The 119,588-nt window shown below is 45.5% G+C and overlaps 2 protein-coding genes across 6 annotated transcripts in view; both read right to left on the bottom strand.

The window, feature by feature from the left end:
* Positions 1–616: 616 nt before the first annotated feature.
* MAGI3 (membrane associated guanylate kinase, WW and PDZ domain containing 3) lies at positions 617–72,376 on the bottom strand. Of its 5 annotated transcripts, none has more exons than XM_034069891.1 (22): positions 72,004–72,376; positions 34,690–34,806; positions 32,750–32,869; positions 30,595–30,804; positions 29,065–29,239; positions 28,153–28,232; positions 25,980–26,037; positions 24,889–24,983; positions 24,109–24,297; positions 21,575–22,183; positions 20,704–20,735; positions 18,892–19,045; positions 18,215–18,306; positions 15,909–16,101; positions 14,543–14,728; positions 10,848–11,033; positions 7,912–8,014; positions 7,671–7,803; positions 7,027–7,170; positions 5,260–5,398; positions 3,458–3,547; positions 2,569–2,991 (listed from the first exon to the last, which is right to left on the bottom strand). In XM_034069891.1, the coding sequence occupies exons 1-21, from the start codon at positions 72,323–72,325 to the stop codon at positions 3,498–3,500; spliced, it is 3,387 nt and encodes a 1,128-aa protein (XP_033925782.1). In that variant the 5' UTR covers positions 72,326–72,376; the 3' UTR covers positions 2,569–2,991; positions 3,458–3,497. The 5 variants fall into 5 exon arrangements, with proteins under 5 accessions (XP_033925779.1, XP_033925781.1, XP_033925780.1 ...); XM_034069892.1 differs by having other exon boundaries at positions 7,677–7,803; positions 72,004–72,351; XM_034069888.1 differs by lacking the exon at positions 3,458–3,547 and having other exon boundaries at positions 617–2,991; positions 72,004–72,351.
* Positions 72,377–99,858: 27,482 nt separating this feature from the next.
* Positions 99,859–119,588, bottom strand: part of LRIG2 (leucine rich repeats and immunoglobulin like domains 2) — a 23,902-nt gene continuing 4,172 nt past the window's right edge. The window contains exons 2-18 of the mRNA XM_034069775.1: positions 117,609–117,680; positions 117,067–117,141; positions 116,439–116,573; positions 115,774–115,917; positions 115,496–115,639; positions 114,766–114,909; positions 114,371–114,514; positions 111,656–111,736; positions 110,771–110,842; positions 110,563–110,631; positions 109,044–109,207; positions 107,542–107,862; positions 106,383–106,664; positions 105,355–105,804; positions 104,721–104,870; positions 103,630–103,911; positions 99,859–102,975 (exon numbers count right to left, since the gene is read on the bottom strand). Coding sequence (XP_033925666.1) covers positions 102,746–102,975; positions 103,630–103,911; positions 104,721–104,870; positions 105,355–105,804; positions 106,383–106,664; positions 107,542–107,862; positions 109,044–109,207; positions 110,563–110,631; positions 110,771–110,842; positions 111,656–111,736; positions 114,371–114,514; positions 114,766–114,909; positions 115,496–115,639; positions 115,774–115,917; positions 116,439–116,573; positions 117,067–117,137 — 2,883 coding nt within the window. The 5' untranslated portion in view covers positions 117,138–117,141; positions 117,609–117,680 and the 3' untranslated portion in view covers positions 99,859–102,745. The remainder of the gene's footprint in view (positions 102,976–103,629; positions 103,912–104,720; positions 104,871–105,354; positions 105,805–106,382; positions 106,665–107,541; positions 107,863–109,043; positions 109,208–110,562; positions 110,632–110,770; positions 110,843–111,655; positions 111,737–114,370; positions 114,515–114,765; positions 114,910–115,495; positions 115,640–115,773; positions 115,918–116,438; positions 116,574–117,066; positions 117,142–117,608; positions 117,681–119,588) is intronic.

Below are 119,588 nucleotides of genomic sequence, written 5' to 3'. Positions count from 1 at the left end.
TACAGGTCTCTCTCTAGGCAGAACCTCAGAAGTATGTATAAAGGTGCTGTACAGTATATAAACATTTACACCCAGTACATCCATACATTGCTTAGCATTCCAAGGCCACGTCGCTAAGTCATCTGGTACAGTCGGAACCGGAGACAAGTTCCATGGAAGGAGAAATCACACACAAGGAGGACACTACATCATGTCACAGTAACAGAAAAAGAGGTGGTTATGACAGGCAGAGGGTTTGGGTGGTGTTCAGTCACCTTGGCATTCAATGTCTGAACTTGTGACTGTGCTCGGTGGTCAGGGCAAGTGCATACAACTCCACATAGAACAGAATCTCTGGGGAGGAATACATGGTTAATATCTACACAGGCTACTTCAAAGTATTAAATATCTTCACAGTCATCCTCCCCAAAGGGGGTTATTTGTATGTATTATGCTACACAGCAACCCTCAATGGATCACCCGAGGTCCAGCAGCAGAGCACAGTTCACCTCGGCTTTAAAACCGGCTTCATTTCCAAAGTCTTTGTTTGAGCAGCATCTGTACTGCTGAAGAATTCCACTTGGAACTGATTCCCTGTGCTTTGTTATGCTGTAGGAAACCTTTCATGTTTCAAAGCTCACATGAGATCTTCACTCATTCAAACAGCAAGTCCTATTAGTTTGAATGCTGAGGTGAGTACATAAAGCTTGGCCTTTGACACTTCCTTCTCCAAACTGCACCAAGGGGCTCCTCTTACCACCTTTTACAGCCCCTAAAAACCCATCAGGAAATCATCACTAAAAGGATGAATAAAACAAGCCTCTTCCATGTATGCAGCCGGCTGTTCTTCCAGCTGTCAGACTGATGCGTCTGGTGGCATCGCTCCTCTCTTTAAAACAGGTATTCTAGCCCAAACAATAGATATTAAGCCTCATGTACCCTGTAGATCACCTATTTAGTGCTCTTAGAACAGACCAGGTGTTCAATGTAAAACATGGGAGATGTCCAATCCACGCAGGCAGGCATGAGAAGCTGGTTCTGTCCTAAAGGCCACCCCGTTTCATACAGAAGGGAAAACCATCTGATTCCCAACTGGCATTACATGAAGGAATTCTGGGATTCAGGACACAGCAGCACAGCGAGGCTGAAGATGCACACTCGCTGCTCACGCTGACCAAGCGCGCTGAGGGTACCACAAGTGAACCTGAGGGGATGCTGTTACTTAACAGAAAGCAGGATTTTCAGGTGTGTGCACACAGATGTTCTAAGCATCCTGAGGAGTTAAGAAAACAAAGCCATTTTGCCATGGTCATAACAAGCAAACTTACAAACCAGGGATTATGTCAAATATAGTTTTTACTTACAGGATTTTCTGGCAGGTATAAAAATGTAAGAAAACCTCTTAACTGGACAGCATCAGTGGCTCGTTGCTGCCCTGGAATCAACAGAACCAACTCACCCATTATCTTACTGACCCAGTAAAAACATGGGTACTTCCTTGTGTGACCATGCAGCATGCTCTGGAGCAAACACCCACTTCAGACACTTGCCGTTTCCATGACTGAAGTACATAGGAGAAGGATTAGATGGATACAAGGGGTAACTTGGCACAAGAACAAGGAGGGAGTCATGATCACATCTGCGATATAGGCATTAAATAACTTGTTCAGGACTCACAATACTATCAGAGAAAGCCGTAGCAGTGCAACGATGAGCAGCAGAACACCGCCTTCAAAAGGGCAAGGGGACAGCAGCTTAGGAAGCTTCAGTTAAGCAATCCAAAAGGTCCTTCATGCAGCTGAGATAATTTAAGAACAAATCAAATATTTTCCCCCCTCTAACCAGTTTCTGGGAGAAAAAGGACAATTTTGGGCAAAGAAACGACGCTTTTAAATGACCGCTATTAGAAACGGGATTTCAAACAGGTTCTAGAAAAGTGTCAGGCCCATTTTTCAGCCACAGCTGCTGCTGGGGTGACTTTACAGGTGCTTGGTACCCTCCAAGGGCCAGGAGTGATTGGTGTTTTCTTGACTGGAGAACTACTCTCAGATTTGGAAACTCCATCATCTTTGGTTTCATCGGGCAGCCCCATGTGTCTCTCTCCGTGTGTAATAGGCTCCTGTGTTTCCAGCCTTCTGTGTTTCTCCATGGAAAGCAGGGGAAGATTGGAAAGGCTGGAAGCCTTGAATCTGCTGGAACTTGGCTCTCCCGAGTTTGACTTCTTCATTTGTTCACCCTCAGGTGTGTTTCTCCTAGAGTCACTGAATGGAAGATGGTATCTGTCAAATGCTGCGCATTGTCTCTCTGGAGACCACCCGTCCCTCTTCCCACCAGTCTTCTGCTTTGTGTCCATCCAGGTGACTCCAGTTTTACCACTTCCACCTTTCCATTCCTCAGCAGCCCTTTTATCACCACCAGCTGTTCTAGCTTGATATTCCTGCAACCTGCTGAGCGTTTCTACGCTCCCTTGCTTACCGAGATGCCTGTGGGGACTGGCACATCGCCCTGGATTGCCACTGGAATACTCTTTTCTGTTCATCCCTAGTTCTGTGGCTTTACTCTCACTCTTTCTGGAACCCTCAGGTTTATGGGAGAGATTGCCATAGGATTTTTCAGAATCCCCTTTTCTATGGAATCCTGCCTGAGGGTGGCTCTCCGCAGCCCCAAGCTTGTCTGGACTTGCTGATCTGTCTCTTCTCGTCCTCACTTCCAAAGTACCTTTTGTGATTTCAAACCCAGGACTGGAGGGACATTCCCCTCTGTTCTTAGTTCTCTGGGGAGAAGACTGAGGCTTCATCTCAAACTGTTTTTCAGTTAAAGTGCTTATCTTTTCAGGCACAGTGTTCTTTGCTTGTTCCAGTTTCTCAGACAGCTGAACTCTTGTTAAAGCTTCTCCTGGTACTGGTAAATAACACACTTCTGATGGGGAAGCAGAATGTGAAGATGAAGATAATGGTGACTGTTCTTCATATATTACATTTGACGAAGATGGATGAGAACTATCCCAATCACCTGGAAGTGAACAGGGAGAGATGTGACTGAATGACTGGAAAAACCCAAGTAAAATATTCTAAGTACTCTAGAAACGTGCACACTACTGAGGTTTCAGGAGGTTACAGGCAATCATTAAAAAGGACTATGTACTGGCATATGCTTAAGGTCTTATTTAGGTCTCAGTTTTCTGTATTACACTGTTCCACAACCTACAACAACCGTAAGGATGTGATTTTGGAAGGAAACCCTTAGAATGCTGGTGCGATCTCTGCAGGACTGACAGAGTCTTGGATCAGCACAGCTTTAGAGCCTGCACAGCACAACTGCAAAACAAAGTCCCTGACCTACATTATTTAATGCAAGGAAACCAAATGAACTGAAATTGTTAGGCTAAAGGAACACTGAAACAGTGAAAAGTTGAGGTTATTTATAGCTTTGCATTTTAATAATAGGAAGAGATGAAACACAAGACATGCAGATTTACCAAGTCTTTAAGGAAAAACCAAGAAAAGCACTGAAAGCCCTTAATGTTGCTCAGGTTTCACGTAGGGACACAGACTGGAAGGAGCCAAACCTGAAGGAGGAAGAGAAAAAGCCCAGAACTATATACCAAAATCACAGAGTATAGCAAGCAAGGTTTCAATCAGAAATGTATGATTAACAGTGAGACAGGAGGCAACAAAACCCTTCCCTTCTCCACCTCTGCTGATCCAAGTTGATTAACCTAATCTCAGGCCCCACTTTGGACAGAGGGCTGGACCAGATGGCCTCATCTCAATCTCCCCCCTGGGAGGTTAAAGCCATTCCCTCCATCCTTGTCCAAAGCCCCTCTCCAGGTATCTTGTAGCCCCTTTAGGCTGTGGGAGCTGCTCCTAAGGTCTCCCTGGAGCCTTCTCCAGGATGAAGAAGGAATGAAAACTCTTCTATCATTCTGTGCTTCCATCTCTGATTCAGGAGGTATCTGTCAGCAAGAGGGCCAGGAGTGATTCCAGATCACTACTGTGCATCCCTCATGCTGCAGGATAAACACCACTTGTCAATGCTGAAATTATCCTATGCTTACACAGCTGTAAGCAGAGCACTGGAGGTGCCCACACATGCTGTCTCTTTCTCTTCTAGCTTGTAAATGCTGCCTTGCAAGAGGACCTCAGCAGAAGCTCATCAGAGCACAAGGAAGGCAACATTTAACTTTCCCCCCTTAAGACAAGGTAATTCAGTGAGAGCCAAACCCAGCCAGGAGTTTAGTTTAGCAGGATGGCACAGAACAGCCCTCGTGGTTTACAGATGGGCTGTTTCCATGCCATGAGCTCATTCAATGACTTGACTGTGCAGTGTGGGTTGGAACAATGAGATGTTAAGGGGCCACCTTCCAACTCTCTGGATGAAAGAAACAGAGGAAGTTCCAAGCAGATTTTACCCCTTGTGTACGTGCCAGCTGCAGCCTGTAAGTGATTGAACACAACAATTTGGTAGTTCAGTCTCAGTGGTTTATATAAACTCACTCTCAGGCACTATTATTGAAAAGCTCTTCAGAAGAACTGACCTTGCAATGCTGAGTTTATCATCAGAATCTTGGTGTCAGCATCAAGGTGAAAAGACTAAAAGGTGGACAGACAGAGAAAGCACTCTCTGCTTTGTAATACTGCCACAAGCCTTTCTGATTTGGAGCTTTGGAGCATTTCCTAAATCAGATTCAAAACCCTCAGTTCTGTTCTCTGAACTGAGATCTCCTACAAGCGTTTGATTCTCTGCCCTTCTCTTTTCTTTGCCTACAAAGTTGTGCTTTCCTGCTGTGGATGCAGAAGTCAGCATTTTAAACAAACAGAAGCCACTCTGAGAGCAAAGCTGCCTCTATTCCTGCTGCCTGAAGCTCTGGCTTTGAGAAATGAAGCAGTCCATCATTTAGAAGGCTAAAAGCAGGGAACTAAACCTGTACAGAAGTAATATTCTTAACAAGAGAGGCAGTTTGAACAGAGTACTGTAGCATAGCAGATTTTAACTGAAGAGTCAATCAGTGCTAATTATCACATCTGCATAGGAAAACTTGATTAGCTTAGACAGGGCTGAGAACGTAGTTCAGTCACAGATACGCAGTGATTTCACACTGTGGGATATTCCCAGATACTTTGTTAATCTGACAAAAAGATTCCTTATCCTTGAGAATGAACCTGAAGAGCTGCACAGCTGTCAAAAAGGGAACTGCTTCCCTTGAGTGAGCACCAAAGTCTCCTTCTCAGGTTGGACTCCACGGCCCCTCAAAACACAGCAGCTCCCGAGGTGACATACCGTGATCTGGGATCAAGCCAGTCCCTGGTCTCAGCAGCAGCAAAACTTTATTCCCTCCAGCCTGAATCAGCTCAATGGCTCGTGTGTGAGTGATTCCTTGTGTGGGTTCTCCATTGATTTCAACTATTTGGTCACCAACCTGAGGAGAAAAGAGCAACCAGGTTAATCCTTGTGTCTCTCTGACACTGTACACTGATTTTTAATTTAGAAATTAACAAATAAGAGGCAGAGGCTTCTATTTTTCTCCTCATGCTAAAATCCACTCAGCAACAGCAACACCATTCCATGGCTGCTGAGCAACACCATGTGACACAACACTCTGGTGGTTCACAGCTCTTCACACAGGTCTTCTGCCCAGCAGATCTCAGGTCACTGAAGTACATCTTCCAGTTATTTACAAATGATGGGAGCAACACAGCCACATGCATGAAAGCATTTCCATTGAAGGAAGCTCTTCCCTGGGAGGGTGCTGAGGCACTGGCACAGGGTGCCCAGAGAAGCTGTGGCTGCCCCATCCCTGGCAGAACAATTCCATGATTCTATGAATGAGCAACTTACAGAGGCACTGGGCAGGTAAGGACTGTTCACATTAACTTGGAACAGCCCCCCTACAAAAAGGGTCATGAAATCTATTTTACAATACATGGATTGGCCAATGGATGTCACTAGTGTATAAAATTAGCAGTTTAAAGGGACTGACTGGGCTCTGTTAAATAAACTGTCTTTGCCAAAGGAGGTCACAGTCTGGTTACTCATCGGATAGGACAGGACAAACCGCTCCATACAACGTGCCTCCTGTCATGCTCAGTTGCCATTAACTGGGTGAGAAATTCCTCTTCACAGTTTTAAAGTACAGCCAGAAAATGACACCATTTTCCCACTGAGAAGGGAGAATGTGAATGATGTGAAATGTGTGAATAACCTCATGCTGGGTGAGTGCAGCCCCTCTGTGCTTCGAGCTGCTGGGGACACACAGCAGGGTGCTTATGGCACTGCTCCTCCATAGGAATCACACCCCCATGGGACACAGCTGCCTGTTGGTGCAGTGAACACATCCCTGCATACACACATCCCCTGCCCAGTGAGGTGCCAAGTGATGGAAGGAGGCTTCATGCTGGAATGTTCAGGAATATCTTGCTATCATGGTCCCTGCTAACCAATGCCTTGGCACAGGTCATCTACATGAAGCAATGTGCAGTCAACTGGGAACCTTTTGGTTGTTCCTGCTGGGAAAGCAAAGCCCTGAAGCTCAGTGTAACAGCACTTGGAGGAGGAATGCAAGAGAAAATATTATTGTTGAATGCTACACTCATGTAGTCCCTCAAGCACGGGGGAAGAAGCAAATTACTGTAAGGAACAGGACAATAGGAGATAACAATACTTAGAATTCCACATCCAATTAAGCCTCACAGTAGCTCCAGCATGTATCTGTGTCAGCCCTGCACTGCAAACTACAGTACAAACGGAGGCAGAGCCTCGTGCCAGTGGTTGCACATGCAGTAAAGCACCAGGACTGCACGTGGAACAGCATCTCGTGGGCAGCTGGTTTCAGCTTCATGCTCCAGTCTCTGAAAATTCAGCTCTGGGCAGTAGTCACTGAATGTCATCTACCATTGCTCTTTGGCATTGTATCCATATGCTTTGCCTTGATTACAACATCTGAAAGTGAATGCCTTGCACAAAGGGAAGACTTTTGCCACTGTGGGTAAATTAATGTGTCAAAAAGCCGACTTGGATCAGCAAACTGATGAGAGAAGACAAACTCACGTGTACTCTCCCATCCTTGACAGCTGGCCCATCTTCAGCGAGTCGAAGGATGAATAAGCCCATGTTGTATTCCTTTCCTCCTCGAAGGCTGAATCCAAACCCTCGAGGGCCCCTTTCCAACTCCACTGGGAAACAGCCAGGATTCTGTGCAGGAAGTCAGAGAGAAAAAACAGATGAGGGCCTATAGGCACATTTAAACATTTGTTTTCCTGGAATAAAGCTTCACACAGTTTGAGACACTTGCAATCCACAGCTTACACCGACTTCACCACCCCCCATGCAGGACTGGTTGTAATGGTTTCATCCCAACTCTAAGCATACACAACATTTTTCTTTCTAAGTTTTAGATATGCATGAAAGAAGCTGCCAAAGGGTCTGTAGTGGCCCTATTGCAAGCATTTGCTGCTTCTTTTAGCATTACAACACATACTCAACGATACTAAGGAGATAATATGGTTTTAAGGTGTTAGCATTTAAGGTGTTAGCAAAAACATTCTGTGCAACACTCCGCTGCGTTTTTATTTGCAGCTTCTCCCCCCAAGGTCTGACAGGGGAATGCTTTATTGTTCTGAATACCCCATGGCAATGCCACTGTAGCATCTTGATGGACAGTTTGCACGTATCTGCACCCTCTGGAGAGTTACCTGTACCTGGGCATGACGGCTACCAACAACTGAAGCCACGCCAGCATCAGGCTGTGTCAAGTGCTTATGCTCAGGCCAGGAAAGCCTGTAACTACTTGAAACTTCTTTTCCAGTTTCACTTTCCGTAGCTCCCCTACGCAGAGGGAAAAGGATGTGGATGTTACCTTCGCATTAACAACCCCTACAGTTAAGCTTTTCCAGCTGTTCTCAGTTCCTTTTGCCAACCCCAAAAGCTTTGTACCTGTCTATGCTGGAAGTGTTGATATGGGCTGATCCCAGTGGTCGGTGCTGCGGAGCTGGACTCTGCCTGGCAGAGTTTGTTCCTGAGGGAGGACCACGGTGTTCTAGAGATTCAAACAAATCAACAGTCAGAAGTTCACAAAGGCAACAAACATGCCACAAGAACAGCATCCATCGGGGCTCTGTCTGCTGTTGCTACTGTCATGGCATCTCAGGCTGAGCTCAGCTCGCAGCAGTTGCAAGGCAAAGAGGATTATCTGAGGTCTAATGCCATAAGGCATGAACCCAACTGGTTCCATGGAATAAACTCCTGGGAATTTTATTCTTACCTATGTGGCTTTCCTTCAGAAAACCAACATCATTTTAACTGAAGCAGACATAAACAGAAGGTTTTTAGAATGTCTGCAGGTTGATAAAAGGCAGGAGGAGCTTTGAGGTCCCTTCCAACCCAAACCACTCTGACTCTGTGATCTTAACAGAAGGAAAATATAATGCTTATTATTAGACTGAATTTCTCAGGTATGTGAGACCTCCCAGGTCCTTCACAGGCTGCTTGGTGCTGTTACGATGATATGCCTTCAGGAGCTTGTTCTCTAGAGACAAAACGTCAACTTTTACTCCTGGTTTATCCTCAGAGTTTTAATTTAGAAGCACAGGCAAGAAATATGCCATCTGTTTGTACAAATCCTCCAGCCCTCTCCTCAGCCTGCTCCCTTGTTTCTCCAGCTAATGCTCGACAGAAGCTGACAGACTCCTGCTTTTGTGAAAAATGCTAAAGAATGGCTTCTGGCACATCAAGTGCAACTCATTTATTTGTATGAAAAAGAAGCATCACGCATCTGTGAAAGCTGGGAGGTAGAGGGAAGGGGGACAAGGTTGTATTGTTGCCAATCCCAGAGGACAGCACTGGAGATAATGGGGAACAGCAAACTCCATCAGGGCTTATGCTTTGTGGTGCTGAACAGCAAAAGGGTACTTTTTCCTTTGGAGCAGCATCCTGCACCTTCCTCAGCATTCACTGTTGTCTTGTGAACCATCTCTGAAGCTCAACTCTCTCTCTGCAAACCAGTGGGGAAAACACCTGGACTTGTGACTAATTCACATCCACCTTGGCTTTGTACAGGATCTGCTGTATAAAGGGAACTCATTTCTCCAGGTAAATCAAGGAGAATTAGTAAGTGGTGATGTATCCCCATTTGGGTGGAACAGGTTCTGTTTCTCTCTCTTCACTGTCTTTACATCTGATACACGCCAACTCCACCCCCTCTATGCCACACATTTTTTCTGTCTGGTCTCTTCAGCCTGGTTCTGTCACCCACTACTGAGAGGTTTCCCCCCCCCATTAGTTCTCCTCAGGTTCTTGTTTTCTATCTACTTTTTGGCTCCAAATCTGTAATGGAGAAAGTGGGATGAGTTCTTACACAGCATCCAGGTTAAGGTCATGCATTAATAAGGGACAAAAATGTTACCTTCAGAAAGCTTGTTCTCAAAACAAAGCTGATTAAGAGCCCCAGAGAAACTAATCTAATGCAACCAATACGACTTCAGTTGCATTATAAACATGGCCCTGGGCAACTGCTTTGAAGTGTGTCCCTTCAAAATGGAATGAATCAGATTTGATAGAATGAAAACCTTAACAGAAAAGTAACAGTTTATTGAAGTCTCTCTGCTTCAGCATTAAAAAACCCAGAAAATTACGTCTCTGAAATTCTGTATTACAGGCTGAGAGAGCATGTTAAATATTTGCCATGAATGTGAAATTAGAAAATCATCTATTGGATTTACTCACATTCTGGCTTCAGGTATTTATTATTTAGAAGGTGAAAAAGCCAACTTGCTGCTAAAATAATGATAGCAAGGTTGATTAAAGCCACAAGCAGCGATCCAGAAAAACGCAGTGGCAAGATAAGGTTGGAAAACAGCTTTTCCTCTTCAAATGATTGGGTTTTACATATTTATAGTGAACTGTTTGTGTAGAAACAATGCCATATTGAATGCAGTGTTGCATGGGAGCTTCCATTAAAAATACAGGCCAGGTTGGATGGGGCAACCTGGTCTTAGTGGAAGGTGTCCCTGCCTGTGGCAGGGGTTGGAACTGGATGAACTTTAAGGTCCATTCAAACCTAAATCAGTCTGTGACTCTGTGATGACTTTGCAGTCACAAACACTCACTTTGATGCTTGGATGGATACAGCATTTGCATGTGAAGAATCCACTAGCATCCCCAGAGGCTCTGCAGGAAAACCCCAAGGCAAGGTTTTCATGGGGGGATGTGACCATTTTCCAAAGGGTGGTTTTGGCAGACAGGACTACTGGATACTTATTCTGTATCCCAGAGATACAGCATTGGGCAATTTGTGTATTTTAATACAGCAGGATGGAAAACCTCAGAGCGTGTAAATGGAGAGGATCTGAAATCAGGTGTCCCTGTGGCCTTAGAGCACCTGAGCATCTAGGCCAGATGCTCCGGAGCATCATGGGAGCACCTGCCTCATCTGGAACACAGCTCCTGGCAGCAGCAAGAGACAGGCACTGTCTTAGGGCAAGATTTTCTTTCTGGGCATCATCCTGTGTCTGCTGCAGCACCCTTAAGGAAATGTCTTTTCTCTTTGGTTGCAGAATACAAGGTCTGATTAAGACATGCTTCCATTGAGCAGCAGTCTGTTTCTCTCACATGAAAAAACATTACAATTTCTCTTACCCTGCATTGTGTTGTCCATACCTGTATCTTTTCAGTATAACCACCTTAGCAGCTGTCTCTCTCTGCCCCATTTACCTTCAGCTCTTCCAGAGCAACTGGATGAGCTTCACTCTCTTTAACTGCCAAGCATCTTAAAATACTCCACTTTAAGCAAATTAACCTCAGAAGTTACAAACATCAGACTCTGGCAGCGCAGGAGGACCCATCAACATGCTGGCACCATGCACCATCCTTACCTTCCTCAGCCACAACAGTCAGAGTCACCACGTTGCCTGCATCCTTGATGAGCTGCACTATGCTGTCATGTGAGAGTTCGATGATGGACTGACCGTTCACTGCCGAGATGCGGTCTCCCACTTTCAGCTTCCCACACTGGTCAGCTGGGCTCCCATCTATAACTCGCCCAATCTTGTGAGGAATCACTAGGAAATCAAGAACAGGCACAGCAACATATTCATTTGATATTCATTATTAATATTCATTCAATCATATGAATCACAAACTGGTTTGGGTTGGAAGGGACCTTAAAGCTCCTCCAGTTCCAACCCCTGCCACGGGCAGGGACCCCTTCCACTGGAGCAGCTGCTCCAAGCCCCTATGTCCAACCTGGCCTTGAGCACTGCCAGGGATGGGGCAGCCACAGCTTCTCTGGGCACCCTGTGCCAGCACCTCAGCACCCTCACAGTGATTTATGTCAGACCAGCACCACACAGACCTAGACTGTGACAGTCATCCCAGAGACTGCCCCTGCTCTAAAAGGTGGGACTGCTTGTGCAAGAAGAACCTGCAAATAATGAAGAAAGTAGAGTGAATGGAAGCTGCAACCCCTGACAGCACAGCTTTACCACATCCAAGGGTTATACCTAAAGGGAAACACAATAAGGAGACAGGTCACATCTGTAAAGGGATGAGTAAGACCATGTGTCCCAGGAGCACTCTGAAGCAGCTTCTCTGCCTCTTGTATTGTTTCCCGTTTCACAGAGAGACCCTGCTTCACTGTGTGGACCCAGAGCCAGTTTAACACAGTCATTAGAAATCCAGATGCACAGGTTAAGTCTTCCTCCTTGAAATCAAAAATTAAGCCTTAAATACACTTCAAAAGGAAATCCAACTTTTCCTGCCAGAGACTGACTTAGTAAACCTGGTGAGCATCAGCACACCCAGGTAGCACAATAAGGTCTGCATAGACCCATTCTCTATTCCTGCTCTCCAAGATAAACTTGAACCTTTGATAATCATCTTGAACTTGAACTAGTTCTCCTGGCTTGGTTTCCTCAGTCCATCCCATGGTGACACTCTTCTCCATATAGAGACTCTAAAGGACAAAGCGATAGGGCCAGAAAAGACAGAACAGGGAAAAGAGGGAATTTTATGAGAACTACAAGGAAAAAAGGCTGCTTGTAGTTACTTTCCCAGAGATGAACACAGATGCAGGAAGAGCAGAACTAAAAAGGCACCAAGAAGGGAGGGATGCTCCACTCTAGCATGGTTCTTCCTCTGGAGGGAGAGCCCTGCCATGGCTCCTGTGTCTCCCTGCCAAGAGCTGTGCTGGTGCTCAGGGAAAGATCTTGTTTTACAGTTTACTGACCCAAACATCAGTGCTGCAGATGGCACTGGGCAGCCAGCGAGATGCCTTTGTGAGGGGAGAAGCCTACCGAAGCCTGGGGCAAAAGAGCAGCTCGTTGAGCTGCCTGGGTGCCAACGTGGCCCCAGCAGCAGATTCACATTACATCAAAGCACATCAGTCAGTGTGCTTCCCCATGCGTCTAGAGCAGCCTTTCATTCATCTGTATGCCTGAAAGCACAGCAAAATTGGCTTCTGTCCTTCCCAAATCCTTCAGCAGGGCTCTTCTGCACAGGAACTGGTGCACTGCTCCTTTATAACTCATTTCCAAAGACCTCTCCAGACTGACCTCCACATGTGTCACAAGTACCCTTACTGGTACTTCATGTAAAATCCTGTTTGCACCTCCAAAGCCTGAAGCAGGTTTGATGGATACCTATTTTCTGTAGCCGCTGCTCTCCCAAACATGCTTTTCGCTGCAGGATTGGAGAGGTGAGGAACATTATGACCTGTCAGAACCATCAGCTGGCTTTTCAAAACCATGGCAGCAAATCTGAAACACTTTCACATCACCATCAGGCACCCAAGATTGAAAAGCCATCAAGGATTGTTTTAATGAGCTAGCACATGCAGAAGTTGCTGTGAAAGAACAGACATTGACGCCTTCTAGCATTTACCATGAGTTTAAATGTTATTTAAACTTCCCTTAATAGACTGGGTTTTTAACTATTATATAAAGCCAAGAGCCGACTGTGACGAGTAAAGCACTGCAGGGCTGCAGACTCAACTGCTGATTACTTGTTTTAAAATAATCCTGGCTTTAGAAGAACACAATAGCTCCATATTAAACTGTGCCACAGGAAAGTTCTGCACAGCACAGCCTGTGGCTGCACCAGCATCTCTGGGGTTTTTTTTCCCTGTGTGTTAGAAACAGCCTGCACCACAGGGCTTATGCTTCTAGCACTGGAATTGGTTTTAGTTGTCTCCTACTTTCATTTCTAGTAACAAATAAACAGGATTTGCAGGAGATGCTCAGAGAGAGGATGCACCGTGCCTGGACCACTGCTGCTTCACCATCCCACCAGAGTGGCTGGTTTTAACATTCTTGAAAAGGTACTGACTGAGCCAAGACTGCATCACATGTTAAATATATAGCACATGAATTCAGCACAGTGTTATTTATTCTGTGCTCCTGCTGGCTTTTTATTGTGCAGTAAAATGAAGTGGAAAAACAGAAGTGTCTGAGGCTCAGTAAGAGACAGGCTGTCAAGCCACCATTATGTCTGTCTGGAACCAGATGAGTTCGGAAGGGTGATTTACACTACAGAACTAAAGGAACTGAGTAAGGATTTTAGGAGTTATCTGTACCTTAATGTCAGTGAATTGAGTTCATTTGTGGCTGAACACAGAGCTAGCTTGTATTTTTGAGGGCTGCCACAGAGAAGCAAGCCTTGGACTAGATGACCTTTGAAGGTCCCTTCCAACCCAAACTAGTCTATAAACTATTTTGTGATGGCCAACAGGAATGAATCTCAGAAAGATGATCCTACTCAGCACCTCTTGCAAAAAATATTCAACAGCCTCTCCCTGCCACTGGAGATAAGTAGCAGTCATCAGCACAAGGAGTACTTGATTACACTGAGCAGACCTGCTCCTGTGCAGGGGGTCACAGATCTTTCTAGGATTGAGTTGGTCTCCACAGCTTCCTTCAAGCAGCTTCTCTCACTCCTGCTCACAGTATTTTGTTTTCTTTCTCCTTTTAACCTTGGTTATTTTGTTATCTTTACAGCTAGTGCCTGAAGCCATGTCCGTATGTCAGAACTGTAACACCAGAGCATGCTCCTTTTTCGTTTTGATTATCCTTCTAGACAAGCACCCTACCTGTCTGACACTAACAACTTCATTGCTTTCTTCCAAGTACTGCAGTCTCTACTTTCTCAGATCTCCCAAAATGAGAAATTCTACCCAATGAGGTAACATAAAACCGAGGTTGAAACTATACTTCCATTAAAACACCTACAAATTAATGCAGTGTGGGAATCATCCTGCTGAGGACTGCCCTGAGGACTGTGGCAAGTTCACATTCCTGTGCATGGGCTGGCTGCATGTGACAGACTTTCCTCCCTGCTCTCCACTTACATCACTGTTGGGTGAAGAAGAGCATGAACATGAAGCAAGACAGATCAAGCCTCAGCTATTCGGGCTGTGAAACAGTGTGAGTGGAAAATGACTGTATCTTTGCAGAGTGATGGGTAGGCAACACCAGCACAAAGAAGGAAAAATCCGTACAGAAGCTGCATCCCATCTTATCTGCTGCTTTGGTATAAGCATCAGGCAGTGACACCACCACCAGAACACTGCACTTACCACCAGGAGGAGGTTTGTTCTTTGAGGTGAGGATGACGAAGCCAAATCCTTCATTCTCCTTCCGCTGCAGACGGACATCGTAGACCTCTGGGGACTGCAAGTTTGCAAACTCCACCCGATTCAGCCGGGGAGAGCCGTTCTGTGTGAAGACAGGCTGTGACTCCTCCTCCTCTGCTTGCTTTTCCCCTTTCAGGTAACAGACAAACAACAAATAAGGAAAAAACCAATCCCGCTGTTTTACAAAGCAGCTACAGCAAACTGTGCATCTCAGTATCAGTGCCAGCATCAGGAAACACTGCCTGCCTGGGAAAGTAAGAGGTGAGTTTATGAACAATGCAATCTGGAGCAGACCAAAGTCAGATGCAGGATAAAGCATTCAAAGGCTCAGTTATGCAAGGAAAGCCTGCTGCAGACTGGTTACACACAGGTGAACAGACGTGGCTCTGTGCACACAGACTTTGTCAGAGTGACCTGATGCCTTTTTATGGTAAAAAAATCCCACTGTGGCTTTTCTGCATGCTACAAGATCTATGGCAGAGATTCAGGTACAAATCACAACTATTTCTATCTTAAGTGAGGAGCAACCGCTTACTTGGAACAATGGAAATAGCTCTTAAAAGTCAGCCTGAAGACTGAAGTCAGGTCTTCGTTTAAGAAACCTACAAACTTTTGGTCCTGAAGTATTCATCTACCAGAAGGTATCTTAAAAAGACATTGAGAATTGACCTTCAAAATACTTTTTCCTTTTATTTGTATATACTCAGAATGAAAGGTTGAGTAATGCAATGGAAACACAATACTGGTTGGTAATCAGAACGGGGACTGTTACCAGTTCTTCCGAAGCCCACCCCAGCTCTGTCATTCACTTAATCAGCATCATCAAATCACAGACACTGCTCCTCTGTGCACTGCTGACCTGGACACTGATCTAAAACTGCAGCATCACAAGATGCTACCCTGAGTCATCTCTGGTTCAAATGCACTTACTCTTGCTACACACAGGTGCCAAGAGATTGGAGAATACAGCTGCTTGTACAGAAAAGATATCATGTCATTACTCAGTTTGCATGGGGGTAGTGGCTGTTCTAATTAACATATGCAAAAAGGTTTGAAGCCACCATAATTTTCAATGCCCTACCTGTGTGAGTGGTGCAAACCAGCAAGCACCAAAACATCAGCTTACTGAATTCTGCTTTTTTCCACTTACTAAGAATTATAGCTGACCCTCCTCAATCTCAGGCTGCTCATCTCTAGTGCAGTAACTGACAAGTTTCAGAGCAGCTTTAGATGACTTGATTACAGAAAGTGTTCCTTTAGCCAGACGTGTGTCCCCTGCAGTACCCTCTCTGGACAGACGGACACATACCACCAAAGAAGATCTTCCTCCGGACTGTGAGCAGCACCTGACCATTCCGTGCAGCACTGGTCATTAAGTCCAAAACTTGTTTGTGTGACTTCCCTTTCACAGGGATTCCATCGATGCACATCAGCTCATCCGCAGCTCGAAGCCTGCCGTCTTTCTCTGCTGCTCCCAGTGGGATTATGGCTCCAATATAAATCTGTCAGCAGAGCAGAGTCAGGGGGTTTGAGCAGCAAAACATGAACTCATCAGAACATGTAATGGAATCCAGGTGAATCCTGACAGATGAGGGCTTTTGGGAAGGCAATTTTAAAGATTATTTAACTGTCCAATTGTAGCTGAAATACAGCCAGCGAGTGTACTCTGCACCAGCTGACTCTGGATGCAATTTGGGGGCTCAAAGCATTGAGTAAATACTTAGGTTTTGAGGGATTTTTAATCCTTATTTCCACGAATTCTGGAAATACCACTGTCTCTTGAGCATAATGGTCAGCTTTTGACTTAAGCATAGACTGTACTTTTTCCACATATATGATTTCCCAGACATTATTGAAACGAAAGCCTCTGTCATTCACTCTACTTATTCAAGTATCTTTTTAAGCAAGACTAGGTCAGAGTGATTGGGAAAGAAGTAAAAGCTTTTGAAAGAATTCAGATTTATTTCTGAAAAGCTGCTCAGACAGTTCCATGCTTGGAGCTTTTTCAGCACACAGCTTTTGGTGATTAGATAATGGGATTCAAACAGCTGCACTCCCCTTTATCAACTTTGTCTACTCCCACCTCATAAAGTGCTACTAAATATAACAGAGATAAACTGAGAACACACTATTCATATGCTGGAATTACATTCAGGTTAAATGAAAGATTAATTATGGCCAGGACTTGTTGGAGGTTAAACAACGGTGGGCAGGCCATCTGCACACAGCATTCATGACATTAGCTTTACACTTACCAACAGTTATGGCTGTCATGGAAACAAAACACCACAAATGCTATAAAGTGCAACTGAAGAAAAATTCTTTGGTTTTGCTCTTCCTTTTCTTTAAATGCATGTTAGGAAAAAATATAATAATAAAATAGGCCAGTACTGGATCAGAGTTGTAAATGGAAAAAACTATTCCTTAACTGTAATCACAAAACAATCTATGAGGGTCTGTTCCAAAAGCTTTTCCTCTTAACTCGACTGCCAAAGGAATAGCTCCTGACATACAGTACAAGTCTCAGCACCTCTTCCCAGAAAAAAATTGTTGCCTTTTGGGAATTAAAGGGAAGTCTCCTAAAGAAGAGACTACGCAGGGGTTTCTGCACTGGCATTTGCCCTCCAACTCCACTCTTCCCTGGCAATTACCTCTCAAGCAGAGAGTCATACAAGCCAAACTCTGCAGGCTGAGGCCTGGAAAAACAACTACACTGACAACTTAAAAACATACCTGAACTCTAGACACTGACCTGGTTACAGCAAACTAGGCTCTAGCTAGTGTTCTTCCTCCTGTGCAAACATCAGAGCTATGTTTTGATGCCAGTTACAATGCAAAACAATGCCCACATCCATTTGCAGGAGGAAGCCAGTCTTTATATGTTCTGCTTCAAGGCTTTCATGAAAACCCTAAGTACCACATTTTGTATTTTATGAGATGAGAGGGGAAAATACAAGGCAAATAAAAGCCTGGAAAGGCTGTGCTCATTTCCTTGAGCTGAATCCACCAGAAACCCAATGGCTGACAGAACAAAATGCATTCTTAAAAACCTGGCAGGAGACGTGGGGGAAAAGGGGTGCAACACAACCCCAATTCCTCACTTGTTTCACTGGGCTGCATTCAAAAGAATGGCCTGATGGAGTTTTGCAGGGCAAACTGCTGCTTCCTTCCACTCATGTGCTCCCTGAGATGTGCTGACGTGACCAGCACACTGAGCATTTCCAGGGCATTTTTTGTGCCAAGACCACCGCTGGGATCAGGTGGAAAGGGACAAAGGCTGGGTGTCAGCACTGACCTTTTCAGAGCTCCTGAGACAAAGCAACAGCTACAGAAACACCATCAGTATTATCAACCCGACAGAGACAACTGCTGCCAAAACCAGACTCAGATAGTGAAAGGGCATGGGAGCCTTGCAGATTAAAGTCAGCCATAAAGAGGGTGGGAGAAGAAAGGTAGTCTGAATCTATTCTTGCTCTTTAAAAGGCAGTCACTGAATTGATCAATTTTGCCGTCACTGAGCTGTTTAGAATAAAGGGGAAATGAGGATGACAGAGTAGGAGTCATTCTAACAGTAATATTGTAAGACAACAGGCAACTGTAAACAGTTTCACTCACAGGCTGATCTGGTCCATCCCCTCCAAGCACCCGGAAACCAAAGCCTGACTCTTGTTTTCGTAGGAAAACATCCAAATCTCTCGTGTTTGGAGCTAAGAAAAAGAATAATTTCAAAACATGTAAGCAGCTATCTTTGATTAGTGAAAGATAATGCTTTGGTGCTGCATTCTGACTCTCCTTATCAACAGAACACAGTAATCAAACACAATAAATAATCTGAAAAGCCAAATCTGATGTTCTCTTTCCAAAATGGAAACATTGACTTTTAAGAAAAGGCTGAAAAGGGAAAGGACAGATTCACAAAATGCCAAAGGAGAAATCATAGCTGCATTTGGACAGTGGGCCAGGAGAAAAGACAGTCTGTAGTACAACCTCGAGCTACCTTCTGTAAACTCTGAAATGGTCAGGTCTGCTTCAGTTTACTTCAGATCTAGGTCATCCTTGAGACCATTTCTATGATTAACTGTTTGATTGTAAATATGGTGGGAACACATTGTACCTTTTTCTTAAAACGTGCTCCAGGTTTTTCTGATTTCTGTATGAATTATGCACTTACTGAAATGTTTTATTTACAGGACATGATCAAAACTCAGGAAGTCACAACAGTTTTACCACAGATAACAATGAAAAAAATCCTTAAAAATTGAGCATTTCCAAGTTGAGGTTGATATACTCACGTTTGTCCTCATATATAGACTTAGACTTCAGGTAGACTTCTGAAGGGTCCAGTTTAGGAGAGCCTGGTCGTACAGCAGTGGGTGGAAATGGCATTGGCTGTGGGATGGGATCGCTGACGGCTTCCAAGCTTCCTGAACTGTCCTGCTTGTCCTTCTGAAACAAACCCCACCAAATCTGTATTACATCAAAAGCTAACAGTGTACTTCTGCACAAAGACAATAAATAGCACACGCAAGTAAAACACAGAGCAAACCAAGGGAATAATATTATAACTCCACATAGCGCTTCCAATGTCTGACCAGATCACTGAGGTCTTCCTCATCTGGCCACAGACTTCTACTGAGGACTGGGCTTACAAAGGGTGTAAGCACCAAGTGACTGCTGCTCAGAGATGGGTAAAGCTCCTAGGAGTTACTGATTGGCAGGGTGAAGCAGGCGTACAGGACCAGTCACATCTGGAGAAGAGATGATTCCTTGGCAGGTACCTGCTGGGCTCTGGAGCACAAACCACCACCATGGACACGAGCTGTTCCATGGGCACTGCCTCCTGCCAAACCACCACCAAACAAGAGCACCTGAGCTGTGCTCAATATCAGGTTGTTTGCTGCAGGTGTCCCCAGCAGCATTATAATACTGAACAGGAGGAACATACTTGGTTCATGCATACTTGGCATGAGGAATTAGTAACTCAGTAGTTCATAGATGCAACACACCTATTAGTATTTCACAAAGAAAGGATACCAAAGATCCTTGTAGTCTCTCACCTTCATTTCCAATCAATTATAGACTAAAGTAACTCTAAATACTTATCCTGAGCTGAAACCCAACCTGGAAAACTGGAACATGGCAGTCTGCATGTGTCTGTGCACATTAAGCAAAAGCACAAGCAGAACAGACTTAGATATGCCCTTTTACAAGGAGTAGAAGAAAACTCCCCCACAAGCCATTTAGCAGTTTGTCAGTTCTTGTACGTTTATAAGCACGAGAACTTGCCCTTTTTAACTGAATTATCTTGCCATGCTGCTTAATGCCACTGAACATTGAGTGCTCCATGGGAAGTTGCTACTGCACGTGTGCTAGAACACCAGTCCCCAAATCCAAGGTATTTTTAGCTTGCCTGCACAGAGTGCACTGACACAGGAGCCACACACTGACAGACCTGCATCCTCAAACTGCAGCGATTTATGCACTGATTTATTCAATGCAGGCAGATGTATGCTTGCAAGGAACAGAAACTGAAGCTATTATTGAGTGCAGTCTGTTTCAAGCACACTAAACTTGTGTGCTTACTTCACCCCACTGCTGGGATATGACTTCAATATTCAACCAGCACAATAAAGAAAAGGAAGCTCCATCTGCATCCTGGTAGTGGGGTTTTTGTAAAATGCAATACTTTGTTCTGTACAAGGAACACTTTTAAAGAAACATCTCTATTCGCCAACTAGCCCAACTTGTAAACGAAGCACTTGTGACAAAAACATCCATTACTATCAGCATTATCAAACCACAGGGAATTTTATGAAGCCCAAGGATACTTTACTGAGCTAATATATTATCATAGCTACCCCAACTAGATGATCTTAAGGTCCTTTCCAACACCAACTATTCTATGATTCTATCATAGAAGCTATTTGCTGCATTCTTCATTCTTCAGTAGCAAGAGACACATCCATCATTTCCATGAATGAACTCAAAAACCCTCAAAAGAATCTCTTGTGTTAAGTAGACCATATTTATGAGTCTGTTTTGCAACCAAAACCCCCCGAATATTCTCCACCAGCAACCAACTTAAATACATCACTAATACTCACCCCTTTGGCAGTTTTAGTAGGCGAGGGTGGACCTGAAGAAAACACAATGTAGAAAGCATTTTCTGTATTAGATCACCCAAAGTTTACACAGCAATACAGCAATATAATCAGCTCCTCCTGGGTTGAAAATAGTAACTAAGTCACTCTTCTTTGGGGGCTGGAAATAGAAGATCTTAAAGTCCTTTCCAATCTTAACCATTCTATGATGCTATGATTCTAAATAGCAAATTGAATGTTCAGTCAGCTGAAAACATCCCTTCACAGAAGTCTCAAATTAGAATTAGAATCTGCTGTACAGAAACTGCTGTTCAACAATGAAAAATATCTTTCCCTTTTTGCTACACACTGGTCAACCAAATCACACATCACTTCATTGGATATAGAGACTTTGTGAATTTGTCTGCAGAAATTTCACTTGCTACCAAAGAAATCTAATTATTTCCTTAGCAGATTCAGGAATAGCAGCATTCATACAGAAAAAAAGACCTGGAGATCCTAGTAAGGTCTATGACTGCAGTGATACTCTCAGGGCTACAATAAAAGCTTAAATGGACATTGAGCAGCCATAATTCACCCAGTTCCTCCTGCAAACAAACCCTACTAGTCAGCTTTTGTGGAGAAGACACATTCTGGTCTGTGACTGACTGAATGAAGAGGTATAAATATATGAAAGCACAAATAAGTATTTTTCTGGCATTTCCAGTGATCAGCCACACCACACTGCTGATGCTTCCTCCTGTCTCCTGTGATCACCTCTCTATTACAGCCACTGAATACACTTGGATAGCAGTCGATACTGGACATGACTGAGGTATTGCACTAAACAGGGACTTTAAAAAAGCATATGACAGCTGTAAAGACATGTATGTACCTCCTCTTAAGATAAGCAGTGGCACCTCTGCTCCTACTGGAAACTGCTTCAGTACCTCCACCACCTGCAGGTGCGTCAAGCTCTGTACATTCTGATGGCAAATCTCCTTGATTACATCCCCTTTCTGAAGGCCTTGGCACCACTGGCTGTCTAAAATCATCTTCACCTTCTGTCCTGCAGGACTGTCTGCAATGGCAAACCCAAACCCTTTAGGACCTTTGACTAGAGGAATGGTGACCAGCTCTGGCTGAGAGCTTCCTGAAGATGCAAGAGAGATCCTCTGTTCAGTTGTATCCATGGAAGGCCCATTCAGACGACCATTGACCAACATAGGGCCCAGTTTTCCATTCTGGTCCAACACAACTGTTCCTGCTATTAGATCTTGGCTGGTCAGAGAAACATCTCCTTTGGTCACAGGCGGTCCATTGATAATAGGTGTAGCTGTCACTATATCTACCACAGGGTCTTCATTGTCATCAGGAAGAGGATAACCACGACACAAAGTCATGTTCACATACTGATTGACAGGAACTAGCTGAAACATCTGGACAACATCTGCATGGGTATGGCCAAGGACACAACTTCCATTTATGTCTACAATGACATCACCTGTTACAAAAGAAAGTACAATGGTGTCAAAACCAGAGATGAAACCATCCACACCTGGGCTCAGAACCAACACCTCACTGGAGGAAATCAAAGCTAGCAATGAGCGGTGGCTGGGCTATTACCCCTTGGCTATCTGTTGTGAAAAAGCATAAAGGATTTCCTCTTTGCATTTATTCCATTTCATCTCAGAACACAGTGTGCTAAATATATAAAGTTTAATCTGCAGCAGATTTACAAAATGATACTGTCCAGCCACAGGAGATGAAGCAGTGCACGCACACTCCTGCAAGCAGATGTCTTCTACTTTAATTCGTATTGTACAGCATCCTAAACTCAACCCAGAATAAATCGGATTTTCTGGCGGAGGAGGGTCCTATGTTTATTTTAGGACTAGCTAAACTGAAGCTAGGATTGTGCCCACACACATTCTGTATTCTTACACTGCTGCCACACATGGCTAAGCATGTATTTTCAAAATGAAGTGGAAGTAGCCTTCAGATTCCAAAGCCTTGTTTCATCGTTTTGCATCATTCTGATCAAGAAACTCAGCATGTGCAATACAACATTCCCAGTAAACAAGCCATCTTATCACTTAAATGCCTGGGCATCAGTAAAACAGTAACTCTATTATCATGTGAACACAACAGGAATGGATACACATCTTTTCACTCAAACGTGTGTGTGTTCCACAACAAAGTGCCTTGGGATTGCCCTAGTTTTTAGAGAAGGAAATGAAGCACATACAAACAAGTTCAAACAACAGATCAGCAATGAAACAGAAATTGCTTCATTTCATAAATAAATGGTATTATATCATCAAAAGCATGAACTCTTCTTACTCGACATACCTGAATACTGAGAGAGTTTAAGTGACATGTAAAGAATCACATGGCTTTTTCCAATACACTGTATGTTCCAATAAGCTTATAGGTTAGTTTCAACATACAGTAACAATGAAAAAGTGTACAGTTCTTCATGGATTGCATGCCTCTCGTTTCCTCACTTGTCCAGTTCATACAGCATTTCTTGCCCATTCCTGCTGCAGGTTTCTTTGCAGACTGAATATTTGGTAGGATGGTTTTTAGCAACAAGGCAAAACACAGGCCAGCCTTCAAAAACGCTATTTTTACTTTACATATAAAGGGAATAAAAAACATTCTGTAAACAGCCATGAAACCAGAAGCCTTAGCTAAAACAGAACTACTGACATCTTCAGAAGTGCATGAAGCTCTGGGGCCCCAAATGTAAGAAGGACATGGGGCTGTTGGAGCAAGTCCAGAGGAGGCCATGGAACTGCTGCGAGGGCTGGAGCAGCTCTGCTCTGGAGCCAGGCTGAGAGAGCTGGGCTGGGGCAGCCTGGACAAGAGAAGGGGAGACCTGAGAGCAGCTCCAGTGCCTAAAGGGGCTGCAGGAAAGCTGGAGAGGGGCTTGGGACAAGGGCCTGGAGGGACAGGCCAAGGGGAATGGCTTGAACCTGCTCGAGGGGAGACTGAGCTGAGCTCTTAGGCAAAAGCTCTTCCCTGTGAGGGTGCTGAAGCGCTGGCACAGGGTGCCCAGAGAAGCTGTGGCTGCCCCATCCCTGGCAGTGTTCAAACCTCAGTTGGACAAGGCTTGGAGCAAGCTGCTCCAGTGGAGGGTGACCCTGTCCGTGGCAGGGGGCTGGAATTGAATGAGCCTTAAGATTCCTTCCAACTCAAACCAGTCTGTGGTTCTATAAATCTATGTCTTCAAAGGAGATTTATATCTATATTCCTTTCCTTTTCATACTCTGCTCTACATGGGTCTTTCACAAATCTGAAAACTGTTTCATTTACTGAGGTACTCCTATTCAGTCAGTGGATGGAGTCACCCAGCTCCTGTGCCTCAGCAGTTTCCTTCTCTAAAAGCACCGCAAGAAAAGGAAGTTTAGAGAAACAATACTTGACCTGGTGCAATTCTCCCATCCTGTGCAGCGGGTCCATCTTTTAACACATTCTTCACCTGAAGAAACTCATCAGGTCTGTCCCCTCCAATGATTGTGAAGCCAAAACCCATTGTACTTTTCTTCAGTGAGGTCCGTATCAGTGCTCCTGTAAGCTGGGATGGATCTCTAGTGAAAATGGACTTCTCTGCCCCTTTTGAATTAGGGAATAAAGAGACATGAAGGTTAGAATCCAAGGTTAGTTTTGGGAAATTGGTTGGTTGGTTGGTAGGTTTTTCAGGGGTCATAAATGTTAATAAGTTTTGGTCAACACTGGTTAACCTATGCAGCATTGCTCTGGAGTTAAAACAATCAAGATAACCATTATACCCATGTCACAGCTGACTTGGTGAATGAAGAAGGCTTTTCAAGACCACAGTACAGATTACAACAGAGCTGGAACTAAAGTTCCCACCTCTAATTCCCAGTCTTACACTCTAACCACACTAATCCTTGAATATCAAGATTGAAGTATAATAAAAGCATAAATATTCAAGGTGTGGTTTTACCTGTATCTTCCAGCTGACTCTTCTCACCCTCCATTTCAGAGCAATCAGAATTATACTAAAGCAGTCCTAGGGTCTCAGTTCCATTTTAACATTGAAAAAACCCCTAGAGATGTGGGAAGGCGACACCACAGTGGACACCAAAAAGACAAGACTAATGCCTGCATGAATTCTAGAACTGACTACTTATATTTGCAGATAAAGATGTTGGTAACAAAGAACACAATATTCACCGATACCTGATTTTGAAGGGCCAACATCAGTCTGTCCTAGCTGCTTTTTTCTTTTGGCTTCCACTACTGGGTTTTCAAACTGAGTTTTCTGGTTAATATGACTGTAAACACACCAAAAGCAGATCAGGATTTCGGCAGAAAGCATCCTGCCTATTTCACAGAAAAGGCAACCACAAAAGATACATCTACAGGTACCATTTGTTATTATCTCAGCTTAATGCTCTGAAAGAATGAACAATAAATCGTATCATAATCAACACTGAAATCATTACTGTTCTTTCAACAACCTGATTTAAGAGCCATACAATTTTACTCCCTGTAAACACAAGGTAGAGCATAGCTTCATTCCACTCTGCAAATATTCAGAAGGTTGTAATAGCTTAGAACTGAGAAAACCTGCTTTTTCTCTTGACCCTACGTGTTGCTTCCATCCACCTATAGCATTTATAAACTCAGACATCACCTTTTTACTACTAGACGCTTGAGTAGTAGAGCAGAGTGAGGAAAAACCACCCCAACCACCAAACAGTTGGGTTTGAGCAGAATTTAAATGCCTGTGTCGACTTTGCAAAGTCAAAACCTGTTAGCTTGTTTTTTCTCTGAAGCTAACATTTTCAACTCCACTTATTCTTTCTCCATGCTTGAAGAGAGATTTCATTTACTCTGACCTGAAGGAGACTCCAAAGAGCTCTTGCAGCAGTTTAGTAGTAATTTATTTGGCTCTTTGGAAACAGCAATGACAGAGAAGTTATTTTTCCTCTCTTACAGTTACCAGGTGTCATTCTTGAATCAAGTGCCCTGTGTTTAGTAAAAGCTCAGAGAAATTACATCAGCTCATACCCACTAATTAATTTCTTTGGCTGCTACTTGGTTTCCCTCCCCAAATGAAATACACTCTAGTAAGTCAATAAGGTCATACCATGGATATTCCCACAGCCCAGTGCTTTGGATGTGTGCACTGTGTTTTCAGTGCCCCTAGGACTGTGTCCACTGGGTAAGTTTAATATTTCTATTGCGTTACCACCTATATATATTGCATATCAAGTGCTTCATTATTTTGAATTTCTAACTATGCTAAATTAATAATTAGCACTTACTCAACATAATATGTTCCGTATTGAGGGTCTTCTATTTTTTCCCATCCATAAGGAAGCTCTGTAATCAGAAAGACCAAATTCTCCATTACAATGGAAAACTATCTGCAAATATCAGAGTTCTTATGGAGGAATAAGAGGACAGATTACAGACTCATGAAAAACACAAGGAAAATACAGGTCCTTTTTTTCTTCCCTTTATTTGTGTAAGGCTGATCCTTCTGATGAAAGGATTATCAGCCTGTTCCAGGGAATCTGAAACCCTATAACTCTCACTTTGTCCCACTAGATGAGGAGACTTGTATTCAATAAAATCACACCACTTTAAACATATAATAAACTTAAAGACAAGATACAAACTAACCTATTTAGAGAGGAAGAACCTATAAAGGGGAAGAAAAACACATTATTTGAAATTAATCTAATTATAAATTATGAATGTGACTTGATAGTTGTTGACTTTCTAAGCTATACAATATGAATATGGTTGCATTGCTTCTGCCCCCAAATACACCACAGAAGAGAATTATAAATGCCTTGCTGTATCACATCCCAAGCTTGTAAAACCATGTACCTCCATCCTCTTGTACTTTCAGTTTAAAACCACCTGCAGAAGCAATGCCATGTTTATTGTTTCTCTCGATAACGTCAGGATATTTCACTGTATCCTGACACTGTTTCAGTCAACTCAAGAAGCTGTCAGTCAGAACTGTAAGAGCCATAGGTTCAGAAGAAAGCCCCCACCACTATAGGCTATTTCATCCTGATGCTTACAGTTTAGTAAGAAACCCCAAAAGCAGCTACCACGTGTTAAGGTCTGGCTGCATTAAATTCAGCACAGACTGCCCAGCTTGCCACAATGACAAAATGCAGTTCAGTGTTGCTGCAGCCTGGCTGCTCCTGCAGCCACAGCAAGCTCCCTGACAGTGACCTGGGCTTGCACTGCCTTGGGCATCCCTAAAATAGGTGTCTAAAACAAGAAATTACCTGTTTGATACAGGCACTGCAAGTTACATGTGAAGAGCTCCTTTTATGGCAAATTCAGAGCCTGCTAAGATGGTGCCCAGCAGCAGATCATTACTGACTGAAGGTGGTAAGCAGTTAAAACAGACGTCCAATTATTTTACCTTTACTTTACTAGTTATCTTGACCATGGAAATTTAGATGTTAGAAGAATGGGTACAGTCAGGTAGCTAGACACTTTATGGATAAAACCGCTATGTAATCTTGTTTGAGGCTGCCCGAAGTTTGATAGTAACAGGAATTTTCCTAGCATATGACAGTGTGTTACCAATTATTAATACCAGCATCACTCCACAGGGTTTGACAAAAGACACAGTGGGCCTATTCATTTAGATGTTGTTCATTTGGATATCCTGCATGTCTCTGTTTAAAGTGCTCTTTTTATCCTGTGGTGAGCTGCACATATGTTTAATAAGCAGCAGTATGTGTCCATTGCTCCAGCTGGCTTCATTATGAATATGTGGTTGTTACACTGTGCAATTTAGGAAGACAACAGGCTATTCTGAGTCTGCCTCAGCTTTTGTAACATGTCAGGCATTTACCAGAGACAGAACTATTTAATGCTCTTTTCTGGCTGACTAAATTGCATTACTATGTAGGACATGGTTGCAGGAATTGTCTGTAGGCCAGTCATGAACCTGACCTCTAAGTCTTGAAGCAACAGTGCAAAGAGGCGGAGTCAGACTGCTCCCTCTGCTTAAGCATTCAAATACAGTATCATGTCACATGCAATAAGTATCATTAGCAATAGATACTACGCTGTATCTTCTTTATTATTCCTATATTCTAATACTTATGGACCTTTTGCTCCATCTGCACAACATTTTCCACTGAGATGTCACTATTCTCTGCAGCTTTCTCCTCAGTAACGACAGTTGCTGGAATAAAACATCTCATTATCTTCTCAGGAATGCAGATAAGCTCAAGATGCAGTCTGATTCTATTATTCCAGGGAAAATACACTATGGACTTCCCCAGTCTTATATAAACTTCTACTGCCACCAAACTAGACACACTCAGCAACACACTGCCTACTCCAGAGCCACTTGTAGCAGGAAGAAGCTTCTACCACAGCAGTAATGGACTGTATCCACCTGTGATAAACTCAGGCCTTTATCAATCACAGGGGACAAATAAGTTCTGAACATCTCACCTCCATCTTCACAGTCTTCAGGAGCTTTGGCCTTCTTACAGAGCCGTGGATCAAGCCAAGTGGTCGTCTTGGTGTTATGACTGTGGAGCAGAACGTGGGCCATTAAAGGAAGAGAACTCCCTCAGACTGAAGAAACTTTACTTTAGCTTTTAAATATTTACTACCATTGGTGAACTGCAGAGTTTAATATGACCCTTACTTATGCCTCAGGCGCATCATAAATTGCTAAAAAGAAAAGGCAACAATGATGCTTGGAGGTACCAGCACACTAGAAACTCTTCATGTGTGTTTCAGATGTGAAATGTTAGAGGTACAAACACTCTCCCCTGTCCCCAAGAGCTCATGTGGGAATGGCAGCTGTTTCTACCTGAAAGGGAAAAACAGTTTTAGCCTCCTCTTATGCTTAACTCTCAGCAAGGTTACTGCTTCATTTTTGCCTTAGAATTCATAAATGAAGCTCTTTCACACGTGCATATATGAGCTCCTTTTCTATCCTGGGCTTTAATCTGTGCTATTTGTAATTTTCAGCATGTATGCCCAGCCAATGAACACAAGCAGCAAAGATAGAATAAACAAGCTCTCAGATTGCAGAGCAATTCGACATGGCAAAGGTTTATATGATGTTCTACACCTCACTTAGAAATACTGACCCAGCTTTGTATTTTGTGAAATAGAAAATTCGTGACAAACTGACTTTGCACGTGCAACCATAAAGGTTTCCTGCAGGACAGCAATCGTACCAAGTATGCAACAGAGATGACTACCAGTAAGGAACCTAAGAGTAGGGATATAGTAAGTTTCATAGAGAAAAAGAAGCAGTAAGAGCGGAAACAGAGTAGAAGGCAGCTTCCTAGACTTCAGCCCTGTCCTCCAAAGGGCACAACAACCTCTCCGTGGTGCTGGTCTACTCACTCAATGAAGTAGATCATGCCAGTGTCAGTGTAGGCCATCTCCCAGTTCTTGGGCAGGGGTTCCAGGGTTTCATCCCTCGACAAGTAATTTCTGAAGTCCATGGAGCTGCTTGTCTGGTTGTAGCTGGGAACAGGTTTCATCCAGTCAGGAGAATCTGAATGTTTTTCTTTGTTTTCTGCAGTTGTTCAGGGAAAGTGTTACTATTTGTCACATGCTTATGTTGTTTCTCACAAAGAACCACCCTCTTAATCTGGCTACGAGTGGATGTCAAACACGTCCCTCTATGTGATGTGCATTCTTCCACTCTTTTTTGTTTTTCAGCTGTGAACTTTGAAATGCTGACACAAGAACGCTGAACTCTGCTCTTCCCCTGCCAAACAGAATTAACCTTGTATTATGTGGCTGAGCCTACCCTGAAAAAATCAACACTGCCAGAAATCCAGGCTGGCTACACTCTGCTGCTCTTCCTGCATAGAAAACAGGGTTTGTAACACCAGCAAAGAACCCCCTCCCCAAATCCTACTAGTATTCCTCCAAGCACCACAATGAAACATAGAGAAGACCCAAACTGCCAATAAAACAAACACCACCCTCCTACAAGCCACAGCAAGAAAAAGCTCCCCAAAACCCCTGTAGAAAGCTTTAAACGCAATCCTTCACCCTTCAGTCCTAAGTTTCTGCTCAGTCTTCTCCATCACACAATGATGTATATGACCTTCACCTAACCACCAGCCCTGGCCACTGGGCCACTCTGTGCTGTGGTGTTGCCAGCCCTGAAGCTAGCAAGATTAGATCAGGTCAGGTCAATGTAAGTCTGTCTTAAGGACTTACACACAAGATCATCTACAAATGCAATGTGACGGTTTCTCTCCACCATCAGCTCTTCCCCCTTAAGGTGAGTAACCATGACAGCAAAAGGAAACAGGAACCATGACCATCTTTGAAAGGTCCGACTGGATGCTGGTCTAGTCTCAACACACTCTCCTTTATTCCTCCCCACAAACTCTCCTTTGGACAGTTTCAGACTGTATGATGGTTCCCTTAATCAAAATAATCTGACAACCCTAACCCCTATCCTAACACTAACCCTAACCCAATTTTACAATACGAGCTGGTATTGCTCCTTAAACCAACTGCTTCACTGAAATCTCCTGCAAACAAAGTCAGTAATCTCCTCAAAATTAAACAGTAACATTTACAGGGTATGAATTATGCTCTGCAAAGGATTCCGTTATTTGAAGAGTGGATAAATTTTTCCTTCCTCCTCATGTAACTGGCTGATATCCAGCACTACATGTTCTCTACTGAGCAGTGCATTTTATGATGCAATTGCACATCTGGCTGGGAAAACAGCTGTTTCTTTTTAAAAGATAATTCCAAAAATCGAGTAAAACCAGCAGTTTGAGTAGAAAAGCACCTTCAAACTTCATGACAACTAAAGAAGGGGTTCAAGCAAACATGAATGTTATTTGTATACTTCTCATCCAGTCATACAAATACTTCAGGGAATTTCTCCCCTTTTCAACCAACCTATCCCTCCGCTGCCATTAACTGCTTCCTTTTCCTCTTCTTCCTCCTCTTCCGGAAGAGAACTGTCCATCCTCTGCATTTTGCTGACAGACGTGGTTCTTCTCCTCTGTGATTCGGTATCAAAATCATTGTCAAAAAGAACTTGATCCACTGGATCAGGCTGAAAGGGGCTGGGCTCTGCTGGAGGCTTTGGAGTACCATAAAAATTACCTGACAATGAGACAGAAATCAAGGTCACTAAAGCGCCGATACTTGCTGAAAGTCCTGGCAGTGGCAGTGAAGGTTTTATTGCCCATGTAATCTGGTTTTGGTGAAAGACCTGAACAATAACTTCTTAAAGAAGATATTAGCACTATCAAAAACCAGTGTACCATCAAAACCTATTTAGTCTTACATTGTCTTTGTGCCAGTCATGCTACTGGACACTAGAAAACAACAGATGTAATTTAGAACTTCTATTCTGCCACATGTTGTCAAAGAAAAAGATGGATGTGTGACTGTGCCTGGAATCCACTCATGCACCCTAAGGAGACTTGGGGAGCAGTGTGAGAGAAGCAAAACAGTGCAAATCAATAGTTCTTACTCTGCATAGTGATTAACTGATTAACAGAGTAACATGCAGAAACACAGTAAAGCCAAAAAGAAAATCGATTTTGTGCAGAAACATAAAGTATCTACTTACGTAAAACTAGTTATGAATAATTGATTTTGCAACTACAGCCCTGCAATTTTCTACTGACAATACACTTCCTAAACAAAGCTGGGGATGCATCTTCATCTAAAAGTGATTTGTGCTTCAGAAAGATGAATTTTTACTTCAGTATTTTAATCTAAACCACAAAGTCCAGAAATCATCGGCTGTTATTTGGAAAAGAGTTTCAGCAACTGACCTCTTTCCTGACTGCTCATATGATTTTTATTAGGGAATTGAGCACACAGCAAGAGAGCTGCCCAGAATTCCTGCTGGGGTAACTTTTGGTGGCTGGATATGGGTTTGACCATGTAAGTAAAATAAATAAGAAGCTCTTTGAAAATATCAGGGAAGGTGAGGCTCAAAGTGGTGTCAGCCAGCTTATAGGGGAGCTAAGGGAAAAATCCAAAGAGAAGACTCTGAGGAGACCTGAGAGCAGCTCCAGTGCCTAAAGGGGCTGCAGGAAAGCTGGAGAGGCGCTTGGGACTAGGGCCTGCAGGGACAGGCCAAGGGGAATGGCTTGAACCTGCCCAAGAGAGGGGAGACTGAGCTGAGCTCTTAGGCAGAAGCTGTTCCCTGGGAGGGTGCTGAGGCGCTGGCACAGGGTGCCCAGAGAAGCTGTGGCTGCCCCATCCCTGGCAGTGCTCAAGGCCAGGTTGGACACAGGGGCTTGGAGCAGCTGCTCCAGTGGAAGGGGTCCCTGCCCGGGGCAGGGGTTGGAGCTGGAGGAGCTTTAAGGTCCCTTCCAACCCAAACCTCTCTGTGACTCTATGACATCAATGAAAGCTGCACGTACTCCGCATTTCTGAAAATCTGACTGTTATTTAGCTGAATTCAAGTACAACTCTGCATATGAAAAAGAAAAAATAGGCAGATTACATTTCAGGTTTTATAAACTTAGAAACAAAAAGCAATGTGAGATGTTTGCAATCTGTTCTGCTACCTTCATGACAATGTTTTTCCCCATCACATTTAACAAAACCAACTTTGCTACGGATTTGGACAATGTGATCTAGTGCTGTTTAATTCTTCATTGCAGAATACTTTTCCCTTTCCCACTGGAGCAGAATTTCCCTTGCCTTCTGTCCTTCTGACTTGTGCCTCTGAGAACATGCATCTGTTCTCAAAGATTTAAACACAATCGACTCAACTGTTAAATCAAAACTGTACCAAGCACAGACAAACATTTTTTGAGTCTTTCCTCAAAAACACAATAGGGAAAATATTCCCATGGCATTAAGTCTGGTTGAAAGGACAACCTGTGATCTAGAGAGACTTAATACAAGCCTGCTACTCCTTTTCACAGGTAGTCCAAAAAGAGATGTAATATATTGCTGCTCTTCTAGTGTAATGACTGTCAATGGACAGGAAAAGTGCACCTCGTGTGTACAAGGAGCTACACTTAGACCAAGACACTGGACACGAGTACTTCTACTCCCATTCCACTAAATGTCATCAACATACCATCATAGGTTCCACTTTCTAGCAAGGCTCCACTTTCTTCCAGTGCTTTAAACTGCTCAACAGGAATGAAATTATAGTCTACCCCAGGGACCTCCCCATCTCTGGGAGCCCTTGTAGTGCCTGAAAAGACAGAGAAAACACTCTTGTAAGATACTTACATGGTGCCTGTTTATCAAATACTGTCTGCTGTACAATTCAGTAAAACCAAAATCTGTTTGAATCTTTACACAATGATGATGCAATTCCAGTAAAGAGTTAGAACACTAGTGAACAATAATGTATAAAACTAGGCCAATAAATTAGGCAGGAATGACAGTTCCTCTTCATTGAGGAAGAAGGAGGAAAAAAAGCTGGGTGATGTGGTAATTAGGGAGAATTATTTCTTATGCTCAGTGAAGCAAAACCAGCTTCTGTGGCAGCTGACAATGACTGGGCCAGGCAGTTGGGAGCCTGGGATTCTGGAGAACAGTTTAACAGCTGTGGTATTTTAACACAGCTGTTAGGGTGCTTTGTCTCCTGCTGTTTCCACTGGTACCAACTCACTAACTAGATTTCTGGGCCACCAAACCCATATCTGAGCACAGAAACTGATTTTTAACCTTACACTTCAGAGTGTAATTCAGCCACAGTCCAAACCCTGGCTGTAGGTAAGCTTTTTCAATGTAATCAGTAAATTGCTGTGTTAATGCAGAAGTTCTCGAAGTGTTATGTCTATAAATATATGCCTCCCATAGTTATAACAGCTTAATTAAAGCTCTCCTGGGAAAGACTCCACTGATTCATTACTGCCTATATCCTAACAGTATTTTAAAGACATTTATAATGTCTTAAAGGCATTTATAATGTCATTTTGTCAGGCAGCAGCATGAACAAGAGCTGCTACTAAATAAACTGCTTTTCACTATCATCTTTTCAGGAAGTCACAAGGTCTTGGGTGCACTCAGTATGGTAACAGTGTTAAAAGAAGAACGGAATTCGTATAGTTACAAAAATGTTAGCTGACAAACTTCAGTTTTTAGTGCAGTGGATACTTAAAGGCAGGTGGCAATGAGCTTTTTTAATCAGTGAACCTTTGAGACAAGGTAAAGGATGATCTGCAGATAATTAAGGACTGAAATGACACAGAAGGGTGAGAGACAGGATAGCTGGCAGAGCATCCTATACCTTGCACTGTGCTTTCTATAAATGTCTACTCATGGGAGCAGTAACCTTTAGGCACCTCGCTAAAGGCAAGTTAACACCTGTGTTGGTTGGATAGGGAGATGCTAACAGATGCTCAGAGCAGAAGGGCTAGCATAACTGATGAGACAGGACCATCCAGATTCTCTCACTAATTAATTCTTGCTGTGACACTAAAGTTTGTCCATGTGCTTTTCCTTCTTCCTCTTTTTGGGCCACCTTCCCTCTTGCTACCACTTCCTTGTACTGTCTTCTCAGGATGACTGAACAACAGTTCCCATGTACCTTCTGTCATGGCAACCCTTTCTGCATATAATCCCTCCCGCAACTCTCCCTCCAGCTGCACTACTTTGCCTACTGCACATGACCTTCTCAAGGTCTTCATTTCTTCTTTGTGCAAAAAAGAATACACTGACAAAAATCAGGATGTGTTTGCCCTGCTTGATCATGCTAAGGAAGATTTCTTTCCCATGGTAGCTGTGGTTATTCTAACAACAACTGACAAACTTCCAATGAGTAAAACACAGATGGAACCAAAATATTCTGAGCTTGAATCCTAAGGTTTTGCTGTTTTGTCAGTCCATACTGGCTGTAAATTTTCACTGCAACTAAAGATACAGAAGTATTCTAGCAAACCCATCGACAGAAGTTCCTGCTGCAAGGTAAAACTAAACCAGATTAAGAGAGAAGGATTTAAAGCTCTCAAATGATGTAGCAGTTAGCAGGAACGGAGCGAATGAGGCTGATCTTTACATACTTACAAGGGATGGTTCTCAAGTAGAGATTGTCTCTGATCACTTGCTGGAGTTTATGGTCTATTGAGCCCTTCTGGAACTGAAGGCTCAAGTAGTGGCGCAAGTCCTTGTTGATGACTTTTCCTTAAGAAACAACAAACAAGAAAACTCATAAAAATTAAGCAGGATCTCACAAGAACAGCATTTCACTGCTATAAATGCTTCAAAATAGAGAAATCAGTGGAAAGACCTGGGTTGTTTTAAATGCAAAGACCTGAACAGAAAAGCCATTCTATGCCACCGAAGCCTGACTCTGCTGCTATAAACTGGCACAAGGACTGTAAGCACAGCTGAGCAACAGCCAACCACCATCAGTATCTCCCAAGCGAGACAATGACAATATTCTGGAATTGTTTGGAAATCACTAAGAAATATTAACCCGCAAAATCTATTACCAGAATTCAAAGTCTCTACAGGCAGGAAACAGCTTCAAAATATAGTGATAATACTTCCTATCCAATTTACAGCTACTGGTTGGGCACTTGAACTCATTTTATCCCATGGGAATCTGCATTGTTGATATTCTAAAAAGAAAAGACTTTCTTTTTAACCCCCCTGCATGACAGAAGAGAGCTTTTTTACAATTATTCCCTTGCAATACTTCTGTCAGGTATCATTAGTGAATCTGTCATATCACTAGATAACCGCGGCCCCTTCAGCACACAAATAACTGAGCTCTTGTGTTACTGCTTCATCCTTCTGATAGAAGGGTACAAACCAATCTTTTGTACCCTGTCATCTTCCCAGAAAGCACATTAAACAGGGCTCAGTGACCTTGATAAATTTAAGTTATGTACTACAGCAGAACACTCAGGGCTTCAGGGGAAAAGACTCGGTCTTTGTCTTCCAAACCCAATGTAGGAGATGCCCAGTAGCAGCCATATGCTGGTGTAGCACAAGAGCAAACAAAAGCTGGAGCAGATGCTGTTCCTTTTAAATTACATCAGCAACAGGTTAGGAAATGTATCACAGTGCCACAGGAGTGATTCAGACAGGAACCTCTGAAGCTCGCCGAGACCAACTGCTGAAGAGACCACCTCTCAAAAGGTCCAAGAATGAAATGGGGCACAGGCCACATCAGTGTTAATAACAAGCTCAGCTACACCTTGAGATTTCTGTACTTCCATGGAATGTCAAATCTGGAAAAAACCCAACAAACCAAAAGCACCAAACCCCAAAACCCCTTCCACCATCAACCAGTTTTTCCCACCCACATGTCACTGCTGGAAACTTCACTGCACGTTTTCATTTGGCAAGTTTATACTTTCCCTTCTTGCCAATGTCGAGGGCAGACCACACCTTATACCCATCTCTAACTTTACTTCTGCTATCATCATTCACTAACAGCAAACTGTATTTTAATTTGCACCCTCTCAATGGCATGCTGGAAAGTATCTGTGTGTGAAACCAAGGTTACCTATTAGCCCTCTCTTCACTGAGGTTTGCATAGTCCATAAACAAACCAAACAGCAGCCTTCCAGTATCTGAAGGGGGGCTATAGGGATGCTGGGGAAGGACTCTTCATTAGGGACTGTAGTGACAGGACAAGGGGTGATGGGTTAAAACTTAAACAGGGGAAGTTTAGATTGGATCTAAGGAAGAAGTTCTTTACTGAGGGTGGTGAGGCACTGGAATGGGTTGCCTAGGAAGGTTGTGAATCCCTGGCAGTGTTGAAGGCCAGGTTGGACAGAGCCTTGGGTGCCATGGTTTAGTGTGAGGTGTCCCTGCCCATGGCAGGGGGGGTGGAACTGGATGATCTTAAGATCCTTTCCAACCCAAACTATTCTGTGATTCTATGAAATCCCAAACCAAGCCACCCTAAGCCCCAAGCAAAGAAGTAAGCCCACCACACACACACAGAGGCAGCACACCCAGTGTCTAATGTGAGCCCTGAGCTCCAAAAGTGTATTTCTCACCCCTCTTGAACACTGCCATGTAAGAATCATATCCAGGAACACAAAGAGCAATCTACAGCACTCAGACACCACCACAGTACAATCCTCACGGCTTTCCAGGAGTTTTCCAAGCAATACAGCAATTCTCACTAGTGTGGGTGGGGTGAACAGCTCCCCTATCCCCCAACTCCTTCCCAAACAGGAATCTGGCAGCACCTCCACAGCTCCCTTGGGCCTGATGCTCTGGGCTGTTATGACAGTGAGCCCCCCAGCTCAATTCCCTATTTTGCCATCACGAGCTGTGTTCTATAAAACTTTGGATTTGCTTCCTGCAGTGTAATGAGCAAAACATGTCATGGAAAATGAAAACAAATGGTGTCATCCCCAGCAAGAAAAATATTTTCCATTTGTTGCTACAAATCACTTTATTGTTTGTAGACAAGATGGTTTCTCAGCATTAAAAAATGTTTTACCCCTAAAACGGTCCATCCATCTCCCTGTCAAAGCCAGATCTAGAGCACTGTGCTTCAACAATACACGCATATTTCACTTAGGCAGATCAATACACATATTTCACTCAGGCAGATGAAGCTCTGCTCAGAGTGCTGCAAGTGGGACAAGCTTGGCAAGAGGTGAAAACCTGCGCTGGATGTAAAATTCTAGAGGTTTTATTTATTCCCTGATCTTATTCTCTTCATGTTTTGAAATTTAAAAGCTCATAAACCCGTTTCAATAAATATCAACTCAGTCTAAATAAAAGAAGTCAAAGCAAAGGCGGCACACGAAGGATGTGCTGACATTGAGGGGTTGATCTTAACATAAAAACCTTCAAGATCAGACTATAGCCCGAGACTACATTGAAGATTGCAAAGATTGCCTGAGGGAAACAGGAGAAACATAGCAACCAAAATGACAAAGTCACAAAGAGAATGGTGTGCATTAGAAAACAAAAAATAATGAATGCTTTAGGCAACCTCCATAGCTTGTTTTTTACTCAAAACCCAGATATTTCCCCGCTTCAGGCACTGAACGTGCTCCTTACATTGTTTCGCGCAGGCTTTTAGGAGCCCCTCATGTATCAGACTCTCCACAATGATCTAATAAGTGTCGGGCTGGTGTTTGTTGCGCTGCTGAGCTGCCTCTGAAGGATGCCAAACGCAACACAGGGACCAGTCAAGAGGAATAATGTACTTTATACCATTCGGGTTCTGCAAGATGAACAGGCACAAGCCTTTTGCTTTCAGTTTAACTTAAATTAAGCACAAAGGAACTGGTTCAACGAGGATATGCAGACCGCAGTCTGGTGAAGAAAACTAAGTCACTGCAGAAGAAAAAAAGGCTTAAGGAGCACTGCAGCAAAACAGAGCATGCTGTGAAGGACAGAGGCAAGCATGAGGAACAGAAACAATGCAAAAACCAGAGGCCATGGCTTTTATCTCTCATTACACCACAAACTCCAATGGTCAAGCTGCCCTGGCTGCTGCACCTAAGCAGGACAAAGATACTATTTATATGTGCAGCCTGTCACGGAAACACTGAGGTATACACATTGCAATCACAAATAAATGGGTATGGCCACAGTGCTACTGGAAATCAACACAAAAAGGTCCATTTCTACATTTGTAATGGTGGTAAAACAACAAAGCTCAGAATTGAAATATGCAAATAGATTCTAAGAACTCAATCTGTGAATGTTTTATGTCACTGTCCAGTCGTAAATCACAGCAAAATAATCCCAGCTTGGTTTGTGTTGGAAGGGACCTCAAAGCTCCTCCAGCTCCAACCCCTGCCACAGGCAGGGACCCCTTCCACTGGAGCAGCTGCTCCAAGCCCCTGTGTCCAACCTGGCCTTGAGCACTGCCAGGGATGGGGCAGCCACAGCTTCTCTGGGCACCCTGTGCCAGCGCCTCAGCACCCTCCCAGGGAACAGCTTCTGCCTAAGAGCTCAGCTCAGTCTCCCCTCTCTTGGGCAGGTTCAAGCCATTCCCCTTGGCCTGTCCCTGCATCCCTTGTCCCAAGCCCCTCTCCAGCTTTCCTGCAGCCCCTTTAGGTACCATAAAGCACCTTTATGACCATCTAGCCTGGCTAACGCTGCTAATACACGGTGTATATGCAACATTCCCACAAATCACTCTTAAGACCACATGGAAATCCTCCATTTCATTCCAATGTGCATTCCATGCAGGCAGGCACAGGTGACTGCTGTCAGAAGGCATCACCTGCCCTGAGAGGCTGAGGGCCAGGCTGAAGTTTCCATGCCAGCTCCTCCTGGGAACAGCTGCAATGCTGAGGGCCGAACGATGGCATTTTTCCCCTCAAACGTCTCAAAAACTACTTTCTGTTCGTTATAAAAGCAATCTTTCCACGTAGCAGTTTATTAAAAGCAATCTACTTTCCCATTAGGCTACATCATTAATTACTCCGGTTGTGCTTTCACCGTAGCCTTCAGCACCAAAACGCGTTTTAAGGGAGCCGATGTGAAACCGGAATCGCACTGTGGCTCTCGCAGTAAATCCCAAACCCTCGCCTGCAGCCCGATGAGCTTGAAGGCTAAAGCCCCTCAGACACTCCCGGTAGCCGCGCAGGCCTCGGCCCGGGCCCCACAGGCCCCGCGGCGGCGGTAGGCCCCGGTCCCATGGCTGTCTGCCGCCACCTCCCGGCGCCGCGGGGCTGCGGGCCCGGCCTCCGGAGCTCCACAGGAGCATGGAGGGGGCCTGAGGCAGAGCTGAACGGCCCCTTCCTATCACCCACGGCCCCCTCAGCCCTCCCTGCCCCCGGCTCCCCGTCCACAAGGGGTTTGAAGCAGGAATAGAATGAACATGATGCAGATTAGATCCTGCCTCAGTTACCTTCTGGAGGAGGCTCAGTGGGACCTTATTGCTCCCTACCCCTACCTGGCAGGAGGTTGTGGTGAGCTGGGGTCGGGCTCTGCTCCCAAGGAACAAGGGATGGGACAAGAGGAAACGGCCTCAAGCTGCCCCAGGGCAGGTTTAGATGGAGCTGAGGAACAATTCCTGCCTCACAGGGTGCTCAGGCATTGGAACAGGAGTCACCATCCCTGCAAGTGTTCCCACATCCTCAGTGCCATGGGTTAGGGGTGGCCTTGGCAGGGCTGGGGAGCTGTTGGAATTGATTACCTTAAAGGACTTTTCCAAGCTGGTTGATCCCATGCCATAGGGTTTTGTTTTCTCAACAGGAGCAATGCAGGGAGAAACATAACCAGAATTCCACACTGGAATTTCAGACCATCATACACACAAACAGAATTCCTCACTGCCCAAGGTTACGCTCAGCTGCCTGATGTGTTAATGCAAGAAGCAGCTGCAACAGGCAACCTGGAATATGAGAGCTCCAGATGAAACACACACTGAAGGCTAATAAACCAGCTAAATGGCCTTGCTTAGAAATGGCTCACTAAAATAGGAATTACAGAGTCGATCAAGTGGAAAACAGTTACAGTTTTAATCAAAACTAGCCTGTCAATACACACAGTAAGATGAAGTGATTGTTGATGGGATGAAGCAAAAGCCATTTCAAGAGATGCTCTGCTGACAGTTTTTCTGTACCAGGAAACCAAAGTTATAATTAGTCTGAACCACATTAACTCTGTGATATTCCTCATCCACTACTTGCATATAATAATTTAATCCAAGTTACAGATCCTAACGCATGCATCCACTGAACACAGACCATCTCTTAAAAGCATGCAACAGCATCACCGCATTCACAGGAGGTGGAAAAGATGGGAAGGCCCAGCAGTGCCATAGCCCTCACTGATGCTGCTCACCCAGGCAACACACACCTGCATTCCCTGTACAGCAAACAGATGGAAGGTCCAAATTGCTTGAATTCAAACACAGCACCACTTTGAGAACGTCCACCCCATTCAGCAAGCACAGGTTTCTTCAGCTCATGGGGCAGAAAGACTGATGGGGCAGAAGACCTACTTTGCAGGAGTCTTGATTTTCCTCCTCTGGAACCACCAAGGAGAACAGCCAAGGCAGAGAGTGTGCTCAGCAGCTCACACCTCAGTGCTACAGCCCACCAAGGGCTTCATGGACATGGTCCTGCTCAAAACCTCCCTGTCTTCCACATAATGGATGCAAGAACCTAGGTTTGGCCTCTGCCTGTTACAGAGGGAAGCTCCATGGGAATATTCGTGCCAGTAAGGAAGCTGAGATGACAACCAAATCTGTACCAGCAGCCTGCCTGGGAACTGAGATCCTGGTCCTATTATGGGCTGATCTCAGCTCAAGATAACTTCTGCTCATTCCCTAGGAGCAATCAAGCTCACTGTCAGGGGAAGGATTGATTACTAAGAGACAAAGAGCTAGAAAGAGCAAGAAAATCATGTTCAATGCACAGGGCTCAATCAGCACCTATCTGCCACCCAGTGCTGACCCACTGCTTCAGAGGTAAGTAGCTGCACGAATGTTCAAATGTGCAAAAGCAGATAATCATCACAGGAATGTGACATGTACAGCTTCGTTTGCCTTTTAATGAGCCTCAAGCAGCAGTAGGTCCACACTGCTCAGCTCCCAAAGTCTAAATGAATCACCACTTGTGATTGCCAGACCTGACACCAGAAAAGGCCAACCATTGACTCATTTGGCAGAGTCTCTCTGAAGGGCCACAGCAGGCTGGTCTCTGGCTCGGACACTCTATGGGTATCACTGGTAGGTAGTGACATCTGTCTGAAAACAGAGATCTGTCACAAGACACAGATTTTTCCCTGACAATGAAGCGAACAGACAAGGTGAAGAAGGAAACTGGATTTCCTAGGACAAACGTAGGAGACGAGCCAGATACAGTGGAAGCTTGTTTTCAGATGTGAAACACAAATCATGCATTTTACATAGATAAGATTAAAAAACCCCCTCAGGTTATTCAAGGGCATGAAAAAGGAGCAAAAATATATTTTAATCTGTTCTGGCCATAGTGGCAGACTTCTCACCTTCTCCTTCAAGCCAGGATCATTTGTAGAGCTTTAGGTTGAGAGCAGATCAACAGACATCAAGAACCAAACTCTTCTGAAATTACCAACACTGTATAAGCAGGGGGAGAACTGGGGAATGGCTTGGGAAAGTTGTTTGGCAAGGGAGAGGAAAGCCCTGAGGATGAGAAGCTGATGAGCAGAGATAAAACTGGAGTATATGGGATAGGTATCGAAGGAGACACTGTGCTACAGAATAATGCTGGGAAAAGAAAGTACTTTTTAAAATAGATTTTAAATTCCTTGTCAAGAGGTCTTAAAAAACTTTCAGCTATTAACAGAATCCCACTAAAGGTGCTGGACTGGGTGAATTTCCCTTTACTACATGTCTGCAAATAGTATCTGATGGAAGACAGGGATGGCAAAGATACCTTTATTAAGCCATGCTACACTCTGCAAGCTACACGAGCATCCCCCAAAAACTTAAACATGAAGCTGTGGACTGGAACTGCTGGCATAGGGTTAGTATCAACTGAGACTTGACTGCAGGAGCAGCAGGGACATTCCAGGTATAGGTGATGAACATACACAGAGGAGCAAGAGGCTCAGGAACAAGTGGAGCAAAACATGGAGAGAAGGGCAGAGACGTGGCTTCACATGGCATCTGTGCATGGGAAGTCCAAATCAGTCTCGTTCCACAGCTCTGGAAGTTATCCCAGCATCTGGAGAAAGCATGTTATAATAAAGGAACAAAATAGAGTAGTTGAATTATCTAGACTTTCTGGCAAAGAACAATTTGGGAGAAGACCTTTACCCTGTTCTTCCTTTGAGATGAACTTTTGTACACAGCCCTGCTGAGAACATCCCAGCCTTCTGACAGCTTAGATTGCTAGAGCTTTGCTTGATTTTACCATGCTTTTTAATTGCATCACGTAAAGATGCAACAAAGGGCCACTAGCCATAAGGAAATCATTACCCTTCTGCATGCCAGTGTCCTAGAGAGGTGGATTCAGGAGAGATTCAGACTTGGGGTGGTTTTTGCAGGTGAATCTGAGCTGCTCTGTGCACTCTCAAGCTGTCCTGCCCACTGTTTTCCTGTGCAATAGAAACTGACATCTAATAAATAAAGAAAATCTATGCAAATAGCTACATTTACAAGACTGATTTTACAAATCAAAACTGGTTTTGATACTACAAGTACTCCAAGGCACAGAGTACAACACAAGACCAACCGGTATGGGTGGGAAACACAGAATGAAGGAAACAGGACTGGAAGAGACCTCACTGACAAGCAGCAGGACCTGCCTGAGCAGCAGAAGGAATTTAATTCCTCCAAGTAACACAACTAATCCTTAAACCTTTAAGGACAGCAGAAAATCTTGATTCTTTGTACTGAAGAGGAATTGTGGTGCAGAGCCTTTGCCAGTTCCCATGATGTGAAATAAAGGTTGTTAAGCAGCTAAATGTTAGTAGCGTCAATCTTCTTTAAAGAAAATTGAATTAAGGATCTTTCATGCTGCTGAATTGTGGCTTTGTCATTAAAGATACTCTGCAAATTCAGAAAAAGTAAAGGGTAAGTATGTCAGATTCATCTAATTACATTAACATGATAGATGCAGAACAATTCACAGAAGAATTTACATAGGGCCTATTATACAGAAAAAAGCTCAAGGCACTTCATAGCCACAATAATCCATCAAACCAGACTCATTTACTAGCTGAAAGCTGAAAAATATTAGAAAGGCCTACTTTGAAAGGTTTCTTTAATTGTACTTTGTTATATGCTGCCCAATCAATTCTTGGTAATATATATTTGTATTTACAGAATTCTGGTAGAGAGAAGCCTTCCAGTGTGAATAAATTGTTTACCATTGCATTCAGAACACTGGAAGGGTGTTTTAGAATCATAGAATAGGTAGGGTTGGAAAGGACCTTAAGATCATTCAGTTCCAACCCCCCTGCCATGGGCAGGGACACCTCACACTAAACCATGGCACCCAAGGCTCTGTCCAGCCTGGCCTTGAACACTGCCAGGGATGGAGCATTCACAACTTCTGTGGGCAACCCATTCCAGTGCCTCAGCACCCTCACAGTAAAGAACTTCCTCCTTAGATCCGATCTAAACTCCCCCTGTTTAAGTTTGAACCCATCACCCCTTGTCCAATCACTACAGTCCCTAATGAAGAGTCCATCCCCAGTATCCTTATAGGCCCCCTGCAGACACTGGAAGCTGCTCTGAGGTCTCCATGCAGCTTCTCTTCTCCAGGCTGAACAGCCCCAACTTTCTCAGCCTGCCTCCATAGGGAAGGTGCTCCAGTCCCTGATCATCCTCATGACCTTCTCTAGCCCTGTTCCAACAGCTCCATGTCCTTTTGATGTTAAGGACACCAGAACTGTACACAATACTCCAAGTGAGGTTTTATGGTACTGCTGGAATAAATGGAGAACTCTTTACCCAGATTTAAGAAACAAGGTTGCCCCAAGCCTCATTGTAGTAGGTACATCCCACTTTAAGGATCTTCTTATTTGTGTTACTAACACAGAACACACTCGGAAAGCAGCAGTAAGCATGAGCTTTGACTTTTTAAGCCTATAGATTTAGGAGATTGCTCATTACTAGAAATCAAAGGGGTGACCAACACAAGCCTTTACATGATAACCCGCTCAGCTCCTCAGACTAGGTGGTGACCGATTCAGGCAGATGAAGCCTCTTAATCCCCATTCCTGAATGTCCCCCCATACTGAAATCTTACAGGGCTGGAAATGTTCTACCAACAAACCAGCCCACTGGTGGTAAACCTGTGCAAAAATAATCTGACTTCGCGTTTGCTTCTCAACTTCATCCTGAAAGCATTTCAAGTTCTGAAGAGAACTAAAATACTCTTTGGAAGCCATATCCCCAAGCAACCTTTAGAAGTACAAAAAGCACTGGCAAATAATGCATTGTTTATTCTGAAAAGCACTTGGAGCTGAAAAGGACAAGAGATGAAGTATCAACAGTGGGAGCCTCTATGTAATCCTCCAGGTCTTTATTTTTGGCAGTGTAGAAACAGGGAACTTGACTGTAACAGAAGCCTCTAGATTGTGAATAAACATGGCTGGGTTCCTCATCTACCACGGGGGAAAAGAACTAAAAAACCCTATTGTTTAGTGCAGAAGGAAGAAGAAAGAAAACATTGGCAGAACACAGATGGCATTTAGACAGTCTTTCAGTGCCATTTGGTTGCTATATGAAAATAACACTTGTTACCCAACCAACAATTGCCTCCGTTTGCAAATAAATGCATCATAGTTGGCTGAATCTTGGAAGTGAAGAATAAGGATCCAGCACTGTGAAATCAAGGTTTTAAACAGAGGAAAGAAGCTTCTCCTACCTCCCAAGCTCCAGAGCAAGAAACATCTATGGGTAGCTGGTGGGGAGACACTCCAGAGCACCCACAGAGGACAGCTCCCATCTAACCACAACCAACAGCAAACACTCTTTAAACCACCTAGAAGCAAAAGCATTCAGCTCACATGCCAGAACACACACAATGCGAGGACAGCAACAGTTAAGCTCAAGAGCAAAGCCCCAGGCTGCCAAGAAGCACAAGAGCAGGACTGCCAGCAGAGTGGCTGCCCCTTCCCTCCGATCGGCTCTTCGGAGCATCTCTGCATCTCTGAAGGGGTAACCACAGCTAACACATGGCAGGCTGGGGACATGCACTGCTGTGGACCTGCAGAGTAAGGTGTTAACAGCAGGCTCATTTAGAAACCCGTATGTAGGTTGACAACAGGTAAAGGCTCTATGGGACTCAAACCCAAGTAGCATGCTGCAGTGGTTATTTCAGTCACAAGACTCTCCATTAGAGCCTGGCAGTTTTGTGAAGAGGTAGGTATAATTTCAGAAAGTATACACATGTAATGGGGTTCATAGAATCACAGAGTGATTTGGATTGGAAGGGACCTTAAAGCTCCTCCAGCTCCAACCCCTGCCACGGGCAGGGACCCCTTCCATAGAGCAGCTGCTCCAAGCCCCTGTGTCCAACCTGGCCTTGAGCACTGCCAGGGATGGGGCAGCCACAGCTTCTCTGGGCACCCTGTGCCAGCGCCTCAGCACCCTCCCAGGGAACAGCTTCTGCCTAAGAGCTCATCTCGATTTCCTGTCTCTGAAACCAAACACACACATAAAAAACCCCAAAAGATGAGTACACCAAGAGATGAGAAGCACTGGCAATTACAGGCGGACCACACAGTTCATTACTTTTCACTGAATGCTGCTTTTTCCTTCCTGTATCTCATTACACCTTGAGATATTCTCAGTCTGTCCCTGCTTTCTGTGGAGTGACAGCAGACATCATTTTAAGTTGGTTCTGTACAATGTATTAGCAGCAAAAAAGCTCACATCACCTCATACGCTTCCTGCCTCTAACCTTAAGGATTTTTAGAATGAAAATCTTTTGAGTGAAATTCAAACTTTCAGATACCAGCTTCAAGCATACAAGTATCAGATATGATTATAGTAGCACATTGCACACACAAAGAAACCCATTGCCCATGGGAGTACAGTCAGGAGAATTGCCAATGGGCAGGGTTTTCTCTGAAAGCACCAAGTATGTCAATGTACCATTATTTAACAGGAGAACAGCAATGCACAAAGAACTGTACAGCTGTTTCTGATAGATCAGACCCTGAAGGAGATATGAGCTGAACTCAAAATGGTTTAAAATAATGAATGGGTTTCAAATAAAATGCAAACATAACCATTTCCTTCAACTTAGGAGAAGAAAAATGCCAAAGAACTTGCCACAAAAGAACAGTTTGACCTTTTAGATTATACATGGAGACTCTCCTCTCTTCTTTCTGATTTGTTTTCTTAAGAAGTGAAAAACGCACTGAACAGATCAACAATCATTTGCTGATTTATGAAAATGAGCTATATTTTCAAGAGATGGTTTAATTCTCTGCTTCTCTCATGATCCTTCTCCACATTTCACTGGGAGGCAGAATGTATCCTGCTTAATTCATCGGAGCAGTTTACAGCTTCCGGAAACAACTAAAACCCACTGCAGAGAATGTGGGTTTAATTACTGTGGGGTAGTATCTAACAGGAGAGATATACCCTGCTCAGCATTTTGTATTTTGATACTATTACAGTGGCTGGGGGAAGAGTCTTAGCAGAGTGACTGCTGTGATATACCAGATGAAGATGTCCTTCCTGCAGCTCAGCGGGCAAAGGCATCCTTCTGTCTGACTCCTCATCAACGCTGCTCTGCTTGTCCCTGTCCTCCTCCTTTTGTAGCAGAACCCTTGGATATTCCATCCACTAAAATGACATGATTTCCATCTCAAATAAGATGTATTTGCACACATGCAGATAAGCCACAGCCTGGAAGCCTCTGCCACTGCCAAGTTTAGGACACTTGACACAGAGAGACACTTCTACAGTGGCCTGTAGGGACAGGACAAGAGGGACTAGAGACTGAGCTGAGCTCTTAGGCAGAAGCTGTTCCCTGGGAGGGTGCTGAGGCGCTGGCACAGGGTGCCCAGAGAAACTGTGGCTGCCCCATCCCTGGCAGTGCTCAAGGCCAGGTTGGACACAGGGGCTTGGAGCAGCTGCTCCAGTGGAAGGGGTCCCTGCCCGTGGCAGGGGTTGGAGCTGGAGGAGCTTTGAGGTCCCTTCCAACACAAACCAGGCTGGGAGTCTGTGATTTACAGGGTATCTGGAAAGCTCACTGAGCACAGCCTGGGAGCTTGAAACACCTCACAAAACACAGATTTGCAAGATCCATCCATCTCAAAGTAAGAGAGAAACGTAAAGCACGAGAGGCAACAGGCTTTGGACATCACAACAGTAGATAAATCCAAATACACTGAGCAGGACAGAATATGCTCTAACAGAACCACCATGCAAGTCATGGACCCTGTATGCAGACACACATGGGCTCAAACACATTACAACAGTGCTTTACACCAATCTAAAGGGTCAAAACAGCAATAAGAATTTGTAATATTGCAAACGTGTTAAAAATTCAAATACAGGCTTGTTTTAATAACTGCACTTTATTAAGGCTTCCACATTATGCACTCAATCCCTTGCTGAGTTTTAATCACCGAGCAACTCACTGCAACTACAGAGGCTGTCTGGCATGAGCAGCATCTGTCACTGCGTCACTCGTACTGCAAAGTCAAGTAAAGACATGGGAGCCTTGAAACCAGAGTACACTGTAGCTGTCACAGATTATCATACATAAATCATTTAGCCTGGTCTTACTTGAGCAGACGCAGAAGTGGAACACTCCAAAAGATAAGGAACTCAATAACAGAGGTCATTTTTCTCAGGCTAAACATGGTTTCTTTTTCCCCGAGTTATAAGCAATTTACCATACATTCCCTTAAATTTACAGTGTGAGGGTTTAGTGTATTCACACTAGAGAGAAAGATTTACTAAGACAGCAAACAAACCAATTTGGGCTAGAAAGAACAATTATCATACACAAGTGAACAAAATGGTACTGGAGTCCCCAAACTCTTCTAATATTAATGCTTCCCTTTGATACTCTGCTGCTAATGGGAAAATTCTAACTCACTGACATTTCCTAAGTGTTGGTTCAATACTCCACCCCAACAAGGGATTCCACATGACAACAGGGTTCTTCTGCAGGTTATACTACTGCGGTAGTTGGCAGAAATGGGGTACCCTTGTGTTTGCTCTAACACAGCACCACATTTCAGGCACTGACGTACACATAACATGCCATGTCTTACTACTTAAGCAGTGTGTACTCCTATAGAATGACACGTTTCAGTCACATCCCCAAAGTAAAATGTCCTTGCAGCTGCTCGGTATTACACAAGCCATTTAATCTACTTGGGACTTGGCACTGTTTTCCCAGCATAAGGGTTATGTGTTCACATGCCAAGACCTTTGCTTTTTTTTCTTTCATTGAGTGTTCTGATTAGAATAGAACCTATGCAAATCACAGACACGTTTATTTTTAGCCTGCTTTCCATAGGATGCAAGACATGCAATTACACTCTGCATAATTCCTAGGCCCACTAACCTATTTCAGTCTGGAGTCTGACAGAGTAGGAGCCTGACTGAGTTACTCTACTCACAAAGATGCTGGATGTCTGCCTGCTCTCCAGGAGCAGAACAAACCTCTTGGGTGACCAACCAACAGGGACAACAGAAAACATTCACAGCAAACAGCTTGCAAAATTCCAGCTCCGGGGCACAAGAGGGACAAGAGACCTGAGAGCAGCTCCAGTGCCTAAAGGGGCTGCAGGAAAGCTGGAGAGGGGCTTGGGACAAGGGATGTAGGGACAGGCCAAGGGGAATGGCTTGAACCTGCCCAAGAGAGGGGAGACTGAGCTGAGCTCTGAGGCAGAAGCTGTTCCCTGTGAGGGTGCTGAGGCGCTGGCACAGGGTGCCCAGAGAAGCTGTGGCTGCCCCATCCCTGGCAGTGCTCAAGGCCAGGTTGGACACAGGGGCTTGGAGCAGCTGCTCCAGTGGAAGGGGTCCCTGCCCGTGGCAGGGGTTGGAGCCAGATGAGTTCTAAGGTCCCTTCCAACACAAACCAGTCTGATTCTATGAAAACCATTCTTCAGCTTTGTCTGGGAGTGCAGATCTGGCACAGCTGGACCCATACAGTAAGTTTATACCAGAGCAAACTGGGCTCTAAAAACTGGACCCATCCCAAATGTCCCTGCCTCACATCACCTCCAAGTACAACAGTTCTCACAACAGCGTGGCTCATTCCCACACACTGGCCTGTGCAGGAACATCATTGATCGGCTTTTTGAGCACACAGCTCTGCTGGGCTCAGCCCCTACTTAGGACACCTCCAAGCTCCAACCAGGGAAGGAGCCCCTCTTAGCACCAGACACATGGTGAAGGAGCAATTGGAGCAATTCCTGTTCCAAGGAACAGTTGTCATGCAGTTTTCATGAAGGAATTATTGCTTCTAGAACTGGCTTTTGAAGGAGCTGAGGAAATCCCCACACTCCCAGAGGTGGGCTGCGGCATTCCCAATGGATAGCTTGTGCTTTGCTAGAAGAGAGGCAGTTGAGCAGTAAATTGATGCTGCAGATCACACAGCTGTACCACACCACACTCCCAGAAATCCAACCCACCACCATTGCAGTGCCAGGTCAGCACTCCTCTGATCCCATTCCCAGATGTGCCATGTCACAGAGGTACGGATGAGTGACATCTCAAAGCAATGAACACACACACACACACACACAATCCCCACCCCCATTCTCTCTGTGCAATGGGGACACTCAGCAAAATCCTAACTCCAGATGTGCACTGGCCATGACTAATCTTAATGCCTGACTCATACAGAGTTCACACGGCGATTCTGCACGGAGACATGCTTTGTTCAGGCTGCTCCAACAGCCGGGATCAGGGCACGTTGGTGGAACCACAGTGAGAAAGGAAGGAATCCCAGCAGCCGGCCCAGGACAGCGCCCGCAGGAGCACGGGATATGCATGGTTCTCACAGATACCTTCTTTGCACAAGCAGGGCTGGAAGGAAACAGGTTTCATAGAATCATGGAATGGTTTGGATTGGAAGGGACCTTAAAGCTCCTCCAGCTCCAATCCCTTCCACTGGAGCAGCTGCTCCAAGCCCCTGTGTCCAACCTGGCCTTGAGCACTGCCAGGGATGGGGCAGCCACAACTTCCCAGGGCAACCCATTCCAGTGCCTCAGCACCCTCACAGTAAAGAATTTCTTCCTTAGATCCAATCTAAACCTCCCCTATTTAAGTTTGAACCCATCACCCCTTGTCCTGTCACTACAGTCCCTAATGAAGAGCCCATCCCCAGCATCCCTATACCCCCCCTTCAGATACTGGAAGGCTGCTCTGAGGTCTCCAAAAATAAAATACAAGAAATACTTTCTCCCAGAACACAACCCATAACACAGGGTTTTGTATGAGCTGTGGCTCATTTATACTCTTAACAGCATGCTGTTGTTGGAGTAGTCATAAAAAAGAAAGAACATTCTCCTATGCATTAAGTTAATCATGACACAGTATTAAAAGGGAGAGGAATTTATCCTTTCCCTTACACACCATGTCCTATCATTTCATTACTATTCATTCAGATTTATTTTCCGTTATGGCACCCAAGACTGTCAGTTAAATGAGTGCTTTCTTTGAAGAGCACAAGCATGAGCTGGATGCTAGCAAAGAGGAACCGCTCAGCCTTTGGGATCCAACTGGTTTTTAGTGAAGTGCAAGCAAGAACTGAAATCACGCAGGGAGTCCTATTGCATCCCATCACAACTCCTCACTGCAGAAACCCAGCTCCACAGCCAAGAGAATCAGAGCAATTACCTTGGTGTGATCGCATCAGTGGTGCAGACTCACGAGCTCCAAAGTGAGTCATGGGAATGGTTTAAGTCACCACCACTGAAAGCTACAGCTCATTCAGAAGAGCTGTCCTAGAATCCCAGGCTGGTTTGGGTTGGAAGGGACCTTAAAGCTCACCCAGTTCAAATCCCTGCTGTGGGCAGACACACCTTCCCTAGACCAGGTTGCTCCAAGCCCTGTCCAACCTGCTGTCAGCACAACCGTGTGCTCACCTCCACCATTTGGCATAATTTCTAATACCCTCAGGCAGTTGATGCTGACATCTCCTCCTTGTTACCTGCACTCCAGGAGAACCAAGGCAGACAGGTACATGGGGTCACAAACTGCATCTGGGACCCACCAGCTCCTGCCTGGCTTCCAACCAGCATGCAGTAAGTCTTTAAATGTTCAGCTTGTTGTTGCCTGTGTCTGTTGACGTGGAAGCCAACCCACAATGTGCTTGAAACACTCCATAGAACAGCACGGCCAGCAGGAGCATGCAGAGCTTCACACACACCTCATCCAAAGAGGTTTCAATGCAGAGACGGGCTCCTTAACCTTGTTACTCCTTGAGAGCAGGTCTGCACGACAAATACTCAGTGACCAAGGGCAGACTGACTGTAACGAGGCATCATCAAGATAAAAGTGTTTTATCAACCCAACTTGAAATGCAATTATGAAACCACCCATTTGCAGCAGCGATTTAGCCGACATAGTGTTTTTGCAGATGAGCCTGCTCTGAAATACAAGCTTCATTAAGCTTTAACTAATTACATCTCCTGTCCTAACTGATCATTCACAATTTATTTTTATGGTCATGCAGGCAGAGAATCTGCAACATAAAGAAGGAACCACTATGTTGAAGCAAAACAATGCAGTAGCTTTACATTTACAGGATATAGGTATTGAAGACTTCCAATTTACTGAAAAAATTGGCTTCATTATTGTTCCCACTCTAAAATGTCCCATAAATAAAAGTGTTTGGACCCTGGAGGACTCGGGAAAACACACTGGTGAACTGAAAGTGATTTGGGAAATTAAAGAGTTGAACAGTTCCTATTCTACAGATGAAGCATGCACAAAATCACGAGAATAGACACAACTCCATTCAAAGAACAAACCTCAACTATTAGATTCCTACAAAAATGGCCTATTTATCCCCAAAAGTACAATGATTATAACCTAGTTAAATATTTTTTCTCTCGAGCAACACTAGTAGCAGCAAAATATTAAAAGGTTCAGTTGCAGTGTGTACATTTGAGTCCACATTGCAACACTTGCTCTGTCTCCCCATAAGGAGCATCTACTGAAGTGGGAATTAATTATTTACTGTACTCCGCTTAACAGCAAGTGGGAAAGAAAAGGAAGAAAGAGGCAAACACACAGGTTAGCCATGAGCATGCTGAGGCTCTGCCATCACCAGCAACCCTGGGCACAGGGCTTCAGTCAATGCTATAACCTGGCTCTTCACAGGAGCCAACATCAGCACTGGGGAGAAGGACTTCTCCCACCCACCAGCTACACCTCCCCACAGCCACCGAGGTGCTGCTACATGAGCAACACCAACACCCAAGGAAACACAAAAGGAAACTCAGGCAGGTAAGGAAGTAAAGCAGAGCTTGTCATTTAAAGGGTAGACGTGGAGCAAGTTGACCTGTAACATGTCAGCAGCAAAGCCCAAGGTCTAAACATCATCGTAGAGCTCCAAACCTGAACCAGTATTATTACAGGAACAGTCACCTTCCCCTACAGCTGTGTCTTTTGCCTCAGCATCTCCTGGGAACAAGGACTCAGCCTACCAGGACATGTAGCTCAGATTTTTATAGTATCCTTAAAGATACTATAATTTATCTTAGCCAATGTGCTATGTTGTGGTATATACACAATACATTCAGAGTAGCACCACTGAATGCTTTCAGTCCTAATGCTGAATGGAAAACCCTATTATCCTAGAGTATTTGAAGATGGATGGTCATCAACACCTCCAAATGCATAAGCACATTTCTGGGCTGAAAGCTGAACCCAGCTGCCCAGTAATCTGATAAACAGCACAAGGAACATGTAACTCCTTGATCTGACTGCACAACAGCACTGGGACAATCAGTAAGTATTCTCAGAGGAAGGAAAGGCTATACCCAACATGGAAAACACGACTTGGTAGAGAGGTTTATGCCTTAGGCTGATTCGTAATATAGAATCACAGAATCCCAGGTCGGAAGGGACCTCAAGGATGATTTGGTCCAACCTTTGTATTGATACAATCTGCATGGCATGTGCAGCTTATAGGCACATGATAATACCAATTAAAATAACATTAAAAGAATTAAACCCTTTAGACTCCTTGTTACATTATCAAACAAGTGTTTCCAACATACTTGCACAACACAGATAGTGCAGGAAGTGACACAAGGAATTAAACCTATCCTAACAGTATCTTGCATGTGTGAAGGCCAGAACCATGGAAGAAGCTTTTTCTCAGGAACAGCAGCCAGTGAGCAAACCCAAACCAAACTAACCAACATCTAGTCAGCAGCTGTTCCCTTCCAGGAATTCCTCACATCCCTATGCACCAGCTCTGCCTCATTGTAAATCTGCACCCACGGGGCTCTGGGCACCACTGCAGCCGTGTCCAGTTCCCAAAGCCATGCTGGGAACATGCAGACCACATTCAGCATTTACTCTGAGAATCCAGCCACATGCTTTCCCATTCCCTGTCTGCATGGGACGTGTCCAAACCAGCCATTTCAACAGAGTGGCACCTGTGGAACTGAAATGTTAATTCTGTATTTCATCGATACATCTCTGATCTAATAAACCCTGGTACAGCCACGTGCTAAACAGCATTGTTACAACATACACACTTTCTCCAGATTTACTCCTTGTCCTGTTATTACCTATGATGAGTAATGGGTCCGAAAACCAGAGTCATGCTGTTCTGTTGGACAGCAGGGGCAAGACGGGCATTGAAGAGGGTGAAAAGAGAAAGATGACGCCAAGCCCATACTCATTTACTTTTCTAATGAGGAAATAAACCAAGAGGCACTGCAGAAGAGAATTACTCCAGAGGGCAGAGTGTTGTAACTGCAGCCACAGCTCTAAATTATATAGCCAGAAGGTCATAGTGATCTTTATCATCCTCCTTTGCATGCACTCACTCATAGATACAATGGCAACTCCACTCCAGTAACAGAATTAACATTAAACTTTCAAGGTTAACCTTAAATGGCTGATGTATTTTTTGGTTTTCACTTCCTGTGCTATGCTGTTGCTGGTTAAGCATCTTCATGTAACAGCAGGTAAAAACCCCACAGCACTCCTGTTTACCTTCCTCCACTGACAGCTGAAGTTAGAGATCCATGGTCATTTGAATTACGATGCATCCCATGCTTAGAAACCAGAAATGTTAACCCTAATAAAGGGTTAAGGAATTTAAGTCAGTTCAACTGACCTTGGTATGGCTTACCCACAACACTGTCAGCTCTTCGGCAATGCAGATGGTGGACCTGATGCTGCCAATGGTTTAAGCTCAGAAAATGCTTCTATTTTTTAAATTATTATTATTATTTCCCCATGCTGCGTTTACTGTTTCCCATTTGCCTCTGACTGCCAAGGAATTGTTCACTAATTGCCATGGGATTCATTCTGGTAGTGCACAGCTGGGTACTTGGTCATGCAACAACTGCTTCTCAGCATTGCTTCTTCTTATCGATAGTTCATAAGGAAACTGTCTCAACAGAGGATGTCAGCCAGTGTATGGAAAGAGAAGCTGGTAACTAACAGTTATTAAAATAGAACATTTCAGGGTAATAATAAACCCATGTCTTACAGAATGGAAAGTCCACCTAGAGCAGACATGAAATGGGTAAGAGATGTTCCAATATCCTCATCACAAGGCATTTATTACAGATTACTGCTGCTTGGAAGGAGCACATAAAGGGAATTATCCACTCCTGGAATCACACCTTCTGCAAGATCTGGCCTTCCAACCTCTTCTCAAGCACCTCCTGATGAGTGACCACAGAGTCGGATGTCTTAGGATCAAAAGGCACTTAGTTCCCTCAGCCACCAGAACATGACACACAGTGCCAGCTACTTTGAAAAGATGCATTTGCTGCCTCTCCTTTGAATTTTATCTGCTAAATATTATCAAGCAAAACCCAAAAGCCTAAAAAAATCCCCCCAAAAAACCCCAAAACCAACCAAAACTAACAAAAAAAACCAACCAAGCAAACCAGGAAACCCATAAAATTCCCAAAGAGATTTTACAAAATCTTGCCTTCAGTAGTGCTTCTGCAATACAATTTTTAGCACACCTGTGCCTGACAAACTGGCAGAGCACAAAAGGGCAAATAACCCGTTCATTCAAAGGATAAATCTAGTTTGCATAACTAGCATTTACTGAACATTAAAGAAAACTCGCTCTTTCATTGTCACCTGCAGGAACTTCTGAGCACAAAACACACATCAGATCTGCAGCTGATGAACTTCCAGCTGGCACATGTTAGCACGTTACCTATGGAGAGGTTATTCCACATGGGGAGCACAATAGCTGCATTTTCAATTCTTTTAGCTTCAGAACAAACTGCTTCTACGACTTCAAAACATGCTATAAGCTAGGAAGTAGTTGAAGCAGAGCAGAAAAGCAAGGACAGCAACTTCACAGCAAGGTAACTGCTGTTTTCATATTTGCCTCATGCTTTCCATTATAACCCCAGTCTATTTAAGCCACATAAAACCATACGTAAAAACCCAAACCATCTGATTTTAGAAAGCTTGCATGGGCCATGGCTGCAGTCAGATCCAAACACACACATCACTCCACCAAGCCACCTACTCTTCCTTATGCACAATAAATGACCACAAAACAGACATATCAGGAGTGAATAAGAATCCAAGTCTAAAGAACAGGGCAGAAAATAACTGCTCCCCAGCAGATGTTTGCAACAACTGTGCAGATGATAATCTATTAGATACAGTGATTAACTTTCACCAGTTGCTTTCTGTTGAATTTCTGCCCCCAAAAGTTCAGCACATGGTAGGTGTTGTAAGCAAAATAATCATGTTTGTAGAGGCTACGACACAGAAAGTGTCCTCCAGCTACAATGACAAGTTTCACTGCATTGGGAGCGCTCAGCTCTTGGATTGAGGTGCATTCAGCTTGGGAAGCTCGCCAGTCATCATCTTGATGCAGCTGGCTCCAAAGGCTGAGCTCATTTAGATCTGCTTAAAGAGCTCACTAAATTCAAGACTGACACAGAAATGGAATTCTCGTAAGAGAGCACTTCAAATAAAGAGACAGCTTTGAAGGCAAAGCCAAATCTAATTTCTGCTCTCAAATCACAATCAATCAGAAGGCAGCTATGGATGAACACCCCAACAGGAAAACCCAAGCTAAGAGCACAGTAGGGTTTTTTTCCTGCATTTATCGTATCATTCCCTTTTCTGTCATCCTTGTCTGACCATACAGTTTCTGCACTAACCTCTTTGAAATGCTTTACTATCACCAGAGCACAGCAGATAGTTCTGTTAACCACAGTAGATACTTCTTATTAGAACGGTTCCTTTCTCCTTGCTTGCAGGACACACACATGAACCTGAAGGTAAGACTGTTAAAAGGTTACTCATTTTTGTTTGAATACAAGTATATGACACATATCAACTTCCCAAGACAATAAAACATACAGCCAGATGATGAAAACCTACCCCACACCTGCGATCATACAAATTATATCAAGCAAATTTGACAGCAAGTGCCCATCCTAACAATATTCATCATCTCACACAACTGCCACTGGAATGTGGGCAAGATCCTTCCTGATTTTACTCAACGTATCCAGTCAGAATCAGGTAGCAATTACACAGCTAGCAGTTGTTACTAAACAAACCCATTTCAATTCCAAAAGTCAATGTTGAGGCCTCACTGGCAGCTGTACAGACACAGCAAAGCAAAGAAACCAGATATCCTGCTGCTCAAATAAATGATGTGATGAAACAGAGATGAGCTTGTCTTTACCTGCTAGGTTATATTCCTAATAAGAGACTACTGGGGCTTTCCTAAAGCACTGTCAGAGCAATCAGCTGAACCCAATGCTGTGTATGTCTGATAAGCAGCATATCTATATGTGCTCGGGAAGCCCAGCATCCTGCATCCCATGTGCGGCAGGAGGGGCTCCTGTGCCACGAGGAGCATGACTGGAAAGGGCAACTGCATCATCTGTTATAAAAAGCAATAGATGCCCAGCATGCAGGCTAAGAATACACTCTGAAGAAGAAAATCTCAACCACCCTCTGCTTCTCTGCAGAGGTTTGCAGTTGTGCTGAGCTCTCCAGCTGTATCTGGAGGCACTGCCTTTGTTTTCTGCATGTGAATCAGATGCAGGTTGTGGAAAACAAAACTCTGCTTTTTGAAGTTATCTCTGCATATTTGTTAAACCTTACACTTTGCATTTCAAGCTTGTACTGCCAGGTAACAATGAATGCCAATAATCTTTCCAGATCGCTGCAAGCCTGAAGAAAGGGCCCGGTTCCAATGTCCCAGTTTCAATTTCTTTAGGTAAGATAGAAAGTTCTATCAAGGAACTGTGGTTCTCTGAGAAACACAAGAGGTCTTGTTTTTCTTCCCCATTTCCTTCATACCCAGCATCTCCGCAAGCACACACACCAAGAGCAACAAACCTCTTCAGAGCACAGTTCAATTAAAGAATATTGGATGTATTTGCCAAGAGGCAATAAATAAGGATTTCAGAGCAACAAATATTATGTCCCCTGAAGATGATTCAACAAAGCAGACACTGACTGAGATCCTTTTTCACTCAGTCAAAGAAAAAACAGCCCACAAAAAGAACTTCCTCAGGTAAAAACCCTTTCACTATTCCCACAGCACGCCACTTTGCATTATGCATCCGGCTTTGATGCCTGAATGGAAGCATATCCTATTTTTAGTAGACTTTTAAGTGAGATAAAAAGCAGAGAACAGTTGGTAAGTTTCTGGATACCTCGGAACTTCCCTGTGGATATACAACACACACTCACGTATGGATACAGGCTGATAAAAAGGGTAATGAAAAGCCCAAGATCCCATCCTTGGGGCCACAACTGCCCTCAGGATCATCACAGCCTGATGCAGGTTAAGTCCTTTCCAAGCAATGGTCAGCACAGCAGTTCAAACAGTAGATGATCTGGAAGCTCATTTCCATATTCCTTCCATATTCCCACAAAGGCCTGGGAAAGCCAATACTCTCCTGCTTCCCAACAGCCACACCTGTCTTGCCATGGAATTTGTGCTAAAAATCAGACTGTTACATGGCCAAAGTTCATCAAATTCACACAAATCACAGCACGGGGACAGGTTCTGCAGTCTCCAGAGAGTTCCAATTCTCAGTACTTGGGATAAGGAACTGTTTGAGCAGGACAAATGCTGCCAATGCTTCTCTAAACAGTAACTGACAGTTGGGATACTCAATTCTGCAGGGACAAAACAGCAGGAGATAGAAAGATTAATACTTGAAGCCCAAACCTCAGTTTGATTCTGTACACTTCACATTGGGGTTAGAAAAGATGTTCCTGCCTAAGCAAGACCCACATATTCTGACACATTGCAGAACAGAGCAGAACAAAACAACACAGCACAGCATAAACAACATTCAGCCCACTGCAGTTATTCGCTATTTTGGTGAACATTAAGCACCCTGTCCTAATGAATTCGTTTAAGTACCAGCAGCATCTCCTAATGGGCATTAATTAAACTTTGCATCTCTACCTTCACAAGAGAAAAGTAATTACTCACTGCTGTCCTACAGAGAGGAAATAAAATCCCTGGGATTAGGGGGTTTTTCTATGGAGTAAGTAGGGCAGATAGGAAAGCCTGCAACACAGAGGCAAGTTGCTGTGGTTCATCATTCCATGACACGAGGAATACTTCAGGTCTTGCATTGCATAAAACTCTTTTCTTGCTGGCCTGTAAATAAGCCACAAGATGGGGTTTAATAATAGAACACAGGTCTGTCAAGGATGGAACTATGAGTCTTTAAAAGTCCTAAGAGGACACAGCATAAGGCAGTTAGCTGTTACCTCGGGTATGTTGTCTAATTTAAGCACCAGCTGCCTATACCCATCAACATTTCATATCTTATCTATCAGTGAGCACATTTTACGAGTATTTTAGTCATAAGTATGGCATATTAATGCTTCTCTAAGCTGCTATTTAAAACAGAAAGTACATGCATGAGTGGTATCTGAAGCTGTCGGAGGTCTAGAACAATGGGCAACAGCTTTTACTTATTCATGCAAAAGTGTTCTATACAATAGGGCCCAACTCTCACCATGACATCAAACCACAGCAATTTTGTCTCCCAGCTTGTCAGGACCATTTTTTGGCTATACTGAACCCAAGACATTAAAGTTCACCTTCCAAACACCACCTTCCGAGGAAACCCTGTCACCCTGCAGCAAAGCCAAGGCAATAAGTATTTCAAGCCCTGGCTCAGCACAGGGACACCTCATTTGATTACTCTGTGGTGCTTCCACTCGATGGCACCCACAGGACTAAGCAGTTTGCATAAACAAGTTTGCCCTGCACCGAAGCATTCCCAATCTAATCTCACTGCAAAGAAGATTAGTGAAATTACTGACCCATAATAATTTCAGTGACAGGGGTAAAAATACTTCCCTGGCACTTTTGGTCAGCTGATTTCCGAGGAATTCTTTAGACCAATAAAGGACGAAACAAGCCATTAAACATCATTCCCTGGGATTAATACAGGGCTCTGCTTCTCTCTTATGTAACAGGATTCTGAAATCCCCCCCCCCCCAGTACATCCATTAGGAAGAAATCATTTCTACAAACCTAAAACTTTAGGGCTTAGTTATTTCCTGATAACCCTGTGGGTTTACAGGAAATAAAGTGGATGTTAATCTCCTTGCATTTAATGAGCAGTACCAACAAACTCCGCTTCTGTCACTAGAAGGTCACAGTAAACTCGGCATAGAACCAAAACAAAGGTGCACATAATGAAAGCTTAAAGAGGGGGGAAGGCTGAGGCAGTTTGGGCTTTGGGTGCTGCTCTTGTAGTGAATTTGAGCAAAACCTGTGCCAAAATGCTTTAAAAATGAACCTGTCTCATAGAATCCTAGAATCAACTGGGTTAGAAAAGACCTTTAAGATCATCAAGTCCACATCCTTTGCTTTTTCCATACAGATCACTTAGCTCAGGAGGGAAATAATCAGCAGATTGACTTATACCGAGTTCAAACTGTTTGTCAATGGGTTGTGTTTTGGCTTTTAATTATGCCTGGGAAAGAAGAAGTAACATACATGCACCTTTGTATTCAGCTGGAGGAGAAAGCCAGCGGGACACCAGCCATGCAAACAGAATAAACCAGCCTCATTTCTCCTTCAGTTATACTTTTTGCTGTCATCTCCCAAAACTGGGCCTCCTGCTTTTTGTTTTGACAGAAGACAGTGCTTTTCCTACCCAGACTCAGTTTTAAGCTGGACACTGCAATACACCGCTCTTCTCAGAAACCAAAAGGCACACCTAAGACACTATGGACATTATCATCTCCTAAAGACCGGTTACAACTACAGCCGCTACGGAAGAAATATAACACGTTGTTTTCAAGGCCAGGTTGGATGGACTTGGAGCAACCTGGTCCAGTGGAAGGTGTCCCTGCCCACGGAAGGGGGTTGGAACTGGATGAGCTTTAAGGTCCCTTGCAACCCAAACCAGTTTGGGATTCCGTGATTCCATAAATGAGGCAGTGAAGTACCCCATCCTCTAAAGATTCTTTACACCTTTGTATCTTGAAGTTCAGGTTGTCCTTTTGTTTTATGTGATGGTTTTAACAAAGCTGTGTTATCAGTTGCTTCTTAGGTTTCTTTGTCTTCACCACCATGGGAATTTTATTTTCCACAGCTTCCAAGGATGATTCCTTTATGTTCAACACCAAACCACATTTTTCTTCTTAGGATATCAAGAATCAAAACCGGTGTAATTATCTGTATTCACCCAGCTGCCCAATTTCACATGTTAAGATATATCTGCAGATACTCTAAAGCCTATTCAATCAAATATCTTAGGCTACACTTCAGTTTTTCCCCTGGGAACCCCCTTCATCAGTCCCCAGAGGCTGCACTGCCCTCTCGGACACCCACAGCAGTGGGTCTCAGCTTGCCACTGAAGACCTAACATTATCTCCACTAACAACTTACTTTGATAAGCTACATTACAGTAATGAAGCAGCCTCTTCAGATGGAGCATCTCTCTGTTCTTTCATCTGTATGAAAGCAGGTTTCTTTCTTACATGCTTCTCCCAGCCTAGTGCAGAAGTGGTGCATTCATCACTGTGCAGCACTCCCCACCTCAATGGTGGGATCCTGCTGCAATAGCTCTCAACCACCATCCCAGACCTGCTAGCGTTCCACTTGGGTACCAAGCTAGACCCCTGGGATGCAAGAATGTCTGATGCCACTGCTGGAGAGCACTCCAGAAGAAATCGGCCACTTCCAGAGGCAAAGCCCAAGGCTGATCACAGCCATTTCCCTTCCCCACAGCAGCACATCCCACTCTGCCCACAGAGCACGCAGGAGCTGATGATCCCTTGCAAACAACAAGCAGATGGGTCCTGGCAGAACGGTTCTTGAATCGCATGCTATGTCCTCACCTGCATGTTAATGCAGTCCTTCACAGAAGGGACATGGTTTGAATCCCAGAACATAATAGGGAACACTGAATTGCTACCAGAATATGACTGCAAAACAAGCCTGGTCCAAGGGAAATTAGTTTCTCCCTAAATGTTTTATGGAAAAAATACCCCCAAAAACCCAGAAAAAAAACCAACCCAAAAACCAAACAATTCTGGCAATGGCAGCAGGGACATTTCTCTGGAAACTCAGCACTAAACACACTTCTTTCTATCCTCTACATTCAAAGCCTGATATGCAAGCTAAGCCAGTACCCATGGCTGGTTTTCAGAGCACTTTCTGGCAGATGACTGCACAAAGCTCCCAACTTGTACTTTGAGAATGCAAAAAGGCCTTTAGTGTTCTTCACAGCTCAGAGGAGCTGGCCACTGCTGCATACCTGAAAGCACACTTGATTACCGGGAGGTAAACACCACTGGAACATACCAAACATTCATTTTTATTTCTAAAGACGCAAGATCTTCATTCCTATTTGCACTACAAAGAAGTAAAAAGGCTGATGTGGCCAGGCCTAAAAATGCCTGTGGGTTTTCAGTGGGATGGGTGAGGAAGGGAACTTGGTTTTCTCTTTTAAACGACTGTGATGTTCAGTCTGTGATGCATCTTAGTTGAAAACTTCTGAAAGTGTTTGTATGTATGCATGCAAACCCGTCAGGATCTGCATTCAGCTACTGACTGTTTTAAGCCACAAGCCAGGAATAGAGTAAACATCACCCCAATTCACACCTTCCAGGTGCTCCAGTAACAGCAAGAAAAGTACCTTCTTTCAAGATGAGAAGTCCAACTCTTTATTTCCTGTTGTTAATAAGCTTCATAAAGCAACTCTGGACATGGCCAGGGTGTAACCCACATCTGCAGTTATTTCTTCTTGTGGTGGCCCTCAGGCAGGCATCCTCCATCACGGTGGATCTGGGCACACTACACTGATGCTGGCATGTGCAAGGCACAGTGGGGTGGGTGCGCAGCAGGACACGTTCCATGTGTCCAATGTCACACCTGAAAAGCCAGAAAGCATGCTACAGCAGAGGTGTGACCAACACACCCTGCAAAGCAAACATTTCAGCTCCACCAGGCCAGGGTTTGCCAAACAGTGCAAAGTTTGATGGTATATGGGGATCATACTAGAGGAAATGTGAACATCTGTGCCTTCCCCACACAGTTATTGATTAGCACATACAAGTCACTAGGGTAGTAAGTGTTACAAGGCAAAGTGCAAACAATTACTGAACCTTGTTCAGCCTGACTCCAGTGACTGCCCCAGCACACCACGCGCCTGAAGACACATTTCCTGCCATCAGGGTTAAAGCCTCATACTGTGCTGTGCGAGAAGAAGCAACAAACTCTTTACCCTGCTCTTCAGTACCATTATTGCATATCCTCATTTCTCATACTCATTCCCTTTGTGCTGTAATTCCAACTTTCTCTGTCTTGCTGCACAAGAGTTTTTCCAGGCTGGTGATCCCTTCCTTTGCATCTCCCCTACTTCTGCACCTCTGAGATAAGGAGAGCAGTCATCCTGGAAGCACTCCTTGGTATTATTTGCAGAACTTGGCAACACCAACCTGTGACTTGCATTTCCCATGTTCGCCACTGGATCCAACCTGCCACGCATCTGTTGGCTCAACACGGTGATGCTACTGGCTTCTTCTGAACACTCAGTGCCAAAGATGGTCCTGGATGGTCCCAGCCTCACAAAACCAACGAGCTCAATGCAGTTATAGTTGCAGTCAGATTTTGGGTTGGGTTCTAGGGCAATACTAGAATTTAGTAGCAAAACACTACTGGATTTGTAAGAAGGCATGGTCTCAATTTCCAAACGCAGTGGATTAAAGAAGAGACAACTTCAGGAACAGATAATTCATACAACCACATTAACCTTGTTGATTGCCTTTCCCACCTTTTGGAAAGAACACTTCATTATCATGCAGATGACATATTTCTAGACACAAAACCCAGAACACTTCTGATGTTTATCTAACATCCACAATCCATATTCATAAGACACCAGCTGTTAGTCTGTTTGTATTTATTACCAGAAGTCAGTAATGAAATGGCACTGAAGTAGAACACAATAAGAATCGGCATTCAAGTGTACTGGGATCTGATAAGCTAGAATTCAAACTGATTTTATACAAGTAACTGAAGAGATATGTCAATCCAGAGCTTAGAGGAATTGACTTTTTAACCATATCTGAGGAAAATAACATAGAATGCATCAATCTATACAAACTAGACTACTGTTCAGCAAGTGAAGAGGGGCAAGGGATGGATAGTAATCACAGTAGTGATTTTCAATTTGAAGGAGTTACATTCAATTGAGAGCAAACAACAATTCAGGAAAAATTACAGGCTTGAGAAACATACATATTGAAAAGCAGCTTTAAGGAAGCATTTCTAAAGGTAGCTGTGAAAACACACTCTAAAAGCTCAGAGAAAGCCCAGAGTTACGTCTAACAACCTTAGTGTGCTTTGTAATGAAATTACATTTCCATGTAAGATCATTAATATGAAGCTGCTGCGAGGGCTGGAGCAGCTCTGCTCTGGAGCCAGGCTGAGAGAGCTGGGCTGGGGCAGCCTGGACAAGAGAAGGGGAGACCTGAGAGCAGCTCCAGTGCCTAAAGGGGCTGCAGGAAAGCTGGAGAGGGGCTTGGGACAAGGGATGTAGGGCCAGGCCAAGGGGAATGGCTTGAACCTGCCCAAGAGAGGGGAGACTGAGCTGAGCTCTTAGGCAGAAGCTGTTCCCTGTGAGGGTGCTGAGGCGCTGGCACAGGGTGCCCAGAGAAGCTGTGGCTGCCCCATCCCTGTATATATTGAAAGCTACACCTAAACTAATTGTAGACCATGGCTACATGCAACCACCCCTATTCTGCATCTTAAACAGCAGCACTAAGGGACAGCTTTATGTAGGTTTTAAATGCCAGTGTGGGAAAAGTAAGAGACACTGCAGCATCTCTTGACTTGCTGCACCATTGTCCAATACCCGTTTCTCCATTAGTGCCTTTACAGTCTCCCTGATACCACACTCACATCCTTCCTAGGATACTCCCTTTCTCACCAAAAGGGTACCTTCTTGCTTTTAAAACTGATTAGCTTGGAAGCCAGCCCCTCAGATTCAATGACTGCTGGTCTGTCAGCTGGGAGCAGCTCCTGTTCCCACTATGACCCGCAGAGAGACCCAAAAAGATTAACACAGATTCCACTAGTAATTAGCAACTGAGAGGATGAGTTAGTTAAGATTCTGTTTTCCATGATTGTGTAACAGATCAATACAAGTCTGTAATCTTCCTACTGCATTTTCCGTTCACCTTCTGTTCAGCAGAACTAAATAAGGCATTTACACTCGAAGACAAAGAACTCATATTTTTCTTAATCCAAATCTAGTACTCTCAGGAATACTGTTGCTTTGAAGAAGGAAATTGTTCCCATTCAGGGAACACGATGTGATTTAACTTACAGCCCATGAATGTGACCAGACACTTCTTAAAAGGAAGCATCATGAATTAAAAACCAAGAAGAATGAATTCCAAGACCTTAAATCAGAGCAATTATCAAAACTGGAGCAAGTTTTTCAGCTGTCAATTTGAATGCACAACTCTTGTGACAGTTTAACTTTTTGGTTGATGTTCTTGATTTTTTGGGGTTTTGTTTTGTTTTTTAGGAATGATCACCTGAAGAATACCTCGAAGCAGATGTTTCAGCGATAAAGGAGGACAGCGCATAGCAAGTTAGACAAGCACAGCTTGTTTGCTGCAGGGGTTTTCTAAAAGGACAGGTTTGGTTTGAAATGTCTTTGCTTAATAAAAGCAAAATGAAAATTCTTAAAAAAATAAAATAGATAAGGAAATTGTATCTTTTGAGTGATAAACCCAGCCATTTTCTACATCTAACCAGTATTTCTTTAAAGCCAGCCAAGGATGCAAGACCAATACTTAGACACAAACTATGAAGACCAAATCTGCTCTTGAAATCATGGCTTCTTAATAAAGCCTCATGTTTATTTTGTTCTTGGCTCGCTCACATAGAACAGAAAGCCTCCTGCCACTGAAGAGTAATGACAAAATGAGTTTCAAGGATTTTAAACAAGTCCCATGCTGGCATGGAAGCCTAAGCTTTTGTCTTTTAATAGGAAAGCAACAGACGTGGATACAAGGATTTCAATCCAAACTGTCTACCTGAGTGAGAAAACTTCCTTCCAGGAATAACTGGAATACAAGTGTTTGATTCTTCAGTCCTAGTGATAATCTCACTCCCCTAAAGCAAAGGACGTAGGAGGTGGGTTTGGAGAACACAAACTGTACCATCCACTCTGCCACCAGCTCCAGGTAAATGCTGACTTTACTCCACACTGTTCTACTGAGTCTCTCCTGGAGATGGGCTCTCCTGAAGGAAACAAAGAGGTGCAAAATAAAACCATGGTGTTAAGCAGCACAAAACCACAAGGCCCTGTTATCATTTGAAACCAGCATGCCAAGAAAGAGCAGAATAATTGAAGCACATTTAGGGTGTAATCATTAACACAGTACTCATCACAGTAAAATTTAAACAATGAGTATGTGAAAGGGAAAGGCAGTATGTGCTATGCCAAGAATAATATGTTTATATAAAGATGGATGTGAGAAACAAGATTATAAATTACATGCACATACACCCATCCCTTGGCAAGTGCTTGATAGTCCTCTGAATTCACACATCTGAGATGCAAGCTAATAGCTTTTTGTGCAAGGCAGCTCTCTCAAACTGCTATAAGGACACACCACTGCTACTGCTGATGCTTTAGAGAAATGACAGCCTCCAGCAGGAAGCATTTCTTGTTCAGTTTCCTAAGAGGGCACATCTGTCTTCTGCCCAGTTTCATGAAACTGGGATACCCTACACATTCGTTATAGCAACCCTGTCTCTTTTGGGCTTTTCTTAGGGTGGTAAATCAAATCAACCTTGCCTTCTATAAAAATGGATCTGTTCCCAACGGACTCTAGAGCAGGGAGGACAGTTTCACATGCCAGCATCCAGCAGCCCCTCATCCAAGCATGTACTCAGATCTCCGTTTTAACACAGCACATTCAGATTTCAGCTGAGTTTGTGAGAACAGCCTCAGAGTGCAGCATGCTCTCCTCCCTGCCTTAATTGCCAAACATGCAAATGTTTACCCCCACATGGAGGTTTTGTACCTACTTCAAGCACAAGAGAAAATGTAAATGAATCTTTACATACTCAGCTTGGAGTATTAAGTCTCGAGTGCTGAACGTGAGTCACTGTATTTGTCACCATCACTTTCATTCATTCTGCTTCAGAGAAGGGACCCCCATGCACATGACTTCTAAATACTGCCATTAACTCCTGTTGGTAAAAGGAGGCATTTGAGATCAATCACCACATGATTTTACCATCAGACGAGGAAATGCATCCTGCAGTTGTCTTCTTGTAAGCTTGCACTAGATTTTGATCTGGAGAGCATTTTGGTAAGAAAAGGCCTTGCTAGCTTCAGGATCTGCAAGTCCCAAGAGCATTACATCAAAGATACTGACTTGGAAAAATTAATTTGGCACCAAGAAGTTCAGTACTACCTTCACCTGCCAATCACCTCTCTCTCTGCACTGTACTTCAAGCTCAGCAATAGATTAGAAGCAGTTCGAGCTCCCAGGTCGAAAGGTTGAGTGCACACAAAGCAGCAAGGTGCATCAGCTGTGGACTGGGGAGTACTTCATGCATTGCCAACTGCATGAAAGACTGGAAAAATAAAGATCCCCCGAGCTGTGTGAGTATGAGCTGAGAAGTCCTCCATGGAAGGGAAAAAACATCAAAGGCATAACTGACAATCTGACTGCAGCCAGGCAATCCAGCCTGGAGATAATGAATAAATGCCCCAGCTGGAGGAAGAGCTCCAGCCACAACAGTGAAAGTCAGCTACAAAACAAGTCCATAGGACATGGAGGTTTAGTAGTTTCAGAAGCACTGAGGCTGTTAAAACAGAAAAACAACAGTCTAAAGGGAACTTTTCACCATTTTACATCTTGTTGCATCTTTCTGATTAAAGCTCAGTTCTGACACACTGGAGCCAACATGCATTCTCCCAACCAAGGGACAAAACTATGCGCTCTGGAGGAGTTCCTCAAGCGGAAGAGCTACAAGACTCTGCCCATTACTTCCCAGATGCTAGTTATAGTGGCCATGAAACCATAATAATTGCCACAAAGTAGATGTATTCAGCAAAGCTCCTTAGTTTGGAAGGAAAACACATTCCTTCCTACGCAGTATCTGGCAACTCAGCCTGCTGCAAGAGGAACTTGCAGATCAGTAAATTTTCTTACTTTAAGCCTGCAACCTAGTTTTGATGTATTTTGGCTACCATATTGCTATGAAGAAGGCATTCAAAGTTGCACTGATGAGTATTTTAGCAAGCAGGCTCACCTGCACATACAAACATCTTTCTGCCTAAATCTGAATGATAAATGCAACTAGCAGACACCCTCAGAGGATGAGCTAAACCAAGATGCTTTAGTTTTTCCTTAACTGAAATAAAAGAATCTGCAGCAGTGCCAGCTAGGTACAAGGCTAATGCACTAACATGGGCAGGGAAGGTCGTCGAGCCACATAGGAGCCATCATTTGGATGCATGTAAGCAGGTGATTAGCTCCAAACCAGCACCTCCCAAGTGTGGCTATAATACAAATCGCTCTTTATGATGAGCCAGCCCATATTAGTGCACATGCATACACATACCAGTACCCCACTGCTCAAAAAGCCTTCTTTCTCTGTGCTGCTGCTTCGCTCATCTGCTCAAGATGATGAGGAATTAGGCAAGTAGCAAGGTTATAATCTCAAGCATCAACTAGAATGAAGGGATATTTAACTTTTGTTCAGACAACTCAGATCCCAGTATCAGACCGGGTGTACTGGCAGAGCTTGAGACCAGCATCCTGCAGACTTTGCTATGTCAACCCCTACTAATACTGGAACCAAAGATTTTCCAGCTCACCTGCAAACATGTGGGCCAGACCTTGTCTGTGGCATGACTGTGGCATTGATGGCACTCATCTCCAGCCTGCGGCACACTGAATCCCACACTGGTTCGGACTGAAGAGACCTTCAAGCTCATCTAGTCCCAGTCCCCAGCCGCAGGCAGGGACACCTTTCACTAGAGCAGGTTGCTCCAAGTCCCATCGAGCTTGGCCCTGGGCAACACTGGTCTTGGTCCTCATCCTCAGCAAGGAAAGGGAAGGACAAATTTCTACATCAACAAAATGGTCCATCATTTGTGATGTGCAGTTAACAGATGGCATTCAAATTAACATTCGTATCTTTCAAGTGTCTTATCAAACAAGGCTAAACAGCATCTTGAAATTTCCATTTTAAATTCTCTATGAGATTGCTAGAAGTATCACAGACAGATTTTACTGCTGTCAACTAAAGCTGTTGCTGCCTTTAATAGAGGACTAGATCCCTACTTGAAATAAAACAGTCCAGTCCCCTGACATGCTGTTCAAGGCTGTCGGGACACCTGCACAGAAAGAAGTCTCTTCCACCTTCACCTGGATGACAGAGGCAGCTCCCAAACGCCAAAGCTGCCTTTCTAAGATGCAGATGCAGACAGTAAGTGCCTTATATAAACCCTAAAATTCAGTGACAAGAAAACAAATTCTTCACTGTCACAGTGAAGAACCCTGAAGTTGGATCCTTCTCAGACTTGCGTCCCAATAGCATTCAAATCTGCAGAGCCATTGGGCACATGAAGGCGTGCTGGCAGACACTCAATGCCTTTCAACACGACACCGCATTTGACAGAGAGCAGTTTTGACTGGAGACAAGTATGAAACACAGGACCCTAAGAAAACCAGTAATGCAATTACAGGTCTCTGAGGACTCGGACATACTGCAAGCACATCAAGGACCACCAGCCCTCCAGCTCTCATTCCCTTCACCACCACAACCCCGCACATATCCCCAGCCACCTTCCAGAGATCAGCAAGTCTGGATTGCTCTGGATCACAAGGGGTGGAATGGAAGCCAAATTCAAAGTCACAGGTCTTTGCAGAGAATGCCTTGTCAACAACTTTCCTAATTACATATATCCTAACTGGAATACTGCCACTGAGTGATGCTGTGGCAACCCTGCCGAGAAAACAACCAAGAGAAACAGTATGCTTTAAAATCCTGTATTTAAGGACACCAAGTCTAACACAGAAAATTACTGCAAAACTCATCTGATGTGGTAAATAAGCTGGCAATATGTTCCAGTATGGGAAAAATTACTGGATCTGAAGCTTTAGTTTGATTCGTTCCAAAAGTTATATAAAAATCAGCATAAAAATGCTAGTTCTCTTCTTACAACTCAACCTACTGTTCAGTTTACAAGCTCTGGATGAGTACGTTAAACAGCACAGGTCTTTGCAAGACTCCAGCAGTAGCTTCCTTCTGTCGAGAACATTGTTCCTGTATTTTAACCAGTTACTAATGCACAGGGGAATTCTGCCCTTATCTCCTGGCAGCTACACTGCCACACAATGCTCACTCGTGGAGAGCTCTGCTCAGACCTGGCATTACCTTGTTGAAAGCCTACCTGAAAATCCACCACACCAAAATACTCAGATTTGATTAAACCAACCAGTGAACCTTTAAAAACTAAAGACTCCTAAAAAGCAACCCCTTCTCCTCATTAGATGTTTATTCATGTAGACCAAACAGTTTCATTCTAAGCTATATTCACAGCCAGCTTGCTGTAATCAGAAGTCAGTCCTGCTGATCTTCCAGGCACTTTCTCCACCTTTTACCCTCTTCCACACCACCAATGATTTAAGGAACAAAAAACCCATTGGTCTTTGGCTGCTCATATCTGGAACTCCTGATGAGCATCATATGGCCCTGGCCAATTCCTACTGTTCATTGTATCAATTTCATCTAAATCTTCTCGGCCAGTTTTAACTTGACAGCTTGAGACACCTCTCCCTTATGGAAAGTCCCAGGACAGGAATACCCCTATTACCCTTGGTAGTAAACACAAGGAATTCCTTTGATTATCTAACTATAGATTTATCTTCACAGGCTTTCTCTTTTTAGAAGAGATTTGTTATTATTTTCTATCTTGATTTGCTCCTCAGGATTTTTTTTAATCCTCTTATAACTTGCAACTGTTTGTTCTGTTTTGTTTTCTTCATTCAGATGGGATTTCCAATTTTGGAACTAAAGACATCTTCCAAAGCCTGGCAGGCTTCTATAGGTGCTTTTAGGGGTGTGTTTTTCTTTTGTCTTTATTTTGTCTAACAAGCAATATGCATCAGGACCAATGGTACAGCCTCTATATGGAGGATGACTTTTCAGTAGTGGTCAAACAAGGAAAATCTGATTTAAAATATGTATCACCTAAAGTCAAATGACAACCCAGCAGTTAGGAAAGAAGTACAAAGCAGGTGTTAAAGAAGCTGTATAAGAAGCATTACAGATTTCAGTCATGGAACTACCTATGTTAAAGAAGCTGTATAAGAAGCACTACAGGTTTCAGTCGTGGAACTACCTATTCCAGTTGGGATTCAGAGAGAAACAGTTTAACAGAGACGGTTTCCCTGTAACACATCGTGCTGAGACTTGGCTCGTCTGAGCAAGGAAGCGGTAAATCTGAAGCTCTTCACACTGTGAATCATTAGCTCCTGTGACTGCAGGTACCACTATCCAGCATTAACTTGACATTTGACAGGCACGTCGATAAAGAAGATCTCACCGCAATGATCTGATAGTGTTAACTAATTAACGCATACTCCAAATTAATCCAAATCTATGGAAGAAGCACACCCAGAGTCGGGTCTCGGGGTGGCAAACCAGAAGCCAAGAGGACAGCTCGATGCCGTTCTCCACACCGCGCTCCCTGCAGCCCTGAGCGCTGCACCCCGCGGGGCTCGGGAAGCAGCGAGCGCAGGCACCGCGCACGGCTGCGGCTCCGGGACAGCCGGCGACCCGCACCCCCCGTCCCGAGGCACAGCGGCGGAACCGCCGGCACCCCCCTCGGGAGCCGGAGCCGCCGGGCAGCCCGACACGGTGCGGGCAGAGGCCGGGGAACGGGCGCTCTCCCCGCCGGACAACCGCGAGCAGCGGAACCCCAGGGCTCGGCCAGCGGGAGCGCGCAGCGCCCCTCGGAGCCCAACCCGTCCCCGACGGGCCGGTGGGGAAAGCACCGGCCGGAGCCGGGTCGAGCCCGCACGGGGCAGCGGGACCCCCTTTCCCCTCCCCTCCCGTCCGGTCTCCCCGTTCTACCGAGGAAACTTTCCCATCCCGGCACCCGCCCCACGGAGCCGGCGCTCCCGCTCCTCGCCGCGGCCCTTCCGCCGCCCCTCAGGGCGCCGGCGCGGCTGGGCCTATGCACGGCGGCTGGGCGGCGGGGCGGGCCGCGGGTCCTGCGGGCGCGGCGCGGCCTGCGGCTCACCTGGGCGCACGGTCTTGAGGCGCACGGGCTCCCTGAAGTGCCGGACGACGGCCAGCGTGTCCCGGTGCGTGAGGCCGCTCACGGGGGTGCCGTTCACCTCCAGCAGCACGTCCCCCGGCGCCGGTGCCTTGCCCGAAAGCAACGCGGGGCCCGGCGAGCCCTCAGCGCCCGGCAGCAGGCGGCCTGCCAGGTAGGCGAACTCGCCGCGCTCGGCTCCGCCGCGCAGGAGCTCGGGGTCGGGCCCCGCCGGTCCCCCCCAGGACACCACACACTCCTGCACCTTGCTCAGCCAGTGCCGCTTCTTCCGCAGGGTCTTGGACATCCCGCACCGCGGGCAGCCGGTGACCGCCCCGGCCGCGGCTGCCGCCCGACTGCCGCCGCCCCGCCGCGCGCGCCCCGCCCCGCCCGGGCCCCGCCCCGCCGCGCGCGCCCCCGCCGAGCCCCGGGCGGGCGGCGCTGGCCCCGCCCCCCCCCCCCTCCCTCCGCCCTTCACGAAGGGGCGGGGCTTAGGCCGTCAGCGCGGCGGGGGGGGGGTGTGGCCGCCTATGCCGGGAACAGCCCCTTAGGGGGCGGGGGGAGAGACCCCTCGGCAGCGCCCGCCTCAAGCAGGGGTTCTCCTCAGCGGGGCCCTCGTCAGCCATGGGTGCCCTCGGCCAAGCTACCCCTCAGCCGTGGGTGCCCTCATCCATGGGTGCCCTCAGCCGTGGGTGCCCTCGGCCATAGGTGCCCTCATCCATGGGTGCCCTCAGCCAAGCTCCCCCTCAGCCATGGGTGCCCTCAGCCATGGGTGCTCTCAGCCATGGGTGCCCTCAGCCAAGCTCCCCCTCAGCTAAAGATTAATCACAGAATCTCAGACTGGTTTGGGTTGGAAGGGACCTTAAAGCTCCTCCAGTTCCAACCCCTGCCACGGGCAGGGACACCTTCCACTGGAGCAGCTGCTCCAAGCCCCTGTGTCCAACCTGGCCTTGACCACTTCCAATCCTTCGAAAGCTTTACAGTTCAAATGATGGATTTCTCTGCCCAGTGCACGTAAATTGTTTTTCTCTTACTCAAGAGGCTGAATTTCCACTGCAAAGTTATTTTGGACAGTGTTCCAGGAGTGTCTTGAAGGCTCCCACTGTGCCATGCAGGCTGAGGTCCTCAATGAGCGGTGGGGCTGCAAAACTGGAGTCCTGAGAAGGTAAGGAACAGATGTTGTTTGCAAATAAAGAGGTGTGACTTTGCATAATTCACGTACTTTCCATAGGAGGAAGTGAAGGAGCTGGTATCTGCAGAGCCCAAATGTTTGCTGAGCTGTGAAACAATGGATTGTTGTTGCCATTGTGTCCCTGTGTTCACCTCAGTTTGCACAACAGAGCAGGTTAGAACGATCACATTTCAACACGGAATGTTCTGCAATGGTAAACAGCAGCAAGGGGTTAATTTCTGCCTGGTCCAGAAACCACTAAAACCTGCTCATAACAAATACCAGTAACTTCTCCTACAGGGTATTTCGCTGTTCTTACAGATTCCGCTGCCTTTAAGGCCTGTTAGTCTGTCACTTACACAGTAACTACCACCAAAACAGCAGGAATGTTTCCAAAGAAGTTAGAAGAACACCAATCATATAACGAAACTGTGCTAGCTGGGGTAAAACAATGCAATCTAAACTTGTCTGGGGACACAAACCGAGTGCTCCCAATACAGCTGAGGTGTAATGCCTCCGGCGTTAATGGAGTTGCAACAAGCGCAGGTTTAGCTCATTGTGCTCGGTGCTATTTGAGGTACGTTGGGCCGTCAGCCAACAGGCACGGAAAAAGCTGCTGGAGACAAATTCTCTTTCACACTGGCAGAATGGAAGCAAGGCTGAGAGCTGTTCGTGATCTGGACGTTACAAAGGACGCTGTCACATTACTGAAAACCAACCTTCAATGTTTTACACAGGAATTGTGGCACCAGGCATGATCCAAAATGTATGAGCTGCTGACAGGGGCCTGTGCCAGACGTTCCGGAGAATACACACCATCATGTGTAGACAGCATGGACATCTCAAAGAGGATGTGAGTGTCCTTTTGGCTCCAAGGTTAGCAGGTATTCCATCTCCCTAAACAGGAGGCTTGTCTGCCCTTATTGTATGGAAATGCAACTCAGTCTTTTCACTGGCTGAGACTTTCAAACCTGGAGTGAGATCCCTGCTGTGCTTACACACCTGACTTGGTTGACAGCTTCACAAATAACACTAGCTAGCTAATAACACTAATCATAGAATCACAGACTGGTTTGGGTTGGAAAAGACCTTAAAGATCATCTAGTTCCAATCTCCTGCCATGGGCAGGGACACCTTCCTCTAGCTCTATTTTGTTGTTTTTATACCAGAAGCAAGTCATGAAGCTGCTGTTTCTTCAGTGAAATTCCTGTCGTCTTCAGTATAAATTTGAAAGCCAAAAAAAACCTTCCTGATCCTTTGTAAACTTTAGGAAGCTCTCCACCTCCACAGTGCCAGTAAGTTGCGCAGGTCCGTTGTACAGTGTATGCATGATAATCCTCTTCTGGAGCTGCACATTTACCTTTCAGCCTCACTGCATTCTGAGAGGGTAAATAGTGCTGTTGAATGTTTTTTAAGGCGAAAATAGACAATTTTAACTCTCATCTATGCCACATGATAACGAGTACGTTCATCCTGCTTTCCTTCTGATTACTCATTGCAGCTCAGAAACACGTGAAGTGTCTGCACTGCCTCGCAGTGCACAGAAGGAGCGTGCTCTGCACCACCACCAGCCCCAGCCTACCGAGGTGTTGTGTGTTTACTGAGCACTAGCATTTAAAATATCAGCAAGCTGAAATGGGCCATCAAAGAGAAATCAGTGCTGCATCTCTGGTTCATCACCCATCAAGCCATGGCAGCTGCCATCCTGCTCTGCTGTTGGCATCAGCACATATACAGATGCCACAAAAACAGGATGCTGAGCTCCACCACACCAGAACTAAGGAAATAAACTGCATCAAGGCACTGCAGCTTCTTGGTAGGCAGGAAAGCAGGGTTTGTTTATCACACTGCCAAAGTACAAAGGCAATCAAACCAGCAAAAACTTATCAGGCTGCTTATCAGCATGAATTACACTTTCTCAAAGAGCACGGAAAGGCAATTGTGGCACTATATTTGGACTTCTCCAAAGTCCTTCTCTCAGTGCTCAGCACTTGCAGTGCAACTGTCTGTGCTACATGCAGTTCATCACTCCTGTGCTCAAAGGGAAGAGACTCAGACAGGAAAAATACACAGGCAACACATACACCCACAAAATAAGAACAATTATATCCTCAGCAAGGATGCAATGAAAGTAAATTGCACGAATAGAGAGCTATGTCAGAGATTTTTATGTGTAGAAGTGTGTTATTGTCAATCCTTCCAGTGACTGGGCACACAGGAGCTCTGACAGTCTCACAACACTACCTGACCACAACGCTGTTAAAGCTTTTGGGAGAACCAGCAGTGATGGTTGGCTGCACTGCATTAACTGACAACAAAAATAGTTGCCAGGACAGAGCAGTAGGCACAGCATTCCTCCCTAACAGAAGCACTCATCTCAAACACGAATTATTCAGTAAGCTATGTGCTTCTAAGGAAGCATAAATAAATCACAGTTGGGTAAAAGTATTTCAAAGCCAGACATTTGCTATTCTGTGGACAGACATATCCAGAACTGCCCATTTGAAATCTTTGTGACCCCAAGATACAGTTATCTGAAGGCAAACTTTTAAACACATCATAAATTAACTTGAACAGGAGCAGAAGCTGCCATGCAAGCAGGTCTTACCAGGGAATTTCATCAAGCGCCAAAAAAGCTTAGAGAATAAACCAAAGTCTTAATAAAGATTTGTGTCAGCCTGGCCTGACTAATCCCTGGTGTCTGCCCGGACTCCTCACCTGAGAACGGAAAATGTATCAGCCCCAGCAGGCTGTAGATCACTATCAATGAATGCTTCACCCATACAAAGCCGCTCGATAAATCTGCCCTTATTTAATACACACATCGCCACAGCATGCAAACGAGAGGCAATGCCAGCATGAGCAGCTTTCATGCAGTGTTATGTCCTGCTCCCCTCCCTCTGCTCCCCTTCCACAAACAGCCACCCTTGAGCAAAGCAGATACTAGTGATCAGTACATACAACAGGCGTTGAATGTCTCATAAATAATCATGTGAAATTGCCAAACAACTGGAGAGCTGCTCTGGGAATTCACTGTGTTTTGGCCAAGACTTTACAATACATTAATTCAAGTTGGATCCTCTCTATGCCTCCATTTCTCAGCTGCACATTCAACAATATTTCATACCTGAATCACCACAAATCCCTTTAAACTAAAGCTCTTAAAATGAAAGAAGCCTCCACGGAAGGAGGTTGTGTATAGGCAGATCCCTGCAATGGAGAACATGAAAAAAAAGAAATGACACCAAATGGTTTGTTTGCTTGATATAAGGATCTGCCAGCAGGTTAAAGGCTTGGACAGCTGATGAGTCTGCTCTTAACCTGTGTTGCTGTGCTTTGCACAATGACAGCAGTGTTTAGTTATCGTCAAGCTGGCAAAAAAACTCAAGGCACTGCTGAAAGAGGGCAAATAATTCCCATCAGCAGCTGTAAGCAGATAGGTCTGGAGCACACAGTAGTACACTCTCAAGCACTTTTCATCTACTTCATTGCTTCATGTGCAGTGCATCCTCAAGAGTCAGAACTTCCAGAATAAAACAAAACCGCAACTACAGAGACTGCTCCACATATATCTGCTACAAGTATGGTTAGCTGCTGCTCTACTTTTCTGTATACGAGTTAACAAGATGAACTAAGAGGACTTGTCAAAGTGCGTAAAGATGCAGCCTATGCTAATACCCCCCAGCCGCCTGCTTTGGGATGCACACGAAACGTCTGCAGTGTGATGTGATCGAGCATCGCAGATGCCAATGAATGCAAAGTGGGGATAAAGGCCCAGGCAAACAGTGAACTGAGAGTCATGCAGATGTATTGAAGCACATCTAAGCATGGGTTTGAAGTCTACATGTTGGATTTAGAGCCTAAAAATAGTAATGGAGCGTTTAAGTCTAGATCTAGAGCTTGGTGCTTTGCAGAAAAATCAAGGATGGAGAAAACTAGTGGAATGCTCTGACATGGCTCAGGGAGGCAAAGAGTGCTGAGGTCTTCTGACAGCAAGCACACAAGTGGGAGAACTGGCCTGATTTCTGCCAGTCCCATTATTTGGTGTTTTGGTGCTCTTTCTTCTACATCACTGAGGGGAGATGCTTCCACTGTGCCGTGCTGAGGCATTGGGTTCCTCTTCACAATGCTTTTCTGCTGCAGCAGAAGCTCTGTTCACCTTCTTGTGCAGAGGATGGATCACTGCTACTGAATTAATTAACTGGAAATTGCCCATGCTGACAGTAGGATGCAACCCTGGTTAGTGTGTGTCACAGGCCAGCTCTCCTCTGCATTGGAGACTTACCATCAAAGGACCAGGCACTGTGTGCCCTCACACATGAACACCTCCAAAGCCTGCTACTTGCTGGGGTTATTGAGGCAAATCTTTACTCCTTACAGCACTTCCATATGCTGTATTGTTTAGGCTACTGCCAGCTCGGGTAGCACCTTTTGACTTGAACCAGACAGCTCAGGAATTGAGAAAAAGGATTGGCTTCTTGCCTTTTCAAGCTGGGCTTGTTTGTCTGCTGGAGGGAGGGCTTTTTGTCTGTGAATCCACAGTCACTCAGAGAAACAGCATTACTTGTTGCAAATGATTTCTCTTGAGAGCTTATCTAAACCAAATCAAATTCAACCACACTTGGAACTGCTACTCCTGGTACACTCCCTAGACTGTTTATCAGAAACAGCAGAAGCTATTGGTTTGATGATGTTCTACCATGTTCATCCATTCAACTATTTCTCTATATTTGGATATGTTTCTGATCATCACCCTCTAAAATCCCCTGCTTGAACCTTCTCCCGGGTGTCAGCCTACTTCACCAGCAGCCGAGTTAGCATCTGTAAGCGGTTCAGCCCAGTCAGTGGTGTAACATCTTTAACAAGATCTAAAATATCTGTAGCAGCCTTGTTTTACAGCCCCGTTCATAAGGATTTGGGATAGATGACCTGGTCCAAAAGTCTTTGCCTGTTAAATGTCATCCACAGCTCCTCTCTGATTTCTGCTTCTTTTCTCTTTCCTGACCAGGTATCAGCTGTGTGAGCTGCTGGGGAAACAAGGAGAAGCAGACTGAGCTCATGGAGCACCCTGTTAGCACTCTGTGTCCATACACAGTCAAACTTCGTTGGAGAACACAGAAGAAAAACCCAGTTTCTGGAGAGCAGATTCCCATTCCTGTAAGTCATTGTCCCCCAGTTCCCAGAGAGTCTTACAGTTATTTGCAGTCTGCTGTTGTCTTTCAGAGACAAACTATGTCTATCTCAGCAATGAAGGTGGATTTGAACCAGTGATACAGGATGAGGTGCTGTCCTGCCCTCTCCAGTTACACTGATCCCACTGAAAGAGGAGCCATCAGGGAGGGAAGGGGGCTTGACCTGCAACAACATGCAGACAGCTTTCTTTATCTCTACAAAAGAGGATGAAGGAGGAGCAGCAGAGGGTTGGGACTTCCTTTGGAAGAACTAATTGTCAGCCTCTGTGAGCCACAGTGGGGTTGCTCCCTGATGTTTGAGGTGCCATTCCAGTCCAACAAAACCAGCCTTTGTTTTGCTGCTATTGTAGATGTAGCTGGCTTTGTCACTTCGAGGAGCTCTTCCAAACGCACTAGCATTTGAGAAAGTTTTATTGGGGCAAATAAACCTTCCCCAGCTGAAGAAGGATGTCTGACTTCATTATTCTTAGCAACAGGATAATTCATATCTGGTTACATTACTCTGTACAAAGCTATATGATTAATATGTTTCTTGTCTTCCTATGATTAGTTTTTAAGCAGCGGCAATGACATGGAAGGGTTTTATCAGACTTATTAGAAAAGACTATCCCCATTCTTCCTTTTATAATGCTAATACTGTAGTTACAGTCTCAGTAGATCTGTCGTAAAAAATGTCACCAAAGGAACCAAGATAAGTGCAGAATTATTTGGTGTTTGTAAAATCCAGACACATCACAGAAAGCAATAATAACAAGTAACTTTGATACAAGTTTTAAAGAAAGCTTTTTTACAGCCCCAGCAGTAATTACAGCTCACATTAAAGTAAGCTTCTTACAGTGGCCTTAAGTTAATTTATATTTTAGTACAAGAAAACAAATAATGCTGTCTGACAGAACAGACTTCACCCCATGGGAAGGGTTCATCCAGGTTATTGCTGCTTGGCAAAAAACATAGCTGGGGTCCAGAGAGCTGCAGGGGGACTTCTGGCTCCTCTGTTCTGCTCCTCAGCATAAGGTGGTGAAACAGGGGCCCCAGGGATTACACCAGTAAAGCCCTCCCCTTTGGGGTTCTCAGGGATCTGGGGCACCCCATCCCTAGCTGCCTGCAAGTGGGGCTGTAAGAGACTGCTGCTGCAGCTCCCCAGACCTCCCTGCACTCAAGACATAAATGTCTCCTGATCTCCCATGGCTACCATGGTGATCTTGCTGTGGGTACAACAGCTGAGCAACCACTGGCTGAGAAATAGTCATCTTCCTACTGTCCAATGTTCAGCTCCTGCATCAGTTTTCTCCATTTCCCCCAAGGTTTTCAGCACATTTCAGAGGCTGTCTCAGGATCAGAGGCCATTTACAAACGCCACTGTTCCTTGAAGACCACTGGTGAGACACTTCCCCTAAGCTGGGTTTTTACTTCCCTTCCTCCCTATGCCCAGTCATATTGGTCAGACAAAAATACCAGCAGTACGTTATGGCATCCATAACTCTGGAAGTCCTGTTCTATTTTAATTCAGCTTTTAAATTATTGCTTTAAACACAGTGAGACTGGTTTTCTAGATTCTTTTTTCCTGGCAGTCTTTATACAGCAATACATGCCACTGTGGATCAAGACTTGAGTAGTTCTTCTGGATTTTGTTATCAAATTCATAGCATAGGACTCTTAGAGTAAATGGGATATAACAGAAGTTACATAGGTATGCCATTACACTTTACTGTTACCATTTAGAGCTAGTTTCTTTTGTAGTCATTAATAATGACAATATACTAATCTTCAAAGCTCACCATTCCAGCACCAACTTTTCCTCTGATTATAATTAAGATGTCAAAATTAATTTCCCTCTTAGAAAGCAGGAACTTTTCTTTCTTTGCTTGTGGATCTATTTTACAGATGCCAGTTCTCAGCCTCCACAGCTCAGCAATAACTCATTGTGAAGGGCAGGGTGGTAGAGCACACAGTTCTCCCTTTTTCAATGTCAGCCCTCAAAACCAGTTTCACTAAGAAAGGAGAGAAAGACCTGGTGGTAGAGGGTCCCTGCACGCTTTGAATGATCTGTGTGGATCATAAAATCATTTCGAATCATTTAGGTTGGAAAACACCTTTAACATCAAGTCCAGTTGCTAGGGTCATTTCTGGTCTCCAGAGCTGGTACCTTTGATTCTGAGGTGAATGAAACAAGATGTAGCAAGGACATGCAGAAGCAGCTCAAGGACTCCTGAAAGGTGTGAAGACAAGGAGCACACTGTCGAGGCAGTGCAAGCGCTGCAAGGCTGCAGAGCTGTGCCTCAGAGACACTGGGAGGCCTGCACATGCATCAGTGTGTCTGACATTCCTGAGTGCTCCTGCTCTCCACACGTGCTGGCCCAAAGAGCGGGGATGTAGGTATCCTGGAGGACGCCCTCATCCAGTTAAACTTTCATGTCCTCTTGCTTCTTCTCATGTATTTGTATTACTAACAGGTTTCTCAGCTGGTAACACACCAGCAAATACATTATTCAGCCCGTCTCACTGCACTGCTGGCTGCTTCCATTACACTGATATTGTTCAACACTTATGAGCCAGGAACCCAGGATTTACTGTGCTGCATCTGAGTGCCCCAGCAGACCGTGGCCAGTGTGCAGAGGCAGAGCAGGCTGTAGCAGCAGGATGGGGCCAGAGCCAGGGATCCCAGTCCTGGCTCAGTAAAGCATGGGATCACATAGACCAGCTCCTCCAGCTCCCTGTCAGCCCCAATAGACCTAGGTGAGGCAAGATGGGCCTCTCGGAGCTGGAGTAACACTTGTGCTTCTGCTGTTACATTGCAGAGCCTCTACTGCCACAACAAATCCTTTCCTCTCTTTTCCCAGGTGCACCGTGAACAGAGCAATTACCTTTGCATCTCACAGGGGGGCTGTGAAGTTTAATTAATCTGTGCGTTTCAACACTTTGTGCTCTCAAAATGTAGTTTAATTCCTTCATTACTTCACAGTTAATAGCATTATTTATTTGAGTAAGGATGGTCCCACAAACGCTGTTTGATGCCAGGTTCTCGATGCTGTGCAGTGCATGGGCAGTGGGAGGAGTGGCCTCAGCACAGGGGATCAGGGTGGGCTTCAGATGTGTAGGTGGTTCCCCCAGCACATCCAGGGAGAGAGAGCAGGGGCCCTCCATCTCTCAGGGAGATGCCCTGCCTGGGCACTCACTGACACTGGCACCACACCTCATGAGTGAAGGGACACGTGCCTGCTCCAACCATGAGCCAGCACCTCTGTAACAGGATGGGCCCTGGCCAGGGAGAGGATCCCCATTGTGGATGTGGCTGTGGGCCTGGGGCAGACCCTCCATCGGTGGGTTTGTGTCTATACATGTCTACAAGCCACAGGATGAGGAGAGGTCACAGTCCCTGCTACAGCAGCACAGTCCCTGGTACCTGCACGTGCTGTCATCCAATGGGGAAGAGCGCATCCGTGTGTGATGAGCAGGGTGGTAGGAGGGGGATGCAGTGAACAAAGGTGAAGCTTAACCCCAGCTTATCACAATGCAGCCTTCATGCTCAGCTGCTTATAGACCTAGCAAGAAAAAAATTAACCAGGCCATTAAGCAGCACTCCAGTGGATTAACATTAGTCTGTCTCCCTTACACTGCAGGATTTCAAAATCCCTTTGAAGTTTCCGTATTAGAAAATCACTTTCCAAGCCACATAACTTGGAGCTTTAGATGTTTCCTAACAGTTCTGTGGTTGAGGAACAGCTGACTAATCCTTTAGGATTTAATGAGGTTAACTAACATGCACGGCTTTGTAGGGGAGCTGTAGTCAGTATTTTGGGAGCAAACATGAAAAACAGTGACAGTAAGTAGTGTTCTGGAAAGAGCCATTATGGGAGCACAGCATATTTTCACTAACTTTTGCCAAAGCTTCTTTTCCCTTCAAGGGGCACAAGTTCTGGCCTTGTCTAGTGAACAGCACTATCTGTTTGTAACATCCACTGAAGTCAACAGGATTACACATTTCTGTTCTCTGGGTTTGTAGCTTGTTCTCTGCCTGTCCAGGGAATCCTTTCCACGTGTTGGTAGGGCACTAGCAGCCAATAGCTGTTAGCAGCCAGGGTAGGTGGCAGAGGCTGGGCAGCATAGGACTGGGACTGGAGTCCATGTCCGACTGTTTGCCTAGCAGAGCCCAGATCTGTCCCTGGCAAGGTCTGTCACTGAGTCCTCCTTTTGTATGAGCACCTGGGACCAGAATGAGTCCACAGCAAGGAGCCTAAGCCTTCCCAGTGCTCAGATGCAATGACCTTGTACTGTTTGTATTTCAGACACATATATATGGCTGTTCTAGGTTTGTTTATCAAAGTGGCTGTGCCCACCCTTGGGCTGGAACATTGCCAAGGAGCAGAACAGCCAGCACAGCTCCACATCATGAGCATCAGGTGCTTCAGGTGCTGGAGGCTGAAGGATGAACTCAATTTGGTATTTACAGAACACACCAAAGTTGCACGTAACAAGTTGACACATAAATTCATTAGGATGCAATTACAGTCATCAGAACTTAGGCTACTCTATTATTTTTAGTAAGAACATGGAATTAACTGCAGATTCACATCAAACGCTGCCTGGTGCCCTGAATCAGGTTCAGAGAATTAGCTTGCACAGGAAAATGCAGCAGTGTTAGATGGGGCTTGGAGCAAGCTGCTCTAGTGGAAGGTGTCCCTGCCATGGCAGGGGGTTGGAACTGGATGAGCATTAAGGTCCCTTCCAATCCAAACCAGTCTGGGATTCTATGACCCATCAGTGTCCCCAGCATATTCCTGCTGCAGAGCCCACACTTCCTCTTGCCCTTGCTCACACACATTATGGCCTTACTCCAAGCACTCCCACATCCACTTGTAAGCTATAGGAAGGACAAGGAGTAGGAAAGCAGGAGTCTCCTGTGCAGAACAAGGAACAGACTTGTCCTGGCTGCATCAGGGATGTGAGCCCAGCACATCAAAATCACATCGAGTACTATTGCTTCTGCACCACTGCTGCCTCATGATTAACCACCATTAATATTCATGAGTTATTATAGCTGCTTTAGAAAGATCTGTCTGTTAGGGCTCATAGATCACAGTGGTGGAGGAAGAAAAAACAACCTCTGTGAAACTGCTTGCCCATTGCTTACTTGTAACTTTCCTTCAGCTCACAGGAGCCTGGAGCCAGTGGCAGCGGCTGTTCTCTAGAAGCAGTTTCCTCACCAACTCTTCCACTCATCAGTTATTTCATGGGAAGATTTCTTCTAATTACAAGATGGCAAAGTCAGTGTGTGAGTATCTTGGCCACCCTCAGGCCTTCACAGTCCCTGAAAAATACACATGACACAGGTGAAAATGCCCTAGAGAGCAGTAGCCAGGCGGGTGGCTGTTTAGGGGCTGTATGTGAAAAGAGGGAAGGAAAAGAAAGCAAATCTTTCAGGATTTACTGGGTGCATGAAGCAGGAGGGTAACGTGGGTGTGAGTGGTGTAACAGGACCTGGGAGATGTGGCAGAGTCCTGTATGTTACTGAAGTTAATTTGGTTAATTGTGGGCCCTCAGGCTCCCAGGGCAGCGCCTTGGGGTGCAGGAGTCCTCTCCCTGCTCTTCCCTCATCCTTTCAGGGAGAAGGCTTCTGCAAAGAGCCCCATCTTCCCACATCTCATTTGCAACTGGACTTTTAGCAGACTCCTACTGTCTGCCAAACAATAAATAAGAAGCCTTTACTCTGCAACAGTCAGCTTATTGCTTAAAGCCTAAGTAGCAGCTGATTTAAGAAATGGGGTTGGGAAGGCAGAGCTGCTGCTCGCTGCAGCACGTGGGTGAGCCCCTGCAGGAACGCACAGGCAAGTCCTCAAACACCAAACCTATTTCCAGGCTTGAAGCCATCACTGGGGAGCTTTTCATGTGTGGCTTGATGCGAAGGCATCTGAAGCATTACAAAAAATGCTTTATTACAGCAAAATCTGGACGTCATCATTTACCCTTGGTTGGGGAAAACTCTGGTTGGGCAGCACAGCAAGGACAGCACCTGCATTCCGCTCCAGCATGGAGCCGCGGGGCAGCTGTGCCCTTCCCAGCTCAGAGCAGAGCCAGACATGCCCACAGACTTCACAGGCCAGCGCCTGGGAACCAGGAGGCACCAAACAGGAGCAGGATCCCGTGCTCCAACTTGCAGCAGCTGGAGCTGGGCTGGCAGAGGCAGGAGCACCGCGGGGTTCATGGCAGCTCAGCACGGTGCACCTGGGGGCTAGCCAGTGCCGGTGCCACTCAGCCCTTTGTACACCTCTAACTCATGTACTTCCCTGCTGCATAATTCATACCTTTTTAGCAGGAGATAAAACCTTCACAAGTGTTAACGTGCGAGGCTTTATTAACGTGAAGGCTGCCAGACAGACCTCAGAGTTGGAAGGAGCTCTTGAGAAAAGAGCTGAAGTCTGTCCTCTGTATGCAGATTTTTCTTGAAAGTGACTGCCTGGTAGGTAAGAGGCTCCAAGTGATTCTCTGGAGGCTGCTGCACTGCTGCTTCATCCTGGGGCCCCTGAAGAACTCAAAGCATTGGAGAAGCATTAAATAAATAGATCATTTCCTTTACATGAGGCTGGGTGCTGGATGTGCCACATTGTTTGTGTTCCTCTCTTGAACAGAGTGCTAAAGCAAGCACAGAACCAAGCACAGACAGGAGATAAGAGCATTCATTCCCACGAGGAGCACAGATAGGATGAAAAACAAGTTTTAAGTCATGTTCCATGCAAGGTTGTTTATAATGCCTGTAACTATTTTTAAACATAGGAAATGAAGAGCTGTTATAGCTGCAGAGAGCTCTTGGGGGTAGGTGCATTGTGCTATATATCACTGTCAGGTGAACAGGGGTGGATACTCAGTACCCAGCAGCTGGCACAGGGACATCGGTGACACGATCCCTCTCCATCCCCAGCAGGAGCTTGGCCACAGGCACTGCCCAGGCACCTGCTGTTGGGGTGAGACCAACCTTCATGGGGACAATGTCACTGCAAAAAACCTTCCCAAAGTCACTGCTGGGGATAAAAAGTCAGTTTCTGGGTCTAGAGGAGGAGCACAGTAAAGCCTGCTGTGCAGTGCTGCCTGTTTGCATGGCTTGGGATGGAGGCATGCTCAGGCAGGACAGCTTTGGAAGCATGAGGCTGGAGGCTGGGTGAGCACAGCTCCCTGCTGGGCTGGCCTTGGATGCTGGGGATGGAGAGCAGGGGGAGAAACACTGTGAGATGCTTTAGGTCCTTCACAGGGGAAGAGGAGGGCAGGACAGGCAGGCAGCCCCTTCTCAGTGACCATCCCATTGCCAGTGTGCCAGCACACATTAACTCTTGGATGCTGACAGCAGCTATTTTGAACAGCCTTTGACACGATTAAGTGAGAAATCAGTTCCCAGAGCCAGAATTTCTCTCTCTAGAGTTTTGGAGAGATCTAAAGCCACCCAAGCTTATGCTGCAGGGTATCACCAGAGTGCGCTTACTGAGCAGTACCTTTGCAAAGAACCTTCCAAGTTGGACAGGCCTTGGAGCAAGCTGCTGTAATGGAAGGTGTCCCTGCCCATGGCAGGGGATTGGAACTGGATGAAATTTAAGGTCTTTTCCAGCCCAAACCAGTTTGTGATTCCATGGTGTCCGTGGCCCCTGCAAGGCTGATCCTCATGGCAAAGCTCCCCAACAGATCAGTCTTGGCTTTCCTTAAGACACACACTGTTATTTCCCAGAGATTTGATGTGTGTTCATCAGACTGAAAGGGATTATAAAAGAAATGAGTATCATAAATACCCTCAATGAATTGGATCTGTAAACGCTTCCCTGGCACCACCAGTGCACTGTAACATTATTTAAATAATAAGTTAACAGCTTTTGCCTGTAAATTAAAATATCTTACTGAAATACATGCTGATTACAAGGCAAATATCTTTGTTCTAATTATCTTAATTATGGGGGTTTAATGGCAAGAAGCTGTAGAAATAAAAACATGAGTAAACGGCAGCTTATAATGGTGATCACTGCACCTGCCAGCACTTCTCCTGTGTTGTCAGGGTAATTAATGCTTTGGTTCCTGTTGAAGGCGAGGAGAGCAGTGGGTTTGCAGGGAGGCTGCCCAAGAAACGTGTACACACATGCCTGTTGCAGGATGCGATGGTGACACACTCAGTACAGCACCCACCACATGGCGACAAAACGGGGCTGCGGTGAGCAGCTGCTTTTATAAAATCATAGAACCCCAGCCTGGTTTGGGTTGGAAGGGGCCTCAAAGCTCCTCCAGCTCCAACCCCTGCCACAGGCAGGGACTCCTTCCACTGGAGCAGCTGCTCCAAGCCCCTGTGTCCAACCTGGCCTTGAGCACTGCCAGGGATGGGGCAGCCACAGCTTCTCTGAGCACCCTGTGCCAGCGCCTCAGCACCCTCCCAGGGAACAGCTTCTGCCTAAGAGCTCAGCTCAGTCTCCCCTCTCTTGGGCAGGTTCAAGCCATTCCCCTTGACCTGTCCCTGCATCCCTTGTCCAAAACCCTCCTCCAGGTTAGGGTTAGGGTTAGGGTTAGAGCACTGGAGCTGCTCTGAGGTCTCCATGGAGCCTTCTCCAGGCTGCCCCAGCCCAGCTCCTTCAGCCTGGCTCCAGAGCAGAGCTGCTCCATGGCCTACCCTGGATTTGCTCAATCAGGTCCCTTGGGAGGAGGGGAGCATGTGCCAGAGCAATCCGACAGGCACTGCAGTACATTGATACCCTCTCCACCCATGCTCTCCCTGCTTGCCTGCCCATGCCCCACTGCCAGCTCCATGCTCATCCAAACAAACCCCTCAGACTGGGGCAGAGCCAGCTCCTGCCAGCCCTGGTGATGAGCAGCTCAGTGCTGCAGCATACTGAGCCCATTCATTTCTCATCATTTTGTCCTACCTGGCTGGAGCACTGATGTGAGTGCAGCAATCCTGGAGGAGGATTTGCTGTGGACCAGCTTGGAGGGAATCTCTTCTGCTGTGTCTGCTCCTTCAGTGGGTCCAACAGCACTGAGGCAAAGCATTCCTGGAGTTGAGTCCATCAGGACATTGGGCAGGGCCATGTCCAAGCAGGGGGCCGAAGGAGGTCTCTGCTTCAGTGGATGGGCACCAGCTCCCTCTTCTGCAAAGACATGCAGAGAAGGAGAATTAATTTCCATTTGCTCTGGCTCAGTCCTAGCAATTGCATTGAACCTTTTGAGCTCCTGACACCACTCCATTACCTGGGCCTGACAAACTAATGAATTCCTGTTGATTACTTGTCTGCTCTGCCTCTCCTACCTTTATTTTATTCTCATTTTAGCTCCTTATCTTTCTTCATGCTCATTTAACTTCAGCCTGTGAATGGCTTCATCCTTTCTAAGAGGGACTCAATGCTCTCATAGGCTCCTTCTCATCTCTGAGAGCACAAGAAGTAATTACCCACTTGGTCCTATTGCTGGATGCCACAAAGCCCTCTTAGAGAGCGGATTGAACTCACTGGAGAATAATACCTGGCTGATTAGTGGCTAACAAAGCCGCAGCAATAGGAGCCCAAGCTGAGGGCTGATGTCTGCAGGCCTTCCTCACTGCATCACCATCCTCAGCAGCACTAAGACACAGTGAGTAGGAGACTACTGATGGATGCTGCATGGGAAACCATTCTGCATTCTGCTCTGGCATCTTGTTCATTTGGATGGCGAGTGTCCTTGCCTGGTCCTCAGCATGTTGCAGTGCTCCTTTGTTCCACTTGCCTGCAGAAATGCCTCCTGAACAGGGTCTCTGCGCACAGCCTTGCAGTGCATTTTGAAGCAAGCCATTGTAAGAGCAGACTGAGAGGCAGGTTTCAGCTTGGTTTTCTTTCCTCTCTGGACATATGGCTACAGGAAATCTTTGAAGACCTTGAAGAGAAAAAGTGCCTCCCTTTGAATTCCTAAACCGCCGGCATCTCTAAGAATAGCCTCTGAAGGGAGAGGGAAGATGAATGACATGAGGAATTCAGCACCTTTTCTGCCCGTGCAGTCTTCTTGAAGAGGAAAGGGAATAGCCAGTCACACTGAGGACATTCAGAGGAATGTGCTATTATGTAAAGTGAGCCAAGGAAAGGTTAGCAAATACCACTGCTTCCCTGGGGAGCCCTTCTCTTGCAGGAGTCATTAATGCATTGGCAGCATAACAGATCCTTTCCACTAATTCTCTAGTTCATAAGCAAATTAAGAGAGAAAAGCTGATCCTCCATCAACGTATGTTAGGCCGAGGAGAGCAGCTCACCTGCCTGGGAGCTGCTTTATACTGAAAGGTCAGGACTGGAACTATCAAAGTCTTGCCATTAAATAAAGCACATTTTCTTCTTCACTCAGCGATGCTGAGCCAAGGGGCACTGTGGGATGACAGGGCTGCAGGATCAGGCTATTCCTGGCACACCTTTGGCTGGGACCACCATTACCCCTTGTCCTATCACTACAGTCCCTAATGAAGAGTTCCTCTCCAGCATCCCTATAGCCCCCCTTCAGATATTGGAAGGCTGCTCTGAGGTCTCCACTCAGCTTCTCTTCTCCAGGCTGAACAGCCCCAACTTTCTCAGCCTCTCTCCATACAGGAGATGCTCCAGGTCCTGATCATCCTCATGGCCTCCTCTGGCCTTGTTCCAATAGTTCCATGTCCTTTTTATGTTGAGGGCACCAGAACTGCAGAAATGCTGCAAGTGAGGTCTGATGAGAGCAGAGTAGAGGGGCAGGATCACTTCCATCCCTCGGCTGGTGGAGAAGGGGCAGAGGCTTCCCTGGGAGCAGCCCAGATCTCTCCCTGTATGGGTGCAAAGTGCTTTCAATAACCTACAATGTAAACTGCTGGGTGAGATTAAAGCAACCGCTCCCGGGGGGAATTCAGCACTGGGCTGGAGCTTCTCCCTTGCATGGACACAGCACTCCATGGATGTGCTTCCTGGGCACAGCGGTGTGCAGGGAGAGCCATCTCCTCCACCAGAGCCAACCATGGGGATTGCCTCTAGTGTGAACACCTGACAAACCCCAGGTCTCTGCAGGGATCCAGTTTTGTGTGGGGTGCTGCTGGACTTCCACCAGGCTGGGTCAGCAGGAGGGAGCCTTGGGCTCTGCCTGCTCCTGTTGCCCTTGTCCCTTCCCATAGAAGAGCTTTGCCCCAAGAGCTGTGCCCAGACTTTGGGCCAGCGGCCATCTGGGCCTCTTGCTGTGGCTCAGACCTTGTGCCACAGGGGAGCAGGGAGCTGGCAGCCCCGAAAGCATCCTGCTCACATCTCCCATCTGCCCTCCAACCACCACTGACCCAACCGCAGCACCCAGGGGATGTGGCTGTGGGACCACAGGGAGCTGCACCCCGACAGCACCCAGAGCTCCTGTGCATGGGAACCTGCTGCAGACCCAGGGGCAGCAGGCATTGGTAACTCCTTGCCTCTCCCTGGCATCACAGGGGTCCTGGCTGGGAGGTGGCACTGGGCAAGCTTCATGCAAGAGCTTTGCTGCATGGCTGCTTTCATGAGGAAACACATTCACTTCTTACTTCCAGCTCCATGAGTCACCTTGTGTTCACGCTGCAGCAGGACACAGCCCAGGCACAGCAAACCTTGTGGAGCAGCAGAGCCAGCTTCAACCAGAAACGCTGCCTGTGAACCCTCCAAAGTCACACTGGCAGCAAACAAAAGCACCCACCTGCACGCAACACAGCCTTTCAAATCCTGCCTTTAATCTCAGGTTCCAGTAACAATCTTCTTCCAGTCCCATTCCTTGTCTTACAACTGACATCGCAATATTAAATTCCTAAGAACTAAAGTGCTTTGAAAACATAACCTACTTTATAGCAGGCAGGATTTACAGTAGAAGTATTTACTTTCTAGGTCTTGACGCTATCAAAGTCACTGATGCCTGATTAGCAGCACCTTGAAAGAGGCCTCCAGACACACAGTTGGGTTGGCATTTGCCAGGCACCATTTGCAGCCTAAAGCCCTGCTGATGATGGGCAACCTTCCAGAAGTTCCTGTCCTCTGAGCCTTTGGTGCTGGGTTTGGCTGGGCTGCGATTTCAGCACTCAAACTGCAGAAAATGCCTTTGCATTGCAGGGAAAAGAGGTCGATCCTTTGGGAGTAACAGCAAGGCTGCAGGGGGGCAACAGCCGAGTGCCTGGGTACAGTCTGTCCAGCCAAACAATGTGAAAGTAAAGCACAACCAGCCACCCGCTGAGTAAATGCTGACCAGCACACATCACTGCACAGTGACTGCCCCCGAGGAGGACCCTGTGGGGCTGACCCCACCACCCCACAGCAACATCCAGCCCGTTCTGCTTCTCCCGTGGCACCAAAGCAGGCCCTGGCTGAGCCCCTCATCCTGTGCAGCAGGTGACAGCCCCGTCATCATCCCCACTACGGCTGCTGGTTCTGTTGACCCTGCAACACTCCCAGTGCTTAAAGAGGCTACAAGAGACCTGGAAAGGGGCTTTGGACAAGGGCCTGTAGGGACAGGCCAAGGGGAATGGCTTGAACCTGCCCAAGAGAGGGGAGACTGAGCTGAGCTCTTAGGCAGAAGCTGTTCCCTGGGAGGGTGCTGAGGCGCTGGCACAGGGTGCCCAGAGAAGCTGTGGCTGCCCCATCCCTGGCAGTGCTCAAGGCCACGTTGGACACAGGGGCTTGGAGCAGCTGCTCCAGTGGAAGGTGACCCTGCCTGTGGCAGGGGTTGGAGCTGGATGGGCTTTAAGGTCCCTACCAACCCAAACCATTTGATGGTTCTATGAGACCACGTGCAGCTGTGGTGCCCTTGACACCCTTCTCCTGCTGCCACTCACACCAGCACAGCTGCAGGGCCTGAACCCCGTTCCTCCAGCTGCTGCCTGAGGTGCAGAGGTTGCTGCATGCGGCCTTAGCACTGTGGGATCATTGCTACACAGCTGGAGCATCCAGGAGCAGCTCCAACATAAACAGGAAATCTTTCCACCACTGCAAGCAGCAAAGCTCAAGCCAGGCAGGCAGCAGGAGTCCTGGTACACATTTCTGCCTGGCCTCATCCCTGATCATAAATTGCTGTGCTAACCTAAATGGAGAGGCATTAACCTCCACTCCTGAAACAAGGTGCAATTAGTTGGGCATAAAAGAACACTGAATTGATGCTAATTACTCTCTAAAAGATGAATAGAGTTAAGCCAGAGAAGCAGAAAATTACCTTTGTGGGAAATGAGCTTCAGAGTTTAAACCAAAGCAGCGGTGGTGGCTGGACGGGCACCGCGAGGTTCAGCACTGCTTCTCCTCCTGCCCATCTCCAAAGGGGTCACAGCCCTCCTGCTGGCTGGGCAGGAGCCTGGGCACCATGGGGGGGTCTCCATCGCAGCCCACCAGCCATGGGCATGGCCACGGCCAGCTGCTATCGGACAATGCAGGCAGGAGGATGCTGTGCAGCTGCAGCATCTCAACCCCAAAGGGAACAACCTGCATTTTAACAAGAGTTCACAAGCACCTTGACTGTCCCATTTGGTTTAATTCCTAGAAACCATCCAGAATTCTATTAGCCTTTACCTATTCCCTACTCATTTAGCAGTATTCCAGGAATCTGCTCCTTTCCCATCTATCCTGCAGGTTACTCCATACCATATCACAGCACTCTGCTGGTCAGTAACTGCTCCTGCTAACAGCACATAATGCATCACCAACAAGCTCCTCATTACACAAGCTTGGAGCTGGGCAGCAGCTCTTTGGATAGACTGAAACCCTGCTACTAGCCCCCCCCTAGAAAGGTAGGGCTCCTCCAGGTTTGCCACCAACCCACTGACCCCAGCCCATGCCCCAACCCTGCCCCATGGGGTGCTCCCACTGTGTGAAGTGGCCCCAGCATGTGTGATGGTGACAGGACTCACAAAACAAACTGGGATCTGCTCCAGCTTTACTCTCCTGCAGCCATGAAGGAATCTGTCCTCGGGGCAGCACAGCAGCCGCTCCAGTCCAAGCCACTTGCTGCCTTCAAATCCTTCACTTGCAGAGGTCTGCTCTGCTCAAAGCAATCCGGAGCATCTGCTGGGTGCTAGAAAGCAAAGAGGACAGCCTCAGGACTGTGTATGACCAACACGTGTGGCAGTGATGTGCCATGGACCCCTCCGGTGACAGCCTCTGTGCAAGTGCTTTAGGTGACTTTCGAGGCTGAGCAGCCAAGGTGAGATGATGCTCTTCCCTTCAGACCAAGGTGAGGTGATGCTCTTCCCTTCAGACCAAGGCTGGGGGCTGAACCCGGGACAGGCCTCCCCAGCACATCCCATTCAGGACTGGGTTTCCCCCAGGGAAAGCTGGGGGTTGCAGAGGGGTTTATCCTGGGCAAACCCACCTGCATCTGAGAGCTCGAGCAGCTTCAACCCCATCTGTTCCTCTCAGTCCCGTGTAGCTCCTGGGACTCTTACCAGTAATTTACAACCTGTTTTACCCAGCTCTCAATGGCAAGAGGCTCGGGATGTTGTCTGCTGGGGGCTGGAGGCAGGCACCAACCAGGATGGCTCTGATGTGGATGCAAACGCTCCTGAAAAGTGAGATCCAAGGGCTGAGACCTCCAGAGCCTCCTGCTTTCCCTGCTGCTCACTGACCTCATAGATACAAACCTTCATGTTCCCACTGAGGCTACTCCCGGCTTTATGCTTATGGGAAAAGCTCATGGAATACATTGTGGGAATGAAAGGTTTTAAAAGGCAACCTGAACAGCAGTCCTGGGGCAATCTGCTTCCAGCTACTGCTAGCCCTTGCTCTCCCTGCTGCACAGGACTTGCTGGACCTGCAGCACAGGCTGCTTGCTCCAGCTGGGGTTGGAATGCTCTTTCCATGTGGAAGATGCATTATTTCCCAGGCTGACATGCTTCAGGAACAAGATTTATCAGCAAAGAGGTACCGCTTGCTCTGGTGGCTTCTGACAGCACCGTGGCTCCGCTTGGCTTATGCTGAACCTGCAGATTCCTGCCCAATCCATCACCAAAGGGCCCTGATCCCGCAGCCTCAGCCCTATCCCAGCTCGTGGAGCTCTGCTCCCACTGCCACTGGGATGCAGCCCATGCTGGAGTTAGGATTTCAAGAGACAAACCAAGCAGGAGGAGGCCCACACCAAGGGAACTGCATTGCAGCAGGCAAAGTGCCTGGATCACACAACCAAAGCCTTTTTGGATGATGTTCCCAAGGGATGTTGGCCCATCCTGCTCCACCTCCCTGGCTACAGATCTCTGGGTGGCTGCCTTGGAGACAGGCTGAGGGAAGGGATGAGCATTGGTCATGTCATTACCTGACAAAGGAGGGCATGAAACATGCACAGGAAGATACAGCCACTTCCTGCAAAGCCTGTATCGCATCAGTACTCCCTGCCTGGCCAAGCTGCTGCTTCCCACACCAGGAGCTGGGTCTGTCCTGCTCCTCCATCCAGACAGGCCAGTGATGGCCAAGCAGTGCCTGGTGCTTTGTGTGGCACTTTGGGGTTAGAAACAGCTCCCTCCAGCTGAACAAAGCTGGAGGATCTACAATGATGCCAAGGAATTTTTAGCAAGCCATGGGAAGCATCAGTTGCTCTGCAAAGGGGCAACTCCTCATAGAGCAAAGAGTAACCAGAGCTCATCAGCACCTGGAAATGGGATACCAGCTCTCAGAGGATCGGGGTCCTCACCCCTTCCTGAGCAGCATCCCCTACCCTGCTCTTCCACCTCAGTTCCCAGGACCACTTATCCTGTTGGGTCATTATCCAGCATTAACCAGTGCTCCTTTGGGGCAGGGCCAAACCTCACCATGGCCGAGACCCTCTGAACACAGCCATGGGCCAGGGACCCGCGTGTCTGGCTCCAAACATCCCAACCAGCTCTGGTCACCTCCATCACACCTGCACCTGCAGCCCCCAACACGTGCACACACACACACATGCATGCTGCTGCTGGAATCACTGCCCCTCCTCTGCAGCCGGGAGCTGGAATGTGCTCTAAACACATACATATTTCATGGGCAGGGAGAGAGGTTTTGCCATGACCCAGATTTCGTTCCCCCAGACACTGTGTTGGGGCCTAAGGGGATTGCAGGGGGCAGGAGCGTGGCCAGTGACAGGAACAATGCAGTTGGTGCTCATAGCAGCCCCAAGCCAGGACAGGACATCTTCACTGCCTAGTGCCTGGTCCTCTCAGGACCTCAACTTCTGCCTCGCTTCTATTTGAGCCAAGGTGGATACACACCTGTGGATGCCACACTACTGCTCTGTGATGGGAAGGTGGGAAGTGGATGCCCCATTTCCCTCTGAGGTGGAGGAGGAACAGCTGGGATGCTCCAGGCAGGATCAGCCCCTTTGCCTCAGCAGGCAGCTGAGTGGTACCCACCAAGAGCATCCCAGCCTCAGCACCCACTTCAACCTTGGCTCTTCTCCCCAGGGGCAGGGTGACCTCCCCAGGAGCACCAGCAGGGCTGATGGTGCTGCTCTCCTGCTCCAGCACGTGGCAGAGTCGCATCCTCTAAAGGCAATGCTGCCTTATCAATAATAAAAGGCAATTTCCACAGACACAGCCAGGAGCTTACGCAGCCCTTGATGCTCCTCATCTGCTGCTGACAGGATGGGAAGAACTTTAATAAGATGCGATTTGACAGTAACACAAAACAACAACAGCATTAAAGGAAGAATAATGGCAAAGGCAGCTGTCAAAAACCTCATGTTCTCTAACCAGGAGAGAGAAATCAAAGCTGTCAGGTCCCGGCAGAGGAGTGAAGGGCAGCTGAAAGGGAGGGCAGGACTGAAGCAGGCAGCCAGTACCACTGCCCACGGAGGCACCTGGCCACCACAGGAGCTCAGCTTTGGTTCAGGCAGCCAGGGAGAACAAAAGGATCTGCTGCAGCATCAACCTGATGGAGACCCCAGTGTCACTGCAGTCAGCTCAGCACCACATCAACTCCATGGCCAAGGAACCCAGGGGAGGGAGAAGCACCACTGTGCACGAGGGGCAGGCAGGTAAGTAACTCTCCACATCCGTCATGGTGTGCATCAGCCTGCACCACACATGAAGGAGCTGCTGCAGGGATGGGACCTGTCACCCTGATGGCTGCAGAGGGAGATGGAGATGGGCCAGGTGCTTCTGCATCAATCTCCATGAAAACGAGCCAGAGGACATCTGGTGGGGTTGAAAGAGAGAGGTGGAAGGTGTCCAGAGGAGCTGGGCTCTGTGCCACCTCCATGACCGGAGGTCTGCAGGCCAGGAGGTCAGAGCAAGGATTCAGACACAGTGCGGCAGTCGTGGGGCACCCACAGGAGAGCAGGGACCACCAACCCCATGGAGATGGCACTGCCAGGAAGAAGGGACGTGTCTCAGGCAGTGCTGAGGTCCCTTGACTCAGCATGGCTGCAAGAGCCAAGCAGGATGCAGCAGTCATTCCTGGTGGGCTGTTTCCAGAGCCCACTCTCCCCCCAGGCTGCATCCAGGGCAGATGCATCCCTGCTCACACCACTGCAGTGCAGCTACATCAGGAGGCAGCACAACCTCCACCACAACCTTCCCTGGATCTGACTGTGTCAGAGCATGCAAGGGCAGGGAGGACCTGTACTGTGCTACCAGAGCCCTGGAGCTGCTGCTGCTCCTAAAGCCACTCAATAAAAATCAGTGAAGGGCTTGCTAATGCATACGCCAGGGAAGACAAACAGGGCTTAATGAAGCCTTTAGCTTAAAAATATGGTTTTTAATTTAAATGCAAATTGGGTGCTGGTTCTGTGCAGGTCACCTGCAGTGACACACGGCTTAACTAGCAGGGATGAGCCTCACAAAGCGTGAGGTGGGCCCTTTCCTGGGCAACTGGATCCTGCTCTGCAGAACAGCTCCTCACTCTGCTCAGCCAGTCCTTGCCTAAGCCAAGCACCCTGCCAGGGATGCTCTCAGCAGGCTATTTGCTATTAATCGAGTAGGGCACATTTATTCCCGTATCCTGCAACCCCCCCTTGGCATGTCACAAATCACAGCCCACCGCTCGATAGATGCGCCGGCAACATCCAGCATCAGGCAAAAGGGTATCAACAGTAAATCTGAGCAAGGACGAGGGAGATTTCTCTAAATCCTGGGATGAATTACATAGATAAGTCTTCAGAAGAGACATTAAACCTAATGTGAAATCGAACCTTCAAAGTGATGAGCAGAGCAGTTATCTCCTGCATTACACACAAGTTATGTGCAAGAGGATCTCATTTAGAGAAAATCTGCTTTTGCCAAGAGAGATGAGTTGGAATCCAGAGCCCTGATCCCTGCATCAGCACTCTGGAGATGGAGCTTTAACCCTTCCCTCAGCCCAGCTCTGCCTCGTGCCACTGCTGCCCACTGCACATGGAACCCCCAGCGCGGACATGGAGCAGGGTCCCCCATGGCCATGAAAGTGATGCTGGCTGTGACCTAGCTCAGTGCAGCACCAGGATCCCCTCTCCAGGACTCAGCTCAGTCCAAAAGTGGTAGGAAGATTCTCCCAGACCTGCTCTGCTGTGGACACACTGGGTCTGGTCCATGGGCTTCCCTCTGCAGGATGAGCCAGTCCTTAGTTTGCAATAAAACCCCTGATAGGAGCCATTATCAGAGGAAAGTGGAAGCAGAGCAGCAGTGACCCTGCAGCACTGGCCCTCAGGGCCTGTCAATAAACGCTCACAGTTTAATCAGCCTCTGTCCCTCCACAGAGCAAATCAATAGTATCTCACTGGGAGAAAATGAGATAAACAGGAGCCTTTAAAGCGCTCCATTTCCCTGCAAATGGAAACCCCAGCCCAGGCCTGCCCCCCAGGCACAGGGAGAGAAGCCCTTTGATTAAGCAGTTGTCCCTTCTCTGGTTCTGTGTTTTCCATCCTGACTGGCTCCATGTGGCAAGAACGAGCACACCAGGAAGCAGCTGAGTCAGACACAGGCAGGAAAAGCAGGGAGCCCAGGGCCTGGCTCTGCCCAGTGTGTGCTGGGTCTCTGAGGAGATGCTCTCCTCCTCTCTCAGGATCCGTACCCATGTACAATCACCACCCCCTCCTAAAAGCACTGGGAACCTCCACTCCAGCACACAGCAGACACGCAATGGGAACCAACAAACATTTGCTCACCTGGGGATCCAGACAAGGCATCACGGTGCATCCATGTGCTCAACGCTGCCCACACCAGCAGAGTCCCTGCGTGGTCTGTGCCATTGCCACCCAGCACTCCTGTAACATCTGGCTTCCCAAGGTGAGGTACCCAGCTTCCTGCTGCTGGTTTTCCCACTAGCTACTTCAGGGCAAAGGCTATAAAAAGCAGGATTTAGTTTGTTTGTCCCCTATCCTCTTGTCTACTTACAAGTGCCTCCGTTCATTCTGAAAAAGGATCCCGTGTCTCTTCCCCTGTAGTGAGCAGCAGCCCAGAGCTTGGGGTGGGCTCCTGCCAAAGCTGGAGCTCTCACAGACCCAATGGCTGCCTTCTCTCCCCATCTCCACTATTTGCTTATTCCCTTGTCAAGCACATACCCTGAAGAACCTGAAACATCCTGATTTGGTAGATGGCGAAGCCATCACCCCACAAGGAGAGGTGATCTTTGCAATGGGGAGCCTTGAGGGACCCCAGGGACAGAGGGGGCTGTTCCCAGGGACTGGGGCAGCTTGGGAGAGCTGGACCCAACCCCAGCTCTCTGTCCCCTTCCCCTGCTGGTCACTGGGCCACCAAAGCCCTCCCAGTGACAGGGAGCATCACTGCTGAGCCTGGAGACTCATGTGAAGGAAACAATCTCCTGAGGGAGAGGAGGAGCAGAGGAGAATCTGGCAGGTAGGAGGGAAGGTGGTTTAATGAGGTATCCAGGCTGTTAAACTACTGCAGGATTAAAGCAAGGAAGGGATAGGATCTTCCATGAAAACTCCATCATTAGTGAAGCCCCAGGGTAGATGCAATTGTTTTCTGGTTTTTTCCTCTCTTTGATGACCCAGTTTTTTTCATCTCATCAGTGCCAGGCTTGTGTTAATTTTTAAATATGCTTGGGTAACTGAGAGCATTAACTATTCATGATCTTATCTTCAATAGGTGTTTGCTCACCAACACCAAGCCAGGGTTGAGATGGAACGTAAGGAACCAGGGAGCTGAACTTACCAGGGAAGGCAAGAGCTGGTTTTTCCTGAGCATCTTGTTGAAGTGATCATAGGCTGGGTGGGGTTTCACAACACTCCCGGATAACTCAGGCCTTGTGGGGCAGGTTGGGAGCACCAAGGCCATCCCTTGCCATTGCAGTGCCTTGGAAAGATGTAAGAGCACACAGAAAGCTGAGGGCTGGGGAATGCTGTGGACACCGAGGATGCTGCAGCTGTGGTCCTCTGGGAAGCCCTACATCAGTTTGCACATCGAAGGGAAGCCTCCGGAGCTGGCTGGAGGTGGCAGGTTAGATATTAGCACAGATCAGGGATGTGAGCTGAAGAATAGATGTAGAGCCCTTGAACTCCTATGAAGGGAGCCAACAGACATAATGACCTTTAGAATCATAGAATGGTTTGGGTTGGAAAGGACTTCCAAAGCTCATCCAGTCCAACCCCCCCTGCAATGAGCAGGGACACCAGGTTGTCCAGAACCACGTCCAGCCTGGCCTGGAATGTCTCCAGGGATGGCACATCCATCACCTCTGGGCAACCTGTGCCAGGGTTTTCCCCACCCTCATTGTAAAGAATTTCTTCCTCACGTCCAGCCTGAATCTCCATCTTTAAGTTTAAACCCATCACTGCTTGTCCTATGGCAACAGGCTCTGCTCAAACATCTCTCCCCATCATTCTTATAGGTCCTTTTAAGTACTGAAAGGGCACAATAAGGTCTCCCCGGAGCCTTCTCTTCCCCAGGCTGAACAATGCAACTCTCTCAGCCATAATTTGCCTGGCTTTGCTTTCTGGGTGTTGCAGTGTATGTCCTCAGGGGATGACACACTTCCCAGGGTGTGGGAGCAGCCACAGGCCACAAGGAATTGGGCAGCGCTGCCAAAGTCACCACACGCTGCTGCAGGGGACGGAGCACTGACCCAAGGTGGGGAAATATCAGACCATGAACCAGCAACAGGAATACAGGGATAGACATCATTATTCAAAGGGATACAAAGCTCACACTGGTTTCAGGAGGGCTGGGAGCTGGTGGGGTAGGAGGCACAAAGCTCTCCCTGCTTGCAGCGGGTACGTGGGGACACGCTCTCCCCAACTCACTTGTGCTGGCAGCTTGTTCCTGGGAGGAAAATCTTGGTACTTCCAAGGATCCGACCATCAGGACAGTGATGGGAACACAGAATCAGGAGTCTCCTGGCCCAGAGTCAGCAGCACCGTGGGAGAAGTAACAGCATCTTCAGGAAAGGGCACAGGGTGTTCCTATGGGAAACTGAGGAGAGAATCAGAGAGTCAGGGAAAGCTTCACTCTGAGGTCCCCTTGTCCCCCCCTCTGCTCGAGCAGGGGCACCCGGAGCCACCTGCCCAGGGACGCATCCAGAAAACCACCTTTACTGCACCTCATCCCCCTGTGAAAGTTAAAGATCACAGAACACAAATGAACAATTTCACTTGCTGCTAGCACCAGATGCTCAATGTACGTAGCTTTTATTGACTGAAGGTATATTACAATAGACAAACGTATATTACACATGCTATACAAAATATACATTCTTATGTGGAAAAAAAAGATATAAATAGACATTAGGCAATAGCAACAGGCAGAAGGGCAGCTTTGCCCATGCTGTCTCATGAACCCCCAGCTCCTGATGCTTTGGCTTTGATTGAAGAAACTGCTTGTGTTTAGTGGGAATAGGGGAGGTCCTGTCTGTACCTCCTGCAGAACAGAGACCTGATTTCTTCTGCAAGTCTACTCAGGAAGCTTCTCCAACAATGCTAAGCACAGCAAAGTGTTCACCTACTTACAAGCTTCAGCTATTTACAATCAGCTTATGGACTTGAAAGAGATACCATTGCTCATGGGAGGATGCAAATGTCCTAATACATAACAGCAAGTTTTATAGGCCAGTACCTCATAGAAATCAGTGCAGCTTGAGCTCCTGCTGCAGGCAGCATGAATTTTAAAGCCTTGGTCCTGGCCAAGCACATCTTACCTACCCAAAGGGAATTCAGTCTCAGTAGGGAGTTGTGCCCAACGTACACCTGAGGTGCACATCAGCAGCTGCACTGGGACAGATCTGTGTTAGCTTCAGCTGCACAGAAGAGGGGGGTGAAAGGAAGAGTAACAAACTTCAACGTTTGCCAAAGGGTGACAGGAGACAGAGCAGCAGGAGGGGTGCTGGTGGGAATCCTGGCTCTGCACGTGCTGAGCAGCACTTAGCCACTACAGCCTGGGATGATAGCTGGAGAAAGCAGTGAACAGCCCAATGGATGAGGCTTTTCTGCTGCTGTAGTTTCATGACATGACCTTTCTCATCTGGATTTAAACTGACAGTACTGGGTTCCTGCAAGAGAGAACTTTGGATTGAAATAAGCATCAGGTCTCAGATGCTGTCTGGAAAGGAAAAGGCCAGAGGAAATAGAAACCAGAATGGAATGAACTGAAGATTCTTCTTTTTGGCATGTGTGTTATTACAACATTTCAGGTGTCAGAGCCCAAAAAGACTTTAACACACTTCTCTCTTCTTTATCCAGGTCAAGGACAATTGGATCCTCTTCCTACTAAAGCTGCTGGCTATCAAAGCAACCATGGTTGCTTCGAGAGCATGTTAAGAGCCCTTGATGATACTTGCTCATTTGTATAGATCTGACTCTTATTCATGGCCAAAGAGCAGTGGGAAAATAATCATTATTCCCAGTTTTCCCTCCCTCATTTACTCAAGTAATCCACACTCTCACAAGTCTGAGCTGTGATTCTGCAGGACTGCATTGGATACTCCAGTCACGGCCCCTTCAATTGAGGAATGGACTGGTGGGAAGCCTTACATACCTCTCCTGTGCTGGTCAGAAAAGGGGTTTCTGTCTTTATAAGTATATAAAATACACCACGTGGCTGTTTCCATTTCAGTACCTATCCTACAGCTTGGAAAAATGCAACAATGACCATGGAGAAAGCTCCTTGCTCTTCAGGAGTGAGTACACGACCTAATGTAGAAGCATTAGCACTGAGCACAAGGTACCTGCTGAAAACCCATCACTGATGAGTAACACCTCCTACACAAAGGGGCATTTACAAACAGGAAACAGAAAATCCATTGCAATCCAATCCAATCCATAAGTACTTAGCAACTGCTTTTTCCATTCATCTGATGCTTTCCATCACAACATTCCTTTAAAAAGTTCACTTAAGTGCCAGCTAGGAAAAAGACATGGAGACATCTGCAACATACCCAATACAAAGGCTGGGTTTTAGATAAAAGCTTAGATAAACTTCTGAAACAAACCACTTAGACATCCCATTGTACCAGGGAACCAGGAGGAGACAAGTAGTGCACTGCTCCTTTTGTTTGCTTTTGACAGGAACTTCTTGGAAGCTGGATACTACAGCCAGGAATACTGGAATAACACTGCTTGTTAATGCAGGGCCTGCTGGGCTTCTTGCTCTACTGGACAAGACAGGTGCCTAATACAGAGAGTTAGGAACTTTCTCAACACTTAAACAGATCAGACTTGGAATTCTCATGTCGTGATGGAGCAGCTTGCAGCCAGGTCAGCCAGGCTCAATGCATGCAGAGCTGTATAGAACAATGAAATTCATCAATATCACAGTTTCACCACGTATCTATAGTAAATTCACTGCTTTCCAAACCAAAGACAGCTCTATCCCCTCAGAAACAAGCTTCCAGTCCCACCAACAACCCCCACATGGCTTGATATAGAACTGTGGAGAGGAACAGTATGATACAGACTTTGGCATAATAAAAAAAAAGATCTATTTACATTACAGCCAACACATTTATATGTTTAGTGTATACAAAATATTTATAAATGCAAATTGATTTACAACTAGAGTCCATTATTCATAGGAGAAAACAAGACCCAAAGTCAGACTGAGAACAGGGGCCTGCTAACAGCCTAAGGAACGAAAAGCTGGCCAAGAATTTTATGCTTACAGTTACTGGGGAATTCCATGAGGAGGCCCTGAACCTTTGTTTTCAAGCAGACAATGCAGTGTGAAACAGCTATGCATTCTTGAGGGATTTTCAAAGCATGCACCAACACAAAGGCTGCTTCCAACATCAGAAAATCCTCCATTTAATGCTATTGTAGATAGCACTAATCATCCACGTGTTCCGTTAACACATTCCCATCTTCCAATACACAGAAATCCAGGGAAAAAAGGGCATGTGCCACCTCCTCCTAGACAGTCTGCTTAGCCAGCCTGCGACTGCAGACACACGTACACAAGCATCTTTGGCCTTGGGGTTAGTCCTGAGGTAGTAAATACAACAAGTCAGTTGGTACAGGTTTCCTTTCAAGCCTCCACCCGAGGGTCTTATGTGGTTTCACTACAGTCATGAATGCTGCGTGTCCTGTTAAAATCAAAGCTCCGGTCCCGGCCGCGGGGACAGGCTCCGGACGGAGCCGCCTGGTCCCGGCTGCTGACAGCAGCACCCTCGCTGTGGGGAGGCCGTGGGGTCTCCCGGCCTGGCTGCTGATGCACGAAGTGGGAGTGAGGGAGAGCCACATCTTTGTTCACGCCCCATAGAGGAAGCTGGAAGGGTTCTGGGGAAGAGAAATGAAGACATTAGAAGATGAAAAGGAATTAGCTCATGCTAAACACAGCCAAGTTTGAAGGCAGATTCCCAGAGTCATGCAGCTCCACAGCTCCAGTCTTTCTGAGGTTATTTTCTCTTCTCCAACCCTATCCATTCTATGACTCTATGAGTCTGTGTTTTATTGGATGCTCTCCCTTTACAGCAAGCTGTTACAGGAAGCAGAAACAGCGCACAGAGTGTTGTTTCAGTGTGAACTTTGAAAAGGCTATCAGGAAGAAAGTCAGCATCAATCAGTATCCCAAAAAAAAGCATCTTTTGGAGTTCTCTGAAAACCAGGCCTGCTCAAACAGAAGGCCTGTCTGAATCTGTTAGAGAACCTCTTGGCTAAAAGATGCCCTTGAAGCACACGTAAAAGATCACATTCCACAAGCTTTAAGAGACGAACTGCAGATTAAGAAATACCATCTTTTTCACATCTCCCTCTTCAACTGTTGGGTACTGGATGCCAACTGAGGGCTAGTTCTGAGAATGTTAGATGTGAGTTACTCACAAACTACAGTCACTAAAAGAGTTAGCTGCGTGTCAACAGGGAAGGGTAGCACAAGGAAGACCCGAATTATCAGGGAATACAAAGCAACAAAAGGAAAAAGGGGACACTCACCATTGATCTGCTGGGAGGAGATTTTCTTTTCACTCATTTTGTCATGGTTGGTAAGGAAGACAGACACGTCTCTGTCTGCTAAGAGATTATCCAAAGTACTGGCTTCATGCTGGGTGCGTGCTGTATATGTTTCCTTAGACATCTGCACCATGAGGTTAGGGAGGGTTTGATCCAGGGGGTCTTCTTCTGCGATGTAGGCATAGGGACAGTACTCTCGTGTCCTGGAGTAGATGTTTGCATTGTCATAACAGTCTGAGCAGATCACCAATGGTGCTGCACCACCTGATAAACACAATGAGAAACCAAAACACTCTCAAACAGGATAAGGATGCTTGATTCCCAGATTCTTTTCATGTCTTCGTATGATCACGTCTGAAGGGGTTTTATACAGTTTATGTGGTAACAGAGTACTTAGCTTGACTGTTAACTGAAGAAGTCACAGAAGAAATGCTCTAGGTTTCCCACCACCCAAAGTCTCTAACACTGCCCTTTTAGGACTGCCCAGTGGAAAGCCATGGACATGAGTGTGAGCAACCTCATGTTTGCTTCCCTGTCCAATGCAGGTCCAACCAGCTTGGGAACCAGGCTGAAACAGCCCTGGAATCAAACCAGGATACCTATCCACATCAGCTTATGCTCTTGTACCAGACTGGTATCCTGCATGCCCAGATGATAACATGGTCACTGAGATGAGATGCTTCTCAGCTCCTTCCAGATAAGACTCTAGTGTAAAGTCTAGATCTGAAGGATCACTTTTAAAACCAGCCTATGCAGTCATGACACCTACATGCAAAGGCACTCATAGCAGATGTGAGCCCAGGTGTTGCTGGACCAAAGATTAAACAGCACCCATGGAATGCAGAAGTGCCCTGAGAGCAGAATATTAACAAACACTAGAAGAAAATGAGACACCTCAAACTCAGGATGGAAAGTTTCACATCAACCCAAGCTCTCCTCTAGGAAAAGTCACCTTTCATGTTAATAACACAGTACTACAGAGCGTTGTGCAATACTGCAGCCAGCTGTGGGGACAAAACCATGCACTGGCATCCTGCTGGAACACAAGTAATACATACAAGGGCTTTGCTTACCATCTGTGCCTTTATGCATGTAGCTACCAGCTGGAGGCATAAGCTGCTGATGGCTTCCTGCCTCTGAGTTACTGTAGCCTTCCTGAGGCTCTGACAGAGTTCCTTGGGAAGACAGATAGCTGGGAATGTCTGCTGGTAGGTTCATCTCCTCTGCAAGGCAGAATTAGCATTGATGACATTAACAGCTGAATGAAGATTTCAAAGTAGTACCAACACTGTTAAGCACGTAAAGAAAACTGTCACCCAAAAGTTCAACTCAGGAGTTATCTTCTCTCTGCCTCTGTTAAACATCTGCATGGTTAGTTCAAAACTAACAGGGTCAGAATGAAACTTCACACATTATCCCAGGTCCTGAAAACAATTTTAAGTTTATTTGAATATTTATTTCCAAAACTTTACTGCTTTCCCTACATGTAGAACAAATCTAGTGTATAAGGAACAAAATTAACACTTGATATTAAAAAAAAACCCAAACAACTCTAAAATGAAGAAATTTGAGCAAATCCCTGAAGATTTCAGAAGAAAACCCTCATTTCTTCACTCTTATCCATCTGTAATGATCCCAAACATTTCACCCCTCTTAAGTGTTTTGTATTAAAAACATGGCTGTTTTCAACAGGCTTCTGCACTTTACCTGTGTTAGTGATGCTGTAATCTTCACTCTTCCTTCTCATGTGGTAGATGACGATAACCCATACTAGGGAGGTTCCCACGACACAGCACACCACAACGATAATCACAATGCCCACTGTTGTCCAGCCATCCTCCTCATGGACAATGCCACTCTGGGAAGAATCACAGTTTGGGGAAGCCAGGACATTTAGGTAAATATGGCCACGCTCAGTGCCCAGTGTGTTGGACATAATGCATGTGTACTTCCCAGCATCCTCTAAGCCAGCATCCACAATGATAAGAAGTTGATTTGCTGCAGCAAAAAAATGCCTTTCTGTGACTGTCAAAGGGCCATCATCCTTTGTCCAGTTGAGGCGTGGGGCAGGGCTGCCACCAGCTATGCACTGCAAGACAGCAGTTTCACCTCGGGTTACAGTTCTGTCTTCCAAGGGCCTCACAAAGGAAGGAGTTTCTGTGATAGTGGAGGAAAAAAGGCAAATTGTAAGGGGAGTTCACTGTGTGTACTCCATGGTATCTAGAATCCTCTTACAACCTGAACCTAAACTTGGCAGTCAAAGACAGGATTCAGGAAGTCCTATGAGTTCAGCTCTCATATGGTTTACTGCAGCCAATGGGGTAAAGCAAACATCCCCCACATTACATGTTAGCCACAGTCTGCTTCATGTATTCAATTCTAAATCTGTATATAACCATAATGATAAAAGTCAGTGTCTTCATAAATTCTACACTCTAGAGGAACTGTCCTTCCATTATCACTCAACACAGTTCATGTTACTTGCAATGGAATTTGTTGTGAGGCAACACAAATTGTCCAGTCCACACTGCTGGGCTGTGCTCTCTTCTGCAAGGACCATATTAACTTCATCAGTCAGCACTGTAGCTTAGCTGCTAAAGCTTCACTGTTCAAAACCCAGGCCTAGTGCTGCTCTTCATGTTTTAACTTCATTCTTTAGGACTTCAGCTTGCAGCTACACTACACCACTGCAGAGAAGGGCTCCACATGCAAGCACAGCTTAGCACACCACTTACCTAACACAGTCAGCGTGGCATTTGCTGACAAACCCCCCGCAATGTTTTGTGCCATACAGCTATAGATTCCCATGTCTTCTATTTTCACGTTTGCAATAAAGAACACATCATCCTCAGGCATGACGTGCATCCTTCTCTCTCTTGCAGCAGGGAAGTCTGTGCCACCATCTTTCTGCCAGGAGATCTGTGGAGTAGGGTGACCCTCTGCAGCACACTCCAGCCGGGCCATAGCCCCAGTGCGGATAGTGAGATCCATGGGGGTTTTCAGGAAAGAAGGTAGCTCTGGAGCAAAGGAGATTACTTTCAGTGCTTTCAGTACCAGGGAAAAAGCAGCAAAAGCTCCACAGCACAGAGAATATCTGAAAACAAATGTGAAACAGCCTCTAGTTTTCCCTGAGGGGCAGATTCTCCTGAGAACTGCACGCATTTCCAACCATCATTTCTAACAGCCTATCCTCAGATTGAAATATATCTACAGTGTTCATTTAAGGTGTTCCAAAGGACATTTCTCACGGGGAAAAGACAGGGAAAAGGTTTAGCCTTTTGCCACATTTTTTCTTCCCTTGTAAAAGGGAAGGTGAACTTCTATCTCATCAGTCCAAGTCTGCATTATCTGTTCTGGATGAGTAAAATCAGCTCTGCTCCCAGATACAATGGGGATTAGAGGTCTACTGACTGATGTGAATGTTGTCTTACTTCCTTTCCCTCAAGCCAAAATAAAAAGAATCATGATGGCCAAAAACAAAGGACTTCAGAATTGAGCTTTAAGAGTCTGCTTCCGGTCCCACCATTCAATTTTCCTCGAATCCTGCATAGCTTAACACAAGGGAAAAGGTGCTGAGTTCTGAGGAGACAGCAGAGGGAGCTTTTAGTTTAAGAGACTTCCACCTCCATTTAACCAGATGAACAAGTAATTGTGTTGTAAGGAAAGCATGGGATATATCTGCCCCTTCTGAAAGTGAACACAAGTTTCTTCACCCACACACACAAAAAAATCCCTTCTTTCCTGCTTTATAAAATGATATTTAACACATCTAAATACCAGTGAGACAGTCTTGCAAGACTATTTTGGGTCAGCTCTGGTGAAAAATAGACTTGAAGCTATTTAAATAAAGCTTTAGGTTTCAAGTGTTTCTCCTTTGTTACCACGATTGCTTACCATTGACAGTCAGCTTGGCTTTGTTGGAATAATTGGAGCCGAAGTGATTGGTGACAATGCACTGATATTTCCCTTCATCGGTGAAATTCACATTGAAAAGGTGCAGGACAGTGGTGTATTCAACCACCTCACCACCCTGCTGCTGGTATCTGGCAAAGTTCTCCACCTCTGCATCATACAACACCTCACTGTCTTTACGCCAAGCTGTGGACATGGGTGAATCACTGCTGCTCACAGCAGTGCAGGTCAGAGTCACATTCATGCCTCGCAGAGCAACTCTGGTCTCAGGATGCACTCTTATCTGCGGTTTAGGGAAGTTATCTGGAAATAAAAGCACTGAGATTAGCTACTTCCTGGTCAACTTGCAATTAATATTGCAAGAAAACTCACTGCAAAGACTATGTAAGCATAGAGCAAGCTCTGGAAACAGATGTCCTGCTTGAGGTGCACATACTCAGCTGTTTCCAGCTGGAAATCAAGCTGTGAGAGGATTAGAACCACAGGTAGTTACCAGAATAAGAGTGGAAAACAATCAGCAGAGAAGCATGGTCTTGAGCAGCACCCTGCATTTTGTACATCTGTCTGGAGCTTGCTATATTTAGATCATGCACAAAAGCTGTGCTCAGCTGAAAAGCCAGGCTATTTTATGAAGGACTGAGACTTATTCTCAGGTGATTTAAATATCTTGAAGAGCCTTTCAGTTCTACAAATACAAAGCAGAGCAAGCTGGCAGTTCATTCTTATCCTACTCAATGGGAGGTGTTTCAATGCCCATTATGGCAGCAGAGCCATTCTCACATGTACATGCAGCACCAGTGTCAAGGCACCACAGTGGTGGTATCAGAATGGAGAAGTGGGTGCTTGCACCTACATGATGATTATTGTAGCCTTTGCCACCAAAAGAACTGTGTATACAGGAGTTACACTCAGAAGACTGCTCACCCAGAAAAGAACACCAGACTATTTCCAGGCTTGCCACAGACTTCACACATGACTCTGGGCAAAGAGACTCTCAGTGTTCCATCCCACAGTTCAGTTACAAAAATAAACAGGCTTTTGTCTCAAACTGTGGTGGCAGAGACCAGATAAACATCACAGCTATAGGGCATGAGAAGATGGGCCTGAGTATTAGTGACTCTGGTCTTGCTGGTATGGACAAGAACTACTAAGGAAGTGTCAAACAGTCCTTCCCAAGCTAAAGTCATTCATAAGCAGGGGGAATGGAAGCATTATCAGTTTTTAACAGTAACCTACATGAAAACCAACACACTCTCACAGAATTACTCCCTTGGGTTAGCTTCAGTGCTCAAACCCAACAAACCAAAAAGAAACAGAATTATATCCCAAATTCCAAAGCAGACCCAGTGATGTACAGAGGCCCAAGTGCGTGCCATGGCCAAGACCAAACACCTCCAGCAATGCCACAGCCTGATTTCAGAAAGGTACCTGCACAGATTTGTGTTAACCACGGTTTTATATCAAAAGTCATTAAAAATACAAACCACAGACAAAGTCATCAGGGTCCACACTGAGAAGGCTTTGTCCTGCTAACCATTCTGGATGAGCACAGCTAACATTTACAGCCTGCTGTAAATGGCTGTCAGTGAGCCACTGTGGCAGCCATTTCAACTGGCAATCACAAAGCAAGCTGCTAGTGTTCAAAACTCTGCAGAGACAAGGCAAAACAAAAGTGGGATTAAAGTTTATGTATTTCCTACAGGTGATTCCATGCAGCAAAACAACTTAAAGCATATATGTTCAGAAATGTCAAGAGTCATTCTTTTATGCCTATGGGAATTTATTACAAAACGTTAGCTATACATGCTATAAACAAGCCAGAATATCCTTCCCTCTATGTCAGCCCTAAAATCTTACACTTCCTTTTCATTCTGAAGAAAACAACCTTGGATTTTCAACTTCTAAAAGACAAACTAAGCCTGTCTTTGCAATTATCCCATCCCTCTTAAAAGCAGTTAAAAGGAACATAACTCTTCAGAGCAGCAGCGTCTCAAACTCAACCCACTTGCCATTATGAAATTAATGTAAGCCTCAATACTCATGTTCATGCTAGCTAACAAACACTTAAGAATGAGAGTGATTTGTTTCATACCGTTACCTACTGCACATTGTTTTCTCTACTCCAAAGAAAACCTTTAAGTTGGAAACAATGTTGGGTCACTTTTTCCCCATCACCTGCTTTCAAAGCTTTCTAAATGTTATGTATCAGTATGACTGACTGGGGAAAGTCCAACCCTTCAACAAGAAGTGATCTGCCACGAGATGAACCCAGCAGGAACCAGAGGCACACAGTCAGCCAGGATTCCATCCTGCTCTTTGCACATGCACATCAACAGTTCCTCACTTTTAAGACACATTAGAGAAAGCAATGAAAGTCTTGTGGTTTAGGTGTCTCCTCAATCTGGCAGACCTTGCAGACTAAATCCATCTGGCCAAGATTAACTAATCAAGTAACAGATTTAAAACAGATTACACCATATTCAGAGACTTTATCTCCTAGAGATGACTGAGTTACAGTAGGATTAGTCTTGGGTGTGAAGGTCACTTCACATTATACTTTAAATGTGTGAAGATCACAAGAGGCTCTGGCAGCTTTAAGCATCCGCTAAGTAAGTAAAAATTCTTGTCTACTTGTGACTTTTAAAGCCAAATTTTCCCAGACTGAAAGACGATGACTTATTTCCTTTATTCGCTCTCTCCATCCTAGCATGTGCTGAGCTTGCTGCAAAACCATAAGATAGGAAAAGCTTAATGGTTCAGCACTGCAAGAAGAAAGTATTTTCCAACTGCAAACAAGGTGATGGAGGTGCACATTTTATCAGACCTTAAATCTAAGGATACTGCTACCAACTCGAGTCGTAAATTATCATTTACCAGGATTGCTTACAATAGGACATGATGAAAGCAGACACACTTCAGTCAATCCTACAATGGCTGAAGGGTTTTAGCTTTATCCACAAGGTAGGACATAAAGAATCTGTAAAGTAATTGTTATAAACTTACAGCTCTTTCAGGTGAGCCTGTGCAAATGCATTTTCTTGGATGGACATTACTGCGTTGTTGCTTAAATCCCTAGAAGTTAAGCAAAGAGAACAATAATGGGTAAGTGTGGTTTCATATGCTACCTTCAGTTAGATTCTTGAATATTCAACAGGTAACACAAGACTGAAGTTGACAAATAATTGGAAGTTCTGCAACGTGAAGTACTTACAGATGTTCAAGTCCTTCAAGACCAGAGAATGCTTTTTTGGTAATTGATTTAATCTGGTTTCCTTGCAAGATTCTGAAAGACAAAGCCCCCAAGCCCCAGAAACGAGTTTGAATGTCAATGAGTTCACAAGTAAGACCCAAAAAAGCTCCCTATGATATTTAACTATGTCTTTTCTAATTATAGCTGAGCTAAAAGATCAAATAGTAGTTTTTGAGCTTAAAGCTCAACTAGTTTTCTCAAGAACAGGGTTTCTTTTCCATTCTTAATTTAAGAGATTTGGGTTAGAGATGTGTCAGAAGATAATTTAAGTCAGGAGAATGAAACAGTGCTAAGCAGAACTCGGGAGTGGAGCAATAACTTCCTAATGCCAGTCTGTCACAATCACATTAGTCCCTGAGACTGCACCCTCATACCAAGCTATTCGTTATAAACAATGCCTGTAGCTCTGCAGGATGGAGCTTCTTACAAAGCTCATGGCACTGGATGAAAAATGCACAGCCTAAGTACTGAAAAGCTGTTAATTCAACAGTGTTTCATATTTGGTAAAAAATACTTTGTGCTGTATTTTGGTTTGTTTGGGGTTTTTTAATAAGCAGTAACTTTTACCCAAACTACAGCAGCACAAAAAGTGACAATCACCACACAGCAGGACCAGGCTATTCAGTAAGAAATGCAGTCAAGTACTTATGCTTAATCTGTTCAAATTGGTGCTGCAAGGTGACCCAGTGGTACAGATGCTCCTGAACATGGACCTCAAGCCTGTATCAGGAGGCTGGAGCACAGACGTGGAAACATATTGAATACAGCTTGTCACTGATTTACAAACTCTCCCTCTACTCTGCATGTCTGGGAAGTGCTGCCATCTCAACAGTGTTTAATACATACAGTTTATCCAGCCTGCTGAGTCCCACGAATGCTTCATTTGCATCTTCTATGGCCCAGGAGATCTCATTGTTCCGCAAGTCCCTGCAGGAGAAAAGCTTTCTCATAATGAAGCCTTGTAACATCATCATGACCACTGCTAGTGGCCAGCTAAGGGAAAGAATTTCCTGTTGCACCAGCCAGCTCTGGTGTTCTGGCACAGGGTCACCTGGAAGCTCTCAGATCTTTTCATAAAGATTAGCTTTCTAAAACTAAGCTTGTCAGAAGATGAATATCTCATTTCAGAGATGCAAGGGGAAACAGAACTGCTTAAGATCAGTGCCGCAGACAGAACCACAAACAAATTCAGCAGCACAACTTCTTGATGTGGTGTTCAAGGAAAGACCCAGTCTGACTACCACTGGTCATGTGATGGACTATTTACCAGAAGCTGGGAGAGGCTCCTAAAGCAAGTTGGTTCATGTAAGTGAATTTACTAATACACCAGCAGCGTTAATCTTCCCGAGTAACAGGCTTAGAGCAGCATTAGCATATTAAGAGATTCCACACAGGTTACAGTGTAAAGGCTGCCAGGCCCAAAGTAGTTGATGGGGTTGATATTGCGTTCACAAATCTTGTTACCAGCTAATGGTGTTTCTGTTTGACCTCTGCACAGCACTTTGGCCCCTCACATAGAAGGGCGACCTAAACAGCAAAACCAATATAACAATGTGGTTTGGAGTGGATTAACTGCTTTTTAGAGAGAAGAAGAAATGAATTCAGTTGCAGTTTTAGCCTGAATGGGATGGATTGAATCAAGTTTCTCTCAAAGCCAGAGTTTTCCTGTTCTGATACCAAAACAAGTTTCCAAACAAGTCAACTGGCAGAGAGCTACATACACAGCCAATTGTGTATCTTGCAAACACCTCATTCCTTGTGCTAATGGTGGAAAAATGTATTTACTTTCTCTTGGGTGAGACTATAAATTGTGTAGAACAGTATCTTGGAAGAGACTGGGATCAACCTCCAGGACACTGTCAGTGGTAACACATTGTTTTCTTATTTTCCTTACTTTGGAATATGGGAGTCTTGTTCTTAACACCACACAGTAGTCATTTCCACAATTAACAGAGATCAACTTGAATCTTTAGGACAAAAAGAGAATGATTCATGCATCAAAAAGTCTTAACAAATACGGCCTTGATACTTGCTCCCATTAAGTATTTTCCTCTCTGAAAATTTCTCAGGTATTTGACATAGATGTGATGTAATAAGAATGACTAGACGAAAAATATGCCCAATTTATTACCAAGTTGCTAATTCTTGTGATTTGAAACTTGTTTCTACATTTCTCTCTAGGTCTGCTTCAAAATTCTGGATTGTGAATGCTGGCGGGGTATCAATGCCAAGTTACTCACAACAGTATGAAGTAAGTACCACAGTAAGATGTAAAACTCCAACACTTCAGTATTACTTTTAGATAAACCTTTAATCCTACCTTTGCTCGTACTACCTTGTGGTTAATACACAGTTTTACAGTTTATTCTTGTTAATTAAAGCCCCATTGCAGAAAAGAGGCAGGAGCTGAGCATAGAGGGAAATATTTACATCAGCCTTAGCACTGAACCGACCAGTGTACAAACAACAATGGAACTAATCCGACAGCAGCAAGGCATCTCCAGTTGTTTGAAGTACTTTCACACTCCACTACTCAGAACACTTAGCAAAATGAGTGAGCAGCCCAAAAAGAAAAGTCCCTCATTGTGTGAGCTGGGGAGTTGGCTCCTCATGCTTGGCTGGGCACGAATGCTTGGAGCCTTGTTAATCACCACTGCCCTGCTCCTGCACATTCCAACCCTGAAGCAAATGGCCAACCTCTCAGCTGCTGAGCCTGAGGAGCCCAGGAAAACCTACTAATTAATCTGCTCTTGTTCTTTTTCATGCTCCTCTAAATCTAAGAAATTAGTTTTAATTATTTCATTAAAAGGTTGCATTCAGGTTAACAGAATCTGACTGCTTACATAAATCTCTCTGGTGAGTTTGCTTATTTAAGCATTTATTTAATGAACTGACAGAGGGGTTATAAACTTTCACTCCTTTCTCTACTATCATTGTTTAGGGTGATTCCAACTGCTCAGATCTACTTGGGACACTACTTTTTTTTTACTAAGAGTCAGGATTGAGTCTTTTCTTGTCAGAAATACTAAAACAGCTGCAACAAAAAGTCCTGGCAAGTGCAGAGCTGTGCCTCTGCCAGCAAAAGGTAACCCCACACTCCTCTTAAACGCTACGCCTATGACTTCAGCACACAAGCAGGGTGGGCTAAACCTGACCTCCTGCAAGCAGAAGGGTTCACCACATTGCTTCTGAGGTTCCAACCCTTACAAAAACCTCTGGAATAAAGAGAGGTCTGGGTTGACCACTTGCTCCACAACCGGCATTTATGCAAGCTGACTATCCACACCTTCTCAGAACCAGTATGACATGCAACTGGGCACTAGAGGTTATCAAGCCTCTGTTTCTTATCACCACTAAAATTAAGTGGTTGGTTTGTTTTAGCTGGGCCAGAATTGTTATCTTGCAGACCAAAAGACCATCAGCTCCACCACACCTGCAGGGCAGCTCATGCCAATGCCAAAACACTGATCTCAGCCTTGCACAGGGTGATATTCACTGTCTTTATTTCCAAAAGCTTCACTGATTAAACTGAGACTTCATTCAGAAGCTTTCTGTACTTACAAGGTTCGCAGATTTGCCAGACCTCGAAAGACACCATCTGCAATGTGACTGATGCGATTGTCACCCAGGTTTAGTTTCTCCAGGAGACCAAGTCCCATGAAGGCAGACTCCCTGAGGCGAGTTAGTTGGTTGTATGACAAGTCTCTGAAAGCATTTAAAGGCAAGTAGAGGGGGGGTTAATTATGAAGACACTATCAAACTTGATTAACGACTGGGTTTGATTAATTTCTTTAACAGAGCACTTACAAATATAAGTATAATACAGAGCATTACCATGGGCCTAACAAGGAAATCCAGTACTTTCTTTTTGGTAATTCATTCTTGCTACATACATGCCACCCAATCTGTTACTGCAACGTTGCAAAACCCCCAGTGAAAAGCATCCCAGGACTTACAGCTCGGAAAGCCTTTGGCAGAACTCCCATGCATCTGGACTGATCCTGTTAATGGCATTCTGGCTAACATAGAGTTGCTGCAATGTCCGCAGGCCATACAGCCAGCCCTTGTTTACTTCTGTCAAGTTATTATGTTCCAGTTCTCTGTGGAATTAGAAGGGAAAACATTTGCCAAAGAGATAATCAATGAAACATATATTTACAAAATTTCACCTTGTGGACTGCAAACAATTTACTAACGTTAAGCCTTAGGCCACCTGAAATGCATGATTACATTAACCTGAAACCAAGAGTGAACTGAAGCGTATGAGGAACTGAGTAACCACAGCAGCTGCAGCGATCCAGTGGCAGAAGCAGAACTGTAATCTCTGCTCTCAAAGATTACTTGTTTTGAAAGCCTCCTGCTAACACTGCATGGCACACGTTTGTGCTACCTCTGTCCAACAGTCACACAGCAAAGAACCCGTGTTATGGGGAGTGCAAATGAAACCTACAGAGTCAAAGTATTCTTGATCAGCAAGTGGGAAGAACTGGGGAGAGAGCCAACATCTTTCCATCTTGAAGTAACCAGACATGATACAAAAATAATGGGAAAATACAGATCTTTCAACTCATTTCATGGGATACTCATCACTATCTCGATACAACCTTGATGTAATGGAAGCAATACAGGACACAACCCTCCACAGCTAGAATCCCTAAAAGAAATTCCAAGACTAGGCATACTCACAGTTCTTCTATATTACCCAGGCCAAAGAAAGCTCCATCCATTAGTCTGCTAATCCCATTGCGCTGCATTTTCAAGGATTTTAACGATTCCAGTCCTTGGAATGTCAGACTTTCCACTATTTTAATCCGGTTCCTTTTCAGTTCCCTTTAATACAGATGGCATTCAAATATTACGACATGTTTTGATAAGCTCCACTTTGTGAAAGTCAAGAATGCAGACTGAGATGAACAACACAGCTGTAAACACTGTAGTTTTAAGCTTTCAAGACTGCTACTTACAGAAACTGCACATGAGGCAGTTTGAAGATCTTTGGTGGAATCACACTAATCCTATTCCTGTTCAGCTTTACCACCATTAGTGAGCTAGATAAGTTATCAAGACAGCCTGCTTCTAGAGTAGTTATTCTGTTGTTACTCAGATTCCTAGGAGAGAAAGAGGGAAAAAGGCCTTTAAGAACATGGAGAATTTTAAGAACACAACTGCATAAGCACTTCAGAGCAACCCCTTGCTATTAGAACTTAAGTTCTAACAGCATGAAGTCACATCACAAATCTGAATTCTGGTATATCAAACTGAATCATTTTCCCCAAAGGAATCAGTGCTAGGAGCTAATTTTTACTGCATGCCCATACTTTGGCTAGAGTTAAGACGATGTCAACAGTGATCTACTCAAACTGGGCAGAAACCATTCCATGTCCCTGCTGGCTGAAATACCTGGATTTTGACAACAGCAGTTACTGCTTTCCATACTACTTGAGAAATTGCAATACAGATTGGTATGAAAAGTGTTTTCAAGCATATCTGCAGCTACCTTAAGCACTGCTACCAGTTCAAAACCATACAAAGTTGCCTGCTTTAAGACAGTAATCTGGAGTAGATGAGGTCTTCTACATTATTGTTGTAGAGCCAGGAATCCAAAACATAACAGAACACTCTCACTTACAAGTACTTCAGTTGCATCCGTGGAAAAGAAGAAGCTTTAATTTCTGAAATCAGATTAGAACTAAGATCTAGATTTTCCAGTGAAAGGTAAACTTGGAGTTGCTCAGCATTTATTTCTGGAATGGTATTGTGTACTCTGGAAAACACAAGTAACAAATACAATCATCAAAACGTCTCATCCTTCAAGCTGAACAGCTGAAACAGCTCAGGGTTTGTGTATCGGTGTCATTAGAAAGCCACTTAAACAGGACACATATCACACACTTCAAAGTGCCAATTCCTCAAGCAATACTGAAAATCCAAGAGCTATTTGCCACCTTGACAAATTAATAGATTCAAATTCTGGGGCCTGGAGTTGGACTGTTCCTTGTGGGAACTGTCATTCCTAGACTGAATCCCTCCCCTTCAAAGCTGCCTGTCTTGGTTGACTGCATTTTATTGGTAATTTAGGGTGACTTGATTGTCTAACTGATTTGTATTTATTTAAAGAGCACTTACATATTCCCTAAAGCACTTTAGATGAGTAGTATTGCAAGACAAAGGAAGCTGTGTTTTCATACAACTTGATAGCAGAACTCTAATACAATTCTCCCATTTGTTAAGAGCAAGGCAGAAAAGCAATCACTTACAATGAGAGAAGAGTTATATTAGAAGTTGTTTCCCCAAAATATGGAATTTCACTCAGCTCGTTGTAATTCATTTTCCTTTAACAAAGAAAAGAGGAAAAAATATTACCGGTGCTTCAAAGTAAAACCCTTCTGTACCCAGCAGAAGGAGTTTGTATCACAGAATTCATTTAACAATGTTGTTAAGAATATTTAGTAGCTGACCCAAAAGGATTCCCTAAAAGCTTAAATAACAACCTGAACAATTTAATAGAAAAACATGCTTTTTAAACCATTTTCATGGATACTGTTACTTCAACAGTCAAAACAAACACGTCTCATCTGTTTTCTGCACAAAGGTCTTCTAATCTTTTACAATGAAGTTTTCTGCTCACAAAGCATCAGTTTTATATATAAAATGTGCTGCCAACATAGAGCATCCATTTTAAATTAACTGGCACTGAATGTTTCTACAAGTCAGACCAGATAGCAAGACATGCAATGAAATGTGCTCATTACAATTAGGTAGGCTATCTCAGAGTTTATCCTCGTAAAAAGCAACTTACACTTCTTGTAGCGTATGAACAGATAAATCAATGCTCCAGTTGGATGACAATAAATGATTATGACTTAAATCCCTAGAGAACAGAGAGAAAAGTTATTCCTGCTCCTGGAGCAAACCCCATCAAACATATGCTTTATGCAACTTCTATGTTTTAAACCATATTTATGATATGCACGGCTCCTCCTTCATCAGAGGAAGGAGAGATTCCTCCTAGCTCATTCCAGGAGGTACTCACAGTAAGAGTTTAGATAGTTCTGCTTCTCTATTTGAACCAAATAGCTTCTTGTTTAAAAAGAACTTGCAGGAAAGCCCGTACCTGACCAGAGCATTTTTCTTTTGAATCAGAGCTTTATACACAATACTTTATATACATTAATCATAAAAAAGAAAAGCTTTCCAGGGACATGGAAACAATTCCTTACAAAATGCCTGTTATTGAACTGGTTTCTATGGCATGATCCCCATTTTCTCAGCCTGCCCAGCTTTTCAAAGACACTGACTAGTCACGGCAGGCTTATTTTAAAAGAACAACATACACACAATTACCAAACAAGCTGGAGGGGAGAGAAACATGAGGCTGGGAAGCTTATGGAAGCAGGCTTTACTGCCAGTTGCTTTTGCTTATAGGAAACAAATGCAGGAGTTGGATTGTTTCAACGGGCAAGAGAGTCATCAGGTCTGGTTTTAACCCCAAAACTGGATGTCGATGCTATTCTCTTTCCTTTAAAGCAGGTCTTTTGCCTTGGACTTAGTGCATAAAATGGTACAGTGTGGGGGGAAATGGATTCACCTCTGAAAGCTAACTCACTCTCTGGGCACAATCTATTTTGTGACATGACTCAAAGCATGATCAAAACCCCCAGGCTTGTGATGGCAACCTGGTTCTAGCTGTACCAGTGAGGAGAGACACATCATGTGTCCCCTCATCTCCCAGTGACACACCACATCTGAACTGTGACTGCATCAGCTTTTTGACACCTTTCTAGTACAAGTCCACACAGAGATGAACCCCTGGCACTGCCACCAAGCTTGTGAAACACAACTGAGATCCTCCCCACAGTCAGAAACCTGTTGAGAGTTCCATTTATAACTGGACACTGCCTGTTAAACCAAGAAGTCTGCCTCTCTCAGCTAGTTGTGCCTGCCTGTCAGCAAGGCATCAACCATGCCTCTCACCCCATTTCCAACTCCAACATCAAGCACAGAGCTCTAACAAGCTATTTTCAGCAAAAGCTGTTCATTTCCTGATAAGTTCCTCTGATAAGGTCCTGTATCACTGATTCCCTTTCATCTATCACATGATTCTCTTTCAAGTAACACAGTACTTATTTATTACAGCTAGTTTGAAGGCTATCAGGCAGGCTGAAGCTATGCTGACACAGGAAACAAAATTATCCTTCAAGAACAAAACTGCCGTGTTTCAGTTAAAAAGAATATTACAATGCAACTGCTCACAGTTAATGTTCCCACTGACAATCAGGTTTGGGCAGTTGCAGCACCCCATGCGCTTGTCCACTCCTGCAATAGCTTTGGGCCTGTGTTTGGCTTCAAGTACACTGAGGGTCAAGCCTGTGCAGACACAAAATGCCCAAAACCCTTGTCTAGAAGAAAAGAAACTCTACTGGTGTGCCCCACTGAAGGAGGATTTAATCTTTGCTGAGTACCAGTGCAGATCCTTATTGGTGGGTGTTAATGCTGCCACAAGAACCCTCCTCCACATAAGGAAGACTTGGTGCTAACCACAAGACAACCTGAGCAGGACCTGGGTTTATTTACCCTGGCCCTACAGATGCACCTTTGCTCTGTAAGACCAGAATCTACTGGGAGAGAGCAAGGACTTGAGAGATGAGTTGTTAACATCAGGCTCAGTGATAAAGATATCACTCTAGCAATGAATTATTAAAATCCTGGGTGTCATGGCAAGTCCCTGCTGTTAATGTATTCATTTAATTACATCAAGATGTAAATTATACAGATACAG

This window comes from Melopsittacus undulatus, chromosome 16, assembly GCF_012275295.1.
Source record: "Melopsittacus undulatus isolate bMelUnd1 chromosome 16, bMelUnd1.mat.Z, whole genome shotgun sequence".
Taxonomy (NCBI): Eukaryota; Metazoa; Chordata; class Aves; order Psittaciformes; family Psittaculidae; genus Melopsittacus; species Melopsittacus undulatus.
The sequence above is the reverse complement of the archived record's forward strand: the minus strand, read 5'-3'. Positions and strand labels throughout refer to the sequence as shown.

Bases quoted from the DNA above. Each gene is read 5' to 3' on its own strand.
- MAGI3 (XM_034069888.1), bottom strand. From the start codon at position 72,325: ATGTCCAAGACCCTGCGGAAGAAGCGGCACTGGCTGAGCAAGGTGCAG. The intron at 16,102-18,214 runs GTGAGTGAAACT...CTCTGCTGACAG, and splicing joins GGGATGGACCAGATCAGCCT to ATTTATATTGGAGCCATAAT. The intron at 7,804-7,911 runs GTACAAAGCTTT...CCCTCTGCGTAG, and splicing joins AACACTTCCAGCATAGACAG to GGGAGCTACGGAAAGTGAAA.